This window comes from Xenopus laevis, chromosome 1S, assembly GCF_017654675.1.
Source record: "Xenopus laevis strain J_2021 chromosome 1S, Xenopus_laevis_v10.1, whole genome shotgun sequence".
In the NCBI taxonomy this organism is placed as follows: domain Eukaryota; kingdom Metazoa; phylum Chordata; class Amphibia; order Anura; family Pipidae; genus Xenopus; species Xenopus laevis.
Window position 1 is genome coordinate 189,987,849 of NC_054372.1, and position 144,179 is coordinate 190,132,027.

General features: G+C 40.3%; 3 protein-coding genes across 7 annotated transcripts; all 3 read left to right on the forward strand.

The window, feature by feature from the left end:
• Positions 1 to 20,866: 20,866 nt before the first annotated feature.
• Positions 20,867 to 77,229, forward strand: atp8b1.S (ATPase phospholipid transporting 8B1 S homeolog). Of its 2 annotated transcripts, none has more exons than XM_018244548.2 (28): positions 20,867 to 21,221; positions 37,668 to 37,843; positions 42,399 to 42,496; positions 43,472 to 43,585; positions 43,928 to 44,026; positions 44,286 to 44,347; positions 46,569 to 46,641; positions 48,262 to 48,332; positions 51,719 to 51,801; positions 54,195 to 54,353; positions 54,453 to 54,541; positions 55,424 to 55,620; positions 55,911 to 56,119; positions 57,174 to 57,214; positions 57,411 to 57,564; positions 57,646 to 57,834; positions 58,387 to 58,499; positions 60,597 to 60,761; positions 62,594 to 62,705; positions 64,203 to 64,278; positions 65,180 to 65,315; positions 67,211 to 67,499; positions 67,749 to 67,972; positions 68,245 to 68,328; positions 70,761 to 71,006; positions 72,429 to 72,567; positions 73,882 to 74,012; positions 76,015 to 77,229. In XM_018244548.2, the coding sequence occupies exons 2-28, from the start codon at positions 37,669 to 37,671 to the stop codon at positions 76,240 to 76,242; spliced, it is 3,756 nt and encodes a 1,251-aa protein (XP_018100037.1). In that variant the 5' UTR covers positions 20,867 to 21,221; position 37,668; the 3' UTR covers positions 76,243 to 77,229. The 2 variants fall into 2 exon arrangements, with proteins under 2 accessions (XP_018100037.1, XP_018100036.1); XM_018244547.2 differs by having other exon boundaries at positions 20,870 to 21,221; positions 57,408 to 57,564.
• Positions 77,230 to 79,161: 1,932 nt separating this feature from the next.
• nars1.S (asparaginyl-tRNA synthetase 1 S homeolog) lies at positions 79,162 to 107,902 on the forward strand. The gene is made up of 15 exons (XM_018244549.2): positions 79,162 to 79,316; positions 83,473 to 83,555; positions 84,231 to 84,296; positions 85,534 to 85,626; positions 86,655 to 86,744; positions 87,595 to 87,673; positions 90,582 to 90,652; positions 92,900 to 92,986; positions 93,607 to 93,828; positions 95,412 to 95,611; positions 96,692 to 96,827; positions 99,974 to 100,087; positions 100,394 to 100,525; positions 101,414 to 101,545; positions 106,268 to 107,902. The coding sequence occupies exons 1-15, from the start codon at positions 79,277 to 79,279 to the stop codon at positions 106,397 to 106,399; spliced, it is 1,677 nt and encodes a 558-aa protein (XP_018100038.1). The 5' UTR covers positions 79,162 to 79,276; the 3' UTR covers positions 106,400 to 107,902.
• Positions 107,903 to 116,659: 8,757 nt separating this feature from the next.
• fech.S (ferrochelatase S homeolog) lies at positions 116,660 to 136,097 on the forward strand. 4 transcript variants are annotated; one of them, XM_018244550.2, is made up of 11 exons: positions 116,661 to 116,857; positions 120,924 to 121,032; positions 123,216 to 123,335; positions 123,670 to 123,818; positions 125,006 to 125,140; positions 125,407 to 125,513; positions 127,322 to 127,420; positions 133,288 to 133,395; positions 133,896 to 134,060; positions 135,004 to 135,063; positions 135,485 to 136,097. In XM_018244550.2, the coding sequence occupies exons 1-11, from the start codon at positions 116,713 to 116,715 to the stop codon at positions 135,623 to 135,625; spliced, it is 1,338 nt and encodes a 445-aa protein (XP_018100039.1). In that variant the 5' UTR covers positions 116,661 to 116,712; the 3' UTR covers positions 135,626 to 136,097. The 4 variants fall into 4 exon arrangements, with proteins under 4 accessions (XP_041436539.1, XP_018100039.1, XP_041436540.1 ...); XM_018244552.2 differs by lacking the exon at positions 116,661 to 116,857 and adding an exon at positions 116,872 to 117,188; XM_041580605.1 differs by lacking the exon at positions 125,006 to 125,140 and having other exon boundaries at positions 116,660 to 116,857.
• The last annotated feature ends 8,082 nt before the right edge of the window (positions 136,098 to 144,179 follow it).

The following is a 144,179-nucleotide window of genomic DNA, read 5'->3' on the forward strand; positions in this document are numbered from 1 at the left end:
AATGCCCATGAAATTCTATCAAACGCTTTTTCTGCATCTGTCGTTAGTAAACATAATGGGATTAATAACACCAGCGTTACTACTTTTAACTTATGCTTTTACCTTTATTCAGCTATGCCGCTGGTGATTTCTACAATCAATTCCTGCAGATAAAATGAATAATAAAAATTTTTTTATATGTTGATAAGACTTATTATAGAAAAGGTTTTAAGCTCCAGAAGTCATTCATTGATTTTGGGACAAGTTTGCTAAGTCTTTTAATCCATTTTCCTTCTGCCTGTAACAATTTATTCTATGGATCTGCTTCTATGAGTGCTCTCCTCTAACTGTTCTGTATGTTCATCACTAGAGGGAGCTCTTAGACAAAACCCCGTTGTTCATCATAGCTTTAGCTAATATAAAATATAGGTCTTGCAAATATATTTCCTAAAAGCATTCTGGTTTCTAAGAACTGCTGATATATCACTTAAAGGTGTTGCAGGTTTGGGCTTTGTTGCACATGTTTCTCTGTATCCTCAATGGGAACTCCACCTAAAAAATGTTTTAATGTTTATGAAAGAAAATTACAATCTAAGCTGCGTGTCCCCAGTGCTCCCCATACAGAGGCTGGTTTGCGTGCCGCCCTAGGCCTGGGCACAAATCCGGACCTGTTTACATGATTTTCTAGCAGATTATGGAGATCCAAATTAGAGAAAGATCCGTTATCTGGAATACACTAGTTCTCAAGCATTCTGGATAAAAGGTCCCGTACATATTTGAGATGACACTCATACCTCCCAACTTTCCAGTTTTTAGAGGGACTAGGGTTGCCACCTTTTTTAAAAAAATTTACCGGCTGCTGGGGGATGGGAACACAAAGGGGTGGAGCATGACGTCAAAAGGGGCAGGCATGACATAAAAAAGGGCGGGGCCAGGCCACAGACACCACGGACGCTAGAAGAGGCAAAAGAAAAGGTAAGTTGCAGGGGATTGGGGGCAGGCCGAGGGCTCCTTTTAATCGTATTACAAATTTACCGGCAGCTACATTGCCGGTAAATTTGTAATACCGGCCCCGGCCTTGGCCATCTATTTCTTCCAGTCAGCCGCAAGGAAGCGCAGGTTGGGACACATCATGTTGCATTTCACCTGTGTTCGGTGCATACATGCGTCTGTGTGAGTACAGCCCCCTTTACAATAATTGACTGCGTCTACTCCTGCGCTCCCAATGCGGCTGAACGAAAGAAAGCACAACGCAGTGGAGCGCAGGTAAAACCGTGTGAGAGAGCCCTTAAGGTATGATGATCCAAATTACGGACAGATCCAGAAACCCCAGGTCCCGAGCATTCTGAAAAACAGGTAGCAAAACCATCTATTCTGAACTTATTGACACTTCTCAATCTTAAACCCAAATAAAACCTCATAGTGACAATAAAATATAACTAAAGTCAGCTTTCCAAACCTAGAAAACATGAAACCCAATCAACGCTTATTCTCATGATAACCAATAATCAATAAGGATTCTGATATAAAATGACAGTCATCGAAAGGCATTTAACGCAAAAAACTGCCAGAATCCAATCGATTGATGCTGTCGGGGAGGCCCATTTAACAACATTTCCATTTTAGTATTTCTTTAAGGGGGGAATGTAATTAAAAAGTGCAAATGTTATTTAATATGGAGAACAGGAGAATCATTTCCATCTTCAGAAACGGAGCACAACTGAGATATAAACTTTTTAATGAGCTATGGGGAGCGCGTTTAAAATTGCGATCATTTCTTCATCTTGCCGTCAGTCTTTTGAGACTATTTGAAGAATATTTCTAGAATCAAAGTTCAATGTTAATTGTTGATTGGTTGTTAGTAGAGATGCACCAAATCCAGGATTCGATTCAGTATTCGGACAGGATTCGGCCATTTTCAGCAGGATTCGGCTGAATCTTTGTGCCTGGCCGAACCCGAATCCTTAAAACCATGTGACTTTTGTCTAGGGATGCACCGAATCCAGGATTCGGTTCGGGATTCGGCCAGGATTCTACCTTTTTCAGCAGGATTCGGTCGAATTCTTCTGCCCAGCCGAACCGAATCCTAATTTGCATATGCGGGGAGGGGAATTGCGTGACTTTTTGTCAAAAAACAAGGAAGTAAACCTTTCCACCCCTAATTTGCATATGCAAATTAGGGTTCCGATTCGGTTCGGTATTCGCCGAATCTTTAGCAAAGGATTGGGGGGTTCGGCCGAATCCAAAATAGTGGATTCGGTGCATTCCTACTTTTGTCACAAAACACGGAAGTAAAAATTTTTAGCCACGCACTTCGGGCAGGGCTCTATTTTCCCCTCCCCTCCCTGATTTGCATATGCAAATTAGGGTTCCGATTCGGTTCGGTATTCAGCAAAATCTTTCATGAAGGATTCGGGGGTTCAGCCGAATCCAAAAAAGCGGATTCGCTGCATCCCTAGTTGTTAGTAAAAGAGCTGTGCTCATCTGTGCAAAGCCTAAAAAGAAACAGTATCAGATTGTCAAAGCCAAGTTTTTTCCAATGCATTTTAGTGTAGGAAATAACATCTGGTGCCATTAGCCTTGTGACTTTGGAAGTAATCAGTAACACGGGGTACTCACAGTTGATAAACAGACTAATGCTCTCCAATAGATCACATTGCAGACCTGGCTCATTTGGGTATTTTTACAAGCGCAGTGCTGGAGTATAATGAATCGCTGCCATTATGTTCCTGCTCTGTAAGTTAAATAATCAATGATCTCTGTAATCATTATCTTCCAGCCTTTGTTGTGGGGCAGGGGGTAACAGTGGAGATGTTTCAGAGGGTTCTGTGCCACTGACATATCCACTGTTAAAGGAGAACTAAACCCTAAACAGGAATATGGCTAAAAATGTCATATTTTATATAGTGAACTTATTGCACGAGGCTAAAGTTTCAGCTTGTGAATAGCAGCAATGATCCAGGACTTCAAACTTGTCACAGGGGGTCACCATCTTGGAAAGTGTCTGTGACACTCACACAGTGTCGGACTGGCCCGGCGGGACACCGGGAAAAAACCCGGTGGGCCCCGACCCTCGTGGGCCCCCGCCGGGCCAGGCCCCCTCCCCCGATGCTTGTTTTTTGAAAAAAAAAAAAAAGTATCTTCGTGGATGCGCAGTGTGCGCATGCGTGCAGGCGCAGCGCCGTGCGCGCACAGAGGGGGCCATCGTGTGCACACTGCAGTGTGCACACTGAAGGACGACGCATTGCAGCAGGGGGACGGGGGTCTGTAGGGGGGCCCTGGACTGGAGTCCCGGTGGGCCCCGGGCCCCCCAGTCCGACCCTGCACTCACATGCTCAGTGGGCTCTGATTGGCTGTTGAGAAGCTAAGCTTAGGGCTCGTCACTAATTATCCAGCAGAAAATGAGCTTCCCTGGCTGTAATATAAGCTGATGCTACAAGTTTGCTGATTATTAAATTCTGATGCTAATTGCACTGGTTTCTGTGCTGCCATGTAGTAATTATGTGTATTAATTACTAATCAGCCTTATATTGTGACATTTCTATTCTATGTGTACTGTATATTGTGAGTGGGTCCCTAAGCTCAGTAAGTGACAGCAGCACAGAGCATGTGCAGTGAATCAGCAGAAAAGAAGATGGGGAGCTACTGGGGCATCTTTGGAGACACAGATCTTTACTGCTAAAGGGCTGTGGTTGCCTTGGGCTGGTACAGAAGCACAAAACATAATGTACAACAATTGTAGCTACTTCTTAAGTTAAGCTTTAGTTCTCCTTTAATAGTCACCGTGTTTCTTGGGGAATTCTTGGGATCATTCAATGAGGTTAATGTGGTTTGGATGTAACGTGTAGAATACATGGAGGGTTCATTTACAATGCGCAAAATCTGGATGCAATTTAAAACTTTTTTTTTTACACGCAATGCAGCATTTTGACGATAACTATAGCATAAAGCATCTGCCACGCTTTGTGCACCGTAAAGGACACAAATTCGGCAGATCGCGTGCAAGTTGCAGGTTACTTCCATGAACAACATCAATACCATCAACGTCTGATTCACTTGGGGACAGTCACCTGCCACTAAAGACGCAATATTGAGCATTTATTTTAAGATGGGGTCAGTGACCCCCATTTGAAAGCTGGAAAGAGTCAGAAGAAGAAGGCATATAAAACAAACAGTTTTTTAAAAAAAAATTAAAAATGAAGGCCAATTGAAAAGTTGCTTAGAATTAGCCATTCTATAACATACGTAGGGGGTTATTTACTAAACTCCGAATGCAAAAATCACGAAAAATTTGTGATTTTTTTTAAATAAAATCTGACTTTTAAAAAATCACAAATTTTGCAGAATTTATTAAACCCAGAGGATGGAAAAGTCAGAAACTGAAAATCAGAACTGTTGAGGTTCCATATAAATCAATAGAAGAAGTTGCAATGATTTTTTGATGTGTGCTGGGTTTCAGGCAATACCCCAAAGTTTTCAGAGTTTTCAAGTGAAAATTACAAAAAAAAAAATCATGAAAATCGGATGAATAAGTCTGAAAAATTTGTGAAAATCTGATTTTTTTTCCCGCAAAGCCAATTTTCGGGAAAATATAATAATAAATAAGCGTAAAAAACCTGAGCGGATTTGAATGGGGTTTGTAGCAGAAAATTTTAAATTTTAAAAAGTTAAATTCGGACTTTGATAAATGACCCACCCCTTTAAAATCTGGTTTGAAAAGTCTATGTAGCTTCACCAAATTCAATATATTACCAGGGAACGGCGATCAGAGTTGTGTAACTAATTACCTGCGCTGATCAGAGTTGTGTAACTAATTACCTGCACTGTGAAACGAATACGGAGACCTGGGTTCCAGGAGTGATACAAGTAGCAGAGACAAGGAAACGTTGGTTATAGAATAGTCAAGTTATATAAATATCTCGGCTTTATTGCAGCAGAGTTATAAATGCTACAACAATTGCACAATATGGGCCGAAAGTAAAGTTCCCTGATTTGTCATCACTCCTGTTACTGACATCTTTGTATTTGTTGCAGGTAATTAGTAACACAACTCTGATCATCATTTCCTGATAATGTATTGAATTTAGTAAAGACTTTTCAAAACAGATTTTAAAGAGGTGATTCACCTTTAATTTAACTTTAAGTTTAATGTTATAAAATGGCTTAAAAGTCTAAGCAACTTCTTAATTGGCCTTCATTTTTTTATTTTTATAATTTTTGAATTATTTCTTCTTCTGACTGTTTACAGCTTTCAAATGGAGTCACTGACCCCCATCTATAAAAAAAAAAAAGCTCTTTAAGGCTACAAATGTATTGTTATTTCTACATTTTATGACTCATCTTTCTATCCACAGCCTCTGCTATTTATATCCCAGTATTCAAACCAGCGGTTGCTAGGTAATCTGGTGAAATTGCAAAATGAAGAGCTGCTGAATAAAAAACTAAATGATTTAAAAACCATAAATAATAAAAAATAAAAAAAACAATTGTCTCAGAATATCACTATCACTCTTTATTTACTAAACTGTGAATGCAAAAATCATGAAATATTTGTGATTTTTTTTTTTTTTAAATAAAATCTGACTTTTAAAAAATTACACATTTTTGGGAATTTATTAAACCCTGAGGATGGAAAAGTCTGAATCTGAAAATCCGGCATCTGTCGAGATTGCATAGAAGTCAATGGGAGAAGTCCCAATGATTTTTTGATGCACGCTGGGTTTTCGTGCAATACCCCGGAGTTTTTGGATGAAAATTTAAAAAAAAATCATGAAATTCGTGAAAATCGGATGATAAAATCCGAAAAAATTGTGAAAATCTCACCGCACATTTTCGGGAAAATGTAATAATAAATAAGCATAAAAAACCCGAGCAGATTTGATCGGAGTTTGTAGCAGAAAATATTGAGATAAAGTCGGACTTTGATAGATCACCCCCTAAAAGTTAAAGGTTAACAACCCCTTTAACCACATATATTCATATGTGTGTGTGTAACAGATTTTAAGAAACGTGGTGCTTATTAGAACTTAACAAAATATATGTTCCTAACCCTTGTAAGATGCTTAAGCTGGCCATACACGGGCCGATAAAAGATGCAGACAGACCGAGACGGCAGCATATCGGCCCTTACCTGGCGCCCTCCGATGGGCTTCCGATGTGAGACTTCTTCTATTGACTAATATGCAACCTCGACAGGTCTCAGATGCTGGATTTTCAGATTCCGACTTTTCCATCCTTGGGGTTTAATAAATTCTTTAAAATTTGTCTGATTTTATAAAAAAAATCTATGATTTCATGATTTTTGCATTCGAAGTTTAGTAAATAACCCCATAAATGTTGATACACCAAAAGATTCAGCAGCACACTGTTAATTGCAGATCAAGTGGAGTATTTCTTTAGCCCTCAACATAACAAGCAATGTTTCGCCCCCCCCCCACGGACACTTTTTTAAGCCTATAATAACACCATGTGACTAATACAGGTATGGGACCCATTATCCAGAAAGCTCCAAATTATGGAAAGGCCATCTCCCATAGACTCCATTACTGTATATCCAAATAATCTGAATTTTTCAAAATAATTTCCTTTTTCACTGTAATAATAAAACAGTAGCTTGGGTTTATTTAAAGTTTACATGATTTTCTAGTAGACTTAAAGGACCAGTAACATAAAAATTTTTTTTTAAAAAATCGTTTCATTTTAACGAAAAAAAAAACACCAAGACATTTTTAACTTTTAAATCGCAAAGCTTACTTACCGATTCTATGCATTCGCTCCTCTTTAGAAACGGCGTCAGGGCGACGATCCATCGTTGCGGTGCTCGATTTCTCCTCCCTGCCTTCTATAGGATACCCTAGCAACCATACACTGATTTGAATAAGAGACTTGAATAGGAATAGGAGAGGCTCTGAATAGAAAAATGATTAATAAAAATTAGGAATAACAATACATTAATAGCCTTACAGAGCATTTGCTGTTTAGAAGGGGTCAGCGACGCCCATTTGAAAGCTGCAAAGAGTCAGAAGAAAAAGGCAGATAATTTTTAAAAAAAAATAGATAATCAAAACCAATTGAAGAGTTGCTTAGAACTGGCCATTCTATAACATACTAAAAGTTACTTAAAAGGTGAACCACCCCTTTAAGATATGAAGATCCAAATTACAGAAAGATCCGTTATCTGGAAAACCCCAGGTCCTGAGCATTGTGGGTAACAGGTCCCATACCTGTATAAGATTTTAAAAGTGATGGGTGGGATAAAGAAGTCCCCCTCCCCAATTAGTGACATCACAGTATAACCTGCTCCAAGTCCATCAGTCAGTTCAATCCGAGGGAACCACTAATTCCAAGTGAACAAAACATGATTGAAATCCGATCATATCATAACAGTAATATATGTGCCATACCTGAGATGCTTCTCTTAGAGAAAACTTTTTAGCCTACAGCATCTCTTCCCGAGATTCACTTACGTATGCTTTAGTCTAAGATCAGCACTCAGGATATTTCATGGCCATTCTATTTGGCTTCCCCCATGTGGATCAGACCATATGGACATTTAAGTAGATAGGAGAAGGAAAGGCTGTGTTTACTTGGTGGTGCCAAAAGTTAGGCACCCCAAGTGATTGTATTTACTTTCCTATCAGCAGAAAACTGCACCGGCCCGGGGTTCTTCCAGCGAGCACCAGGGAGCGATCGGCTTCTGACTTCTTGCGGCTGTGCATGTCCAGAAGCGGGAAAAGCTGAACTTTAACTAAAAAGTCGTCTATTTCATTCTACTGCTCATGCGTCTGACGCGGGAAATTTGAAGAAAGAAAAAGCCGGAAGAGGATCACTCCCTGGTGCTCACTGGTATAACCCCGGGCTGGTGCAGTTTTCTGCTGATAGGAGCACCGGCCGAGGTGTCAGGTAAGTAGATACAATCACTTGGGGTGCCTAACTTTTGCCACCCCAAATAAATAGGCCTTTCCATCTCCTTTAATAACAGAGTTGCGTTGCATGCAGCGTAAGCAGGGGAATGTGCCATGTTTGGGGTTCTGCAGAAAAAGTTTGGTGTGTGTGGTTTTCCTTTGACTACCAATATCTGCTTTAACCAATCAATCTTTTACGTTTTTGCCCTTCTTATACGCCACATCATGGGTACCTATTGAAAAGCTGGTATGTTGGGTAAACATGTCTGAAGAAGGTGCCAATGTTTGTGGACAATATTGCCTATGTTCCTACTTGCTGTTGTGAACTTACACTGCAAGGTCATCACTAGTTTTTTTTATTGTTAGTGCCAGACAGTAATTGTTGATTTTTGGTGATGGAAAAGCCTCTATTGAGCATCTAAGAAAGAAATGACTGGCACACAAAGCATGTAATTGCAGGGGAAACCCTTGCCTTTTAAATAATGCAGAAGTGCACTTGTGTGCCAGTCATTTCTTAGTTGCTGTACTGGAGGTTGCCGAATCCTCTATTATTGGGCACCAGGCTGCAAAGCTTTGGGTGTGTTAAGGGTGTGCGATTGGCTACAAACGCCTCTAATGATTACATCATCAGGGTAACCCCTCTTTTTAAACTTTTCATCCGTTCCTTGTGAGGCAACTTCGGGCAACTTCGGAAAATGAAGCGCCGCGTGTGCATTGCCGCAGGCGATTTTCATTTTAGCCGGCGGAGGACAGGGGGAAGGCAGTTCGGGCAGATTGTCGCCCCGAAGAAGAGGCGATTTGTCGCTGGGGCGACTGATCTCCCTGAATCTGCTCATGTGGACTGACCCTTAAGCACAGAAACATAGAAAAACAAGACTAAATGAAAAGAAGCCGGGCCCAATCTGGGAGACCAAGAGAATACCAAAATATAATAAAAAACACGTAAGGAACAAGATTAGAAAAATGGAAAATAAAAGGTGCTGTCACAGGGGTCGTGTGACAGAAGTTGGGAATGATGGAAGTAAGTAGTAATTGGAGAATTTCCAAATTTCACCATGCAGAATTTTTTGGAGAAAATCCGATGATGAAAAATTTGCTGCAAAAAAACACCCATAAGAAAAAATGCCCGTTGACTTTAATGCATTTGGAGAAAAAAGTCACCATAAGAACAAATGCCCATTGACTAATGCATTTGGAGCAAGAAAAATTGTCGCATGGGAAAAACTACCATAGACTTCAATGCATTTTATGAAATTTCACCATTTCGCAAAGTTTTCCGCAATTTCGCAAATTTTTGGGTGAAGCAAAACAGGACAGATTCGCTCATCATTAATACCAAGGAGCAAATGAGAAAGAGCAGAACTTTAACACTGGTAGATACTCACTGTACTAACACTAATTCATTAGAACAGTGGAATTGCCAGGGAACTGCTTCCAAAACTCAGTGTGCCGCTCCCTTACTGGTCCCTGAATCAGGGAATACATGTTACTGCATGATATACTCTGCCTGGGACCATTATTGCTTCCAAATAAACACCTTCTGTATGAATGTGCCAAATACGATGGGACTGTTCCAACGCGTTTCACCCACTGCTGCAATTAAATGCTTTTTATAAGAGTTGTCAGGCCGGTTTGCTGCCTTGTGCAAAAAACAGCTAAAACTGCAATCAATTCATGGCAACACCCAAGCGCCTGAACTAAATCTCCCAGCAGCCTTTCTGTGGCTCAGCACCCTGTCATATTGGCAGGCTCAGTGGCTATTAAGAGCCTATTAAGCAGGTAGATCTCTGCTGGGCAACGAACAACCCTCCAATGATCTCTGAGAGCCACCTCAGCTTGTGTAACACAACTCAATGTTTACAGTGTTAGACAAACAGTAGGTTGGGATGGGCATTTCTCTCATTGTTGTGCTTGAATGGAAAGAACCTTTCAAGTAGGTAATCTGCCCACAAATCACATTAATGACTATCAAATGACAGATCTTTCCATGTTGCAACCCACACAACCTGCTTGTTCAGAACCAAAAAACAGAAACAGCATTTTATTTGCCTTTCTCTCTCAAGTTTGCACATTTGTCTACCCTGATACACAATCTACAGGATCAGGTACAGAGGGTGGTTGTTAATGGGACATTCTCTACTTGGAGTAAGGTTCTTAGTGGGGTCCCTCAGGCAGGGCCGCCATTAAAAATGACGGGGCCCCGTACAACAAAAATTTTGGGGCCCCTGGGCCCCGCCCACCCGGCCCTGCCCACCCCACATCCCGCCCGCTTCACACCACAGTTAAAGGAACAACACAGACATCAGTGCTAAAAACGGTAAGCACCCTCACACACAAGTTATAAAAAGCTATTGATGGTCAGGCCCCCCACACATTTGAGAGTGCATGCTTTTCTCTTATGCAGTATTAATTGGTAGGCGGGTTGTTTATTTGAAAAACCATATGCTTCCCCCTTTAAAGAGCCATGTTCAGCATCAATAGCAACATAACAAAAGTGGGTATATGGTATGTTTGGAGCAAAGCTATTTATCAAGTGATGTTTCTTCCTAATGCTTTAGCTGTTGCTCTCCAATTTTCACTGAGAAATTTCTTCTGAGACATATTAATTAGCCAATAAAGGTATCACCTTTATACCACTTTTGTTATTTTTTTTTATTTCAAAAGGGTTTCCCTATAACATTCCTGAGACACCCACCCAGCCAGTCCTGGATAAATGGCCTCCCTGATTCTGCTTCCCATCTGTGGCAATAAATTTTGCTTCTGGCTTTTCCCTGACCCCTCAATTAACCCTTTTCTATCTTTCTCAAAACAAAAACTGTGGTACCGTGTTAGCCATTAGCAAAAATAACAAATAAAAAAAAAAAAAATACAAAAAGTATTGTAGAAGTGATACCTATATTGGCTAACAATAAAAAAAATACATTACAAGCTTTCGGAGCACCATGGCCCCTTCATCAGGCAAAATACAAATAAAAGCTGGAAAGGCACAGCATTTGAAAGCTTGCAATGTATTTTTTTTATTGTTAGCCAATATAGGTATCACTTCAACACTACTTTTTGTATTTGTTTTTTTTATTTGCTATCTTTCTCACAAACTGTCGTTTCTTGCCTAGGCTTCCCCCAGGCACATTGTATTAATTGCCTTAATTGTATTAATTGTACATTAATATGTAATTGTAAAGTTTCTGACCCCACAGAGATTATGGCATCCCTGACAACCTGAAACTTTTTCATTTATGGAAAATTTTGGAATATTGCTGTGAGAAAATAAAAAAAATAGACCCTGAAAAAGGTATTAAAGGGTTGCTTTGTGTTCAGACTGTAAATTTCAATATATCCCATAATATAATTGCTGCACAACTGAGCATTAGATTTCATAAAAACTCACAGTACAAACACTGATACTGCCTTCCCCTACTGCCTCTGCTTTTGCTTCTTCTTTACTTGTCTTTCTAATCTGTAATCTTTGTTCTTCCCCCATATGTGTTTTCTGCAAGTTTTACACAGTTATTCCCTTTCTTTTCCTCTCCATTCAATTCTACTTTTTAAATCTCATTTTTAGCTCCAACTTTATTATTCATGTACCGTTTCTGGCATTGCAGTCTATCTATTCTGTCCTCACAATCCTCATTCTGCTGACCTCCTTCTCTTCCTGTGCTTCAGATGCACATCGCCTTTTCATGCTGCTGCCGCGACACAATGTTTGCCCTTTGACCCCTCCTTCCCGAAGTCATAACGAGGCTCAACTCCCCCTGCTAAATCAGCAGGGTCTAGAGCAGATAAGAAAACTTGCCGACTCTAATGTGCGTGTCTAGTTTGAGCCATGCAGTGAGTATCTGCCATTTTAACTTACTTCCAATTGAACTTATTCCAGTCTCATTCGCACTCGCACAACTCAAAACTGTATTGAGAGATGCGCGCAATGTAGATTGTGCGGCTCTCTGACAGCAGCAGGGGCCCACCAGAGATTGAGTACAGCTACCGGGCCCCCCACAAAACCCAAAGGCGCCGGGCCCGGGACAAGTGTCCCCCCAGTCCCCCCCTGATGGCGGCCCTGCCCTCAGGGCTCGGTATTGGGTCCACTTTTATTTAACTTGTTCATTAATGACTTAGGGGAGGGTGTTGTAAGTAATGTATCAGTGTTTGCAGATGACACAAAACTATCAGCCCAATTAATTCCATCCAGGATGTGGCACTTGCAACAGGATCTTGACAAACTGGCAATCTGGGCAGCTAAGTGGCAAATGAGATTCAATGTTAATAAATGTAAAGTCATGCACCTGGGATGTAACAATATCCACTTATACCCTTAATGGGACTGCACTAGGCAAATCCATTATGAAAAAGGACCTTGGAGTCCTTGTAGATGATAAACTTGTCTGTAGCAAGCAATGCCAGTCAGCAGCATCAAGGGCAAATAAGGTCTTGAGTTGTATTAAATGGGGCATAGAGTCACGGGAGGAGGGGGTCATTCTTCCACTGTATAGAGCACTGGTAAGGCCCCATCTAGAATATGCCGTACAGTTTTGGTCTCCATCACTCAAACAGGACATTATTGTATTAGAGAGGGTACAGAGAAGGGCAACTAAGCTGGTAAAGGGAAAATCTTAGCTATGAGGAAAGACTGGCCAAATTGGGGATGTTCACCAAGAGGCGCTTAAGGGATGATATGATAACTATGTATAAATATATAAGGGGATCATATAATAATCTCTCTAATGCTTTATTTACCAGTAGGTCTTTCCAGCTGACACAAGGTCACCCGTTCCGATTAGAAGAAAAGAGGTTCCAGCTAAATATTGGGAAGGGGTTTGTTACAGTGAGAGCTGTGAAGATGTGGAATTGTCTCCCTGAATCCAGGGCTGGTCCTATCAAATGTGGGGCCCAATTGGGACCATGTTGGCGGGGCCCCTAGACAAAGTGTTGCTGGCTACTGACACACCAAGTATTTAGGAAAATAAGGGCATACAGGCACAAAATAGAAAGGAAAGGGGCAGACAAGGTAACATAATAGGGGCACACAGGGTAAGAGAGAGAGGGAGGAAATAGGAGAGTGGACTGGGCCAATTAGTTTGGGGCTGGGCCGATTCAGCTTGGGAGCAGGCTTGGTTGGATTGGGGGCAGGCAGGGCCTATCAAGGTTGGAGGAAAGCTGGGCCTATGAGAGTTGGGGGCAGGCTAGACCTATGGATTTGGGGATGGGCTGGACTCTCAAAGTTGGGGGCAGGCCAGGCAGCATCATGTGCTGAGGGAAATATTATCTGTGCTGCCCTGTGGTGCGGGGCCCCCCAGAGGTGCGGGGCCCAATTGGGCCCAATTGGTCCAATTGGCCTAAGGCCGGCCCTGCCTGAATCAGTGGTACAGGCTGATACATTAGATAGGTATAAGAAGGGGTTGGATGGTGTTTAGCAAGTGAGGGAATACAGGGATATGGGAGATAACTCATAGTACAAGTTGATCCAGGGACTGGTCCCATTGCCATTTTTGAGTCAGGAAGGAATTTTGTCCCCTCTGAGGCAAATTGGAGAGGCTTCAGATGGTTTTTTTTGGCTTCCTCTGGATCAACTGGCAGTTAGGCAGGTTAAAAAAATAACTAAAAGGTTGAACTTGATGGATGTGTGTCTTTTTCTACCTTACTTACTATGTAACTATGTAACAATCCATGGACTTAGGCTATGGACACACAGGCTGTTGTCAGTGGCTTAATTCAGCCTCCTTTATTAGGCTGACATCAGTATGTGACCACACACAGGCTGATCAGGTTCAAATCAATGGAGCAGGGGCACTGAGCAGATCTACTTCTCTCAACTTGCAAAATTACTCAGGCTGACAACAGCCGCTGATCAGCCACAGAAAACAGTCTGTGTCCATAGCCTAAGGGCAGAGACACACGGGCAGATTCGGGGAGATTAGTCGCCCGGCGACAAATCTCCTCTTCTTTGGGGCAACTTGTCTCTCCGAACTGCCTTCCCCTGTCTTCCCGCCGGCTAGAATGAAAACCGCCAGCGGGATGGCAGCACTCGTTTTCCAAAGTTGCCTCACAAGGAAACTTTGTGACTTCGGAAAACAAAGCGCTCCGAGTGCCATCCCACCGGCAAATGCCGGCCCACAATGTTACTCGAACTCAAAATGATTGAAAACCTGTAATAAAACTCAAATAAAAGTACAGCAATAAAACTCTAACTGAAGGTGTTAGTGTCTTTTTAAGATTTGCATTTATCCATATACCTGTAGTTTCCCTCCTACTGTTTCTTAATATATTTACAGTGTGCCTTGAGGAATAAGACTGGCATCATGATGTGCCCCTTCCACAATGGAATTGCATGAGGATCATCTCACTCACTGGGACATGTGCTATTGGAATTTCTATCAGTTGTTTCCTGTCCTTCTACTAAATCATATTCCCAAATGGCACTCGCACACATACACTGTTACAAAGTGCAAAGACACAATTTGTTTATTGTACATTGCAAATGTCATGTGAGTGCAGTTCGGTTGTATGATTTGCAGGATTCAGTGCAGTAACCTGGGTGTATTCGCCCCCCCCCCAAAATAATCTACTGAGGGGGCCCAGGGTGAACTGTTCCTCCTCCCCCAAGGCCCCCTCCATTTTGTCATGATTTTTATGGTGTCGTTTTTTTATTTCTAAATGACACTGTTTACACTGCAAATAATTCTCTCTACAATATAAAATTCCATTCCTGAACCAGCAAGTGTATTTTTTAGTTGTAATATTGGTGTGTAGGTGCATCTCAGGTCATTTTGCCTGGTCATGTGCTTTCAGAAAGGGCCAACACTTTAGGATGGAACTGCTTTCTGGCAGGCTGTTGTTTCTCCCACTCAATGTAACTGAATGTGTCTCAGTGAGACATGGGTTTTTACTATTGAGTGTTGTTCTTAGATCTACCAGGCAGCTGTTATCTTGTGTTAGGGAGCTGCTATCTGGTTACCTTCCCATTGTTCTCCTGATGGGCTGCTGGTGGCAAAAGGGAGGGGGTGATATCATTCCAACCTGCAGTGCAGCAGTAAAGAGTGACTGAAGTTTATCAGAGCACAAGTCACATGACTGGGGCACCTGGGAAACTGACAATATGTCTAGCCCCATGCCAGATTTCAAAATTAAATATAAAAAAATCAGTTTTCTCTTTTGAAAAACAGATTTCAGTGCAGAAGTCTGCTGGAACAGCACTATTAACTGATGCATTTTGAAAAAAATATGTTTTCCCATGAAAGTATTCTTTTAAAGATATGAGAGGGGCTGGGGAGGGGGGACTACTACAATGCAGCCAACTCCATGGTCTGGGCAACCCTGTCACCCAGGCTTCTGGCAACCGCGGGGTCTTCTGTATAGGAGGTTATCCCAAAATAGAACCAAACAGAGCACCACATCTAGAAAAGCCTGAAGCCAGCATTGACTGTGCATAGGGTTGCCACCTTTTCTAGAAAAAAATACCAGCCTTCCTATATATTTATCTTTTTTCACTTTTAATAACATTGGGATCAACCATTATTTTTACCAACAGGCCGGTAAAACACCAGCCAGGTGGTAACCCTAACTGTGCATAAGGTTTTATGGGTTGTACAGAGGATTCCTGATCTTCTTCCCCACTAAAAAAACTAAAGCTCCAAAAGGATATAAATGTAAGCTCAAACACAAGGCTGATTAGTAATTAATTCACACACACAATTACATGGCAATTCATATATTGCAGTGTAAAATCAGTAATCGCCCCTGTAGCTTCAGCATCTATGACAAATGAACCTCGTTTTTTGCTCGATGGTTTCAAGTCAGTCCAAGGCTAAGCCGGCCGGGCACCGCATTTTCATGCACCCCCCTCCACCCCATGCATGCGCACGTGTGCAACTGTGATGATGAAGCACAGAACGGAGGAAGTAAAATGATAAGTGGGGGATCGGCAGGAAGAAGCAGCGCATGGTGCAGAACTGGGCCCACCATTTTTTTCCCAGTGTCCCACTGGCCCAGTCCGACCCTGGGGGCAGGCAACAGAAGTAAGGTAAGTGCCTCCCTCTTTTGAGTCCAAGGCATGTGGCTTTTCTGCCTATCCAGTAGTTCCGACCCTGTTTCCAGTGACCCTTAAGCTCAGCTTCTCAACAACCGACCTAGAGCACATCGAGCATGTGCAGTGTCACCGACACTCAAAAGATGCCTAACAGGATCCAGTGCTTTAAAGACCTGGATCATTACTGTTATGGGGCTGCTAAACCTCTGGGCTGGTACAATAAGTTCCATATATAAAATAGACTATTTTATATTCATTGTTAGGCTTTAGTCTTCTTTCCTGTATTTTCTGGGGTTTTTTCCACTTCCTTGAGAAGGTTCAGCACAAGAAACCACGTCACCAGTCAACTCAGCTAGAGTAGAGATAATCCCTATTTAATTACTTAATAACAACGTGTTTCCTTTGGTCTCCTTTTGGACTCATTAGCATCAGCTCGTTACTGCTTTATGAACAATTAGTCACACTCACACAGTTCCCAAAATATATTAAAGGCACCATCATCAAAATCTAAGGTCAGGTCTCTGTACTCCATTGTTAATGCTGAAAACTGTGGTAATTCCTGTAAATGGGCATAGTCTGCCATGATTTATATGTTTGGTTCCCTGCATGTAGCTACCCTGTGTTTATTAGGGGGTAAAACATACTTAGAGATTTAATGATAGGAACACATTTTGAGCACAGGACGCCTATAAAAAATATATAAAATGAAAAAACAGCAACAATGAAAAAAAACATGGAAAAAAATGGGGATGCACCGAATCCAGGATTTGGTTCAGGATTCGACCAGGATTCGGCCATTTTCAGCAGAATTCTTCTGCCGGCCGAACTGAATCCAAATCCTAATTTGCATATGCATGCGGGAAACCACATGACTTTTTGTCACAAAATAAGGAAGTAAAAACATTTTCCCCTTCCCACCCCTAATTTGCATATACAAATTAGGATTCGGTTCAGTATTCGGCCGTATCTTTCGTGAAGGATTCGGTGGGTTCGGCTGAATCCAAAATAGTGGATTCGGTGCATCCCTAGAAAAAAACAGATTTTCCCATTGGGAGTTTTAAAAAATTGCTTACAGAAATGTAATTTTAAGTCACACCTTATGTTTTACCCATTCTTTTGCTTTTTGACAGCAGATCGAGTCCTCGCCAAGGATATCTTTGATAAATGGGGCTCATTTACAATTGGGATTGTGCAGCTGATAATTATTCAGACAAACGAGCTGCTTCCAATTCTGTATCAGTAATTCTGTATCAGTAATTCTGTATCTGTAATTCTGTATCTGTAATTCTGTATCAGTAATTCTGTATCAGTAATTCTGTACCTGTAATTCTGTACCTGTAATTCTGTATCTGTAATTCTGTATCATTAATTCTGTATCTGTAATTATGTATCTGTAATTATGTATCTGTAATTCTGTATCTGTAATTCTGTATCTGTAATTCTGTATCATTAATTCTGTATCTGTAATTATGTATCAGTAATTCTGTATCAGTAATTCTGTATCTGTAATTCTGTATCTGTAATTCTGTATCAGTTATTCTGTATCTGTAATTCTGTATCTGTAATTCTGTATCAGTAATTCTGTATCAGTAATTCTGTATCTTCATCATCATCATCATCATCATCATTTATTTATATAGCGCTGTCAAGATACGCAGTGCTTTATGTATCTGTAATTCTGTATCAGTTATTCTGTATCTGTAATTCTGTATCTGTAATTCTGTATCTGTAATTCTGTATCGTTAATTCTGTATCTGTAATTATGTATCAGTAATTCTGTATCTGTAATTCTGTATCTGTAATTCTGTATCAGTTATTCTGTATCTGTAATTCTGTATCTGTAATTCTGTATCAGTTATTCTGTATCTGTAATTCTGTATCAGTTATTCTGTATCTGTAATTCTGTATCTGTAATTCTGTATCAGTAATTCTGTATCTGTAATTTTGTATCAGTAATTCTGTATCAGTAATTCTGTATCAGTAATTCTGTATCAGTAATTCTGTATCAGTAATTCTGTATCTGTAATTCTGTATCTGTAATTCTGTATCTGTAATTCTGTATCTGTAATTCTGTATCTGTAATTCTGTATCTGTAATTCTGTATCTGTAATTCTGTATCTGTAATTCTGTATCTGTACAGCAGATGAAAGCAAATAAGAGACTCCCAGTTGAGAAGGTGACGTGGGTTTCTCAGTTTGTTGCCCCAACCCAACTCCTGGGCTTTTATAGGGATCTTTCTTTAGCTCTACCTGGAGCCAAACCAGAGGGGAGTGTTCCACTGTTTATGGGCGCACCTTCAGGTTCTGCTTCTTTTTTAACCTGTTTTATGACACAAGAAAATCTTTGCCTAATTCCAGCAACAGACGTCTCCAAATGAGCTGGCCCGACCTTTCCCGAGAGACATTCATAGGATCATAATTAGTATAATAAGTATTCGCTCTGATTCACAACCTAATGTGAATTATAACACAGTAGAGGGGTTATGGGAGGTTGTCAGGAAAGCTGTGACCAAGTAGACTGAGACAATGGAGGGTAAATGCAAGGGGTGGTTCACCTTTAAGTTAATCTTTAGGGCAGGACTTCATGGACGATTTGGCCGCGATCATAGCTGATGCGACGCAACACGACTGTCGGATTCAGACGCAGCATGCAGCTGCGACGATGCGACACGATCTGCGAGACGATCTGCATCCGACATGAAGCCTGCGTTTTTGTACAGCGCATCGGATCGCGGCCGAATAGTCTGTGGAGTCCCGCCCTTAGTATGTTATAGAATGGCTAATTCTAAGCATCTTTTCAACTGGTCTTCAATATTTATATTTTATAGTTTTTGAATTTGCCCTTTTCTTCTGATTCTTTCCAGCTTTCAAATGGGGGACACTGACCCCATCTAAAAAACAAATACCCTGTGAGGCTACACATTTATTGTTATTTCTACATTTTATTCTTCATGTTTCTTTTCAGGCCTCTTCTATTCATATCAGGGGTGTAACTACAGAGGAAGCAGACCCTGCGGCTGCAGGGGGGCCCAAGAGGCATAGGGGGCCCCATAAGGCTCTAATTAATTAGGAATTTTAATAAATATTGTTAATACAGGGCAACCACTGGATATTTTGGGAGCCCTAAAATTATTTTGCTGTGGGGCCCAGTAACATCTAGTTACGCCACTGATTCATATTCAAGTCTCTTATTCAAATCAATGCATGGTTGCTAGGGGAATATGGACCCTAGCAACCAGATCGCTGAAATCACAAAGAGCCACTGAATGAAAAGCTAAATAACTCAGAAACCACAAATAGTAAAAAATGAAAAACAATTGCAAATCATGTCAGAATACCGCTCTCTGCATTATACTTGGCATGAACTCAAAGTTGAACAACCCCTTTAAACTGGAGTCTAAGGGGGACAGCTTTCATGTAATTATGAACTTTCTGGGTAACGAGTTTCTGGATAATGGGTCCCATACTTATATCTTTTTCATTGATATTTATTTTATTAATTTACAGTTATTTGGTTTATTTTATTTGTTATTCTGCAGTGTGCAACATCAGGACCCCAGGTCCTCCTCCCATAAATGCAGGTGTATTTACTATATGGGGCTCGCTGATGAGTCTGCCTAGCCTATATCTCGGTGAATATTTGACAGATATGGATCTTTCCAGGTTTAAAAATCCTATAGGAGTGAGGCATTGGTTAACTGATGTGGTGCTCATTACCATGGCCTGTGACTTACCGTTGTTGTGATCTAAGCAGCCTGATATCAAGGTTGGCATATGGGAGAACGACCTGCTTGTTTGGCGACCTCACAATACAACTTTCAGTGCATGGGCGGCTTTACCTGTGGACTCCCAGCTCCCCCTGCTCCAGCGCTTGATGCAAATAGGAGGGCGATCCATAAGAACTATGGTAATGGAAAACTTGTCTACAATAGGTCTATCTATAACATTCTATTTAAAGTGTAACTTCCCCTTTAAATACCTGCCTCCCTAACCCCCGGCTTACATGGCCTTCCCAGTGGCCAGCCTGGCAACTAGAGAGTAATAGCAGCTGTGGCTGGTGTGAACAGCCCCATAGGGAATAATGTAACCAAATGAAAGGGTCAATATACTCCTGTGTTCAACATGAGCAAAATTAATACGGTTTGTGCTTTAAATCTATTCTGCTTATTCTGTTCATGAAGCATTATTATAAAGTCCTACAGTTTTGTTTTTATCCTCTCTTTAATCAGGAGAGTTCTCCCTTCATCCAGCTGCCCTCTGTGTCCCAGGCTTACAGATAAGGAGGAATTTGTTCCATGGGGATTTAATGGGAAGGGTTAACAGACTACTCCCACATTTGCTTTGAAAAACCGGGTACACTGGAAGGGTAAGCAAAAAAGTCTCTGATTCACATAATTGCAGCTGAGCATACTAGCGGGAGTTGCCATGTTGCTCAACATCTTTCTTGACCACTAGGGGCGCTCTTTATAGTGAATGCTTCAGTAAATGAATAAAACAGTTGCAGCTGCCCCTAAGACTGGACTCTAAGTGATATCCAGGAAAATAATGTGTAAGGCCTTATTATAAAATCCATTTATAGTGAACACAGCCCAGTGGTGTGTATAAGCACAAATAAACAGAGGAGGAAGGTTTGAGCCCATAATTAGCCGCTCTCTTTTCCTACACTCTCTTTCATGGGGGATGGAATGACTATGCTAAATAAATAAAAGTTGAAATGTTGAACAGCAGGACAGTGATTGGGTCTGAGTCTGTACATGTGACCCATGCAACCAACCAGTTTCCCTTTTATTACCTTTCAGGCAGGTGAGATTTCCCATTTCATTTGTTTGCCTGTGGTTCCTATTTGTCTCTCTTGTTCTTTATTTGCCTGAGCAGTTGTGTAACCTGAGCAGGTTCCTATAGCAGAGACTGGAGGGAGGGCTGATTTGGTGATGGAGATGGGAGGGTCTTACAGGACCCCAGCACTTACCTGCAGGCCTTGCCCTTACCTGAGGTCACATGACCTCCTCCTAGGGCCTCCCTGACTCCAGCCAGTTCATGCCTCATTTCCTCTCAGGGCTCAGAAGGGAGAACACAGTGTGTTAATGTGTCTCAGCTCTGGGAGAACAACAGGCTGCCTGAAAAGTTGACAAACTTGTTTGTTAGGTGTGACACCCCGGCGAGGGAGGGAGTCATTGGTTTCATGGATTAGGTGTACAAAAACAGCTCTGCCATTGTCTCCTATGGAAGAGAATCAGGGGCTCCATTAACTGGGTCCCAGAAAAGAGGAAGGAAGAGGAGGTAATCGGGGAGCTACGACAGGCTCTTATCCCCTCTCAGGTAAGAAATGAGTCTGTTTGTCTGTACCTTTTCCCCCCAGTCTCAGAGCTGGAATGTTGGCAGTTCCCTATGGCTCAATGCTGCTCATACTACCTGCATTCCCAATGAGCCTTAGGATTTCTACCCCTATTCCTACCTCTACTCCGTGTCTACATCTACCCCTACCCCTAGTCCTACCCCTACACCATCCCTACATCTACTCCTACCTCTACCCCATCCTTACATCTTCCCCTATTCCTACATCTACCCCTATTCCTACATCTACCCCATATCTACCCCTATTCCCATCCCTACCTCTACCCCTATTCCTACCTCTACCCCTATTCCTACCTCTACCCCTATTCCTACCTCTACCCCTATTCCTACCTCTACCCCTATTCCTACCTCTACCCCTATTCCTACCTCTACCCCTATTCCTACCTCTACCCCTATTCCTACCTCTACCCCTATTCCTACCTCTACCCCTATTCCTACCTCTACCCCTATTCCTACCTCTACCCCTATTCCTACCTCTACCCCTATTCCTACCTCTACCCCTATTCCTACCTCTACCCCTATTCCTACCTCTACCCCTATTCCTACCTCTACCCCTATTCCTACCCCTACCCCTATTCCTACCTCTACCCCTATTCCTACCTCTACCTCTACCCCTATTCCTACCTCTACCTCTACCCCTACCCCTATTCCTACCTCTACCCCTACCCCTATTCCTACCTCTACCTCTACCCCTACCCCTATTCCTACCTCTACCTCTACCCCTACCCCTATTCCTACCTCTACCTCTACCCCTATTCCTACCTCTACCTCTACCTCTACCCCTATTCCTACCTCTACCTCTACCTCTACCCCTACCCCATGACTACATCTACCCTATCCCTACATTTACCCCACCTTAGTCCTACCCCTGCTCTTATCTTAACCCTCCCGTACATCTACTCAGATTCATAACCCTATCCCTACCATTATATATACCTCTATTCCTACTTGTATTACTACCCCTGCTTCTATCCCTAATTATACCCCTTCTCCTATCCACTATCCCTCACGCCTGCCTCTGTTGCCTGGATAAGCGGACCTGCTGTTTTTCTTGTCTTTTTTTCCATTGCCAAGTTGTGCTAACAAGTCACTTGAACTCTTTGTTACCCTGGTTTTAAAATCCACTGTACAGATGTACCTTTTTGTTATCTATTATATCTGTGCTTGTGCAGTGAGGGGTTATCAAATCCTGGTTATTAATGTGTTCTGGTGACAAGGGGTCAGCGGTTTATGGGAGTTATAGATGAACAAGTGAGGAATTCATTTGAAAGAAACCCAAGGTTTATGGTAAATTTTGGTTCAAACAAAACTTAAGTTTCGTGTCATTGACAAAATGCTCATTTTAGACACCTAAATATTGCCTTCAATCATTCACCCTCATTTGGATTAGTTTGCCTAAACTAGAATTGGGTTGCCACCTGGCCGGTATTTTACAAGCAATGGCCAGTAAAACTGATGGTTGATCCCAATGTTGTTAATAGGGAAAAAGGACAAACCTATAGGAAGGCCGGTATATTTTTCAGGAAAAGGTGGCAACCCTAGTTGAGAATATTTCATATACATCTCAGTGTCCAACCAGTAGCTCATCATGTGTTGTTTAACTGTAACTCTCATCTACCACCCCACAGTTTTTAGCTGTCAGATGGAACTATAAGTTGTGTAACCGCAACAATTATTAACGTATAACAGGTTTGGCAAAGCTGATATGAAGTCTTACTGGTGCCCTTTTGTAACGGGGGCAACTATCTCCTATGCTGTGCAACATACAACATACCACGACCTTTGGTGTGGGGGAAAGTCTCCAGTACATAAATGATGTAGGGAGTTGTAGTCAAACACGTTCTCTTTATTTGTCACTGCCTTCAACGTAACAGCAGCACATTCACAGGGCTCAATCTCCCGGCTTTACACATAGGCCTCTTCCTGTAACTGCACACTGCCAGGGGGACACACCAGCACCGGGCCAAGCCAACCAGGTACCCTAGGCGCCCCGGCCGGCCACCGCATCCCCCTCCCCCGATTGCACGCCTGCTCCTTTCAGCTGCAAAGTGTGCACATACACGTGCTTTAAAAAAGAGCAAACAGATTTTTTTATATTTCATTTTGAAATCTGACATGGGGCTAGACATATTGTCAACTTCCCAGCTGCCCCCAGTCATGTGACTTGTGCTCTGATAAACTTCAGTCACTCTTTACTGCTGTACTGCAAGTTGGAGTGATATCACCACCTCCCTTCCCGTCCCACCAGCCTAACAATGGTAAGGTAACCAGATAACCGCTCCCTAACACAAGATAACAGCTGCCTGGTAGACCTAAAAGAGAACTCAATAGTAAAATCCAGGTCCCACTGAGACACATTCAGTTACATTAAGTAGGAGAAACAACAGCCTGCCAGAAAGCAGTTCCATCCTAAAGTGTTGCCTCTTTCTGAAAGCACATGACCAGGCAAAATGACCTGAGATGCACCTACACACCAATACTAAAATACACTTGTTGAAAATTTACATGGTAGAGTGCATTATTTGCAGTATAAACAGTATAATTTAGAAACACCATGAAAATCATGAGAGAATCCCTTGAAGCTGGACCTACAGTAGGTTGTGTATAGTTTTACCATTGCTCAGACTGTACATTTAGTCAGTAGTCAGAACTGAAAGTGCGTATGTTGCCGTCTCTGCGTGTTCTTTTAAATAAATGTGAAAAATGTGTTGAATATTAATGGCCTAAACTGGTAGCATCTGAATAACTTTACATTCATCTTCTCCTATAACAATTGGGGGGGGGGGGTGTTAATGTATTTAACCTCTTATCTACTGGTGATCCGCTCAGCTCTATACAGGCCTGGGGTTGCTGGGAAGGATACACAGGCTTGAGCCCAGAGGGGCTGATATTTGGGAAGGGGTGAGGGCAGCAGACTGTTGTGCATAACTAATACACTCTTATCTGTACATTGGGAAGTGCTAAAATCTGTGTGGGCAGGAAGCTGAGGGCTGTGTTTATACTGATAACATGATAAAACAAGCCAAATCCTGCTGCTACTCATTTGTATAACATTTGCTGGTGTCACCTGTATATGTGTGTGTCACATTCTGCACTCGTTTCTGTACGTGGGAAAGCTGTTAAAGGAACAGTAACATTAAAACTCGCAATGATTCCTCTGTTGCTTAAACTCACTGTCCATAGGCACCAAGTGTGGCCGGCACCATGCCTTGCCATATGAAGTTTTTCTCCTATAGGGAACAACAGAACACAGAATTGTAGGATTTATAATGTTGGCACCCTGACAGTTTGTGCAGATTCTACAATAGTTGTATAAAACAAGAACATTATTTTTGGCATTTGCTTGGTGTAAAAGAAAAAAAAAAAATACAAGCTTTAAATAAATATTCTTGAATACGGACCCACAAGGTCCCAACTTAGTTGTTTGTAAAGGATTATTTCTGTGAGACATGGCTTTGATTTATGACTTATTTACTATACTATAACAGATCTTTATAAACACATCATGGATTTTGTGCTAAAATTTGCTCTATATTTGGGCATAATTATAGATAGAGATAGGGAGAGAGATAGGGAGAGAGATAGGGAGAGAGATAGGGAGAGAGATAGGGAGAGAGATAGGGAGAGAGATAGGGAGAGAGATAGGGAGAGAGATAGGGAGAGAGATAGGGAGAGAGATAGGGAGAGAGATAGGGAGAGAGATAGGGAGAGAGATAGGGAGAGAGATAGGGAGAGAGATAATGATAGAAATAGAGAGAGAGATAATGATAGAAATAGAGAGATAGATAGAGGGATGGATAGATATATAGATGTATATGTCTGATGTAGCAGCAGTGCCAGGCCCCCCTGTCCCAATAACAACGGGGTCTGCTTCACCCATAGTAATGCCACTGTGCCTGTGTGTATGCTTTAGGGCTTTTTCCGTTTTTTTGGTATTATTTGTCCTTTAATATTAGGTAATAGGAAGATGGAGAAATGTAAGCTTTCTTGGTGGATATAATTCACCATAACATGTGAAGCCAAATAATAAATGTAGCTGATGTAGTCGACTGGGACAGTAGAACCGGAAATGGCAGAACAATAACAGATAAAGGAGTGGCAAGGAATGTCTGATGGCTTTGCTGAGTCTCCCTTCTTTTCATGTGCAAATTGGCTCTTTTGTCACTGAATGGGCGGTGATGCTGCTCGCCCTTGTAAATTGCACTTCCTTGCAGATCAGCACAACTGGAATTTGCTATTTATTATAAAGATTCCATTCAGTACAGATATGCACCTGTTATCCAGAATGCCCGGGACCCAGGGGTTTTCAGATACAGTATATTTCTGTAATTTGGATCTTCATAAATCTAATAAAATATAATTTCTACCGTATATTAATCAACCCAATAGGCTGCTTTTGGATTAAGGATTAATTACGTAAAGGTGGCCATACACGGGCCGATAAAAGCTACCGACAGACCGAGTCGGCAGCTTATTGGCCCGTGTATGGGGCCCCCCGATGGGCTTCCATGATCAAGATCTGGCTGCAAGTCGGCCAGATCTCGATCGGATGGGACTAAAAATCCCGTCGGATCGCGGCCGCATCTGTTCGTTGATGCGGTCCCGCGATCTGACCGCCTGTTCCCGTTCGTTAGGATCAGCCCGATATTGCCCACCTCAAGGTAGGCAACATCGCCAAACGAGCGGATCTTTCTGTGTATGGCCACCTTAACCCTTTCGACACCCCTTTGTCAGTGTTACACTCCACATGTGCCGCTTACCTGATGGCATGGGACAAACCTGAGCCACTCGGCAGTGGTATTGGGAGAGACTGGGTACCTGGTACTTACTAGCGCAGTGCCTCTACCTAGTGCGATCCACGAATGCACCTACGGGTGGCCCCACTAGAAATAAAGTACGCTGTACACACTGTATTTGTTAAACTGAATAACTGTTTATCTAAATTTAAAGGGGACCTGTCATCCAGACATAAAATGCTGTTTAATAAAAGTCCTTTACAAATTTAACATGAAATCCAAATTCTATTTTTTATTAAAGCATTCATTGCTGTTCTAAACTCGTTTAAAAATATCACCTGTCAATCAACTATTGCCTGCCCCTCCTCTATGCTTTAGGCCGGACTGAATTCTTGAACCCTGAATCCTTTGTGAAAGATTCGGCCGAATACCGTACCGAATCCTAATTTGCATATGCAAATAAGGGATGGGAAGGGGAAAACATTTTTACTTTAGTTTTGTGACAAAAAGTCATGTGATTTCGCTCCCCACCACTAATTTGCATATGCAAATTAGGATTCAGAATTGGTTCAGCCGGTCAGAAGGTTTCGGCCGAATCCTGCTGAAAAAGGCCGAATCCTGGATTTGGTGAATCCCTGCTTTCCATTCAGTACTTACTAGATGTTACTGCTCTCCCCACATTCCCCCTCTCTCTTTACAATTTAATTGTGTAACCAGGGCATGGAGATGGAGATCAGGTCCCCCATTCTGATGCACAAACAAGATTTTGAGCTGATGCAAGGCTTGCCTTAATTACAAAATGGCTCCTGTCTCCTTGCTATAATTATGAATTCCCAGACCGAAGGAAACCAGAATCAATAGATTTATAAAGTCTAATTAAAGTTTATTTTGCTTGACTAACCTGATAAAATAGGATTTGAAATAATTTTTCCGAGTGACAGGTCCCCTTTAAATGGCCAACTAGTACATACATCACTCCTAACCGGTGGCAATAGGGCACCACTAACTAACTTGCTAGCGCAATCTGTCTACTCTACCTAACTAAAAAAGGGGCAAAGTATTTTAAGAACGCGCATGCGCGAAACTGCGCTAGAACGCGCATGCGTGAAACTGCGCTAGAACGCGCATGCGCGAAACTGCGCTAGAACGCGCATGCGCGAAACTGCGCTAGAACGCGCATGCGCGAAACTGCGCTAGAACGCGCATGCGCGAAACTGCGCTAGAACGCGCATGCGCAGAACTGCGCTAGAACGCGCATGCGCAGAACTGCATGCGCACATGCGCAGAAGCGCTATTACAAGAAATTATCCGTGGCAGTCGGCGAAAGACAGGACCGGACAATGGGGTAGGTGACAGAGCAGGTACGTGCCTGGCGCCCCCCCAGCTTTGCGCCCTAGGCACCTGCCTACTCTGCCTACCCCTAGTTCCGGCCCTGAGATGCTTTATAGAGTTTTCTTCAGGCAATTCCAGCACAGTCAGTCATACAGTGCGACTACCAGCCCCTTTGGATGCTCAGATAGGAATCTCCTGCTGGTTGTTCCTCCAGTCTGGATTCCTCTCACACTCTCTGTCTCTCTAGGCACAGTATGAGGCTTCCCTGTGCCAGCCTGATCCAGAATGCTGTTGGTGAAGTCTCTCAGCTCTAGGGTTGCCACCTTTCCATACGGCTGAGACTGGGCAGGGGGACGGGCCCTGACATCAATGAGTGGGGTCATGACATAGATGGGAGTGGTTGTGACATCATGGACAGGGCTATGACGCATCGATTGGCCGATCACTGTGACATAATTCCTTATGTGAATAAAATGAAGTCTATGGGAGATGGCATTTCCCATTATTTCAGAGCTTTCTGGATAACAGGTTTTTTTTTATGAGATCCTATACCTTTACTATAGATGATTCCACGGGTTATATATCTCTGCACAACAAAGTCGCTTTAGACCTCCGATTAGGGTTGCCACGTTTTCTAAAAAATGGTACCTGCCTAGGGTTGCCACCTGACCCGGACAGCCCGATATTTTGAGGGGCTGCCCGGGTCTATACTTCCTGCCCGGTTTTCCAAATAAGGAAAACCAGGCTGGATTCCCTTGATTGACATGGCGATCAGCTGATCGCCCCGTCATAGCCCCACTGACATCACGGGTCTGCCCACTGACGTCATAGTCCCGTCCACTGATGTCACGGGTCCGCCCACTGATGTCACAGACACGCCCACTGACGTCATGGACCCCCCCGCCTGGTCTCAGCCAGACATAAAGGTGGCAACCCTATACCGGCCGGTGGGGGGGGGGGAAGACGGGAACAAAAGGGGGCAGTCTGTGATGCAAAAGGGGGTGGATCCATGTGTTCTGATGCAAAAGGGGGCGGAGCAATGCGCGATGGCCAGAAGCATGGAAAAAAAGGTAAGTTATAAGCGTATTATTATTATTTTAAAGGGTATTACAAATTACCGGCAACTACATTGCCGGTAAATTTTGTAATACCGGCCCTGGCCTTGCACAAACATGAAAGAAAAAAAGAAAACAATGTGCCCGTGAAATTCTTTGCATAACAAGGCAATGGCTGGATACAACATGTACCTGCACGTTCACCATTGGAGGAGGAACATGTGCCGACATCACCAGAAGAGAGTCAATGGAAAGGCCATGCTTTATGTATATATTTAGGGGCAGTAGTAACAGATGATTCACATTCTTTAGTTCTAACATTCTTTACATTTTGTTTTTACAAATTTGGATACTTGGCAGAGTGTTCTTAGGATCCCCTTCTCATGCCCGTAGGAGTGTCTGTTCTGACTCCGGAGACAAAATGGGCTCCCCTCAATTCAAACAGGAATAAAGTGATACTGTCACAATCTAAATTGCCCAATCCTCTTTTTGATTGTTTTGCAGGGGAAATGTAGCCATCAATTTGTTTCCAATGCAAATAAATGTTTGCAAAGTGAAAAATCTTGCCTTTGCAAACACTTTTACATGACACATACCTTCCAACTGTCCCGTTTTTCGCGGGACAGTCTGACAGCTCAGCCAGCAGTCCCGGATCGTTATTGAAATGTCCCAAGTTTCTCTTTGATCTCCAGCACTGAACAGCCAGAAAAAGATACAAAGTTTATAAAACTTAATTGGCTTTTGGCAGAGAGCCCAGAACAGTGGCAGGTGCACATTTGTAACAATTTAAGATAAGCAGGTCTCTTGGGAAACTGAGACTTGCAACTTAAAGGGCAATTCACCTTCATTAGCAAAACTGTAATAACACACAATACCTGACCCTAAAACCTCCAGAAATGTGTTCAAACTCTCCATAACCTGCTAAATTTTGTAAAATGGACATGGTAATTAGGGGGTGTGGCCAGGAAATGGGCGTGGGCAGAAACATTTCTCCACACTCTGGGAGCTAAATCTTTTTGTCCCTCTTTCTGTTTCCAAAATGTTGTGAGGTATGGTAACAGTAGTATAGCGATTGCAAATCTTATAGTTTGAGAGTGCGCAGTGTATGTAATAAAACTTGTTAATGAAAACATTTACACTTGCTCCAACGGTTACGCCACCTTCAAGTGGGTGTTAAAGGTTTGCAATGTGCAATTAAGAGTGGTAATAAAAGCCTAATAAAGGATATTACATTGTGACATACACATTTTTATTTGCAAATGTGTTCTCTTTACAAAATGTATTACATTTTCCCTATCTATTTTATGTTGCACACACTGACTTTTGGGATAGCACAGTACTCGTTTTTTTTTCAAGACCTGCAGAAAGAATATGGTTGCTATGACTTGGCCTGTCCCATCCTATGAGCACTAGGTGATATGTAATTACTGGGTGCCGTGTATTACTATTACAAGCAAATGCAAACTGTCATGACACGCTGGAAAGCACTGCAAGTTTGTACCTCCAGCCTGTTGGATCTGTATAGGAAGAGCTAGAATTAACAATACAAAGTTGGGCATGATCCTGTAAGGTCCCCAACCTTTTTTTACCTGCGAGCCACATTCAAATGTAAAGAGAGTTGGGGAGCAACATAAGTATGCAAAATATCCCACGGGATGCCAAATCAGGATTCTGATTGGATATTTTGTAGGCCCTATGTGGACTGGCAGCCTAGAGGAGGCTCTGTTTGCCAGTACAGTTGGTTTTTATGCAGCCAAAACTTGCCTGGAAATTAAAAATAAGCACCTGCTTTAAGCTCCCCTGGGAGCAACATCCAAGGGGTTGGAGAGCAACATGTTGCTCACGAGCCACTGGTAGGGGATCACTGCTGTCAGGCCCAGATTTGTGGAAAGGCCACTAAGGCCCGGGCCTAGGGAGGCAGGATTTTAGGGGGCGGCATGCTGCCCAACCACACCCACATTGGTTCAGAAACCAATCCCCATTTCTTCACTCGATGATGAAAATTTGCACAAATAAAAGGGAGAGGACGGGGCGACGACTGTCAGCAGGCCTAGTGGTGCCTATTGTGTAAATCCGGCCTTGACTGGTGTAAGGTATAAAAGTGTTGTATCATTTAAATGGCTAGAATGGTGCTGATAACAAGACAGTGCCATTGAAAGCTATCAGTTGGGTGGGCCCCAGAGGGCCCCATACACAGGCAGATAAGCTGCTGACTTGATCTGAAGGAGTCACATTTTTAGTTCCAACAGCCCAGTCCGACCCTGAAACCAGTACAATGTCACCAGCAGGAAATTGTGTTTCCTAAAAGTGCCTCATCTCTTGTGATCCTTAGAGAAAAGTTAAAAAATATGTTTTACTGCCTGTGGGAAATTGGTTCCGGTGCTGCTGACAAAATGTTCAAAAAGAACTTCTAATACATTATGATCCATAGGAATTGTTGATTGTAAATCACTAGTGGGCAGATTTATCAAAGGTCGAATTTCGAATTGATGTGAATTTTTTTTTTTTACTCTAATAAATTCTAATGTCCTCACAACTCGAATAAGAGGTTAATTATGAAAAAACTAATATTCGATTGAATAGTCCCGACCCGAAAAATTCGAATTTGAATCGTATGAATAGAGTTTTCCTCCGAAAACAACCCTAAAATGTCAGGAAGGCAATTAACATATTCAAGTTCTGTTGTAACTTTACCAGCCTAAAGGTTCAAAGCCCTAAAAACCGTAATGATCCAGGCCTTTAAAGTTGTCCACAGCAGCTCCCCAGCTTGGATCTTGTTAGGCCATTTTGGTCAACGTCAGTCAGGGCCGGGCCAAGCTGACTGGGCGCCCTAGGCAACATGGCCGGCAACCTCGCCCCCTTGTGCACGCGCAAGTTCAGCCGCGTACCCTGTGGTTGAGGAGTGGGAATCGGCAGAGGGGAGGGCTGGAGTGGGAAGGGAAACGGTAGGACTAAATGGACTTTTTCGGCTCGATCCAACGCTCTGCGACATAACGCAGTGTGCAACGTCTGCAACCGACAATTGTGTAGCGTTGGATCAACGCTGCAACACCATCCAACAATGCATTCACTTACCTTATTTTGGTCACTTACCTGTTGCATGCGACTTGTACTCTACCCCTACAGTTACAGCCCTGGTGTCAGTGGCACTGCACATGCTCAGTGTGCTCTGGGCTGCTGTTGAGAAGCTGAGCTTAGGGGACCATCTGAATTCATTCTGGAGCAGAATGCACTGGTTTCTACCATGTCATGTAACAAAAGTCTAAACTGATTACTAAACGTGCATTCTGAATGTTAAATTGTATATTGTGAGTGGATCCCTAAGCTCAGTAAGTGACAGCAGCACAGAGCATGTGCAGTGAATCAGCAGAAAAGAAGATGGGGAGCTACTGGGGCATCTTTGGAGACACAGATCTTTACTGCTAAAGGGCTGTGGTTGCCTGTTAATTGTAAAAGTCCTTTTTCTGTCTGTATTTCCCATGACGTAACAGTTACTAAAACACGGCTAAAGAAATAAGTAGGTGTTGCACGTAGGTAGGAAATAGTGTGCTCTTGGCTTTTCATTTAATAGTTTCAGGTTCCACTACATTCCAAAAGCTCTGTCTGTTCCATGCACTTGTCATGTCCTGGGCTTAAACACATTCAACCTCAAGTGTAGGCAAATGTTATACATCTTGACAGGCCACAAAGGAGATTAATATGGACAAGGATGTCTATATTTCTGCCCAACACAACCATTTTCTTACGGTGGCTTAATTTCTGATCACTTGCTTCTGTCCAAAGATTCTCAGGGATTCTGTTAAATGCATGATACAGATATGGGATCAGTTATCCAGAAAGCTCTGAATTAGAGAGAGGCTGTCTTCCATAGGCTCCATTTTATCCAAATAATCCAAATTTTTAAAACTGATTTCCTTTTTCTCTGTAATAATAAAACAGTAACTTGTACTTGATCCCAACTAAGATATAATTAATCCTTAATGGAAACAAAACCAGCCTAATGGGTTTGTTTAATATTGACATGATTTTCTATTCGACTTATGGTATGAAGTTCCAAATTACAGGAAGATCTGTTATCCAGAAACCGCCAGGTCCCGAGCATTTTGGATAATCCGTTCTATAGCTGTGGTGTTTTCTATGACTCTATAGGGATGTAAAAGCTGAACAAAGATAAAACCAGGCAGAAAATATATTGATTCCTTCACACCCGTGGTCCCCTGCTTTACACTTTGGTGCAGGGAAAGTCTTGTGAGAATATGGATGGCAAGGAAATCATAAAATTGGATCTTTGACAAACATGCCCTTGAAACACCAATAGCCAAACTGATGCTTTCTCTAATTAGAAGTATCATGAGAAGACCTTCAGATGGTCAATAACAATCTTTTGGATCAGCTTGTTATTGCCACTAATGCAGGCCTTAAAGGGATTTATTTCTAAATTACACTGCAAATAATTCACTCTACAATATAAACTTTCATTCCTGAACCAGCAAGTGTATATTTTTTAGTTGTAATATTGTTGTGTAGGTGCATCTCAGGTCATTTTGCCTGGTCATGTGCTTTCAGAAAGAGCCAGCACTTTAGGATGGAACTGCTTTCTGGCAGGCTGTTGTTTCTCCTACTCAATGTAACTGAATGTGTCTCAGTGGGACCTGGATTTTACTATTGAGTGCTGTTCTTAGATCTACCAGGCAGCTGTTATCTTGTGTTAGGGAGCTGCTATCTGATTACTGTCCCATTGTTCTTTTGTTTGGCTGCTGGGGGGAAAGGGAGGGGGCGATATCACTCCAACTTGCAGTACTGCAATAAAGAGTGACTGAAGTTTATCAGAGCACAAGTCACATGACTGGGGGCAGCTGGGAAACTGACAATATGTCTAGCCCCATGTCAGATTTCAAAATTGAATATAAAAAAAATCTGTTTGCTCTTTTGAGAAATGGATTTCAGTGCAGAATTCTGCTGGAGCAGCACTATTAACTAGAGTTAGTTCAATGGAAACAACGTGGAAGCCAATCAGAAACACAGGGGATGGAATCCATCATTGAGAAAGCTAAAGAGTAGGAAGGGAACTGTATCTAAACATTGAGACCTAAGGGCCCCAGTAATCTGGCCTCTCGCCATAGATGTTGTGACACGTGGGAGGGGGGGATTGTTAAAGGTAAATAAAACTGGCGACATATAGGTGATTTTAAAGGCAGTAAGATAGGGGCTCTGCAAAAAAAAAAATGTGCTGGACTCCTGTGATCTCCTGGATGTGACTTCTTAAATATTCTAATAACCACTGCCTGTGAGTTGAGAATCGAGCGGTTGAACCACCTTTTAATACAAATAACATGTAGACCAGAGGGTTCTATTGCAATGTTTTTGTTGGAATTGTTTTTCTAGCACTCAGGCTCAACTGGCAGTTTGAATTTCATCATATACTATGAAGGGACCCCACCCTGTATTTCACATAATACCTTGGCAAAGTGTGTTGCTCTTATTCATAACCAAGAGATACTGAACCTGGGGAGACACCGCAAGACAAATCAGGTGGGAGGAGAGCACGTTGCTTAAAGGAGAAGGAAAGGTTAAAATTAAGTAAGCTTTATCAAAAAGGTCTATATAAATACACCAGTAAACCTCAAAGTAATGCTGCTCTGAGTCCTCTGTCAAAAGAAACACCACATTTCTTTCCTTCTATTGTGTACTCATGGGCTTCTGTATCAGACTTCCTGTTTTCAGCTTAAACCTCCAGGGCTAGGGCTTGAGCATGCTCAGTTTGCTCCTCTCCCCCTCGATCCCTGCTGTAATCTGAGCCCAGAGTGAGCAGGGAGAGACTCAGGCAGGAAGTGATGTCACAACAAGCTTATATGGCAGCGTCTATCCTAAACAAACAGAGAGAGTTTCTAGAGCTGTTTACTCAGGTATGGTAAAGCATTCTACAGAATAAATATAGTGTTATAGCTTGCACTATTGTGGCTAATCTATTGGCAATAAACTGCTTCGGTAGCTTTCCTTCTCCTTTAGGGCTAGTCCACACGGGGAGATAGCCACGCGTTTGCGGTCGCGGCGACAAAGCGCCGCGCCAGTCGCCGCGACCGGCGCAGGCGACAGTTTTGTATGGGCGCCTATGTAAAAACGCCTGTGCTAACCACACGAGGCGATGCGCTTTTCAACAGTCGCCTGAAAATGCCTTGCCAGGCTTTTTCAGGCGACTGTTGAAAAGCGCATCGCCTCGTGTGGTTAGCACAGGCGTTTTTACATAGGCGCCCATACAAAACTGTCGCCTGCGCCGGTCGCGGCGACTGGCGCGGCGCTTTGTCGCCGCGACCGCAAACGCGTGGCTATCTCCCCGTGTGGAATAGCCCTTAAGAACTGGATAATTGTTTTGTATAAGGAGATAGTGTCTCCTGTTATGGTTTTACATGGCATTTGTTACATGCACTCAATTCAGAATGCTCTGGACTCGTGGTTTAACAGATAACAGATCTTTCTGTAACTTAGATCTTCATACCTTAAGTCTACTAGAAAATCATGTAAACATTAAATAAACCCAATAGGCTGGTTTTGTCTCCAATAAGGATTAATTATATCTTAGTTTGGATCAAGTGCAAGCTACTGTTTTATTACAGAGAAAAAGGAAATCATTTTGGATTATTTGGATAAATGGAGTCTATGGGAGATGGGTTTTCCAATTTTGGAGCTTTCTGGGTAATGTATCCCATACCTGTCCTTGTCCTGTATATTGCCAATATTGCTCTTCTTGGGTGAACGCCAAAATCAGCCCATCTGTGAGCATCTTAAGTCTTTGCCCTTGCAGTTCATTCGGCACAAGATATACCGCTGTCTTTTGGCTTGCTTCTTACTTTGATAGCGTCTACAGTAAATTTGTTTTTCCATTAATTACAGATATTTTCAGGATTCGCATCTAAAGAGAAATAGACAGGAGTTCAGAAAGGCCTCAGTACAGCTGCCTAGAGTTTTTACTTAATCTGCTTAATTATTTACATAAGGCACTGGCCTTTTCATCATGTGAATAGCCTTCCCTACAATGACTCCAGTACATATGAGCAGCCATTGTTCCGGTTTCTTTTCTGTTTTCTCTAGTGGAAAGTTTGACATCTTGTTTTTTTTTAATTTTCTTTTGATTTATTTTTGTGTTCCAACTCTCGTTCTGTTTTACCTGGGGTGCCAAGTGAGGGCTGTGAGGCAGAAGTAGCTTTGAAGACTTTACATGGCTATGGCAGTGAATGTGCCAACGTAAGGGGCAATACTTGGAGGGGGTAATCCAAGTTTTGGGTGGAAAAGTGGTCCATAATGGTTGTCTGTATCTGTAATCTGTATTAAAAAGCTAATTTCCCTCTACAGAGTAACGACATAATTGTGTACAGGCAGTCCCCGGGTTACGTACAAGATAGGGTCTGTAGGTTTGTTCTTAAGTTGCATTTTTATGTAAGTTGAAACATATACATTTACTTATTAAATTAAGAAAGACATATGTTTGGCTTAAAGTATTTATTTTTACCTTTCTGTGCTCTGCAGTAGACAACACACACAGAGGGGATTGGGCAGGTGGTTTATTAAAGCTAAATGCTAATAAAGGCCAAGCAAACCACAGTAGGTTACTGTAATAGCCTCTTTATGCAAGTGTGAGTTGTATGTAAGTTGGGTGTATGTAACTCGAGGACTCCCTGTATTGTCCTTTATTAAAAGGGGTATACATACTCATTTGCAAACGTGTTACTCTTTATAAAGCAGTGTTGTGGCCCCATCTAGAATATGCGGTGTAGTTTTGATCTCTGGTGCATAAAAGGCAGGTTATTGAAATAGAGACAGCCCATAGAAGAGCAACTAAGGAGGTAAAGGGTATGGAACAGACCCGGACTGGCAATCTGTGGGTTCTGGCAAATGCCAGAGGGGCTGCTATAAGGTCCCATAGAAAGTCAGTATTTAGTGGGCTGGTGGGGGCTGTTTGGGCCTCTTTGTGGGCTGATTGGGCCTCTGTGTACCTGAAATGCCAGGGCCTATTTTAATTCTCAGTCAGGACCTGGTATGGAATGTCTCTATTATAAAGAAAGGTTGACCAAGTTTTTATTATTTTCAGGGGCGATCCGTGGGCTGCTGCTGCCTGAGGCAGTAACCCCGATGCCGCTAATGCTCCGCGGTTAAAAGCTTAGCGTCGGAGCGGGTCAAAAGGTGCGGCATCGGTAGTGTAATGATCGTGTACTGCGCTTTCTGCACTAGCAGAGCCAAATTTCCAGTTTAAAAACCGGAAATTCGGCTCTTAAGGTTACAGGAGGTGGCTTTTTGCCGCCCCTTGTAACTGGCCGTTCCCTGACGCCTGAGGCAAGGTGCTCATGGCAGGAACGGCCCTGATTGTTTTATTTTTACAGTAAGAGTAAAGTTGTGGGATTCTCTCCCTGATGCAGTTATACTGGCAGATACATTAGATACCCTCGAGAAAGAGCTGGATGCCTTTTAGCAAGTGCTGGGTTTCTTGAGTCTGCTGCCTGAAGCAACTACTGCTCTTTTTGCACCAAAAGATCCAAATTTCCACATTAATAAACAGAAATTGGCTCTTAAGGGTGGTGGCACACGATGCTACTCTGGGAGAATAGTCACCCAGCAATAAATTGCCTCTTCTTCGGGCGACTAATCTCCCCTTAATGCCTTCCCGCCAGTTAGAATGTAAATTGCCAGTGTGATGGCACTCTGACCGCTTCAGCTTTCCAAAGTTACCTGAAGTTTCCTCGTGAGGCAACTTCGGGCGACTTGGAAAACCAAGCGTTCTGAGTGCCATCCCGCTGGCGATTTGCATTCTAGCCGGTGGGAAGGCATTTAGGGGAGATTAGTCGCCCGAAGAAGAGGCGATTTGTCACTGGGCGACTAATCTCCCCAAGTAACAGCGTGTGCCACCACCCTTAAGTTACTAGAGGTAGCCCCTGATAACTGGGCCCTCACTGCCGCCTGATACAAGCTTTGCATCTTGTTTCATGGCCTGATCCAAAATGAGACCCCAAGGTTAGAAAAATTTAACAAACTGATGCAGGGACTTGTCCAATTGGTTTTTGGAATTGGGAGGAAGGAATCCCCCACCCCAGGCAAACTGAAGACCGTTTCAGATGATGTTTCCACATCATTAATTCGAATTTAGACAGGTTTCACTTGGACACATAGTTGAACTTTGTGGACATTTGTCTTCTACCATGATTATGTGTTGTGAATGCATATTCAATATTAAAAAAAAAACAGTAAGAAATGTCATCAATCATCTGAACACTAATTAGCGCCATTTCCCTTTACAGAATGGATACAGATTATGACTCGACCTACGAGGATGAATCCCATGTGCCAAATGATGATGTCGTTCCGTACAGCGATGATGAAACTGACGACGAACTGGACCATCCCCAGACTGAGGAGCCTGAGCAGAACCGGAGAAATGTAGAGACAGAGCAGAGCCAGGAACCTGTAATTAAAGGTAAAGGTGCAGGTGTTACCACTTTTATGGTCTAAACAAAAGTCTATAGAAGTTCTGTATATAGTTCACCTTTTAAGTAACTTTTAGTATGTTATAGAATGGCCAGTTCGTAGCAGCTTTTTAATTGGTAAAAACCACTGCCTTGTGGCTAGGGTGATTTTGGACCTGAGCAACAAGATATCTGTTGAACATAAAGAGAAATCATTAAAAAAAACACAAATAATAATAATTTTTTTAATTAATTGCAAATTGTCCCAGAAAATGACACTCATCATTATCTTGACCACTAGGGTTGCCACCTTTCAAATTTGGCGAAAACGGGTAAGAAGGGACCGGGCAGGTGTGGGGGGGCAGGCCAGTGATGTGGGAGGCAGGACCAATGACAGCGGGGGAGGAGCTGATGACATCGGTGGTGGAACTGATGACATGGAAATTAGCGATTGGCTGATCGCCATGTTATTAACTAGAATTTTATGTCTGGATTTCCTAATTTGGAAACAACGGGCTGTACCGGGGAAATCCAGACAGGTGGCACCCGCCCTATTGCCCACACTTTGCAAATACAGGTACGAGGAAAGGAGCAGTTCAGGGTGGTATGATGACTTAAGTTAAATATCCAGGGCTACAGGACCGATTGCATAAAGTGTAACCAACACAAATTAATATATTTGCTCCTCTAAAAACTTTTGCAATTTATTTTTCTAGTTTTCAAGATGCTCACAGTTTGTAAATTGCTAATACAATGAATTTTACTTCAGTTTAAAGGAACATTAACACCAAAAAAATGGTGTCTTAAAGTAATGAAAATATAATGTCCTGTAGCCTTGTACTGGTAAAAAAGCACATGATACACAGTAGATAACAGATAAGTACTACTATAGTTTATATAAACAAGCTGCTGTGTAGCCATGGGGCAGCCATTCAAGCACAGGATACACAGTAGATAACAGATAAGTACTACTATAGTTTATATAAACAAGCTGCTGTGTAGTCATGGGGGCAGCCATTCAAGCACAGGATACACAGTAGATAACAGATAAGTACTACTATAGTTTATATAAACAAGCTGCTGTGTAGCCATGGGGCAGCCATTCAAAGCTGAAAAAGAAAAAAGGCACAGGATACACAGCAGATAACAGAACTTATCTGCTATCTACTGTGTATCCTGTGCTTGAATGGCTGCCCCCATGGCTACACAGCAGCTTGTTTATATAAACTATAGTAGTACTTATCTGTTATCTACTGTGTATCCTGTGCTTGAATGGCTGTCCCCATGGCTACACAACAGCTTGTTTATATAAACTATAGTAGAGTATCTGAAGCAAACACACCAGATTTACCAGTGCAGGACAACCCAAACATTATTTTGTTATTCCTTTAAAATGTTTTAATTTTATGGTGTTACTTTCCACTTAACACTTTCCTCTGCAATCTGCGCTGGCTTCCAGTAAATGGCCGAGTAGAGTCTACTGCCTCAGGTTTATATCTTGTTCCTTTAAAGCAGGTGACATTAAACCCCTAATTAGTATTCAGGGCAGACACATTGTGCACAGCCGCGAAGGAACCAGTTCTGCCTGTAGCGTGCGTTTATGCTGATTACCATTAAGCCATGCAAGACGTCGATTTTAACTATTTTGCAAGTGCCAAACAATTGCTTCAGACCACTTTAAGCATATACGTAATATACAGTTGGCCAAAAAATTAATTTCATGAGAAAAGGAAAGTCATGTGAATGTTGTGAAGTGAAATCATCTGATGCAGTGGCACAACTATAGAGGAATCACACCCTGCAGTCCTAGGGCAGCCTGAGTGAAAGGGGGCTTATACCTGCAGGCACTTGACTCACAGACCGTGTTGGGGGCTGGTTCGACTTTTTTTTTTTTTCCAGGGAGGCCTGACTCCTCATCATTGCACACAGATGACTCTTCACTGCTTACTAACTTTATTTTTTAAGAAGAGTAACATCATAAGACTTTCCTTTGCTCACTAAATAAATTAATTTTCAGAAGAATGCTCTGAGCAATTTTGTGTTAATTTGTTCTGACTTTTTACATTACCTTTACATTACCCTTAACAGCGTTGCCTCTTTTTAAGAACAGTATGGATCGCTGAATAAGCCATAATTACATAAGGATTCCAGTTATAAACTAAAAGACTTCCTTTTCCAACTTTCTGAAACTGTCATTTTTAGCTAGTCTCTGGCTTCATCGAGGTCAGCAGAACATCAGGTTGGGGGTTGTAGTTGTCAGGGATGGGAATAACGGGGGGTCATGACCAGTTAAAAGGCTTATATTCCTGGTTTAATGAACTGAGCACCTAATTCAAATGATTTAATTACAGGTGATGTTCTTTCCCATTAGCAGAGTAAAATATTGATTGATTTAGTCATGTGATACACAGTCGTGCTTGTGCCAAACTTTACCTCTGAATGAAGCACTGACAGCGTTACATGGCTAACTGGCATTTAATGAATTATTCAGGCAAATACCCACTAGACTGGCAGGAGCAGGGGCGCCTTTATTGTGTTCAAACCATTCTCACTAGGTTACATCTACAACTTTGTATAACTCACAATTTCAATGTTTTTTCCTCTTAACCATTTATACCGTAAATATTTAAAAGGATATTGTTTTGAAAAGGGGATTGTTTTAAGAAGTTTTGAGATTTTTCTGTGCACATTTGCAGTTAAACTTTGAATACGCTCAAGTTAGGATAAAGAAAAGTCTATGTATAATAAAAGTGCATGTGAGATTCTGACTTGGTCCATTTAAAGAGCCAATATATTGTCAGCATTGCTTGTGAAATTGTGCTCATCACAAAGGAATAAGCGTGGAGAGTTTAAAGGGAGAACTAAAGTTTAACTAAAGAAGTAGCTACAAATGTTCTACATGATGTTTTGTGCTTCTGTACCAGCCCAAGGCAACCCCAGCCCTTTAGCAGTAAAGATCTGTGTCTCAAAGATGCCCCAGTAGCTCCCCATCTTCTTTTCTGCTGATTCACTGCACATGCTCTGTGCTGCTGTCACTTACTGAGCTTAGGGACCCACTCACAATATACAGTACACATAGAATAGAAATGTCACAATATAAGGCTGATTAGTAATTAATACAGATAATTACTACATAGCAGCACAGAAACCAGTGCAATTAGCATCAGAATTTAATAATCAGCCCTGTAGCATCAGCTTATATTACAGACCAACCTCATTTTCTGCTGGATAATTAGTGACGAGCCCTAAGCTTAGCTTTTCAACAGCTGCTCAGAGCCCACTGAGCATGTGAGTGTCACAGACACTTTCCAAGATGATTTTTTACTTATATATTTATTATAAAGACACAATAAACCATAATTGTCTAACCTCTGTGGGAGTTTGTGTGGAGGTCTAATGCTTCTTGAAAACCTTCTTATAGGTTTTCTTATAGTCACTTACTAGTCCCTATATAATTTTCAAGCAGTTGTCTCCTCCTGCTTTCTTGTGGTCTTGTATCTTCCCTTCCCTTCCTAAAATCTCTGTTCTTTCATATCTTATTTACTGATCTGTGCCCCCATCAAAGCCCCTTTTGGTCTGTGTTCCCACAGCTCCTCACCAGCCTGCATGCCTTTCTCACCAATCCCCCTTGTGTAACACAGTAACATAGTAAGTTAGGTTTAAAAAAGACACACGTCCATCAAGTTCAACCTTTTAACTTTTTTTTAACCTGCCTAACTGCCAGTTGATCCAGAGGAAGCCAAAAACCCCATCTGAAGCCTCTCCAATTTGCCTCAGAGGGGAAAAATTCCTTCCTGACTCCAAGATGCAATGGGACCAGTCCCTGGATCAACTTGTACTATGAGCTATCTCCCATATCCCTGTATTCCCTCACTTGCTAAACACCATCCAACCCCTTCTTATACCTATCTAATGTATCAGCCTGTACCACTGATTCAGGGAGACAATTCCACATCTTCACAGCTCTCACTGTAACAAACCCCTTCCCAATATTTAGGCGGAACCTCTTTTCTTCTAATCGGAATGGGTGACATTGTGTCAGCTGGAAAGACCTACTGGTAAATAAAGCATTAGAGAGATAATGTATTTCAATGCCCTTCCCTGTACCACCATTCCTTTCTCTTAATACAAATCCCAACCTTCATACCCACACAGCTTCTTCCCAATGTCCCCATCCTAACTATAGAGGTAGAGTGACCCCTCTTCCAATATTACTTCAGGTAAGGGGATCTCTTATCTGGAAATCCAATATCTAAAGAGCTCTGATTTATAATAAGACCATCGGTCAAAGTTCATTTAATTATATTACTACTTTTTCTCTGTAATAAAACTCTTGTACTTGGTTCTAACGGTAGCATAAACCATATTGGTGGCAAGACAATCCTGTTGGCCTTAATGGCTTTTGTAGGTGTAAAGTATTGTTATACAGACTGAGACAACTCCTTGTATCTGGAAAACCCCATGTCCCAAGCATTCTGGACCACAGCTCCCATACCTATAATCTTTTTTGCTTATATATTTTTCAAAACTGAACTTACGAAATTGTTCCTTTTCCTCATAATTCAGAATGTTCCTGGCAAGTAAAAGCAAACGATCGGAATTTCTATGACCAGCCACAATTCAAGAAGAAAGCATTCTTGTGTCTTAAGAAAAGCAAATATGCAGTATGTATATTTATTTCCCAATTGTGGCTGTTCATGTCCCTGTGTGGATGTATGTTTTGTGTGTATCAACATATTTATGTTTTGCGTGTATTAACATATTTATGTAAGAAAAAGATGATTCACATTAAGCAGGCAGTGCAAGGTTTGCTGTACAAGCAGAGATTTGCCTGATACTATCTAAATAAAGGTGTGTGAGGTTGCTTCTGTGCATGCATGTCGATTACCATTACCCAATTTCTAGCTGATCATGCTCATTAATGGATTTCAGACGTACTGAGAAAACACAGCAAAAGGAAATAATTTAAATGTATAAGTTAAGTGCTGCTCCAGCAGAATTCTGCACTGCTTTTTTTTTTTTTTAAATTTAATTTTGAAATCTGACATGGGACTAAACATATTGTCAGTTTCCCAGGTGCCCCCAGTCGTGTGACTTGTGCTCTGATAAACTTTAGTCACTCTTTACTGCTACACTGCAAGTAGGAGTGATATCACCTCCTCCCTTCTCCCCCCAGTAGCCCCTCAGCAGAATAATAGGAAGGTGACCAGATAACTACTCTGTGGTAAATATAAGAACAGCACTCAATAGTAAAAAAATCCATGTGACTCCTTCAGTTACATTGAGTTGGAGAAACAATAGCCTGTCAGTAAGCAGTTCCATAGTGCAGCACTTGCTCTTTCTGAAAGCACATGACCAGAAAAAATGAGATGGCGCTTACACCAATATTACAAACAAATATATACTTGTTAGGTTAAATTAAATTAAATTTTACACAGTAAAGTGAATTATTTGCAGTGTGAACAATATAATTTAGAAATAAAAATACACCTTAGAAATCATGACCGAATTCCTTTAATATTTCAGCCATATAAAAAACAGAAATCAAGGCCTATCTTAGACAGCAAATCCTGTTCTTATTTTTAAGATCTCTCCACAAATTCATTTACATGGTATTTCTTCCTTTTTCTTCCCAACAGGGAAATTCAATCAAGACGTACAAATACAACCCAATCACATTCCTGCCAATTAATTTATATGAACAATTCAAAAGAGCTGCCAATGCCTATTTCTTGGTGTTACTCATCCTTCAGGTAATACGATTATCAATTCTTAAGAAGTCTTCCGATTATACAGCTGTAATGATGAATATTCGTGGGTCAGTAATGTTGGTCCGTATCCTGAGAGTGGAGTTGTCTTTTCATTGTAGGAAGTATATTTATAGTTATTTTAGTAGCTAAGGCTGAAAAGAGACACATCTATAAAGTTTATTTTTCACTGCCGAGCCTAAAGTTAACAAAGGTTGTTCCTAATGTCCAAAAATACCAACCGTCATTGCTTTTCCGTATCTCATCTGTGTATATTATGTGTGTATATGTGTGGGTTATAGCATGATGTGCAAATCTTAATAAGGTTTTTTTAAATTATATTTTCAGGCTATTCCCCAAATATCCACCGTCTCATGGTCAACCACCTTGATTCCTCTGTTGCTGGTGCTGGGGATAACTGCCATCAAAGATCTTGCGGATGACATTGTAAGAATATATTTGCAGAGCATTTGTTTGAGTTCAAAGCACAAAATATGAGGTTCTGTTGTAGCAATAAGAAGCCCAGGATGGTGACAGTGTTGAAGGGCCTCGGGCAAAAATACAAGGCCTAAGTGCAATATCCATGTTGCGTTTTCTCTGCTAGCAACTTGTAACATAGACCTCTTCTTCTTTTTTCTATTTGCCAAAGTCTTATGTTATTATTTGTACTGAGACATTGAATTTTTGTCTCCATTTTCCATTAAAGGCCCGGCATAAAATGGACAATGAAATAAACAATCGCCCTTCTGAAGTAATTGTGGATGGAAGGTAACAAAAGGATTACTTTTTCTCAAATCTCTATCTCTATCTCTATCATCTCTATCATCTCTAATCTCTATCTCTATCATCTCTATCATCTCTATCTCTATCATCTCCATCTCTATCATCTCCATCTCTTATCATCTCTATCATCTCCATCTATCTCTATCTCTATCATCTCCATCTCTATCTCTATCTCTATCATCTCTATCTCTATCTCTATCTCTATCTCTATCATCTCTATCTCTATCATCTCTATCTCTATCATCCCTATCTCTATCTCTATCATCTCTCTCTATCTCTATCATCTCTATCTCTATCATCTCTCTCTATCTCTATCATCTCTATCATTATCATCTCTCTCTATCTCTATCATCTCTATCTCTATCATCTCTATCTCTATCATCGCTATCTCTATCATCGCTATCTCTATCATCGCTATCTCTATCATCGCTATCTCTATCATCGCTATCTCTATCATCGCTATCTCTATCATCGCTATCTCTATCATCGCTATCTCTATCATCGCTATCTCTATCATCGCTATCTCTATCATCGCTATCTCTATCATCTCCATCTCTATCTCTATCATCTCTCGCTTTGTTTGTATCGCTGTTGATCTCCTGGAACTGCCCCCGCCGGCTAGACTGTAAATCGCCGGCGGGATGACACGCGGAACGTTTTTTTTTTTCCAAGTTGTCAAAAGTTTCCTCGTAAGGCAACTTCAGAAAATGAAGCGCTCCCAAGTGCCATCCCGCCGTCGATTTACATTCTAGCCAGCGGGAGGCAGTTCGGGGAGATTAGTTGCCCTGAAGAAGAGGAGATTTGTCGCCGGGCGACTAATCTCCCCGAATCTGAGTGTGTGTCCTGACCCTTCCTCCAACAGTCTCTGAGCCTTCAGGGCAGATAACAGAAAGGTACAGACAAACACTGCAAATAACTTCTTTTATTAGGCAAAAAAAATATATATATTTATGGGTTGACATTCCCTTTAAAGTAAATTCCAGTGCAAAGAGGAAATAGAATATTAAGGTGGTATAGCATTGCCTCCCATATCTGGGTCCATTTGCATCCTTTTTCTGCAGTAAATTATCTCCCAATGATATATAGAAACAAGGCTACACAAAGGAACTTTTTGTGCAACTTCCCCTAAGACTTTGAGGGTCTTTATCAGTATTTTATTGAAATAAGTCGGACCAAACTAGAATCCACAATTTGACCTTTTTTATTATTTAAAAAGCACAATTTAATCTGATCAGGGAAAAACTTGATAAAATCAAGCAAAAATCCGAATCATATGATTTTTCCAATTTTTTTTCCTGAATTGCTTGATTTTTTTTTTTTTCGGGCTTTTGGATTTTTTTGGGATTTTTGACCGAAAAGCCAGAAATAGTTTTTTTTTTCCACTGAAAATTTGGATGTAATAGAAAAAAAAACTAACATTTTTTGCATTCAGACTTTACTAAATAATCCCCTAAATGTTTTGGGAAAATGTAATGTAAATTGTTCCTTTCAATGGGCTGTAATTTCTTTTTTAAGCAATTGTATGGCTTCTCATTTCACAAAATCTTTGGTACAGGATCCCTTATCCGGAAACCCCGATATCCAGAAAGCTCCGAATTACGGAATGGCTGTCTCCTATAGACTCCATTTTATCTAAATAATCCAATTTTTTTAAAATGATTTCCTTTTTCTCTGTAATAATAAAACAGTAGCTTGTACTTGATCCCAACTAAGATATAATTTATCCTTATTGGAAGCAAAACCAGCCTATTGGGTTTATTTAATGTTTAAATGAATCTCTAGTAGACTTAAGGCATGAAGACCCAAATTACGGAAAGATCCATTATCCAGAAAACCCCAGGTCCTGAGCATTCTGGATAACAGGTCCCATACCTGTATCGTGAAGAATCTTTTCATAGTTTTAACAGGAGTGATCTTATTGCTGGGAGATGCTTTGTTCAAATTTCATTACACACGAATAACTATTTTTATAGTTGCAGTACTTCTCACCCCACACTTCAGGGCAAAGAACTGTGCCAAACCTGAACCTTGCCTCTGATAACAAAAGTGTTCTTTCCAAGTAATAAACAAAGCATCTGCCAAATATTGGGGAACCATTGGGTGATATACAATAATATGTAAATATTCTGAGATATAATTATATTGTGTTTATAAATTCTACTATTGGATGCATTATGGTAAACAAATTCTTGTAATCCTCATGTAGGTTTAAGAAGACAAAGTGGAAAAATATCTGTGTTGGAGATATCATACGTATTAAAAAAAATGAATTTATTCCTGTAAGTATGACACACCAGTTTAGGACCAAATTGTACAGTAAAGTTGATGTTTTATACATTCCCTTTACTTAATTATACGTTCCCTGTATCTTAAAGCAGAAGGAAAGCTACTGAAGCAGTTTATTGCCAATAGATTAGCCACAATAGTGCAAGCTATAACACTATATTTATTCTGCAGAATGCTTTACCACACTTGCGTAAACAGCTCTTGAAGTGTTCTCTGTTTGTTTAGGATAGCCACTGCCATATTAGCTTGGTGTGACATCACTTCCTGTTTGAGTCTCTCCCTGCTCACTCATAGCTCTGGGCTCAGATTACAGCAGGGAGGGGAGGAGGGATGGGGAGAGGAGCAAACTGATCATGCTCAAGCCCTATCCCTGGAGCTAAAAACAGGAAGTCTTACTTTGAGGGTTTACTGGTTTATTTATATAGACCTTTCTGATCAAGCTTACTTAGTTTTAGCCTTTCCTTCTCCTTTAAGTTTTTCTATCTTGCTGTTCCTTTACCCTGGAACTCTATCCCTGAATTTGTCCGCAGGGAACACGCTCTCAGCCTCTTAACTCAGATCCTACCTGTTGGAGTGCTTAAACAATATCTGGTCCAGTCTTGGCGCTTAAAGGAACAGTAACGCCAAAAAATGAAAGTGTTTTAAAGTAATAAAAATATCATGTAGTGTTGCCCTGCACTGGTAAAACTGATGTTTCTTTAAAAACTCTACTATAGTTCATATAAACATGCTGCTGTGTAGCAATGGCGGTAATTGAAAAAAGTATATTTGGCACAGGTTAAATAGTGGATAACCGATAACACCATTATGTTCTACAGAGCTTATCTGCTGTGTAACCTGAGTCTTTTCTCTTTTGAATGGCTGCCCCCATTGCTACACAGCAGCTTATTTTGATAAACTATAGTAGTGTTTCTGAAGCAATTCAAAAATAATTCAGAATATTATCCCTTTACAGATAGGCATAATACAGTTATGGGATCTGTAATCCAGAATGCTCGGGACCTGGGTTTTTCTGGATAATGGATCTTTTCATAATTTGGATCTTCATAGCTTAAGTCTACTAGAAAATCATATAAACATTAAATAAACCCAATAGGCTGGTTTTGCTTCCAATAAGGATTAATTCAATTTTAGTTGGGATCAAGTACAAACTACTGTTTTATTAACGGATCCCATACCTGTACTATAAATGTCTTTTAGTTGAGTACGGCTATATCAGGAATTTCTTAATCTGGACATACAACAGTGCTAAATTCTCCATTAAAACAGAGGGTGCTGGGAATTATTGTTTCATTAACAGGACGAGTTCTCCACCTACAAATCTGAATATGAAAATGCAATTTTTAATAGTTTCAAGATGGCTTATTTGCACAAAGTATTCTCCTTAGGGAACTATTCAAAGGGAAGCTACAAGGGCTAGAGTATCTGATGCCAATTCAGTTCATAAATGAAGTGATAACCTTCGGTGCAGGATCTAAGCTCAGGCCCAGGTGAAATCAATGGTGTTTCTGTGCTCAGGCCCATGTCATTCTACCAGGCCTCTTGTTTAGGCTGGAATTCTGACCTCAGGAGCGTTCTTGGTAATGAACCTTTTATTGTATGTTCTCTTCCAGGCAGATGTATTGTTACTGTCAAGCTCGGATCCCAATAGCTTGTGCTATGTAGAGACTGCAGAGCTGGACGGGTACGTTTACTTTTCTTCCCATGGATAATTTGATTGACCGTTTCATTAAAATGATGTCCTCCACTGTCACTACTTTGGTAATCCTTGCCCCAACGCAAAATGGCTGTTTTGTTTCTCGCTTTTGGAGGGAAATATTGTAAAAGCAACAAAAGGTTTGTTGCTGCCCACCAACCCTCAGCAACCATGGCATAATTATTATTCACTGGCCTAGTGCTGTTGGAATACTGAAAGCAAGTATCTGGTTGCTATGGCTTGCTAGACATGGGCAAACTTAACCCTTTTCATTCCAGGTGATGTGGCATAGATTAAAGGGGAAAACGTAGTCTGCTGCCTGTTTATTCCTCTATAAATGACTGGTAGGGTGTATACTGTGTTTTTAAACACCAGTTGACAAGAATTGAATTGAAATGCCTTTATTTGGCAACCAGCACATTTGGAATGTTACAAATCTTAACAAATCTCCACACACATCAGTAAACATTGCCCTTTTACTCTGGCCAGCCATTTTGTGACGTGCTGTGTGTGTGTCTCTCACTGATCACCTGACAGGAAGAAGCTCTGTCCATTCATTGGCTGATGTAACCTAGTGTGTATGCATTTCCCTTGGTTTGAGTGAGAGTACAACTCCTTCTTTTAAGAACATGATCTTATTATTGTTGGAGGAAGAAATATATTTAGAACCCAGTAAAGCAAAGGAGACGGAGCTATACTTTATAAAAAGGCCGCTCCTGACACCTTGCCTCAGATGGCAGTGAGCAGCCAGTTACCAAAAGCCCCGGAAATCCAGCTCCACTCGTGCAGAGAGTACTATTGCTCTGATTATATTAGTGATGCAGGTCCCTTTGACCCTCCTTGACCCTGAGTGGGGGACGGCATTGGAGCTGGCGGCAGCCCCAGGATCATCCCTTTATATAAACCATACATGAAGCCTGTAGGCAAAGGATTCCCCTGTCCCCTCATAGTGTGTCCCTACTATACAGAATTAAAGACATACATGGTGGCTAAATCTGTGGAGGTCACGGCTTTATTTAAACATTTAGGCAAAAAGGACTAGGTACACCCTGACCCAAGCTGTGGCTCCTATTATCAAACGTAGGCTCACTGCCTGTACCATAAAAACAAGAGAGCAGGGATCATTTCGCCCTCAGTAACCAAATGTAGCCCATCCACCTGCTCCCAACATTGTGCGTAAATGGCACTAACCTGGCTAGAGTTGCCACCTTTTTGCCCGCTGCAGTCCGGGCAGGGCCGTGACGTGGCGGGACAGTGAAGTCAGGGGTGAGGCTATGACGTAGCAACAGGTCGATTGGCCTGTCGACATGTCAATTATCGGAAATCCTGCCCGGTTTTCCTAATTTGGAAAAGTTGGCAGGCAATTTTGACCCGGCAGCCCTTCATAAAACCAGGCTGTCCAGGTCAAAACCTGGCAGGTGGCAACCCTAAAGCCGGCCTCTTGCATAACTATGACAAGACCGTGCAGTCAAAGTCTGATCCACACCAGTGACGCGACAAAGTTTGGCCTGCACTGTATCTGTCTCTTTTTCTCATGTAGCCGCACTGAAGCCTGTTATCTCCATACTGTATTGTAACAACATACAGCAGAGTGTCCAGTCAGACCCGGACAAAGGCCCGGGGCCTAGGGCAGCAAGACTGCAGGTCGCCCAGCCATCTGCATGCGCATATACGCACCTGATGGGGGACAGGGGGTTGTGCGTGACGTTTGCGGGCGCTAGGACCCTGCAGAGCAGCCTCGGGGCGCCGAAGGCAGAAATCTGGCCCTGTGTCCAGTAATGCCTTATAGATGACAATATACAAATGTGAGTCAAGTGAGTAAGTGTTAAGTCTAGAAGTAAATAAGTAGATCACATTCCAGCTATACGTGCTGCCTCCACATCAGGTTATAGATAGTATACATAGAATGGCCAGTGTATCCACTTTCACTCTGCTTTTAAGGTGGCATACATGGCTTCGTTATCATAGGACAGATGTGTTTTCATATTTATGTGACTCTAAAAGTGGCACCCAGTAAATATTTAAGGCGAGGTGAATGAAAAGAGATACAATCTGCACAAAGAAATGAATACAGTACAAGCCTTCTTCCAGCAGAGCTATTCACACGCCTGCAATATATACACAGCGTTGCACAACAAACTCAGAAACGTGAGAATACACCTCCCTCTACCACTGAAAGCAGAGACATGCAAATCACTCCTTATGTTTCTCTTGGGCTCACTCTGCAACGAGAATTACTGGTTCACTAGCACAGATACAGCCAGGAGTTCAGTCTCATTCAGTACACCCACTGTTTCGGTCTTGTTAGATCTCATTGTTACACAAAAGGGGTAATTCGCTTTAAAGGGGTGGTTCACCTTTAAGGGCAGGCCCGGATTTGTGGCGAGGCCACATAGGCCCGGGCCTAGGGCGGCAAAAATGTAGGGGCGGCATGCCGCCCAGCCGCAACCCTGCCCCCACAGTGATCCCGTGATTTAAATTGCGATCGATGTTGCTTCACGCAGCCGGCGCTAGGACCATGTAGTGCCGGCAGGGGGGGGGGCGTGCGCAACAGAAGAAGTCGGCGCTTGGACAATGCGGCCTTGGGGCGGCGCAATTTGAAATCCGGCCCTGTTTAAGGGTAAGGGCACACCGGCAGATTCGGGGATATTAGTCACCCCGGCGACTAATCGCCTCTTTTTCGGGGAACCAATCTCCCGAGCTGCCTTCCCCCTACCTTCCCGCCATCTATAATGAAAAAACGCCAGTGGGATGGCACTCACGAGGAAACTTCGGGAGACTTTGAAAACGAATGGGCCGCAAGTGCCATCCCACTGGCGATTTTCATTATAGCCGGCAGGAAGGTAGGGGAGATTGTCGCCCCGAAGAAGAGGAGATTTATCACCGGGGCGACTAATCTCCCCGAATCTGACAGTGTGCCCTTACCCTAAATTAACTTTCAGTATGTATAACTGGATAATTTTTTTTATAGTTTTTGAATAGATTTACTTTCTTTTTCTGACTCTTCCCAGCTTTCAAATGGGGGTCACTGACCCTATCTGAAAAACAAATGCTCTGTAAGGCTACACATTATTGTTATTGTCACTTTTTCTTGCTTATCTTTATATTCATGTCTCTTCTTTTCATATTCCAGTCTCTTATTTAAATCAATGCATGGATGCCAGGGTCATTCCAAACAGGACAGGAAATATTAGATCAAAAAATCAAAACCACTTTTTAAACCACAACAACATGACATAAATGAGCAGCACCCAAGATCAATATTTCCAAAACCAGAACACACAAGGATAAATATTTACAGGGTGGTAACCTGGAAAAGTGATCTAAAATCAACAGTGCAGAACTAATCATTCCTCTTATGTTTGTTGTTTTAGGGAAACAAACTTGAAATTTAAAATGTCGCTGGAATCAACTGACAAATATCTCCAAGGCGAAGAAGATCTGGCCGGGTTTGATGGTAATGGTTCATTTAGTTGTACATTTTTATTGTAGTTTTTGTAGTTTTAATTTGTCAACTTGTGGTGATCTTTGTAGGTTTTACCAGAGAGGAGTATAGTTTGCACCAGGTCTAGTCCAATCATTGGAGGATGAAGTCTCCCCTTATCAGTGGTGTAACTAGATGTTACTGGGCCCCACATCATTGCTAAAGGTGGCCATAGACGCAAAGATCCGCTCGTTTGGCAACATCGCCAAACGAGCGGCTCTTTCCCCGATATGCCATTAACGAGCATGGCTATATCGGGGGTAATCTGATTGTTCGGCCGTATGGCTGAACGATACGATTACGATGCGCAATGGGCTCCGGTGGGATCGGTCAGGGCAAAATCAACCCTGACCGATCGGCCAAACGACCGATCTCCCCGGATGAAAGATATCGGCACACGCCACACACGATCCGAAAATCGTACGAATCCTCGATTCTGTGTGTCTATGGCCAGCTTAAGTTGACCAGTTCTAACCAGATATGTTGAAGTTGCCCATTTATTAAGGCCTTATTTGGTCCCCTTCACTCCTGCCCCCTCTTAACAGCAGGGTCTCCATTCTCTGTAGTTACGCCCCTGCCTCTTATACAGAACTAGACTCTTAGGGGCAGATTTACTAAAGGCCAAAGTGACTAACACTGGTCACAATTCTCCAACCTTACCACTTTCTGGCACTTCACCGATTTATGGGTGCAGGCATAACTTCGCTAGCGAAAGAGACATGCTAGCAGTCATTTGCACTCTAATGGACGTTACTCCGCAAATTTACTAAGATTCGGATTTTACTGAAAGTTACCACTTTCGCCAAACTTGCCTTCGCCAGCTCAGACCAGGCAAAGTGTACTGGAGTGCATAGATCTTCCTCAATCTTCTGTTACTTACATCATATTTTTTAGTGGAAAAAGTTTCTAGGTCCCAAAAAAACTCTGTTCCTTTTTTCTGAGTGATTAGCTGCAAAAGTCCTTAAAATATTTTTTGGGTAACCAGGTTCCCCCATACATTTTCTAACATATGGAACATAAATTATACAGTGGGCTCATGTGTAGGGCATTATAACAACTCTATTGTCTTTATTAAGGTTCCCTGGACTTGTGCTGCAACATATAGGTCCATTCAACTTTATAATTTCCCGCCGTATGCAAATTAGCCTGAGCGAAGACCTCTAACAAATTTGCGCTAGGCAGAATTGAACACTAGCGCATCTTCGCTTTGATTGCCGAAGTAACGTTAGCGAAAAATTCGCCAGCGTTCGTCGCCCTTTGCATTTTAGTAAATTATCTTTGCCTGATCTAATTTTCCCTGGTGAAGTGTTCCAATGGCTGCGAAGCCGTTGCAGGTGAATTTTCGCTGCTTAGTAAATTTACCCCTTAGGCTCCTCACACAAAACTAGGGGTCCAAATGAAGCAATAAATATAGCAACTTCCTACAGATGTAAGTACAATTTAGGTATAAGTAGTGATGTTTATGCAGTGAAATATATAGCGAACCTCCTACTATATTCTTTGTTTTTTTCTGGGAGCTGTAGTTCAGGAACATTCATAGGTAGTCAAATTCATGGCTTTCAATTCCTATCTTAGGAAAGCAAAGGGAAAAGTCTTCTAGTAAAGAAACTCAAACTAGATGTTAGATTTGCAGGTGAATTCAATACTGAATGTAAGAGTGAGCAACGTGATGCTGCTTTCATGGCTGCAATCTACATTCACTTTGGATCCAATCTCAGCTCAAAACCCTGAAGGGATGTTCCCTTGGAATAAAGGCAGATTGTTGGAAAGGCAGTCAGGCATGGCCAAGTAGTTCCTCAAATCACCTCAAATGCTTTCTAGCCAGTTCTTTAAAGAGACATTCTCAGAAAAAAAAAAAAGTTTGTATTTAAGTCTCTCTGTCAATAATTTATTATAGCCCTGTATAATTTTTTTTTTTTTTTTACCAAGCAGCAGATGACTACGATTCCAAAATGTACAGTGCTTTCATACCGACTTCTTTTTTGCACTAAATCTCTTGATTTTAGAGCTGAAAAAAACAGTGGTGTTAGTTAAGTGCTTCTAGTGTGCTCTAATGTGCTCTAATGTGCCATAGAATAAAATAACGCTGCACCGCTAAAAGCAGTTAAACGCTTTCTGTCAACTTAACACTGATCTGTGCAAAAACAAATGTAATATTTCTCTTGAGTTTTTTCTTTTTCTCAAGATTTTAATCTGATCATATGAGGAATTTGAGACAAATCACATTTGCTGTTGGTTTTGGCTGACTTGACATTTGTAGTGTTCCACTATAAGAAAGCGAAAAAAAATTTAAATATGAAACAATAACTATAAAAAAAACTGATTCTAGTGCAATACAAGAAATAACCATGTCTTTTCTGCAATAGGTTTGGTGGAATGTGAGGAACCAAATAACAGATTGGATAAGTTCATTGGTACCTTGTTCTGGAGAAACAGAAGTTATGGCCTTGATGCTGATAAAATTCTGCTTCGTGGTTGCACTGTCCGAAATACAGAATACTGTCACGGATTGGTCTTATTTGCAGGTAAGTTTAATATTTAATATTCTTTAGGGGGGTAACTTTAGAAATGGAATAACTTGTAAGGTATTAATTAAATAAACTGCGGATACGTTTCTCTTGTAGGTGCCGATACCAAGATTATGAGAAACAGTGGGAAAACCACATTAAAGAGAACAAAAATTGACTATCTAATGAATTACATGGTGTACACGGTAATTAATCATCTAATTATGCATTTTCATTTTCTACTACATGCCTAGATTTCAATTCCATGAAAACCAGTTACGGTGCCTTTATTTTTAAGTCTTCATATTGTTACTTTACTACGGAAACTAGATTTTGTCAAACTTCATATTTAACATCTTGTGAAAAACAGTGAACAGAAGTGTAAAAATAATGTCATAAATCCTACTGAGCTCTCCGTAAAGCTGGTGGGGTACCCATAAGACTGACTAATGGACCTCCAGTTGGAGAACCCCAATCAAGGACAATTCCTTCTAAATTCCATATCTCTAGAGATCTGTAGGACATTGCTACTTTAAAGTGGACTCGTCACCCAAACAAATTATTCATAATCCTATTTTATCACATTAGTCAAGCAAAATAAACTTTAATTACACTGTATAAATTATTTGAATCTTGTTTCCTTCTGTCTGGGAATTCATAATTATAACAAGCAGGCAGCAGCCATTTTGTGGACACTGTTATTAAGACAAGTCTTGTATCATCTCAGAATCTTGTTTGTGCACCAGAATGGGGGACCTGATGTCCATCCCCATGCCCTGGCTACACAATTATACAGTAAAGAGAACTGGGGGAATATGTGGAGAGCAGTGACATGTAGGAAGTGCTGAATGGAAAGTGAAAGTAATTGTCTGCCTAAGGCATAGAGGAGGGGCAGACAATATTTGATTGACAGTTGAGATTTTTAAATGAGCTTACAACAGCTATGAATGCTTCAATAAAAAATATAAATTGTATTTCATGTTTAATTTGAAAAAGACTTGTATTATATAGCTTTTTGTGTCTGGGTGACAGGTTCATTTTAAGCATTTCTTTCATATTTACATATTGATCTTTTTTTTCTCCAATAGATATTTGTACTTCTGATCTTGGCGGCTGCTGGACTTGCCATAGGACAAACATTTTGGGAAGCACAACTAGGTGCCGCTAATGTTTCCTGGTATCTTAATGATGGGAAAGACTATACTCCCTCATATCGAGGATTTCTTGCGTTTTGGGGTTACATCATTGTATTGAACACCATGGTACCTATTTCTCTTTATGTTAGGTAAGACTCAACCCTTTATCAGCCCTGACTAAGTAAAACTGGTTGGAACTCAACATAATGTAATGTGATGCAGGAAATCTGGGGTTCCCATGGGGAATCGTTGAATCAAGAAGATTCCTCCTGTAGCCCTTTCATACAGGTCCAAACCCTGCAGCACTCCCTTTAGCAGTAACAACTTGGTACCTTTCCTAAATCCTTTCCTAGATATAGACACATTACAGTTAAGCAAATGTATTTAATCATTTTGCCAGAAAGACCTAATTCTGTGATCATTCCTTCTAAATATCTAGCGTTGAAGTTATTCGTTTGGGTCAGAGTTACTTTATCAACTGGGACCTTCAGATGTACTACAGTGCGAAGGATACGCCAGCCAAAGCGAGGACTACTACTCTAAATGAACAGCTCGGTCAGATCAAATATATCTTCTCCGATAAGACTGGGACATTGACACAGAACATTATGACATTTAAAAAATGCACAATTAATGGGAACACTTATGGTAGGTTATTGTGTAGATGTGTTATCCTGTAACTGTCATAAAGGAAGAATGTTAAGTGACAAATACATATCAGGAGCGCTTTCATCTTTTACCCATGTACAGGGTGAAACCACAATTACTTTTACTTTAATTTCTGTAGTTCCTTGATGTCATTAAAACCTCCCTACATGCACCCAACCCCCTGTCTATAATTCTGTAACCTGGACATGGACATATGTATATTGTCCTCTTTTTGGCTTCATACACAAGATTTTGTGATGATACAAAGTTTGATAACAGTTTCCACAAAATGGTACCAGCCTGTAATTGTAGACTCCCAAAGAATAAAAAAAAAAACAAGATTTAAATAGTGTAAGTAAAGTTTATTTACATTTACATAAAGTTTATTGCTCAACTAACAGGATAAAATAGGATTTTGGATTATAATTTCAGGTGGCAGGTACAATTATAAATGAAAAATAATAAAGACTGTAATATGGGGTTTCCTGAAATTCATAATATAATACATGAGTAATTCTGCTGTATAACTCGGCATTCAGTCTTGTCCCTTTATATGGTCACAGAACACCTCAGTGACTTCTAATATCCTTATCATTTACAGTAGGGGGTACATTATCCCTTATAATAAATGAGTGATACTCAGAGTTCCCTGTATAGCTCAGTCTTCAGCCTTGTCTATATATTGTCACAGAACAACCCCTCAGTGACTTCTAATATCCTTATCATTTACAGTAGGGGGTACATTATCCCTTGTAATAAATGAGTGATACTCAGAGTTCCCTGTATAGCTCAGCCTTCAGCCTTGTGCCTTTATATGACTCCCCAGTGACTTCTAATATGCTTATCATTTATAGGAATGTGTATATAATCTCGTGAGTGGTACAAGCATCGTACCAAGTCAGTAATTTCAGAGCTCCTAATTGGGATTTGGCCTTGAACACCAACAACCCACTGCTTTGGAACCCCTGTTTTGGGCACAGAGCTCCTTGATGATGTGCAATAAATATACCTAAAAGCTGTACTTTAATTTACTGGCCCTTTATTTTTCTTGCAGGAGACAATACAGATGATGAAATAAAGTCAAGCCATAGCAAGGTAAGTTACCTGGGTATTACCGCTGTAGGGAAAAGTGATCTAGACTTTAATGAAGGGATTACCATTTAATCACCATAAAATTACAGGTGGCTTGAGAGAAGGATTTTAGTTTTGACCAGGGCTGGTTGAGCCAACAGAGCTTCCTGTCTCATGTAATCACATCTCTGTATTGCTCATGGTCTTATCTTTAAAGCAGGTGGACTTCAGTTGGAACCCATTGGCTGATCCCAGCTTTACATTTCATGACAACTATCTGATTGAGGAAATCCGGTCTGGAAAAGACAAAGACGTTTATCAGTTCTTCAAGTTACTCGCTCTGTGCCACACCGTGATGGCAGAGAAGACAGATGGTGAGTTGCATTTGACATATCCTCCATGACCAATGACTAGTCTGAATTGCAAGGTTAAATTCCTTTCTTTGCTCACAACAGGGGAACTAATCTACCAGGCCGCATCTCCAGATGAAGGCGCTTTGGTTACAGCAGCCAGGAACTTTGGTTTTGTATTCCTATCGAGAACCCAGAGTACAATCACCATAAGTGAACTGGGGCAAGAGAAGACTTATGAAGTTCTGGCCATCCTGGATTTTAATAGTGACCGAAAACGAATGTCTATAGTAGGTGAGTTGTAGGTGTGCATTATGTCTTAGGGCAACTGCAAGCTTTAGGCAAAGACAACCTGCAAACCTTCTAATAAATGGGTGTATGGGCACTCCAGCTGATCCAGCCAAGCTGTTTAAATGTGTTTTTATGAGAGCAATGGCATGTTTTGTCATGACCAAAGTTAAAATAGCCTCTGCCTACTTTGGGTTGTATTAAAAATTCAAAAAAAGCTGGAGGACCAAGAGCTAAATGTACCAAAAACACAGAAATTGACCAGCACTGGGGGAAATTGGCCCAATTGCAGTAGCCCATTGCAGCCACGGCACAATCAGCTTTGTCTATTGCTGGTGGAATAACAAAAATTAATTTCCGACTGATTAAGAGTTACTGCAATGGGGCATAAAATAAAAAAGTGTTCATAAATAAGCCCCAGTGTGACTCTTGTACATTTCTAAACATTTTCTGAAGAATGGGTCTCAGTGTTGCTTTTTGTCCTACATTAACCCAACCCAAGGCAGAGTTTTTATGTTTTTCTTAATAAAAAATATTTTTTGTTTCTTGTCGTTAAAGTGCGAGAGCCTGGTGGCAGAATCCGCCTTTACTGCAAAGGGGCAGATACGGTGATATATGAACGCCTACATCCAGATAATCCTGTCAAAGATCAGACACAGAAGGCACTTGATGTAAGTCTCTATTCTTCTAGTTGATACTGTATATTGTCTATGTATATTCTGCAGTAACGGCAACATTTGTAGTGGCTCAGTATGTAACCCTTACCTGACCTCCATGATATAGGCAACAATGGTCATATCTCATATGTTTTAAGTAACTTGGCCATAATAGCAAATAGGAATTACTCTGCCTATGGCATACCTTACTAAGGGTCAGGCCACACAAGCAGATTTGAGGAGATTAGTCGCCCCAGCGACAACTCTCCTCTTCTTTGGGGCAACAATCTCCCAGAAAAAAGGAATGAGCCGCGTGTGCATTGCCGCAGGCGATTTTCATTTTAGCTGGCGTAGGGCAGGGGGAAGGCAGTTCGGGGAGATTGTCGCCCCAAAAAAGAGGAGATTTGATGCTGTGGCGACTAATCTCCCTGAATCTGCTTGTGTGCTCGGACCCTAAACTTGTGAGGTGAGTGTTAATCAAATACTCATAGTCTTTGTAGTAGCCTTTATGCAAAACCACACTACAAAGAATATAAATTTAAGATTTAATCTGAAGTTTACCATACATTGTAATGGGTATGTTAAAAATGCACTGGTAAAAGTGGGGTGTTTGCTTCAGTAACTCTAATATAGTTTATATAAACAAGCTGCTGTTGTGTAGCCATGGGGGCAGCCATTCAAGCACAGGATACACAGTAGATAACAGATAAGTACTACTATAGTTTATATAAACAAGCTGCTGTGTAGCTATGGGGGCAGCCATTCAAGCACAGGATACACAGTAGATATTCCTTTAAAACACTTTCATTTTTAGATGTTACTGTTCCTTTAAAAACATATGAGCCTGTAAGGTGAAGCACACTACAAAGAATGAGTATTCTATTACTAATAATTGATCCATGTTCACTGTGGTATGCCATAGGCAGAGCACTTGCCATACAGTATAATGGGAAGTTACTTAAAACCACTTGATTAAGGGCTTTTAAAATAGTTTTTATGATTAAAATGGCTGGTGTGTATAGCCAACACATAGGGGTAAATCATGAAGGTGGCATTTGTCTGTACTTTTTCTTCTGGAAAATAGAAGTAAAAATCAATAGTAACAATACCAGGAAAGACTTTACCTTATATTAATTTAGGATAGAGGTGCTCATGTAACATGCACTTACCCATACTTCCCAACTGTCCCGTTTTGAGCGGGACAGTCCCGCTTTTGACAGCTCAACCTGCAGTTCCGCATTTGTACTGAAATGTCCCGACTTTCTCTGCACAGAACAGCCAGAAAAATATGCAACGTTTCTAATCTAATTGGCTATTGGCGGGAGAGCGCCCAGAACAGCCACCAGATGCACTAAGATACTTTTGTAACAATTTTGAGATAAGCAATCTTAAGAATTAAGATAAACAAGTCTCTTGGGAGAATTTAGACTCACAGCTTAAAGGGCAATTTACCTTCATTAGCAAAACTGTAATAACTTCAAACTTTAATAAACTGCCATATTTTGTAAAATGAACATGGTAATTGGGGGGTGTGGCCACAAAAATGGGTGTGGCCAAAAATGTCACCGCGCTACCGACGCCAACTCATTTTGTCACTCTTTTTATTTCCAAAATGTTGGCAGGCATGCTTACCAGCATTTGTTTAAACTTCAGCATGTGCATCAACAATGTAAATAATAAAGCTGATTGATGCTCCCATCCAGTGGTATAACTGGGTAGTGCATGTTGTGTACTACTGTGCCAGTAACATACATTTTTTTTTAAATTCGTTAGTATGCAACAACAAAAAACACAGACTAATAAAACTTTGGAATCGCTAAGTCTTTATTAAGAAATAACTTACCGAAACTCCGCTTGCACTCCTCTTCAGAAACGGCAACAGGGCGACTATCCATCGTGCAGCGCTTGATTTATCCTCCCCGGCTATCTCCTATAAGGAAGGCAGGGAGGAGAAATTGCGCCGCACGATGGATCGCCGGATTGCCTTTTCTGAAGAGGAGCTGTAACCGCAGGAATTCCTATTGATCTTCTGTCTTTGACATGTTTTCACTAGTAGGGGAAATGGTTTGGGTAATAGTGATCAGAGAACATTAAATTTAATCCCCAATACAGATTTTTGCTAATGCCAGCCTGAGGACCCTCTGCCTTTGCTACAAAGACATCAGCAAAGGGGACTTTGAGATCTGGAACAAGAAATTCAATCAAGCCAGTGTAGCTACAAGCAACCGTGATGAAGCGCTTGATAAAGTCTATGAATTGATTGAAACAGACCTAATGGTAAGGGACCAGCACCATTTCATCTATTGTTCATTTATCACAATTACACATTTCCACCACAGAAAAGTTTTGTGGTGTTCTTACCTAATATCTACGTTTCAATATACATTCATTTCACCTAAAGTTTTATGCAAATGTAATCAGGGGAGCTGCAACCCCCGAGTTACCATGGGTAGCAAAAAGCCCCTCCTAGTAACTTTAAAGCATAAGTAAACCTTTAAAATAAGTGAAATACAAAATTGATAAGGGGGGTATTCTAAGCACTTTTGCAATGTACATTAATTTATTTATTTTGTTTTTATTCCAAGATATTAAGGGATACATGTACGGGTTTACTGCGGGTCGACCTCGCAGTGCTCCTCGCGGGTGGCAGGCGGGTGCGTGTTGAGCTCTTCTCCTGCTCTCCCCGCCACCTTCAAATGCCGGCATCCGACTTCCGGGTTCCGGTTTTATAGTCTCGGCAGGGCGGCGCAGGTCTATAAAAGTACCCTTGGAAGCGGGCACGGGTTGGAGCAGGGCGGGTTAGGGTTGGGTGCGGGTCAGGGAAACCCTGACCCGCACATCACTAATGTACTGTTAATATGAATGAATTTAGTTCCAACAGCGCCATCTGCTGGTCAGTTTCCCACCAGTCTGACCACCAAGTAGTCAAGGAAGTTGTCATGAGAAAGAAAGAGGCTGCTCTGATGTTCTTCTGCTTAGGAAATATTTCAGAAAGGTTTCTAATTCTTTCCCTGAGCAGAAGAATGTCAGAGCAGCCTCTTTCTCTTTCCTAAAAAATTCCTTGACTACATTGTAGTCAGGAAACTGACGGGCAGATGGCGATGTTGTAACAAAATAAATTCATATTAACAGTACATGTATCCCTTAAGAAAATAATGAATGTGAATTACAAAAGTGTTTAAAATAGCACCCTCATCAATTTTACATTTACTTATTTTAAAGGTTTATTTATCCTTTAAAGGATAAGCGAACCATTAAAATAAGTGAGTGTAAAATTGATGAGGGGGCTATTCTACGCACTTTGGCAATGTACATTCATTATTTATTTTCTTTACATTCCAAGATATTAAATGATGCATGTACTGTTAATATAAATTAATTTAATTACAACAGCGCCATTTGCTGGTCAGTTTCCCACCAGTCCAGGAAGTTGTCAGGAGTTGTCAAGGAAGTTGTCAGGAGAAAGAAAGAGGCTGCTCTGATGTTCTTCTGCTTAGGAAAAAACATTAGAAATCTTTCTCAAATTGTCCCTAAGCAGAAGAACATCAGATCAGCCTCTTTCTTTCTCCTGACAACTTCCTTGACTACTTGGTGGTCAGACTGGTGGGAAACTGACCAGCAGGTGGTGCTGTTGTAACAAAATTTACTTATATTAACGGTATATGTATTACTTATAGTCTTGGAAAAAATTAAGAATGTAAATGACAAAAGTGCTTAGAATAGCCCCTCGTCAATTTTACATTCTCTTATTTTAAAGGTTTACTTATCCTTTATGCAAAAAAAAACCCAAAACAAAACCTTTTACAGAGGAAAATTTTATAGGTTTGTTAATTCTGTATATTTATATGTCCCCTAAAACCAGGGCATCTATTTCTCTGAGATTAGATCTTATTCTAGAGACTCCCTTTATCTTCTGATCCTCCAGCAAATTCAGTTTACCCAAGGAAGGCTTGTCTGAGGAAGAAAATATTACATAAATGTTCTTTCTCTTATGTAAACACAAGTCTTGCATTTATCTCAAGACTCCATTTCTTCTTTGCCTTGTGGGTTTTCTCAAGTGTGACTGTTGCAATTTTACCCTAATTACCGTCAATTTTCTTATGTAACAGCTATTGGGAGCTACAGCTATTGAAGACAAGTTGCAGGATGATGTGAGCAGCACAATATTCAACTTGGCCCGTGCTGATATAAAGATCTGGGTTCTTACTGGGGATAAAAAAGGTAGGAGTCTTCTCTATTCCCTATACTGTTATAGCAGACTACATTCCTCTCTACTCACAGTGACTCTACAGTTTTGTGCACTAGGATGGAATTACATACGGACCATACAAATTAGTGATGCACTGAATCCAGGATTCGTTTCAGGATTCTGCCTTTTTCAGCAGGATTCAGCCGAATCCTTCTGCCTGGCCGAACCAAATCCAAATTTGCATATGCAGATTAGGGGCGGGAGGGAAATTGCGTGACTTTTTGCCAGAAAACAAGGAAGTAGAGAATGTTTTCCCCTTCCAACCCCTAATTTGTATATTCAAATTAGGATTCGGTTCGGTATTCGGCAGGATCTTTTAAGAAGGATTCGTGGGTTCAGTTTAATCCAAAATAGTGGATAGTGGATTCAGTGCATCCCTAATACAAATACATTTGTAAAGATCCTTTAAAGGTGAAGGAAAGGCATTTTCTACTTGGGATTGCCAAAAGTTAGGCACCCCAAACGATGTATTTACTTACCCGACACCCTGGGCCAGTGCTCCTATCAGCAGAAAACTGCTTTATTCCAGCGAGCACCACGAAGCGATCTTCTTCTTTCTTCTCATGGCTGCACATGCGCAGTAGAGAGAAAAGCCAAACTTTAATGAACAAGCCGACTATTTCATTCTACTGCGCATGAGCGTGGTGCTCTCTGGTATAGCCCCGGTGCAGTTTTCTGCTGATAGGAGCACTGGCTCAGGGTGTCGGATAAATGGATAGAATCACTTGGGGGTGCCTAACTTTTGGCACCCCCCAAGTAAAAACACCTTTCCTTCTCCTTTAATTATTATACAATTCGTTTCTGATTATCCAATCATCAAAGCAGCCGCAGCACTTCGGAATTGTTGAATGTAGTTGGTGCAGGATGTCTGTGAATGTATAAGCCATCACTAGAAGGTTTAAAAGAAAAATACATTTGAAAAGAACTGTGAATTCGGAAAAGCAAAAAAATACATTTCATAAACAAAAATACTGGGTACAAATTAAAGGGATGGTTCCCCTTTAAGTTAACTTTTAGTATGTTATAGAGTGGCCAATTCTAAGCAACTTTTCAACTGGTCTTTATTAATATTTATTGTGAATTATTCTCTTCTGTAAGGCTACAAATGTATTGCTATTGCTACTTTTTATTACTCATCTTTATATTCAGGCCTTTCCTATTCATATTCCAGTCTCGTATTTAAATTAGTGCATGGTTGCTAGGGTAATTTGGACCCTAGCAACAAGATTGCTGAAATGGCAAACTGGAGAGCTGCTGAATAAAAAGCTAAATAACTCAAAAAACACATAATAAAAAATGAAAACCAATTACAAATTGTCTTAGAATATCACTCTGCATCATACTAACAGTTAATTTAAAGGTGAACAACCCCTTTAATTATATATGAGAGGTATATTAAAGTATTATATAATTGATGTACTAATAAACTGAAAATGATCTATAGTAACATAATCCCCTATTTCTTCTAGAAACTGCAGAAAACATTGGATATTCTTGCAAACTCTTAGATGATGATACTGAAATCCTCTATGGAGAAGATATTACGTAAGAAATGTCAAGTATTTTTTATTTTTTTTTAAAAAATGAAAATTGTGATTTTGCTCTACTTTGAAAATATTGAGGAGAGAAGAGTTATCTGATGCCTTTTCTCTCAAAATTAATTTTCAACTGACTATAGCCAGTTTGCTGAAATGACCAGCAGGTGTCGCTGTGGTTTAAATGCCTTATGTTAGCAGTTTTATATTGCTAGTACCTTGAAAACTAGAAAAAACAAATTAGAAGAACACTTGTTCTTTGATGTTTGTTTGATGGTTGTACTTGTATATTTGTGGGAATTTGTGTGTGTAATAGGGGAATCTTCAGTATTTTCAGGGCAAGAATAAAACACAACTTTTTGGTGTCTGTAATTAATTACAGGTATAGGATCGGTTATTTGGAAACCCGTTATCCAGAAAGCCCTGGATTATGGAAAGGCCACCTCCCAAAGACTCAATTTGAATCAAAGAATTCACATTTTTTTTAAAAAAAATTTCTGTTTAATAATAAAACTGTAGCTTGTACTTGATCCCAACTAGAAATAATTAATCCATATTGGAAGCAACACAATCCTATTGGGTTTACCGTTTATGTGATATTTTAGTTGATTTAAGGATTAAAATTACCCCTTATCCAGAAAATCCAAGGTCCTGAGCATTCTCGATAACAGGTTCCATTCCTGTATATAGTAGTCCTTTGAGGGGGGTCATTGTGGGATTCTGGGAGCTTTAGCCGCTGTAGATAATCGGCAATCTCAGCTGTTGCATTCCCAGGAAAATAAAGGGCCTACAGGGAGTAACTAACTACAATTTAAAAGCCTATAAAACAGAGGTTTGGGGAGGGGTGTATAATGGGCTCAGAAAGTTTTGATTTGTGTTAACAAAATAAATAAATTAATCTGTGTTTGCAGCGCTCACTTACAGACCCGAATGGAGAATCAGAGAAACCAAATGGCTGGGAATCAAGGAGCAACTCTAGGCAACCAAGTGGGACCCTATTTACCTTCTGATAAAAAACATGCACTAATCATAACCGGTTCCTGGCTGGTACGTACATTAGAAAAAATAAGAATAAGATGGTGGTTTTTAATAATGTAAGTGCTAAACTGCACCACTCCAGTCATTGATAAGCTGATGGTAAAGAAAAAGAGAACATTTCTTGATTAAAATATGATTTTAATTCATAATTTTTATGTTTACTCCCATTGAAAATGTTTTGTTGCGTTCTATGCATCCATCTGATTTATTCAATGCATCAAACCTACGTCAGAGACATAATGACAGGGCTTTCCATTCTATTTTCTTTCATAGACACTTGTGCTTGAGAGCAGCGTATGTTCTTAAGCGGCTGCATGATAGCCAATTCATTTTAGCTCTCATTAGGCCAATCCATAGGGAAATAGAAGAATTATTTAGAGTGACTCAGTGTAAGTTGGATCTGATGCAAAGTTGCATTGTATGATCTCTTTCTGAGACACCTGGTCAGCACAGCAGCACTGGTCACATGCAAATTTGAGTCATACCCATTCCCAATATTTCCAGCATCTCTTGACTAAATGTAGGAATGTTCTTAAAAATATAATTATTTTCTCCAAAAAGCATCGGTTAATAGAATTCTGCACTGAAATCTATTTTTTAAAAGAGCAAATAGATTATTTTACAATTAAATTTGATATTTAGCATGGGGCTACAGGTGATGTTTCCCAGGTGCCCCCATCCGTGTGACTTGTGCTCTTATAAACTTCAGTCACTCTTTACTGCTGCACTGCAAGTTGGATTGGTATCGCCCACTCCCTTCCTCCCCCCCCAGCAGCCTAACAACAGAACAATGTTAAGGTAACCAGATAGCAGCAGACACCTCTGCTGAAGGATTCATCTGACTGAACTGATAGTGCCTGCATGGGCTAATAGCACTGCTGCTACTGTCCTGAATTTTAGTGGGTGAACAGGTAAAACTGCCTATTCTGCCTGAAAAAAAGTTAGTGGCTTCAGGCACTTCTCTGCCAGCTAAACTACACAATACTTTGGTGAGGAGCACTCGCCAAACATAAACGCAGCATGCCTCGGTGCAGGTAAAATATGAATAAAATAACAAAAAAGTACCGCACTCAACAGGCTGTTACATGAACTGATTTTAATAAGCAAGCAAAAGAAATTTCAATGTTTTGATCACATCACTATATATATATATATATATATATATATATATATATATATATATATATATATATATATATATATATATATATATATATATATATATAAAAATATCCGTGAAAGGCAGTGGGAATTTTGGGCCCAAATACATTAAATATAATGAGAGGCAATGATTTCTAACACCCCAAGCCCCCTTACCCTACCACGAAACCGCTTTCCTGAAGGCTGGAGAAGATTTGAACATTGGCGATGTTACAGGCCCAAATGAATGCTACAAAATGTTACAGATCCAAATAAAGCCAGAAATCAATTGCATTGCTAAAAGTGCTCCCTAGTGGTAGAAATGAGCATAGCACCCAAGCAGGATTAAACCCCCTCTTTTGTTATTGCACGGCCTGGGTCGTATTCAAGTGCAATGAGAAGGGGAACAACAATAACTGCCTAAAGTAATTCTACTGTGCCAGCACTGGCTCCTTCTCAAAGCTCAGAATTAGGTACAACGTACTGAGATGGCTGCCTCCACACCAATATTACAGCTAAAAAAAATATATGTTGGTTCAAGAATGAAATATTAAATGGTAGAGTGCATTATTTGCAATGTAAAAAGTGTAATTTAAAAATAAAAAGTAAACCATAAAAATCATGACAAAATCCCTTTAGTCCACTCAGCAACTACTTTAGGTTCTGTTGCTCCCATTGTGACATCTCGACACCACTGCAACCTTTTATAAATATACTTGAAAAATAACAACTTAATCCTTTTGGTTTGGTCTTTGGTGTGACAGAATGAAATTCTTCTTGAGAAAAAGAAAAGGAAAAAGAAACGTCTGAAGCTAAAATTTCCCAGGACCAAAGAGGAGAAAGAGCAGCAGCTGGCGGACAAACTGAAAGCCTATGCAGTGAAAGAGAAGAGGCAGAGGAGCTTTGTTGATTTGGCCTGTGAGTGCAATGCCGTTATCTGCTGTAGAGTGACTCCCAAGCAAAAGGCCATGGTGGTTGATCTGGTGAAGAGATACAAAAAAGCTGTTACATTGGCTATTGGAGATGGTGCAAATGATGTTAACATGATTAAGAGTAAGTATGAAGCAATGTCACGCAAAAAAAAAGTATTTATATGACTGTCCCATGCTGTATTAGTAAAAGCTACACTTTAAAGTTTATCCCAAGGCGATTGCCCCGAGTGCAGCCCAAGGCCATTGCCCCGAGTGCAACCCAAGTTCATCACCTTATGACAAACATGTCCCTATTTGTAGACCTTTTTCTAAAAAGGCATGCATTTACTAACATACTAAGCAACTCCTTATGTGTCGTCGTATGTTACAGCTGCCCATATTGGTGTCGGTATAAGTGGACAGGAAGGAATGCAAGCTGTTATGTCCAGCGACTACTCCTTTGCCCAATTCAAATACCTTCAAAGACTTCTACTGGTTCATGGGCGCTGGTCGTATATACGCATGTGCAAATTCTTACGCTATTTCTTCTACAAGAATTTCTCGTTTACATTGGTTCACTTCTGGTACGCTTTCTTCAATGGATTTTCAGCCCAGGTAAGCAAGTGTTCATGGAGAGGGCAGTGAGGTTGTGGAACACCCTGCTGGATGTTATTGGGATTCTGTTTAAGAGTTGCATGAATGATTAATTAAGCATAATATCTACAGCTATAGTGATCTTAACATCTACAGTTTAGTATAGGAAAGTGAATAAACAATCTTATATTTGTGAGTGTATAGATAGGTGTGTATAGGTATGTGTGTAAATACATATATGTATATTTAACTGCCTGAATTAATTATTTAAAATGTTTTCTGCCTATCTCCAGACTGTTTATGAGGATTGGTTCATAACACTCTACAATGTTCTGTACACCAGTCTTCCTGTTCTCCTGGTTGGCTTGTTGGATCAGGTATAGTATCTAACTAGAACTTTATAATCATGGTGACCATGCACACCCCTTTGTATATTAGTGCTATTTAAATGAAGGTGTGTATGTGTGTGTATGTATGTATGTATGTATGTATGTGTGTATGTGTGTGTATGTATGTATATATATATATATATATTTGTACTTCAGTCTGGGGCGAGCATTCTATATCATCTGCGTGCAGTAAAAGCAGAGCAGACAGAGCAACAAAAGTTAATTTCTTTTTCATATTGTAGCTTATTTCAAAGAAATGTAAGGTATTTAAAAAGTATTTGTCTGACATTTAAGGGGTGATTTGCCTTTGAATTAAATTTTAGTATGTTATAGAATGGCCATTTCTAACAAACTTATCTAAATTGTCTTTTTTTAAATATTTTTTTTAATTATTTGCCAGTTTCTTAAAACTCTTTCCAGCATTCAAATGGAGGTCACTGACCCTATCTAAAAAAATGAATGCTCTGTAAGGCTACAAATTTACAGTTATTGCTACTTTTAGTTCTCATTTTTCTATTCAGGCCTCTCCTATTCATATTAACATTGTGTATGGTTGCTAGGGTAATTTGGTCCCTAGCAACCAGATTGCTGAAATTGCAAACAGGAGAGCTGCTGTATAAAAAGCTAAATAACTCAAAAACCATAAAAAATTAACACCAATTGCAAATTGTCTCAGAATATCCCTCTCTGCATACTTAATGTTAACCCAAAGGTCAACAACCCTTTAATTGCATGCAATCACCTTAAAAAGTATATATATGTACATATAGTATAGAATAACAGCAGTGTGCTTAAAAAAAGTGATTAAAGCTCAAAATCCTTATAATAGATTTTATTTCCATACATACAAATGCATTGGGAACACTGCACATTTAATTCCAAATTATGAAGAAAAAAGGATCACATTTGTGTTAGAAGAAAAGGAAATATTAGGCTGTTCCAAAAAATAGTTGCATGGAGTCCACCAACTTCCAACAACCTGTTACATTTCCACAATTCTTCTGCATTTCTTGCTTTTGCCTGAAAAACAGTATTTTTGATGTCACCCCACAGGTTTTCTATTGGATTAAGGCGCGAGTATTGGTTGAGGATTAGCTCAGTGAGTCAAAGGAAAGCAAAATCTTGAAACATTTTTTTAGTTTATACAGTGAATGTTTGAGTTTGCAAAGAAGAATGCAGACACTGCTATTTCTTGGAACAGCCTAATATTTCCTTTTCTTCACTTTCTGTAAAGGAATCGCACAAATTTGATCCATATTTCTTCGTTTTGATTTGTAATAAAATGTGCAGTGTTCCCAATGCATTTGTTTGTATGGAAATAAAAGCTTTTTTGAGTATTATTCACTGTTCACTGTTATTCTGAACACAACTGAATGTGTGTTTATATAAAAGCACTGAGACTCTTTATTAATTTGCACAGCAGTTTACTTAAAGGAGAAGGAAAGGTTAAAACTAAGTAAGCCTTATCAGAAAGGTCCATCTAAATATAACAGTAAACCCCCAAAGTAATGCTGCTCTGAGTCCCCTGTCAAAAGAAACACTGCATTTATTTCCTTCTATTGTGTAAACATGGGCTTCTGTATCAGACTTCCTGCCTTCATCTTAAACCTCATTGCCCTGGGCAAGAGCATGCTCAGTTTGCTTCTCTTCCCCTCCCCCTCCCTTCTCTACTGTAATCTGAGCAGGGAAAGACTCAGGCAGGAAGTGATGTCACACCATGTTAATACTGCAGCTCCTATCCTAAACAGACAGAGAGTTCCTAGAGCTTTTTACACAGGTATGGTAAAACATTCTACAGAATAAATATAGCATTCTAGCGTGCACTATTGTAGCTAATCTATTGGCAATAAAATGCCTCCGTAGCTTTCCTTCTCCTTTAATTAACATTTATTAAAAGTTGCAAAGTTTGCACAAGGGGAATAACCACAACCTTTAATCAGAAGGTAGGTGGTAGACGTCTCATCTACTGAACACGAGTATATTTAGTAATTTTTACAATGTTTGCACAAGTAAGACACAGCAACCAATTCAATGTTTGTAAATGCTACCTGCAAATTGATTGATATGGGTTAGTAGTAGAGATGCTGCCTCATCCCCATATGTATTCTACGCAGCCATGCAGCAAACCGTTGGTAGCCGAGGATGAGTAGAGTATAACAGTGCTTTACTAGCAGGTTCATGTAGCCATTACACTTCAACAGTAACTTCTACTCTAACAATATAAGCTGTATAGAAAGTATACACAGTATAACTTGTGTACAGTGACACCTACAGGCCATTTGTATAAACACCACACATTCAACTTGAGGTTGTTATTAAAGGAGGTGACAATCCTAGTTACTCATTCTGGTGAACATTTTGTGCCACTTATTACTGATCCAAAAACTGCAAAACTAAGCATCTTTTCTCTTCCTCTGCAGGATGTGAGTGACAAGCTGAGCCTTGCATTTCCTAATTTGTACATACCTGGACAGAAAGATTTGCTCTTCAACTACAAGAAATTCTTTTTGAGTCTGTTTCACGGCATTGTTACGTCGCTCATTATTTTCTTCATTCCATACGGAGCTTTCCTGTTAACCATGGGGCAAGATGGAGAAGCACCTTCGGATTACCAGTCGTTTGCGGTCACAACTGCCACGGCGCTCGTCATAACGGTCAATTTCCAGGCAAGTTGATAGTTGTTCATCTACCAGTTATTGTGCAGGCTGCACAGTGGGTTTGTTTAACACAGAACAGTAACAGCTTCAGAAAACAGTTATGTTTTGCTCCCCAAAACCATGAAAATTGCAGTGTTTTTCGTTGCTACAGAGAGCATGATGGATGGAAATGTTTTTACAGTGAGAAGCTTATGTAAAAAAAACCTGTAGTTTTAAATAAACTCAACAGACATAGCCTGAGGATTCTAATTCAAAAACATTATTATTATTATTTATTTACACAGCCCCCAACAATGACCATATCTACATCACATGCATGCATATGACAAGTGAGCTGGGGTACTTGTGCATATATCCTGAGGGGGGCAGAACACTTAATAGGGGGTTGTTTTATTAGAAAAATACTATTGTTTCAATTTTCAACTGTCATTGCCAGTGCCAATCTCCGTCCTTCACAAAATCTAGAGAGAGCACAAGAGTGTTATGACAACACTTAAAGGGCATGTAAAGGAAAGAAAAGAAAAACCCATTTTTACTTTCTTTAATGAAAAAGAAACCTATCTCCAATATACTTTAATTAAAAAATGTGTACCATTTTTATAAGAAACCTGACTGTATGCAGTTTCCCCCTTCATTTACTGCTGTGGATAGGAATTGTCAGACTGTTCCTAACTGCTGGGCAGGGAAACAATCATACTTATGAACAGCAGGGGGAGCCCCCGCCTTACTTCACAGCCATGCAGAACTAAAGCAGCTTTGTTTGTTTCCCTGTAAAGTAGTCGGTGAGATTTTTATTGGATTTTATTTTGCCTTTACATCCCCTTTACTGTTTCCAACTCCAGCTGTAGGGACAAATATCAAGGAGCCAGATTCAAACAGATAAACTGAGATTCTATTTGGAGGATTTCTTTGCTGCAGCCACTGGTTCTGCAGAGTTGGAGAAAGTTTGTATTAAACAATACAAAAACTATAAAATCCACATTAAACTACACAGGACCCAGTGCAGTCTGTATATTCTGATTATTAATCAGTCTTGCTGTATCGACTTCTGGCAGATATTATTTGACTTGTGCTGTTTTGATAATTTATTACGATCCCTAAGCAGCCCAGACCACACTGAGCATGTGCACAGTCTTGGTCTTGCAAAGATGTTTAACAAAGTTACAAGATGGTGACCCCCTGTGGCCAACTTTGAAAGCATAAATCATTTGTTTGATTAGGCTTGTGGTGCAGTAAGTTTATGTTTATGTTTAGTATACAAAATATAGCATTTCTAGCCTTATTCTATTATAGACTTACCCTTTAAAATATGGCCAACTATAAAGACTACATTAAGATCCATGATAGCATTACCATAAGCAACATTCTACTTCCAGATCTTAAGCCTAATGTACATATTTTTGTAATGAAATTTTTTTTTGTGATAAACAGATTGGGTTGGACACGTCATACTGGACTTTTGTCAACGCGTTCTCAATCTTTGGAAGTATAGCAATATACTTTGGAATAATGTTCGATCTCCACAGTGCTGGAATCCATGTTCTCTTACCATCCATGTTCATCTTTACAGGTATAAGATAGAGGAGCGCCTCCATCGTTATTTGTACCTTCTACTCTGTTGTTTATTGTATGCAATTGGGGAAGTCTGTCATCTACAAGTTTGGCAATTGAGGAATAGGGACATTATTTGCCCTAGCTATATTAACATGGAAGTAGTCTTGTTGACTACTTGGACGTCCTTCGATAAAAAATGTCAATGTTGACATTGCCTATTTGTAAAGCTAAAGGTTTCCATTAAAGTGAAATGCTTGTCCTTTCAGTCAAAGAGATTGTTTTTGAAATAGTAAAATCCCATTAATTTGTAGCATTTGAACAACTCATTATTATTGTTGAGCATTAAAATGTCCTAGATTTTTTTTTAATTTTTTTACCATTTTTGTCCAAAACAAGTTCTTCATATTGGAAATAATGGGAGTTTGCCAGCTCTGAACAATTCATGAATTTATACAATGTTTTCCTCAAAGACAACATCAGCATTCTTTAAAATTTCATTAGAAGTTACATGAAAATCAGTAATATTTTCAATCTGCTGTGATTTTTAAGTAAATTTAACACCTTCTAGAAGTTGGTTAGTGGGGGAAATAATCAGTAATAAGTGGGCAAATTTGCACCTGGGCAGTACTAGTATGGGACCTGTTATCCAGAATACGCAGGTCCTGGGGTTTTCTGGATAAGGCATCTTTCCGTAATTTGGATCTTCATACCTTGAGTCTACTAGAAAATCATTTAAACATTAAATAAACCCGATAGGTTTTGCTTCCAAAAAGGATTAATTATATCTTGGTTGGGATCAAGTACAAGCTACTGTTTTATTATTACAGAGAAAAAGGAAATCATTATTTTTAATAATTTGGAGTATTTTGATAAAATGGAATCTATGGGACTTTCTGTAATTTGGAATTTTCTGGATAACGGATCCCATACATGCAGTGTCGGACTGGGACACCAGGGGCCCACCCAAAAACTTTAGACCAGGGGCCCACTCTCAGTACTATTTTCTTCCTCTCCTCGCTCAACCTCTATTCTCCTAGTCTCTTTTCTTTTTCTTTCCTTTTGTTAAGGAAATAATGAATGGCCATGAAATAGGCCAAATGTTTAGATGCAGAAGGGCCCACCGGGAGTTTTCCTGGTATCCCAGTGGGCCAGTCCGACACTGCATACATGTACTGGTGAATATGCTCCTCAAAAAACATAAATGTGTTGCCTTCAGCAACACTCATTTCTTTATATTGGATGCATCATGCAGTAATATAATCCAGTGGTTGGCCACGGATCACTCTTGGTTTAAAGGTTTGATATAAACTGGACACTGGTATCATTGCAGGTGCTGCTCCAAATGCTTTAAGGCAACCGTATCTCTGGCTCACTATAATCCTTACAGTCGGTGTCTGCCTTCTGCCAATCGTGGCTTTAAGGTTCTTGGTAAAGACAATTTGGCCCTCAGAAAGTGATAAGGTAAGTACAGTGGAAGGAGCTTCCAAGCAATCCTGTTTTGCATTATACTGTTTTAGTTAATCAGATTTTGTTGTCGTTATCTGTTGTGTGAATGAAGCACTTTTACATTAGCTAGTCTCTCTGAGACTTTCTCTCAGTAATCCGCAGTTATAGGATCTATTATACGGAATGCTTTGGACCTGGGTTTTTCCAGATTCAGTAAAATATTATTCTGTAATTTGAATCTTTATAGCATGAGTTTGCTAAAAATGATTTACACATTAAATAAACCCAATAGGATTGGGCTGCCAGCAATTTGGATTTGTGCGGCTTAGTTAGGTTGATTACAAGTATGGGTAGGACTAGGACTAGGGGTAGGGGTAGGACTAGAACTTGTGGTAGGACTAAGGGTAGGACACGACTAGGACTATGGGTAGGACACAACTAGGGGTAGGACTAGGGATAGGACTATGGGCAGGCCTAAGACTATGGGTAGGACTAGGCTATGGTAGGGGTAGGACTAGGACTATGGTAGGGGTAGGACTAGGGGTAGGACTAGGGGTAGGAGTAGGACTTGGGGTAGGACTAGGACTTGGGGTAGGACTAGGGGTAGGACTAGGACTATGATAGGGGTAGGACTAGGACTTGGGGTAGGACTAGGGGTAGAAGGCAGAGAAGGTACTTGCCTGGTGTCCCCGCCCCCAGCTTTGCGCCCTAGGCCCGTGTCTACTCTACCAACCCTTAGTTCTGGCCCTGAATGAAAATATTCTGTATATATGGAACCTACGGATGCATGGAACCAAAGTGATTCCATTTTGCTAGTGAATCAGACAAAATTAATAAATCATCACAGAGGCTCTACTTCGATGACTGGACCAAATAAACAGACCTGGCCCCATTAGGCAGTAAAATAAATAGCTTCTGCCCTGCTAAATCTTTGTAACATCTTTTCAAGTAAAGTGCCATTTTTAACAGACTCTCAGTCAAAAAGGAAAAAATCTTAATGATTAAGATTGTGTAAAGAAATAAAAAGGGACAAAGGCTGCATTTATGGAGGCTGTGGTCACAACCAGGCTACACATCTGCCATATTCTGACTAGGGAAGGAATTGTGCATATTTTATATATACCCAAGACAGACAATGGATCCGTTCTGACTATTAATGGATCATAAATAAACGCTATGGCAGAAGCATCATTGTACAAAAGAAGGCAATAGCTTTATCAATGCACTATGATATCTGATGACTTTTTTTTCCTAAATCCAAGCAATGGACCTAGTGGTCATGAAGTCACACTTATAATAGATTGATCAATTATGATTTAAAGGAACAGTTCAGTGTAAAAATAAAAACTGGGTAAATAGATTGTGCAAAATAAAAATAATTTATAATATAGTCAGCCAAAAATGTAATGTATAAAGACTGGAGTGACTGGATGTGTAACATAATAGCCAGAACACTACTTCCTGCTTTTCAGCTCTCTAACTCTGAGTTAGTCAGTGACTATTAGGGGGCCACATGGGACATAACTGTTCAGTGAGTTTGCAATTGATCCTCAGCATTCAGCTCAGATTCAAAAGCAACAGTTATGACCCATGTGGCCCCCCTCAAGTCACTGCCTGGTAACCAATCAGTGGAAACCAAGAGAGCTGAAAAGCAGGAAGTAGTGTTCTGGCTATTATGTTACACATCCAGTCACTCCAGCCTTTATACATTAGATTTTTGGCTAACTATATTAGAAATGTAATTTGCACAGCCTATCTATTTACCCAGTTTTTATTTTTACACTGAATAATTCCTTTAAGCTGGTCATACTCAATAGATTTCTTTGGTTCATGCACTCGGGCAGGATGATCCCAGCCAATATGTACATAACAAAAAATTGTAAAAACTCAAAAGTTATAAAAAAACATTGATATCTGCTGCTTTGTTACTATATACAAGATTGTTACTATATACAAGATTGGTTACAGAGTATTATATTTCCTCTATTACAAGATTTCTTTTCTTTCTTTCCACAAGATTCAAAAGAAAGGCAAAAAATTCAAAGCGGAAGTTGAGCAGAGGGCGAAACCCAAACCTTTTACACGTGGTGTGTCTACTCGCCGCTCGGCTTACGCCTTCTCCCACCAGCGCGGATACGCCGACCTCATTTCCTCAGGGCGCAGCATCCGGAAAAAGCGAGCATCTCTGGACGCTGTATTCGACAACTATCCTGCCCAAATGACTCAGTACACGCCACATACTTGATTATACTTTTACCAAAACTGGGGTGTTCTTTTTTTTGGTTTTTTTTTTTTAATACCCAAATAATTGCACATGTGAAATGGTATGTTGTAATTTTTTATGGAAAAGACCTTTTCCCTCAGGATTTTTTTAAGCAAAGTTACATTTAATAGAATGATATTTTTCTATATCTGCAAACAAATCTTCATTCTTCTTAAGGGCTTGATGGGACAACAAAGTTGAAGTGCACATGGAAGAAAATATAGCACTAATATAAGGATCTCATGGGCATGAGAAGATACTGGTGTCTGTTTTTTTTTTTTACTGTTGAACCACTAAAGTGAGTCCAGAAACCACTCGGAACAGGGTTTATACTAAACGTGGCCTTGCCATGGACGCTTTATGTGGACTGTGAAATTTTTGTTTACTCTTCAGCCGTTGCCTATTTAATGTTGCTAATAAATTGTAGTTAAGGTATGTTTTCTTTTTCTACTGTAGAAATGGTTCTTTCGTGCCAGAAAAAAAATGTTATCTGGATTCTCAATGGTCTGAAAAGCCTTTTTAAAAAAATTTTTTTTTTTTTATCTCTGTTGGAAATTCTCCCTTGTTTTTAGAACCCTATTACAGGAGGACACAAGGCATATTTATTTCTATTGATTAAACAATGGAAAACTTTCACTGAACTGTGAGAAACTGGTTAAAATTGTGGTAAAATAAAACTTGCTGGGACCTTGTTAGTTCTGCATGAAAAGTGTTCTCCCTTCACTTCTAATCGAATGAAATGATTGTGGCATTACAAGTGGCTTTCTGATCAGGCTCGAGCCAACAGTAAGCGGCATTAGCTCCAGAGAGTAACGTCGCTAAACCTACAACACTGCCATTCCGATCTCAAGATTTACGGGATGTCTTCGTTATTTTTAAAGCTTTGTCTTATTGTATAAAATACATTTTATTTAAAAATAAAAGTTAAATAGACGCATCAAGGCTGTGCTTTGGAGGCCACAGACCACACTCTCTCTCAGTTTGTGGTTCATTCTCTCTGACTTTTTAAAGGTGACCTTTGAAAATTGTTCGGTATCAACTGTTTAGGAGGGATATTGTATTGATTAGCAGTTCTACATTTAAACTAACATTGAAAATGTATTTATTTTGTAATAGTATAAATGATATATATTTTTTTTTTTATCTGGTGGGTAAGAGAATTGAATCTTATCCAAAGGAAAGAAGAAAAGATCTCTAGGGAGGTGGCTACCTGTGTGAATTATCTTTTAAAGGAGATCTAAAGCTTAACTTTAAAAAGGACAAGGAAAATTAAACTAAAGAAGTAGCTAGAAATGTTGTACATTATGTTTTGTTCTTCTGTACCAGCCCAAGGCAACCACAGCCCTTTAGCAGTAAAGAACTGTGTCTCCAAAGATGCCCCAGTAGCTCCCCATCTTCTTTTCTGCTGATTCACTGCACATGCTCTGTGCTGCTGTCACTTACTGAGCTTAGGGACCCACTCACAATATACTGAATACACACACACACACACTCAATCAATATAAGGGGGTTATTAACTAAAATCCGAATTTATATATTTATCTCATAATTTAAATTAAAAAAGCTCAACCAAACTCCCATCCCCAATTTTATCTTATTTATTAATGAAGTAAAAAAAAGACCCAATAAAATCATGAGAAAACCCAAACTTTATCCCCGAATCAGTTTTTTTTTTTTGCCCAAAATATCGGATTAATATTGGATTTATATAGGATTATTGGGCTAAACCCAGCACAAAACACGATAATTTCCAATCGGGATAGGGGCATCTCCCATTTGGACAGGTCTGAGATGGTGGATTTTTGGATTCTGGCTTTTTGCAGCATTGGGTTATAATAAATCTTGAAAATTTTGAGTTTTTTTTCCAAGAGAAATTTGAGTTTTTGCCCCAAAAAGCCCGACCAGATAAATTCATGGTTTAGTAAAGGAGAACCAAAGCATAACTAAAGAAGTAGGTAGAAATGTTGTACGTTATGTTTTGTGCTTCTGTACCAGCCCAAGGCAACCCCAGCCCTTTAGCAGTAAAGATCTGTGTCTGCAAAGATGCCCCAGTAGCTCCCCATCTTTTCTGCTGATTCACTGCACATGCTCTGTGCTGCTGTCACTTACTGAGCTTAGGGAGCCACTCACAATATACAGTACACATAGAATAGAAATGTCACAATATAAGGCTGATTAGTAATTAATACAGATAATTACTACACGGCAGCACAGAAACCAGTGCAATTAGCATCAGAATTTAATAATCAGCAAACCTGTAGCATCATCTTATATTACAGCCAGGGAAGGTCATTTTCTGCTGGATAATTAGTGACGAGCCCTAAGCTTAGCTTCTCAACAGCCAATCAGAGCCCACTGAGCATGTGAGTGTCACAGACACTTTCCAAGATGGTGACCCCCTGTGACAAGTTTGAAGTCCTGGATCATTGCTGCTATTGAGAAGCAACGTTTCAAATGGTCTTCATTTTTTCCCCTTTTTATAGTTTTTTTAATTACTTCTGAATCTTTTCAGCTTTCAAATGGCCGTCACTGACCCCCCATCTAAAAACAAATATTGTGAGGCTACAAATGTATTACTACTTTTTATTACTCCTCTTTCTATTCAGGCCTCTCCTATTTATATTCCAGACTCTTATTCGAATCAGTGCATGGTTGCTAGGGGAATTTGGACCCTAGCAACCAGATGGCTGAAATAGTAAACTGGAGAGCTGCTGAATAAGAAGCTAAATAAAGATAAAAGTGTTTGCACTGCTGTCCAGTTACAAACCTGTGCTAGTTCTCCAAGCATCTTATTAATAATAAAACTTAGCATACTTTTTTTTGTCCCACCAATAAAATGGCAGCGCAACAACCAGGCGTAAGAAGAGAGCGCCTCCCTTTAGCGCATTTCTTTGAGGCGGAAATGGTGACGAAATGGGCGTGGCGCTGTTGCGCATGCGTACTAGGCTAGAGGAAGCAGGCATCTGATGCAAGCAGCAGTCAGTGTGTGAAAGCCACTAGTCGGAGAGAGAAGGACATGGAAGAGATCAATGATAACACTGCCGGGCTCAAGCTGGGTAAGGACTTAACCATTATGCTCATACACGGAGGGGACATACGGGAAGTGAACCTTATTCTCCTGGCAAGGCAGCCGCTGCTGTGTGACTGGCCATCTGCAAGGGGTGTGGATTCCTGAAGTGTATCGTGTGTGTGTGTCAGCACCATGTGCACTGAGCTCTACATCGGGGTTACTGTGTGACAGCTGTGCTCTGCCTCCCTCCTTATGGCAATGAAATATTCCTTCTCTTTCCTTAGCGCCTATCTATGGCCTTCTCCAGCGGTTTCCATGGGAATGGGCAGATTGTACCAGAAATAAAATGATTAAATTCCCAATACGGTTATTAAACCAATGGGACTTCACCATATCTCTTCAGGGATTTTGATTAATTTGCCTTCTTCTTCTGACCCTTTCCAGCTTTCAAATGGGGGTCACTGACCCCATCTTAAAAACAAATGCTCTGTGAGGCTACAAATGTATTGTTATTGCTACTTTTTATTCCTCATGTTTCTAGTCAGGCCTCTCCTATTCATATTCCAGTCTCTTATTAAAATCAGTGCATGGTTGCTAGGGGAATTGGGACCCTAGCAACCAGATGGCTGAAATTGCAAACTGGAGAGCTGCTGAATAAAAACCTAAATAACTCAAAAACCACAAATAAATGAAAGGCATTTGCAAATTGTCTCAGAATATGACTCTCTACGTTATACTAAAAATTCATGTAAAGATGAACAACCTCTTTAAGAGTTGTAGCATTGGAATGCGGATGGCTATTAAAGGGCATGTAAAGGCAAAAAAATAAAATCCCATGTTTACTTTCTTTAATGAAAAGGAAACCTATCTCCAATATACTTTAATTAAAAAATGTGTACCGTTTTTATAAGAAACCTGACAGTATGCAGTGAAATTCTCCCTTCATTTATTGCTGTGGATAGGAATTGTCAGACAGTCCCTAACTGCTGAGCAGGGAAACAATCATACTTATGAACAGCAGGGGGAGCCCTCGCCTTACTTCCCAGCCATGCAGAACTCAAGCAGCTTTGTTTATGACGATCCCTAAGCAGCCCAGACCACACTGAGCATGTGCACAGTCTTAGTCTTGCAAAGATGTTTAACAAAGTTACAAGATGGTGACCCCCTGTGACCAACTTTGAAAGCATATGTAGGGCCCTATAGGGATACAGGCCCTATAGAGTTAATCTTTTCACCATTTCCTTGGGTTATTGGGTAGAATCCCTGTTACAGAATAACCTTTACAGTGATAGGCTGAGAGATTTGATGACACTCACTCCTATATAGTGTGTGCAGGGAGTGGCCTCTTCCTCTTTTGCTTCTGGTTTCCTCAAGCTCCTGCGTGACTACTGAAACCTGTGGTCATTTGCCCTTTTTGGCATAATAAACCGTTCCTGATTGTTAAGAACCTCCTGGCGCCCAAGTTGTTTTTGTGTGCACAGTAGCCTGGGGGGGGGATGTAGTTGCACTACACCATAGAGGGAACACTTCCACTTAGCGAAGGCCCTGCCCTGGGTGTAAGTCACGTGTAACCCATGCTCTAGTGTTCTAGCTGGTGAATTAACCCCGAGTGGCCCAAATAGGTGTTACACATAAATCATTTGTTTGATTAGGCTTGTGGTGCAGTAAGTTCATGTTTATATTTAGTATACAAAATACAGCATTTCTAGCCTTATTCTATTTTACACTTTACATGCCATTAAAAGTCAGGTTAGCCAGTTTGGGTTGCACTTCCATCATTGAGTCAGAAGTAGGCTGCCATTGGGTTGGAAATGTCAGAGGGAACCTGGCCCATTAAAAATCTACATTCCGGGGTGCAATGCCTCAATGATATAGTGTCCTCAGGATACCTGAAGCAGTTTGCCCAACTGAAACAAGAGTCTGGGTTACAGATCCACGTTGTTTAGATTTTTTCAGATCAGGCATGCTTTCATAGCCCAATTCTCAACGGGATCCTTGAGTGTAATAGAATCTACGTCATCCTCCTACAAGGAGCCTTTGCCCCAATAAAGTATATGTGTGGTAAGTGGGCCCAGGACATACCTGCGTTAGAAGAGGGCTCTTGGAAAGAAATACTCGAACAAGCACCTGACATAAACACTTCAATAAAAGACAGATACATTCACACACAATCTTTCAATAGGGTTGAACTCCACACAGGCCGACACGGATATATCAAGGGTATCCAGATGTATGTGTAAAGTGTAATATAGAACAAGGCAATTATCTACATTATCAAAAAGACAACGCTTCTGGAATTCAATACTTACCTTTATAGACTCTTCCTTGGACCTGCCCAACATATGGACCCCGGAATTTTGTTTGCTGGAACACGTTGGAGACTCAAGTCTCCCCTCCAGCGAGAGACTATGCCTCCTTCAGCTACTCCATTATGCCAAAAAGGCAATACTCCTGACAAGGAAAGCAACAGAAACCACCAACTCTGGGCTACTAGAAAAAACTAGTAGATGACATCCTTCCAAGACAGAAATTAACATATCTGGCCCGGGGTTGTCCAGCAAAGTTTGAAAAAGTTTGGGACCTTTGGTTGGCTGATACAGAAACAGACTCTGCAAATCAAGGAAACAGACTCTTGGTTAATGAGAAAATATACAGGGAACACCCATTGCTCTTCTTCTCTTGTCTATATCTCTTCTTTCTTTATCTTTCACTCTAAAAAAGAAATCATTGTACAGAGACTGATCAGACTGCAATGCCATGGGGCTACAGGTGAGTATAAATAAGCTGCATGCAGCCCCTGTCTGTCTCTTGGGAGCATCATTCTGAATAGAAAGATCAGTAATAAAAAGTAGCAATAACAATACATTTGTAGCCTTGCAGAGCATTTTTTAGATGGGGTCACTGACCCCAATTTGGACGCTGGAAAGAGTCAGAGGAAAAAGCAAATAATTAAAAAGTATAAGATATAAATACTGAAGACCAACTGAAAAGTTGCTTAAAATTGGCCATTCTATAATATACTAAAAATTAACTTGAAGGTGAATCACCCCTTAAATATGGTTTGATTACGGTTTTAATACTAGGTTTGTTTTTTTTAATAGGAAAATGTAATTGTACACTTTGGGACAATAATAATAGCAAGCCACGGACTGCTCCCATGGCTACACAGCAGCTTGTTTATATAAACTATAGTAGTACTTATCTGTTATTTACTGTCTATCCATGGCTACACAGCAGCTTGTTTATATAAATTATAGTAGTACTTATCTGTTATCTACTGTGTATCCTGTACTTGAATGGCTGCCCCCATGGCTACACAGCAGCTTGTTTATATAAACTATAGTAGTACTTATCTGTTATCTACTGTGTATCCTGTGCTTGAATGGCTGCCCCCATGGCTACACAGCAGCTTGTTTATATAAACTATAGTAGTACTTATCTGTTATCTACTGTGTATCCTGTGCTTGAATGACTGCCCCCATGGCTACACAGCAGGTTTTTTATATAAACTATAGTAGTACTTATCTGTTATCTACTGTGTATCCTGTGCTTGAATGACTGCCCCCATGGCTACACAGCAGGTTTTTTATATAAACTATAGTAGTACTTATCTGTTATCTACTGTGTATCCTGTGCTTGAATGGCTACCCCCATGGCTACACAGCAGCTTGTTTATATAAACTATAGTAGTACTTATCTGTTAGCTACTGTGTATCCTGTGCTTGAATGGCTGCCCCCATGGCTACACAGCAGTTTGTTTATATAAACTATAGTAGTACTTATCTGTTATCTACTGTGTATCCATGGCTACACAGCAGCTTGTTTATATAAACTCTAGTAGAGTTTCTAAAGCAAACACAACAGATTTACTAGTGGTGAACAGAACATTATATTGCTATTCCTTTAAACCATTTTTATTTTTTGGTGTTACTGTTCCTTTAACTTTAGGAATAAGACTTTTTTTTCCTCAAGTATGTATTGAAACTGCTTATCAGTCCAATCTGGGACCCCTATATCTCCCATGCCTCCTCTATAGCTACACCCCTGCAGGGAACTTTTGTATATTTACTTGCATGACAGTATCTGAAGCTTTTTTGGAAATCTGTGAAGCTGCTGTGACAACTCTCTGACTTTAAGTACAATTGTCTAACACTGTATCACAAGTATCATTTACACCTGTGCTGTCGGTGTTCCCGTTGCAGAGGAAATGTACATTTCTGAGCGCGAGGGAGATGATTCCACTGGCGATGGAACCAAAGAAAAACCATTTAAGACCATTCTAAAGGTATCTGCTGGGCGCTGCCAATGTCTTTGTGTTATTGAGCATAAAGTGCAGGGAAGAAACTCACCATCTTCTTTCCTAGTGGTTTATACCTTGTGTCAGTCAATTCACCACATATTGGCGTATATAGAGTTGCTCCGACTGGTGACTCAGTTGTTCAGTCCCAGCACATTGCAACCTATACAGCATTCTCTCTTTCTAGCAATAGAACAGGCATGATTATTGAACCACCATTTTGTGTTGGTCTGTGTGCTGCCTCAGAGATCACCTGACCAGAAATACTGCAGCTCTAACTGTAACAGGAAGAGATCACCTGACCAGAAATACTGCAGCTCTAACTGTAACAGGAAGAAGTGGGGAAGCAAAAGACACAACTCTGTCTGTTAATTGGCTCATGTGACCTAACATGTATAGTTTGTTTGATTTGTTTGTGTGCACCGTGAAATCCCAGGGGGCAGCCCTTTTTTATTTTTTTAAAAAAATGGAAATTTTCTATTTATGAGTACCCAATGGCACATGCTGCTAGAAAAGCATATTATTATGAAAATGGTTTATTTACATGAAGCAGGGTTTTACATATGAGCTGTTTTATTCAGTATCTTTTTATAGAGACCTACATTGTTTTGGGGTATAGTTTTCCTTTAACCTCATCTTTGCTTTTTTTTTATCTTCTTTAAGGCCATGTTAGCAGCCAGGAAAGAACCATTCCCCACTTTCTATGTGGATTCTCAGAAAGAGAATGAGGTTGGTAGAACTAGATTTGGTATGTTTATGCTCGACTGTTCCTTGACCTGTCCTGTTTTTAGCATTTCCTAGTCATTGTTGACACCTTATGAGCTTGAATTTCAAAAATTGTTTATAGAAGAACTAACACCCCTCCCCCCACCAGAAACCCCTCTAAGCTTCCAGGCATTGTCCCCATCTCCCTTCCCGCGATGTGCTTTAGTTTTAAAAAAAAAAAAAAAAAAAAAAAACCCTTTAAAAAAAATCCTCACCCTTAAAGGACCAGTAACATCAAATTTTTTCTTTTAAAAATTTTTAGTATACATCGAAAAAAAACCACCAAGACAAATTAAACTTTAAAATCGCAAAGTCTTTATGAAAAAATAACTTACCGAAACTCTGCTTGCGCTCCTCTTCAAAAAGGCCGAATCTGAACTGAATCCTGGATTCGGTGCATCCCTATTTTATTTTTATTTTTTTAAGGGTTTTTTTCTCCTTTAAGGGTGAGAATTGTTTTAAAGGGTTTTTTTTACACTAGGGTGGTGGCAGACGTGGCTACTGGGGGAGATTAGTCGCCCAGCGACAAATTGCATCTTCTTTGGGTGCCTAGTCTCCCCTAAATGCCTTCCCGCCGGCTAGAATGTAAATCACTGGCTTGATGGCACTCAGATTGCTTCGGCTTTCCGAAGTCGCCCGATGTTTCCTCGTGAAGTAACTTCTGGTGACTTCGGAAAACGAAGCGTTCCGAGTGCCATCCTTCCGACGATATCCATTAATTTCCATATTAGGTTTTTAGGTCACTACAAACTATAACTTTTTTGATCTTTCTTTATACAAAAACAAATTTTAAATATATCGTCCGTTACCTAAATAGTGATTTAAAGGGGTTCTGTCCAGTTGTCAGGGTCAAAATGGGCTGGGATTTGATAAAGTGCAGTACCATTACATATAATGAATGTGCAGGACCCCACATTGTTCCTGGATTGGATGGGATAATGGAAATGACTGGCTGCCTGTCTGCAATGAATTTCTATTGGAAAGTTGATTGGAACAACAATTTAATTTCCTTATGTGTAGGTGTCCTCTTGGTTGTCCTGTTTTACGTTGTCTATACACCAGTCCTTTCTGGGGTCCTAAAAATCATACAGAGATTACCATATCATATTCTTCTTTGGGGCCCCATATCTTTCCTGCTCATTGCTCTTCTTTATAAATACAAAAAGTCTCAGGCTTAAATCCTATCCATTTTCATTCGTAGAGATGGGACGTTATTTCCAAGTCTCAGACGAAGAACAACCGCAAGCTCTGGGTGCGCGAGCAAATGAAAAACGAGGCCAAAGAAAAGAAGGAGGTTTGTTGTTCTCTTTGCATGTGTCTGGAAATCAGTAAAGGGCTTATTTATCAAAATCCGACTTTTTTTCTGATTTTTTAAGTAAAAAAATCTAGAAATCCAAACAAAAATCCACAATTTGATCTAATTTATCATTGAAAAACTTGATAAATGTGGATTTTTGCGGAAAGAACCCCAGAATTTTTCAGGTTTTATGCCCGAAACGCCCTGATTTTTTCCGGATTTTTATCCGAAACTCCGCGCAGTCCATGATATCTTCAAATTTGAAATGGGACCTTTGCCATTGACTTCCACAGGACCCCAACACCGGGAAGATGGAGTATTTTTGGATTCTGACTTTTAGCAGCCTCGGGGTATAATAAATCACCAAAAATTTGAGTTTCTTTTTTTTACTAAAAATCCGGATTTTATAGTTTAAAAAAAACTAAAATTTTTAGAGTTTTGGGCATTCAGACTAAGAACAACCGCAAGCTCTGGGTGCGTGAGCAAATGAAAGATGAGGCCAAAGAAAAGAAGGATGTTTGTTTTCTCTTTGCATGTTTTTGGAAATCAGTAAAGGGCTTATTTATCAAAATCCGATTTTTTTTTCAGGTTTTTTTTTCTTTCTGATTTTTTAAGTAAAAAAATTCCGATTAAACTAAAATCCACAATTTGACCTTATTTATCATTGAAAAAACCTGAATCTATTTTTTTTTCTTCTAATATTTAGTTAAATTGCTTGAAACCCACAATTTTTTTCCGATTTTTGTCCAAAACGCAGCACATATCTTCAAATTTGAAATGGGACCTTTACCATTGACTTCTACAGGACCCCGACAGCTGGAAGATGGAGTATTTTTAGATTCTGACTTTTAGCAGCCTCGGGGTATAAAAAAAATCACAAAAAAAATTTAGATTTTTTTTCTACTAAAAATATTTATTTTATAGTTAAAAAACTAAAAATTTTTGAGTTTTGGGCATTTGGACTTTAATAAATAACCCCCTAGTGTGTGTGGTCCATGCTGAACGTCCTTACCTTGCTCAAACAGGCAGAAGATAACCTGAGGCGAGAAAAGAACTTGGAGGAAGCAAAGAAAATTGTTATCACCAACGACCCGGGTCTTCCTGAGCCAGTGACAGTAAGTTATTTTCTACGATTACGTGAACTACTGGATTAAAGAAAAATTTGCCATAATAAAGATTATAGGGATCATTTACAGATATGTGGGGTGCAAGAGCAATCACCTTCAAGGGGAGCAGGCCAAACCTGTTCTTACAGTCTACCATAGGACCCCATTGCAGCCTGCATCCTTTTCCACTCCTATATTTGGGGGGTTGGGAGAGGAGGAATACATGCTTCCCTCAGTTTGCCCCCTCACTGATGCCGCCATGCTGTTATTTTTAGGGATGCACCGAATCCATATTTTGGATACAGCCGAACCCCCGACTCCTTCTCTGCCGAATACCCGAACTGAATCCTTATTTGAATATGCAAATTAGGGGTGGGAAGGGGAAAATATTTTCTACTTCCTTGTTTTCTGGCAAAAAGTCACGCAATTTGCAAATTTGGATTCGGTTTGGCCGGGCAGAAGGATTTGGTTGAATCCGGGTCCTGCTGAAAAAGGCCGAATCCTGGATTCGGTGCATTCCTAGTTATTTTAATATTCTGTTACCTGCAATGTTCAAATACCCTGGTTTCTAAGCAGCCATGGTGCTAATAGGTTGGTATTGGGTGTAGACATCACAGGAATGAACAGGAATGAATCCAGTTGTGTGCTGTATATAGAAATCTTATTGCCAGTTACAGTTACATTGATATTGAATAATAAAAACAAATCCGTTTTAGCTACTTGCTTAGGGTGAGAGTGCTTATAGTATCTGCATTTCAGTTGTGTGATGTAACTGAGGAGAAATGAAAGGTAATATGACATCTTGACATTGATATACACAGAGACATATTGAATCTTTCATCATTTTCTCTGCCTGCAGCTCAAGATTCGAGAATTGGAGGCTCACCGGGGGCAGCGAGTGAAGGTGTTTGGCTGGGTTCATAGGTTGCGTAGACAAGGTAAGTGGCCATACGTTAATGAGTTGATCTACGCACATTTAAAGACACTTACACATACAGCTATACATTCAGGCTTCAGTCGAGTCACTCACATACAGTACACAAAGGAACAGTATTATTTACATATACAGTACAGTCTTACCCTATACAAGGCTAACCCCTTGCATCATCCAACTGACCTAACATACACTTGTAGTGTACCCCACATTTATGTTTTCCCAGGGACCTCAGAAAATCAATATGGAACGTAAATGCAGGAAAGAATGAGTGTGACTTGTGTGTGCCGGGAAAATGTGCCATTTTTTTTATTAAAGGGGTGGTTCACCTTCAAACAACTAGTTGGTTTCAGATAGATCAACAGAAATAAAAACTTTTTCCAATTACTTTCTATTTTCTATGTGTCACCGTTTTTCTAATATTGAAGTGTAAAGTGTCCTTTTTCACCTTCTAAAGCATCTCTGGGGGGAGGTGTCGCCGACCCTGTAACTGTAATAAATTGATACATTTAGTTGATACATTTCTTATGTTTGTCCCTGCTGAGCAGAATCTCTGGGTTTCATTACAGGCAGCTGTTAGACTTGATACAATAGTTGCTAATACTCCAGAGATGCTGCTGAGAAATGGATCAACTAAATGTATCAACTAATTGTATCCACTATCAAGGGTCAAATATCGAGGGTTAATTAACCCTCAAATTCGACCATCGAAGTTAAATTATTCGAATTCGAAGGATTTAGTGCAAATACTTTGATCGATCGTAATGGTCGAAGTACCCAAAAAAATACTTCGAAATGCAAAGTTTTTTATATTCGAATCCTTCACTCGAGCTTAGTAAATGTGCCCCTGAATTTAGCAAAATTGTAACAGTTTCGAATCTGCACCTGAATTAGCGAGCTGCCAGACACAAACACCAGAGACAGGGAAATTTAAGTTTAAACTTAGATTTTGGGAAAAAAACAGTAAAAAATAAGTAATGTAAAGTAATTGCAAAAAGTCTTTATTTCTGGGGAACAATCTGAAAACAACTGAACTTAAAAAGTGTTTGGAAGGTGAACAACCCCTTTAATGCTCCTTTATATCAGGACACCACACATTAATAATAAGTCTGTTGTCAAGTTTATTTAAATATTCAGATGTTATTTTCAGGGTGAGCAGTTAGCAGTACTAAGCAGACATTACAGGTACGGGATCCATAAACCGGAAACCTGTTGTACAGAAAACTCTGAATTACGGAAAGGCTGTCTCCCATAGTCTCCATTTTATCCATTATACATTTAAAATAATTTCCTTTTTTCCGTGTAATAATAAAACAGTAGGTTGTACTTGATCCCAACTAAGATATAACTAATCCTTATTGGAGTAAAACCAGCCTATTGGGTTTATTTAATGTTTATATGATTTTCTGGTAGACTTAAATTATGGAAAGATATGTTGTCCAGAAAGCCCCAGGTCCAAACATTCTGGATAACAGGTCCCATACCTGTACTATGAAATCCACTATACAAACAGATTATGTAACGACATTTCTCTTCAAATTATCAGGAATAAAAACAGTTGCACAATCACAGCTTTTACAATGTGGATTTCCTGCACATAGAACTTAGCGGCATAAAACACTTCTTATATCTATATAGGGGTATTTACTCAGAGTTCACCTTCTAATCCTGTACTTTGCAGTTTAAAATAGCATTAAGAAACCCTCCTGTACGCCAAACTTTACGTAATCTTCCAGCGGGACTCGGGCAGAGCAAACTTCTATGTGTTTCGCTCTTTGCTTGTTCTTGATAAAATCCACATTGTAAAAGCTGTGATTGTACAACTGTTCTTTCCTGATAATTTGAAGAGCAATGCTATTACTTAATTGTTATGTGTGGTGTTCTGATCTAAAGGAGCGCTAACCTGGTAAATCTTCATACCATATGTCTGCTAGAAAATCATGTAAACATTAAGGGGCCGATTTCACTAAGGGTCGAATATCGAGGGTTAATTAACCCTCGATATTCGACTAGGAACTAAAATCCTTCGACTTTGAATATCGAAGTCGAAGGATTTAGCGCAGATAGGTAGATCGAAGGATAATTCCTTTGATCGACTGATAAAATCCTTTGAATCGAACGATTCGAAGGATTTTAATCCATCGATCGAAGAAATATCCTTCGATCAAAAAAAGTTAGCCAAGCCTATGGGGACCTTCCCCATAGGCTAACATTGACTTCGGTAGCTTTTAGATGGCGAACTAGGGGGTCGAAGTTTTTTTTAAAGAGGCAGTACTTCGACTATCGAATGGTCGAATAGTCGAACGATTTTTACTACGAATCCTTCGATTCGAAGTCAAAGGTCGAAGTAGCCCATTCGATGGTCGAAGTAGCCCAAAAAAAACTTCGAAATTCGAAGTTTTTTACCTTCGAATCCTTCACTCGAAGTTAGTGAATCGGCCCCTAAATAAACCCAATAGGCTGGTCCTGCCTTCAATAAGGATTAGTTATATCTTAGTTTGAATCAAGTACAAGTTACTGTTTTATTATAACAGAGAAAAAGGAAATCATTTTTAAAAATTTGGATTATTTGATTAAAATGGAGTCCATGGTAGATGGCGTTTCCGTAATTCTGAGCTTTTTGGATAATGCGTTTCCGGATAACGGATCCCATACCTGTAGCATATGTTCTATCAAACTCGTTAGTATCACTGGGCAGAGTCACACTGTATTTTGAACTACGATTAATTGTACAAATAAGTTTAGCGAGGATTGGGTAAAACTTGATATTCAGGAAAATGTACAACGCAGGTACGTTAAAAACGAGCACAAAGTCACCCTCCTTTAAATAGCCGTACCGATAAAGCCCCACATTTACACTAACATCAGATGTGTTATGCTTGTATTTCTGATTCATTTTTACTCTGTTTCAGGAAAAAACCTAATGTTCATTGTACTAAGAGATGGCACTGGGTATCTTCAGTGTGTCCTGAGCGACCAATTGGTAATTGAAATGAAGTGTTCATTGAACTACCATTGTTGTATTGTGTGTTCATAATGTAGCATTGTTTTAAGTAAAGATTCCCTTTATTATATGAGGAATATCGAGGTTGCATTTGATGAATTGGCAGTTGCAGGCAAGGTGCCATTAATGGGCATGTAAAGGCAAAAAAAATAAAATCCCATTTTTACTTTCTTTAATGAAAAAGAAACCTATCTCCAATATAATTGAATTAAAAAATGTATACAGTTTGTATAAGAAACCTGACTGTATGCAGTGAAAGTCATCCTTTATTTACTGCTGTGGATAGGAATTGTCAGGCGGTCCCTAACTGCTGAGCAGGGAAACAATCATACTTATGAACAGCAGAGGGAGCCCCCACCTTACTTCCCAGCCATGCAGAACTCAAGCAGTTTGTTTCCCTGTAGAGCAGTTGGCGACTGTGTAGAGATTTGTATTGGATTTTATTTTTGCCTTTAAATCCCCTTTACTGTTTCCAGCTGCAGGGACAAAGATCATGGAGCCAGATTTAAACAGATAAACTGGGTTTTCTTTGGAGGATTATTTTGCTGCAGCCACTGGTTGGAGAAACTTTGTATTAAACAATACAAAAACGATAAAATCCACATTAGATTACATGACAACACAGGACCCAGTGCAGTCTGTATATTCTGATTATTAATCAGTCTTGCTGTATCGGCTTCTGGCAGATATTATTTGGCTTGTGCTGTTTTGATAATTTATGACAATCCCTAAGCAGCCCAGACACACTGAGCATGTGCACAGTCTTAGTCTTGCAAAGATGTATAACAAAGTTACAAGATGGTGACCCCCTGTGGCCAACTTTGAAAGCATAAATCATTTGTTTGATTAGGCTTGTGGTGCAGTAAGTTCATGTTTATGTTTAGTATACAAAATACAGCATTTCTAGCCTTATTCTATTTTACACTTTACTTCCCCTTTAAAGCCCACCACAACATTACATGGCAAAGTGATTGGAATCTAAACATGTCAAAGGAAACCAAACTAGTCGTTTCAAAAATATGTAATCCTACACAAACTGGATATCTAAACCACTGTGTATCTTGACAGCACTATATAAATAAATGATGATGCTGATGATATCTGATGCTACAGATAAGCATGCCAATTAACTGGGATGTTTTTTAGTGGGCAGATAATAACAATACAGCAGGGAAAATAAGTATTGAACTCGTCAACATTTTCCTCAGTAAATATATTTCTAATGGGGCTATTGACACGAAACTGACACCAGAAATTGGTAACAACCCGAGTTATCCACACATCCATTAATTAAGTTATGTGTAGTAAAGTGAAATGACACAGGGAATACGTATTGAACAAATGAAGAAAAGGAGGTGCAAAAAGGAAACCTGCTGAAATCTGTCAGTATTTAGGGTAGAACTTGATGATGCGGCTCAAGCTGCCACGTCACCATGCGATGAAACGCATGCGACGTGTCGGATGTCCTAAAGGTACAGGAAGCGAAGGAGAAATCGCAGGTAAGAAATACATTTATCCGATTGTCAGATGAAAACGCTGCACGCTGTGTCTTCATCCGACAGTCGGATAAATGTAGTTCTTTCCTGCGATTTCTCCTTCACTTCCTGTATCTTCAGGAAACCCGACACGTCGCATGCGTTTCATCGCATGGCAACGTGTTGGCTCGAGCCACTCTGTCGAGTTCTACCCTTAGAAAGCAATCCTGCCCCCTATCAGTGCAAATTAATAACAGCTGGTTTTGTTTTAATTGATGGTTTCTCATTACCAAGCTCTCAGACAAGAAGCATCTAATTATGGGAAAAGCAAAGAGCTTTCTCAAGACCTCTTCAACCTTATTGTTGCAAAACATGATTCTATTAGGGATCTTACACATGGGCGGTTTTACCTGCCCTCCCCTGTGTTGCACTTTCTTCTGTTCAGCCGCAGGGAAGCGCATGAGTGAACGCACTCAATTATTTTCAAGGGGGCTGTACTCACACTGACGCATGTATGCGCCAAACGCAGGTGGGACGCAGCATGTTGCATTTCACCTGCGTTCGGTGCATAAATGCGTCTGTGTGAGTACAGCCCCCTTCAAAATAATTGAGTGCGTTCACTCCTGCGATCCCCTGTGGCTCAACAGAAGAAAGCAGAGGTGTGCAGGTAAAACTGCCCGTGTGTATGAGCCCTAAATCTGTGGTGATAACACATTGCATCCTTATGTTGGTCTTTTTTTTTTTTTAACAGTGCCAGTGTTACAACGGACTGGTCCTATCCACAGAGAGCACTGTAGCTGTGTATGGCACGTTGAACTTGGTACCAGATGGAAAACAGGTGCGCGTTCGCTGTTCTCCGATTTGCCCAACAGACCACTGTCTTGGTACTTGTAGTAACAATGACTAGTAATAACTGACTAGTGGTTATTCTTGATATGAATGGGGCAGTTTTGCGCAGTGGTACTAGTAGTACAGCTATGGGCCCTTTTATCCAGAATGCTCGGGGCCTGGATAATAGATTTTTCTATAATTTGGATCTTCATCCATTAAATCTACTAGAAAATCATGTAAACATTAAATAAACCCAATAGGTGGGTTTTGCTTCCAATAAGGATTAATTATATCTCAGTTGGGATCAAGTACAAGCTACTGTTTTATTATTACTGAGAAAAAATAAATCATTTTTAAAGATTTGGACTATTTTCATTAAAATGGAGTCTATGGGAGATGGGCTTTCTGGATTAAGGGGTTTCCGGATTATGGATCCCATACATGTACCTCAAACTGCCTTTTTATTTCTTCATCTTCTGTCTTTACTTGGCCCTCCCTGTGCTTGTTTCAACCCATCTCATGTGTGCTGTCTCTCCTTCGCTCCCTTTCTCATTTGGCTTCTGTCCTCCCTTCACCTTTTTGATTTTGTGTTAAACTTGCCTGTTTTTGCCACCTTTCTGGCAAAAGGCCCCGGGAGGTCATGAATTGGCTTGTGATTACTGGGAACTCGTTGGCTTGGCTCCTGCTGGTGGTGCTGATAACCTTCTCAATGAAGAGTCCGATGTGGACGTCCAACTGAACAATCGCCACATGATGATCAGAGGAGAAAACATGTCCAAGATCTTCAAGGTTCGCTCCACAGTTATCCATTGCTTCAGGAGCCATTTCTTTGACCGTGGCTATTATGAGGTTAGTTAACCTTTCACCCTATATTTCATAACAACATTGCTGTACAATAACAGAACTTAAAGGGCATCTATCGTATAAAAATTGCAGGTGGGGGAGTTTGGGGTGGTATTGACAAATACTGGTGTTTCCCCTATTCTGGCTTGTGGGATCTAGTAACCAGCAACTCTGTTGGGAATCCATTTTTTTTGTATTATAGGTGCCATTTAATACGATTATTCACCCTAAAATTAAATGTTCATATGATGTAGACAACAGTATTCTAAGACAATTGGCAGTTAGTCTTCCTTTTGTTGTTTGAAAATGCTGTCCAGATAGCAGGGCTTAATTACTCCAGTAGCCAGGCAGAAGTTTGGGAATAGGATTATAAAATGAATAGAAAAAGTCCAGAAAAGAAAGGCAGTTAAAGTAACCATAACACCAACAAATGAAAGTGTATTACATTAATTAAAATATAATGCACTGTTGGCCTCAACTGGTAAAACGATTTTGTTTGCTTCAGCAACTCTATTCTAGTATTTATAAACAAGCTGCTGGGTAGCTGTGGGGCAGCCATTCAAGCACAGGATACACAGTAGATAACAGATAAGTACTACTATAGTTTTATAAACAGGCTGCTGTGTAGCCATGGGGGCAGCCATTCAAGCACAGGATACACAGTAGATAACAGATAAGTACTACTATAGTTTATATAAACAAGCTGCTGTGTAGCCATGGGGGCAGCCATTCAAGCACAGGATACACAGTAGATAACAGATAAGTACTACTATAGTTTTATAAACAGGCTGCTGTGTAGCCATGGGGGCAGCCATTCAAGCAGAGGATACACAGTAGATAACAGATAAGTACTACTATAGTTTATATAAACAAGCTGCTGTGTAGCCATGGGGGCAGCCATTCAAGCACAGGATACACAGTAGATAACAGATAAGTACTACTATAGTTTATATAAACAGGCTGCTGTGTAGCCATGGGGGCAGCCATTCAAGCACAGGATACACAGTAGATAACAGATAAGTACTACTATAGTTTATATAAACAAGCTGCTGTGTAGCCATGGGGGCAGCCATTCAAGCACAGGATACACAGTAGATAACAGATAAGTACTACTATAGTTTATATAAACAAGCTGCTGTGTAGCCATGGGGGCAGCCATTCAAGCACAGGATACACAGTAGATAACAGATAAGTACTACTATAGTTTATATAAACAAGCTGCTGTGTAGCCATGGGGACAGCCATTCAAAGCTGAGAAAGGAGAAAAGGCACAGGTTACACAACTGTAGTATACAATGTGATTCTGCATAGCTTAACTATTTGTCTTGTGCTTGAATGGCTGCCCCCATGGCTACACAGCAGCTTGTTTATATAAATTATAGTAGTCTTTTAGAAGCAAACATTACCAGTGCAAGGCAACACTACATTATTTATTCATTACTTAAAAACATTTTCATTTTTTGATGTTACTGTTCCTTTAAAAAAAATCCTATGTGGTCAATTGAGCCGTATAATGTTGACCGTAGGTATTGCACATAGAACTGGTTATTCCTCTCTCTAACAGAATACTGTTTACTCTTCTTTTTTAGGTTACGCCACCAACTTTGGTCCAGACTCAGGTGGAGGGGGGTTCCACTCTGTTTAAACTGGATTACTTTGGAGAGGAGGCCTATTTAACACAGTCCTCTCAACTATACCTAGAAACATGTATCCCAGCACTGGGGGATAGCTTTAGCATTGCGCAGTCCTATCGAGCGGAACAATCCAGGACGCGGCGTCATCTGGCAGAGTAAGAAGAGATGCGCTTACACTCCCCCTTTATAAACTGAATAAAGATAATGAATAATAAATGCATTGGCAAACTGGACAATTAGATTTCTGTAATGTATCTAAACTGTGTTTTTGTACCATTTAAGTCTGCCTTATCAATATCATTGATTGACACTCAACAATGCTTGGATTGTACCACTGCATGGCACCTGGGTCTCTAAAGGTATAGCCCACATTGGTCCAGAACTTACGTTCCAGCTTCTTTGTAGACTGTTCTCATGTTCAACTGCCCCATAATACAAATGATTATTATTACATTGCAAAAAGTTTTCGTTCTTGTAGGCTGGCTGCTGTGTGCCATTTAATTAAAGATTGTTTGTGGCTGTAGTTACCTTTTGAATAATTGTAGAATTATTGGAAGAAAACACATTATAGATACACATCTAACAACACATTTTACTGACATGTTTAAATAACATGTTTTTTTCAAAACACATCAGTTAATAGTGCTGCTCCAGCAGAATTCTGCACTGAAATCTCAAAAGAGCAAACAGATTTTTTTATATTTAATTTTGAAATCTGACATGGGGCTAGACATATTGTCAGTTTCCCAGCTGCCCCCAGTCATGTGACTTGTGCTTCTTTAACTTCAGTCACCCTTTACTGCTGTACTGCAAGTTGTAGTGATATCACCCTGCCTTTTCTCCCCAATGGGAAGGTAACCAGATAGCAACTCCCTAACACAAGATAACAGCTGCCTGGTAGATCTAAGAACAACACTCAATAGTAAAATCCAGGTCCCACTGAGACACATCCAGTTACATTGAGTAGGAGAAACAACAGCCTGTCAGAAAGCAGTTCCATCCTAAAGTGCTGGCTCTTTCTGAAAGCAAATGACCAGGCAAAATGACCTGCGATGCACCTACACACCAATATTATAATTAAAAAAATACACTTGCTGGTTCAGGAATGAAATTTGATATGGTAAAGTGAACTATTTGCAGTGTAAACAGTGTAATTTAGAAATAAAAACTTCCCCAAAAAAATCATGACAAAATCATTTTAAATGTTTTTGCTTTACCATCTCCCTGTGTTCCAGGTACACCCACATAGAAGCAGAGTGCCCCTTCATGACATTTGAAGACTTGCTTAACCGGCTGGAGGATTTGGTGTGTGATGTTGTAGACAGAGTGTTAAAGTCCCCTGTGGCCAGCTTGTTGTATGACCTGCATCCGGTATGTGCCCTTGCCTGTCTTGGAGTGTTATAGGATGTGATTTATGGAAATAGACTTTATATGGGGGTTTTGGACACTGCCATTACTTTTTTATTTTAACTGAGCATTGTAGGGTGTCTGGAACTTCGAATTAGGGGGTCACTGGATCCAGGATTCAGTTGAAGCTTCAGTCAAATTCCTTTTGCTGGATTCAGATTTGAACAAAACTAAGTGTCAGGAATTAAAACATGACTTCAAAATTATGGACTGATTTCAACAATGTTTTTTTGGATGTGATCAATTTAAATATGTAAATTAGAGTTTGCATTCGGTTTTAGACTAACATTTTTGCGGGTCTTGAGGATTTGGTCCAGTTATAAAAAAAAAAAATTAAATTATGGATTCTGTTCATCCTTAGATAAAATGCTGGATATCTAGCCATACTGTAGGTTATAATGCTTTTAGCCACCTCAGATTTGTGCAACAAAAAGGAGCAAAGAGAAATTTGAAAAATGCTTTTATAAGTAGTGGGAAAATCTGTATTAAAAAAAATAATTTAATCCACACTTGACTGTTCAGATATTAGGGATGCACGCCAGGATTTGGCCTTTTTCAGCAGGATTCGGCCGAATCCTTCTACCCAGCAGAACCGAATCCAAATCCTAATTGGCATATGCAAGTTAGGGGCTGAATCTTTTGCGAAGGATTCGGGGGTTCGGCCGAATCCAAAATAGTGGATTCGGTGCATCTCTATCGGATAAGTAGGAAACTTCATTTGCACATAATGAAAGGTGATTTTTCTCAGATTTAAACAGAAAATAAAAAACCCTTCACCTTCAAAAAAAGGGCCACTAAACAGGGCTACTTTTCTGCTGTACAAAAAGTGTTAATCCATTGACTGGAAATAAGTGAATTAAAATATCGTATCATACATATAGAAAATGTGGCTTTATCTAGAATACAATATAAATACATTTTCTACACTAAAGATACATTTCCTGGTGTGAGGCATACGTTTCTAACCGCTCTGTAAATTAGTTTGCATTATTAATTGAGTCAAGTCAAGTAGAAGTTTATTGCCATTTGTACTAAAGGTAGGGCAGTAGGACACACTTGGATATTTACAGTATGATACAGAATTAGAGTGTACAATGATCAAGTGCAGTAGGTGTAATGTTAAGCAGAAATATGGAGTATAATAATAAAGTGCACTAAGTACAGATATTTAATAGAGTAATAGGTAGTTCAGTGAGACCATGAGGTTAAGGCTAGTGACACACGCTAACAGGGCCGGACTGGGAGTAAAAAGCAGCCCTGGCAAAAAATCTAAGCAGCCCACATATAAATGTGCAACTTTTGTGGCCAGTCGCCCCCCCCATCAAGTTAAAAAATAAAAATTGATGGTCGGCCCCCAATAAAACAAAAAAAAAATATGGTGGTCAGGGGAAAAAAAAGAACATTGGTGACAGCAGCTTCTTCTTCGGCTCCCATACGGCTCCTATTTGGTGGCAATTGCTGTGCAGTGGCAGATTATCATCTGTCTTGAGTCGTGTTTGGGGACCAAATTTCCTAGGGGGCCTTGTTCCAATGGCAATTTTTCATTCTGGCCAAGGCACCGCAGCTTCAAAGTAGAGATGAGGTTGGGCAACGGGCCAATCAGGAGAGCTTTTTGTCCAAGGTTGTGCTATCATCATTGGATGATAGCATAACCTAGGGCACATGCACTCCTGGTACTGTATCTGGCGCTGTGGCATACAATAGTGTAGAAGAGGCAACCACGGTGTCTGTTCTAAGGCCTACTACTAGTCCCCAAATTAAGGGGCTCACTGCAAATGACCAATGTGTGCTTCCCTAAAATTAACCCTTATAGAGACAACAATAAATATATGCGCAGTTATTAAAAGTGCCATTCAGGGCTGTAGCACTCAGAACTGAGGTTGAACAGACACATTTCTATAAAGCTGGGACTTATTTAAAAACTCCGTGCCCCAGTGTAGTAATAAGTAATCCACAGAAACGAGAGATTTTGAAACATCCATTTCCAACCTATTCACATTTATATGGGATTATTATACGTATATGAGATTATATGGGATAGTGCAGAGGTGCAGATTTGTCTTTGCAAGTAAAAAAAAATAAAGCACGGATGGTTAATGTAAGAAAGGGTTAATGACATGTTTGTGAGAGAAAGGAAGGGCCATAGATGAGCCAAAAGGGTGCTATATATTAGGGGAGTGTTTGGGGTAGGCAAACATAAAAAAAGAACAAGGAATAGCTGCATTTAAATTAAAGCCTGTACTCACGCTAAACTGACAGCATCGGGGAGGGGATGAGTGACTGTAGGAATGTGTCGGTAGTAAAATAAACTTGGTTATTTACAACTTGCCGTCTACAAATTTGAGATATGGGTCCCTCCACCATCCAGCCTGACAGTGGACTGCCCCTCCGAGTTTATCCGATCCCCAAGCGACTGGAGATGCACCGACTTCAGCCCCACCCGGCTCTGCTTGTGAGCTGACTGACGGCCTCAGCTGAGTTTCCCCTCTCACTGCTTGCAATTCGGCTCCACCCCACACTGGCCTCTTTCTTACTGGTAACATGATCGCTTTCTGCTTCGAGTCTGTATCATTGCGTGTCCGGCTTCAGGTTTGACTCCCATTCGGTGGCTCTCAGCTTCTATTTGCAGGCTCCCCGGCCCACTTTACTCAAACTGGAGCGGCCCATCGGGCAAATACCCGATCGGACAGATTATCAGTCCGGGCCTGCACGCTAAGATTCGGGGAGATTTAGTCGCCCAGCAACAAATTGTCTCTTCTTCAGGTGATTAATCTCCTCAAAAAGCCTTCCCGCCAGCTAGAATCTAAATTGCCAGCGGGATGGCACTCGCAGCACGTCGTTTTCCGTAGTTGCCTCACGAGGAAACTTCGGGCGACTCTGGAAAACGAAGCGCTCTAAATGCCATCCCGCCCTCGATTAAGATTCTAGCTGACGGGAAGACATTTAGGGGAGATTAGTGGCCTGAAGAAGAGACGATTTGTCGCTGTGTGACTAAATCTCTCTAAATCTTAGCGTGTGTCACTAGTCTTTATAGCTCCTATTGGTTGTTGCTTTTTCCATCATCTACATTCATCTTATCTGGACTAATTAAACAGTTTGTTTAATTTCAGGAATTTAAGCCTCCCAAGCGGCCTTTTAGAAGAATGAACTACTCTGAGGCCATCACTTGGCTCAAAGACCACGATGTTAAGAAGGATGATGGCACTTACTATGAGTTTGGGGAGGTGAGTCCTGATTGCCTGCATTCTCATTGTTCATAATATTCAGGCAAAAATCATTTTCTCCACCTGTATATTAGCCAGTAAAGCAATGCCTGATTCTCCCCCATGCCTCCTGTCATTCATATAATTGGATAATGTCTGTCACCAAAAAACTACCATTTATATGTCATTCTGCAATTTCCAGTATTTGCATATGGATGGGGGCAAAATGAAGACATGATGTTCATTATATTGTCACTGAGCAGATTTTCTTTCGTCTGTCACACATCGCAATCTTTCCATGCTAACCATCATCTTCCCTCTCTCCAGGATATTCCAGAGGCCCCGGAGAGACTGATGACAGACGCCATCAATGAGCCAATCTTGTTGTGCCGCTTCCCTGCAGAGATAAAGTCCTTTTACATGCAGCGCTGTGCAGAGGATAGGCGTCTGACTGAATCTGTGAGTGAACCACTTTACATATAAATCATATCTCTTATGTCCTAGTATATTATAGATATAGTGAATAAAGTACCCCCTCTTGTAAAATATAAGGATATTACAAGTCACCAAGGAGTTTCATGACCATATAAAAGTACGAAGCCAAGGCCGAGTGTTTTTATACAGGTCATGGAACTTTAAGGTAACTCATACTCATACTTTGCAACTGGGGGTACTTTATTTATTATAATACACAAATTTCAGTGCGTCTTGTGACAGAAATGACATCAGTACTCACCGTTTATAACTGATGACATCAGTACTCATCGTTTATAAGAATATAATTTACAAGATATTCATGGCTTTTGTGTATTATATAGTGAATAAAGTACCCCCTCTTGTAAAATATAAGGATATTATAAGTTACCGAGGAGTTTCATGACCATATAAAAACACGAGTCCGAATGCCGAGTGTTTTTATACAGGTCATGGAACTCCGAGGTAACTTATAATATCCTCATATTTTACAACTGGGGGTACTTTATTAATTATAATACACAAATTTTAGTGAGTCATGTGACAGAAATTACATCACTACTCACCGTTTATAACTGATGACATCACTACTCACCGTTTATAAGGATATAATTTACAAGATATTCATGGCTTTTGTGTATTATATGGGCATCTGCACTCAATGATTGTTATAATATACATTAGTTTGAACACATTGGAAAAAAAAGTTGCTGCAAGGGCAGCTTAATACAGAAACACAAGTTGATCCAAAGCCTTGGCCAATTGCATTTTTCTTAAGAAAAATACTGTTTGCATTGGAAGTCTTGAATCCCCACACTGCAGTATTAATCCCTGTGTAATTAAATAAACAACGTCTCAACATTGCACTGACAGGTGGACGTGCTGATGCCCAATGTGGGCGAGATTGTCGGCGGCTCCATGCGTATCTGGGATAGCGAGGAGCTGTTGGAGGGCTACAAGAGAGAAGGAATTGACTCAACGCCATATTACTGGTACACTGACCAGGTATGAAAATTAATTTCATGGTCTGGTGGTATAATGTCAAGTGGTTCTAAAGCTTCTCTTTTTTTGGTAATGTTAATGTGCCAGACATGCAACCGTTATTTATTTGTAAGGCTTTTGTTATAATTTCTATACAACATTTCTATTGTGGATGAGCATACATGGCAAAATTGTAATAATGTATCAAAGACTGGACCCGGGGGGGGGGGGGGGCTGGTTGTGTCCGTGACAGATTAAAAATATAAGCACATGAGTAAAACAGCTCAGATAGAAAACTGCCGCTCCAGTGAAAACAACAAGCATATTCCTTATAAACAGAAGATATATAGCGGAATGTAATAAAAGTCGGTAGTGGGATAAAATATTCGCAATGCGGAAAGTTATGCCTCTTTGCGAACAAATTTGCCTTTGTGCGAATTTAATATAGCTTTTGCGAACCCGGAAATTGTTTAGCGACCACTTCCGACAGTGAAAGAAGTTTTGCGAGTTTTATAGTTGGCGCCAGTGCGCAGTAAATGTAATAAAACTTCTTACTGAAAAAGTTATGCTCCAAAAGATTACGACATCTTCAAGCACTTCTTAAAAGTGGGCAATGCGCAATTAAAATTCGCAATGTAACAGTTTAAAGGGATACTGTCATGGGAAAAAAAAAATTTTTCAAAATGAATCCATTTCTCAAAAGAGCAAACAGATTTTTTTTATATTCAGTTTTGAAATCTGACATGGGGCTATACATTTTGTCAATTTCCCAGCTGCCCCAGGTCATGTGACTTGTGCCTGCACTTTAGGAGAGAAATGCTTTCTGGCAGGTTGTTGTTTCTCCTACTCAATGTAACTGAATGTGTCTCAGTGGGACCTGGGATTTTACTATTGAGTGTTGTTCTTAGATCTACCAGGCAGCTGTTATCTTGTGTTAGGGAGCTGCTATCTGGTTACCTTCCCATTGTTCTTTTGTTTGGCTGCTGGGGGGGAAAAGGGAGGGGGCGATATCACTCCAACTTGCAGAACAGCAGTAAAGAGTGATTAAAGTTTATCAGAGCACAAGTCACATGACTTGGGGCAGCTCGGAAATTGACAAAATGTCTAGCCCCATGTCAGATTTCAAAATTGAATATAACAAAATCTGTTTGCTCTTTTGAGAAATGGATTTCAGTGCAGAATTCTGCTGGAGCAGCACTATTAACGGATTCATTTTGAAAAAAAATTTTTTTCCCATGACAGTATCCCTTTAAGGAAGAGTTTTACATTGCAAAATTAGACTTTTTATTTTAATTGTTTTGCTCCTTGCGACTTTTATTACATTCCCCCAATAGTGTTTATGCATAGCCTGTGTGTTCTCTTCATTAGCTACTGAGGCTGCTGCCATAAATACTTTTACACAATTAAGGACTGGAGCGCTCTAACTACTCGCCGTATCATTAAGATTATGTATTGGGACGTTCTTCTACTTCGCGGTCTGCTAAAACATTTAATCCAAGTTTGCTCACCGCTGTTTGAAATTGGCTCGGGTGCATAAGCCCCAAGCCCTCCGCTTTAAATATCCCAATGAAATAAATTTGTGGGTCACTCACCGCTCCTGATCGGTGGTCCGGGTGCTGCGCCCCGAACCCTCAGCATAGGGGAGACATCAAGGTACGAAATCAACACTTTGGCACGCACTCCACAGGACTCCAGGTAACGGTAAAAAGGATTTTACTTTATTACACAAACAAATATCCACCTAACGCGTTTCGTATGTTACCACACGTAATCATAGGCATTAATGACAATTACAATCACATGGTTTAAAAAGCATTGGAAGCTTGCGTCACTCGGGACGTACTTCCTCCTTAAAAACTTTTTTAACTCTTTCAAAGCTATTGGTTGTGTTCTAAAGTTTTAATTTTCATTTATAATTTATAATTTATAATTTATAGAAAAGATTCTTACAAGTTATTTCCTATTCAGTCTATAATCATTTATGTTTTTCTCAACTTCACCAACATTATGTCAAATCATTTGATGTGTCTTTTTTGCAAATTTTCTCTTTAAAAATAAGTTTGTTTCGATAAATTCATTAACTTTGTTTCAATTGCTAATCTTTCATTTTGCTATCTTATGAAGCTTTAAAGTTTTAAATTCCAGACCTGTTGGGTGATTTCGAAACTTTTATTAGGGCGTAGGGTTATTAATTTCGCTTTCTTTTATGTCTTTTTTTATTTTTTTAAATTGTATATATTTACGTATGGCAGCTTACATCCCATCTTACGTTTAACCCCTTGGGTTCTCGTGTATCTAATAAAAAAATCCATTTCACTTCTAATTCAAGAAGTTTTTTCTGTCTATTTCCCCCTCTACTTCGATTTCTTACTCTGTCTATTCCCTGAATCCGTAAGTAGGCAACATTTCCTTGATTGCATTGGGAAAAATGTCTAGATACTGTGGTGGCACTGCTTTCTGCCCCTATCTGACTTATATGTTCTCGCATTCTGTTTTTTAGAGGGCGAGTGGTGCATCCTACATACTGAATGCCGCAATGTGTACAGGTTAACAAATACACCACATAACTTGTATTACAGTTAATAAAACAATTGATGTTATATTCTTTTTGCGATATTGTGCTTACATATATTTTCGATTTATACATTTGTACACATGTAATGCACCTTGATGCTCCGCAGCAGTACGTACCCTTTGCTTCTAGCCAATTCCTACTATTTTCTTTTCTTTTAAATTCACTTGGGGATAGCATTTGTCCCAATGTTGGTGCTTTTCTACTTACAAACTTGTACCCTTGTATTAGTACCTCTCTCAATTTGCTATCATTATAAAGCATTGGTATGTGTTTATTGATAATCTGTTTTATTTGGGTAAATTGCCTACTATATGAGGTGATAAATAGTGGTTTTTCCATTTTATGATGTTTATTAAAATTTCTCGTTTTTAGCAGGTCCTCTCTGGTTTTTGAGATAGCTGTTTTAAATGCTTTTTCCAGTTCTTGCATTTGATAGCCCCTTTGTAGGAATTGATCTCTTAAGTTACAGGCTTTTCTTAAAAATTCTGCTTCTGTACTACAGTTTCTCTTGAGCCTACAAAATTGTCCTATTGGTACCCCTCGAAATACATGTCTAGGGTGACATGAGTCTGCATGCAATAACGAATTTCCTGCACATTTTTTACGATATACTGTGGTTTGTATCTCACAATTATCATGGGACAATTCTAAGTCCAAAAACTGTATATTTGTGCTATTAAATGTGCCTGTTAATTTTAAATTTAAATCATTATCGTTTAGTGTTTCCAAATATTTTAAGTATGTTTGCCCATCCCCTTTCCATACAAAAATCAAATCATCTATATAGCGTTTATAGATAATAATTGCACCCGTGTCCTTCATGTTACCTTCATATATGTGTTGTTCTTCCCAATTCGCGCCCACATACGCCAACCTCTATATGGGTTTATCAGATTATCAATAAACACATACCAATGCTTTATAATGATAGCAAATTGAGAGAGGTACTAATACAAGGGTACAAGTTTGTAAGTAGAAAAGCACCAACATTGGGACAAATGCTATCCCCAAGTGAATTTAAAAGAAAAGAAAATAGTAGGAATTGGCTAGAAGCAAAGGGTACGTACTGCTGCGGAGCATCAAGGTGCATTACATGTGTACAAATGTATAAATCGAAAATATATGTAAGCACAATATCGCAAAAAGAATATAACATCAATTGTTTTATTAACTGTAATACAAGTTATGTGGTGTATTTGTTAACCTGTACACATTGCGGCATTCAGTATGTAGGATGCACCACTCGCCCTCTAAAAAACAGAATGCGAGAACATATAAGTCAGATAGGGGCAGAAAGCAGTGCCACCACAGTATCTAGACATTTTTCCCAATGCAATCAAGGAAATGTTGCCTACTTACGGATTCAGGGAATAGACAGAGTAAGAAATCGAAGTAGAGGGGGAAATAGACAGAAAAAACTTCTTGAATTAGAAGTGAAATGGATTTTTTTATTAGATACACGAGAACCCAAGGGGTTAAACGTAAGATGGGATGTAAGCTGCCATACGTAAATATATACAATTTAAAAAAATAAAAAAAGACATAAAAGAAAGCGAAATTAATAACCCTACGCCCTAATAAAAGTTTCGAAATCACCCAACAGGTCTGGAATTTAAAACTTTAAAGCTTCATAAGATAGCAAAATGAAAGATTAGCAATTGAAACAAAGTTAATGAATTTATCGAAACAAACTTATTTTTAAAGAGAAAATTTGCAAAAAAGACACATCAAATGATTTGACATAATGTTGGTGAAGTTGAGAAAAACATAAATGATTATAGACTGAATAGGAAATAACTTGTAAGAATCTTTTCTATAAATTATAAATTATAAATTATAAATGAAAATTAAAACTTTAGAACACAACCAATAGCTTTGAAAGAGTTAAAAAAGTTTTTAAGGAGGAAGTACGTCCCGAGTGACGCAAGCTTCCAATGCTTTTTAAACCATGTGATTGTAATTGTCATTAATGCCTATGATTACGTGTGGTAACATACGAAACGCGTTAGGTGGATATTTGTTTGTGTAATAAAGTAAAATCCTTTTTACCGTTACCTGGAGTCCTGTGGAGTGCGTGCCAAAGTGTTGATTTCGTACCTTGCTGCCATAAATAACCATATTGCAAATACCTGACTTACTGTATGTTAAGTTACCCTCTTCTTGTTCCACAGCGCAAATATGGCACATGTCCGCACGGAGGCTATGGCCTGGGCTTGGAGAGATTCCTTACCTGGATTTTAAACAGACATCATATCAGAGACGTGTGCTTGTACCCGCGATTCGTCCAGCGCTGCAAACCATAACCACTAGAACTAAACTCCTCCATCACATTCTGGCTGCACACGTCCAATGGAGGCCAATGTTGTCTTCTTATAAAGTAACGATTACATTGTGGAACATAACCTATCTATTTAGGAACAACGGCTGCTCTTATCTCACCATCTGTAATTTCACTGTGAATTCCTTGAATTTAATTCAATCTGTCCCGAGCTGGTAGTCTAGGAGCTTCCAAAGCAATTCTGTAAGGCCTGCTGCCTGCAATACCTGCTTTTCTTGAGCCTTGTACACATCCGTAGAGTCCTGTAGCGGGTCTGGATACCTGTGGGTTACCCGCAAAAAACTAGGTAACCTGCGGGTAGAAGTTTTGAGTGTGGGTATAGACGCGGGTCGGGCTGCGGGTCTTCTCAATATCGAGTTTTACTCCTTTTTTCTGTTCATGCCGATGATGTCACTTCCAGTTTAACAATGACAGCACTTCCTGATTCTTGATGGTCAGGGGGTCGTGGATGGGTTGCGGATAAGGTACTTGCGGGATTGGTCGGGTAGTGGGTCCAAGCGGGTAAGAATGCAGGTCCGGTTACGGTTTGCTGGTCCTTGGTCGGGTTCGGGTTTAACAAATTGGTTCCGCGCAGGACTCTACACATCCGTGCACACAAGTGCAAATAGGATCCAAGTCAGTCTGACTAGTCTGGTCCCACTTCTACCCATAATCTCCTATGAAAATCACTTAGACCCCTACACTCTTGTTATCCAGTCTGGATTAGGTGCTGAGACTCATTTGAGAATAGGATTTATGGTTCAAGTAAGATCCAACAAGTGAAGTAAAGTCACTAAATTAAAATAAAATAGTGCACAAGGCCTTAATCACATTCAGACTATAACCGTTTCTTGTTCCCTGAATAATGCAACATTACGTTGGTCTCTCTGTGCCGATATGTTCAGATCCACACATGCTCTATGTCCATTGTTTGGCTTCTCGGTAAAGAGATTTCGGTTCATGAGCTTGTTTGTGACCAGATGGAGAATTAAATGTTCAGTATCAAACCAAGTGCAGCTGTCAAGCTTACCTTCCCGTTACCTTTTAGTATGTTGAAAAAGGTTCTGTTTCAGTTATTTATTTTTGTATGATTATTGAATTATTAGCCACCTATCCTGGTTCTTTCAAGTCTGCAGCTGAAAAGTATTGTCCGTAACCAAACCGCAGTCTGACTGTCACTTTCCAGGATCTCTATTACTCTAAGCCTAAGAGATAACAAATAGTACAAAGATAGATCATTTGCATGATTGTGCTGTTTACATCCTACTAAAGTTAATTCTCTATCAGTGATACACACATCTTGGTGCCACCCTGCCTGTCTTGCCCTTTTTGGGGAGGGGTTAGTAGACCATATGAATACTTGGTTCTTATAGCCCTTTGTATATAAAAGCAGAATAGGCTTATGTAAGTAAATTAACTCCTATTTAATATTTTTAAAGGCAAATAAACAAGTTCAAAGCACTATGGGTGACTTGGGACCCTTAAAAGCATCCGTAGTGTGTCCATGTCCCTCTCTCTGTATTAAATTACATTGTGTCACACACTTAGGGGCACATTTACAAAGCTCGAGTGAAGGATTCGAATAAAAAAAACTTCGAATTTCGAAGTGTTTTTTTGGCTACTTCGACCATCGAATGGGCTAGTTCGACCTTCGACTACGACTTCGACTACGAATCGAAGGATTCGAACTAAAAATCGTTCGACTATTCGATCGTTCGATAATCGAAGTACTGTCTCTTTAAGAAAAACTTCGACCCCCTAGTTCGGCAGCTAAAAGCTACCGAAGTCAATGTTAGCCTATGGGGAAGGTCCCCATAGGCTTGCCTATGTTTTTTTGATCGAAGGATATTCGTTCGATCGTTGTATTAAAATCCTTCGAATCGTTCGATTCGAAGGATTTAATCGTTCGATCGAACGAATAATCCTTCGATTGTTCGATCGAAGTATTAGCGCTAAATCGTTCGACTTCGATATTCGAAGTCGAACGATTTTAGTTCCTAGTCGAATATCGAGGGTTAATTAACCCTCGATATTCGACCCTTAGTAAATCTGCCCCTTATTGTGGTGCCAACACACCCAAGACCGTGGATTATATGCCAGATCCAACAACATTTCTTGGCAACTCTTGTCATTCCCTTCCATATAGCCATGGGTTAATGTATGCTGGTGGTAGTTGCAGTTCACTAACAAGGTTAAAGGGGTTGTTTACCTTTAAATCAAATTTTAGTATGAATGTGCAGTTTGCAATTGGCCTTTTTTTTTCTTTTTTTTTTTTTTAATTTGTGTTTTTTTTTTAATCATTTCACAATTTGTTTTGGAATTTTAAGAGCTGCTAGGGTCCAAATGACCTTAGCAACCAGGTGTAGGTTTGAATGAGAGACTGATATATGAATAGGAGAGACCTACAAAGGATAAAAATCCAATAACAATAAAACTGTAGCCTTACAGAGCAGTAGTTTTGTTGTTTTTTTTGCTGCTGGGGACAGTGACCTTCATTCGGAAGCTAATTTAAAAACTTATAAAAAAAAAATGACCAATTGAAATTTTTTTAAATAGAATTGGCCATTCTATAAAATACTATGGGTTTTTTTTTTTCAAAATCCAAAAATATCTCATTATTTTCTGAAAGCTACTCGGACCAAATTTCCTGTGTAGGGGCAAAAAATTCGAATGTTTCGGATTTTTGCCCGAAAACTTCTTAGGATTATTGCACGAAATTTTAGGATTATTGCACGAAACCCAGCGCAGATCAGGTCTGAGGTGGAGTAATTTTTTATTTGGTCTTTTAACATCCTGGGGGTTTAATAAATTCAGAAAAATTCAAGGTTTTTTTGCCCACGAAAAATTCGGATTTTATAGTGAAAAAGACTCAAATTTTTCTAGTTTTCGGCATTCAGACTTTAATAAATAACCCCCTTAAAGTTATCATAAAGTGGAACCACCCCATTAACGTTGAAAAAGTGAACTACCCCTTTAAAAGACCAGTAACAAAGAAAAAAATGTAAAAAAATGTGTTATTACTTAACGAAAAAAACCCACAGTTTTAACCTTAAATTCGTCAGGAGAAAGAAAGAGGCTGCTCTGATGTTCTTTTGCTTAGGAAAAAAAAATTGGAAACCTTTCTCAAATTATTCCTAAGCAGAAGAACATCAGAGCAGCCTCTTTCTTTCTCCTGACAACTTCCTTGACTACTTGGTGGTCAGACTGGTGGGAAATGACCAGCAGGTGGCGCTGTTGTAACAAAATTCATTTATATTAACAGTACATGTATCCCATAATATCTTGGAATTAAAAAAAAAATTAATATAAATTACATCAATTTTGCATTCACTTATTTTAAAGGTTTACTTATGACTGGAAAGTGCATGCAAGCTTCAGTTTAGTGTTAGTCCTGAATATCATACACGTGTCAAGTCTCTGATAATCCTAGACTGCCATAGGGTAGTGCTTGGTAGAACCATAACGGCCCAATTCCATATGTTTTCTTATACCCTGTGCAGAGAGGCTTCTTCAATCTCCAGCTTGGGCATACCGCCGCAGATACTGCAATTCTGCTGGAAAAATTAATCAGGAGCTAGTTACCCTTTTGAGATGTTGCTGATGGAGAAAAAAAGTCCTCTCCAATTAGAGCGACTCAGAATGATAAAAAGGTTAAAGGGAAATTATAACTCATTAATTAGTACAGTATTATAAGAAATTAACATTCCTTCTCTACAGCTTCGCAGATTAACATGTTGCCATACTGCTTGTCTTTAGGAACGCGTTTGCCTAGAGACTAGAGTCCTGGGTCGACTACCCACGGAATACCCACAAAGACGTCGGGTTTTGGTCAGAAAATCCTGATTCCGTGAGCCTGCAGGTAACCCGCATGTGTAACGTGGCTAAGGTGCGGGACTTGAAACTCCCACCCTCCCTAGTGTTGAAGGGAAATTTTTATTCCCTTTCCGGCCGAATAGGTGTCGGAGTGACATCACGTCGGTTTTTGTGGTCCCGGGTCATAAGGTCATTTTAACTTGGAGGGTCGGGTAGCGTCTCTGGTAGGGGGATGTGGTGGGTGCGGGTTAGGGGTCAGCAAGTTGGGTATTAATCCTTCTGATTGGACTCAACCAGAGACCTTTATTTTAGAGTGCCATGGGCAACCTGCACTTTCCCCATAATGAGCTGTGCTTAAAAGGTACTTGCCTTAAAGGAGAACTAAACCCCCCGTTAATCAAAAATCCCCATCCCCCTTCTGTCCATTGTCCCCACTCACTGCTTTCTCCCTCCTTAGTAACTCAGTGTCCCTGTGAAGTACCTTGGCATATTGATGCAGAGTTCCCCATCGGTTCTCTCTGGCGCCATCTTCTGTATCTTCTGGTTCCTCACAGAAGTGAGCTCCAGCACGGAGCTTTATCGTGCATGCACAGTTGGGACCAATCTGGTATTTGTGCCTACTGTGCATGCAAAGCTCTGAAGATTGCAGATGGAAAAGAAGTGTATCCGAAGATACAGAAGATGGCGCCGAAGAGCTCTGTTGCGCTACTCTGCATCAATATGCCAAGGTACTTGACAGGGACACTGAGTTACTAAGGAGGGAGAAAGCAGTGAGGGGGCCAATAGACGGAAGGGGATGGGGATTTTTGATTAACGGGGGTTTAGTTCTCCTTTAAAGCAGACATAAAATTATAAGTAATATATGGTGTTGCTTTTACATGGTGCTAAAAATTACTATCTTTAAAAATATCCCATTTATTGGAGCTCCCTATAGATGTTCTCTGGTCCCTGTCTGGGTTTCAAATGAGGGTGGGCGTGTCCTAACGGTCCCTGCCAGAAGCACAGTAGGACGGGGACAGCCAATCACAGCCCTGCAGTAACACAAGCACAGACAGGCTTCAGTTCCCTATCAGGTCCTGGTAGCTGCTGATTGGTTCCTGTCCTACAGTGCAGTGAGCTGAGTGCACAGCCTGGGAATTCAGGGAGCAGGAAGTGGAGGAGAAGGGAGGGATTATTAGGGTTTTTGCAGAAATATTCAATAAATCAGCCTGAAACACTACTTTTTTAAGCAAAATTCTTCTATATCTAAATGAGTATAACGCACTGGTGCATTCTTATTTTTTACACAAAATGTCTCCTTTAAACACATTTCCTTATTGCATGACTGCAGGTCTCACGATTCAGTATCTGCACCTTGCAATTTTTCTGCATTTAGGAAAAGGCTGACAAATATTGAAAATGTTCCCAGATTTTACAGCGTTGGGTCCCAGGTAAATCATTTCTGTTATAGGACAGGGGCGTACAGTACAGTGCACAGCCTGGGAATTCAGGGAGCAGGAAGTGGAAGAGAAGGGAGGGATTATTAGGGTTTTTTCAGAAATATTCAATAAATCAGCCTGAAACACTACTTTTTAAGCACAATTCTTCTATATCTAAATGAGTATAATGCACTGGTACATTCTTATTTTTTACTCCTTTAAAATTCACACCCGGTGAACCCCCGCCAACCCAGATCTGCTCCCACCCTGGGAACTCTGGGCACCAGTACATTACACACACCCCTGGGATCCCATCTGCAAGAAGGAAGGAAGGTAAGTGCTACGCCATGTACATAGGGGGGATGTGACATTCAGAGGAGCTGAAGCTCATGACTGGGGCCCCTGAGGCTGCAATCTCGATGGATCCAGGCTCCCAGTCTGACACTGGCTGCCTCCACCTTATAACCAGCCAGTAGCTTCCTTTAGCTTTCCCTTTGCTCCCTGCATCAATAGCTGCAGCCCTCTTCACTTGCACCTAAAGAATTGGGGGCAGACGTCACTTGCACGACAAACACCATAAAGTGCACTCACAGGTCAGTCCATTTTTGGAAAATCGAGTGAAATAACGGTAAATGCGGCACAATTGTGGCACAAGAATCCGCAGCCGCAGTGTCACCAGAAATTCCATCAGCTTTCACTTTGAACAGAAAACTTTCCCATGTCCTATATAATAATAATAATACGATATGGGCATGATCTATGGATATTGACAGCAAAAATATTCCACATAGTTTACATACATACATACGTCTTCAAGGCTGCACTACAGTAAAAACTCAGCATGCCCCCCCCGCGCCAGCCGTAGTAGTATCTGCCAGTTGCTTTGAGGTTGGTGCAACCCAAAAATGGAAGAGACCAAGATAAGGCTGTGGGGAACAAGATGTAGTAAGAGATTAGTGCTATTGGGCTAGCACTCTCCCAGTGCGGAGTCTCTCAGTCTGCTGGCTGCAAGGGGAGATAAAGATTTCTGCTAAAGTATTTCTGACTGACAGTTGTTAGTGTCATTTCCACTAACTACAGGAGGGAGTTGTATGGCAGTTGGCTGCAGCACAGGCACAGCCTTAGTGTAAGTTTCCCAGTTGACTTTGCTCAAGATCACATGGAGAGTTACAGCAGAGAGTCTGGGAATTGAACCAAGGCCCACTTCTTCCCCCCTTAAAAATGCAATACTATAGCTTGTTAAAGGGGTACTTCACTTTTAAATTAACTTTTCCTATGATGCAGACAGTTATAATTTGCGACATGTTGCAACTTACTTTCATCATTATGAAGTTTTGAATGATTTAGGTTCAGCTCCCCAGTTTGGCATATTAGCAGCTGTCTGGTTGCTAGGGTCCAAGTTCCCTAAGCAACCAGGCAGTGGTAAGAATTAGAGACTGGAAGATAAACAGGGGAGGAAAAGAATAGAAAGATAATAGTAACAATAACACTGCACTCACAGACCAATATTTTTTTGGTTGCTGGGGTCAGTGACCCTTTTTCTACAGCAGTGAATGTATTAAAGGGGATCATGGAGGCTCTGCTTAAACAACATAGGTCACATACATAGTGATGAGATAATTTATTCACCAGCCATGGATTCGTGGCAAAATTCCGTACTTCTTCACCTGCAAATTTTTTCGCAAAATTTCGCCGCAGAAAATTGTCACCGAAACAAAAAAGTCGCCATAAGTATAACACCCGTTGACCTTAATATATTTGAAGTGAGAGTAAATTGTCGCGCGCATAAAAACTGTTGCATGTAAAAAAAAATTGCCCATTGACTTTAATGCATTTGGACAAAACAGTCGCAGAGACAAAAATGGCGCCATAAGAAAAAAAACGCCCACTGAGTTTACTGCATTTGGAGTGAGAAAAAATGATAGTGTAAATGTACGCAGATTCGCTCTTCACTATCCATTCATTATTAAAAGGGAGGTTCACCTTCATGTTAACTTTTAGTATGTTATAGAATGGCTAATTCTAAGCAACTTTTCAATTGGTCTTCATTATTTTTTTACAGTTTTTTAATGATTTGCCATTTTCTTCTGACTTTTTCCAGCTTCCAAATGGGGGTCACTGACCCCTGCTAAAAATAAAATGCTTGGTAAAGCTGCACATTTGTTGTTATTAGTACTTTTTATTACTCATCTTTCTATTCAGGCCACTCCTATTCATATTCCAGTCTGTCATTCACAGGGCCATCAGGGGGGGGACAGGGCCCGGGCCTGAAGGGGGCCCAGCAGTGCTGAACTTTTTGAAAGAGCCGGGCCCCCTTGACTGCGCCGAAGCCGTGCCGTCTACTTCCGAAGTCCCGACAGCCAAAACGTGGAACTGCCGAAAGCTCCGAAGTCCCAAAGCGGCGAAAAGACCTGAAGTCACAAAAACAGCCGAAGTCAAAGTCCTGAAGCAACGAAAAAAACCAAAGTCACAAAAGGAGGCGAAGTTGAAGTCCTGAAGCCACGAGTTCAATTCTACTGAACACCCCTGGCCACCAATTTATTATTTTAATACTCTATAGGCCCCTGCCACCAAGGTTTTTTTTAAAAAATATTCTTTGGGGCTCCAATTTTATTTTTACTTTTAAGGGGGGCCCTGGCACCAATGCTTTTTTTTAAAAAAAACTTTTATGGGGGGCCCTGACGCCAATGTTTTTTTTTAACTTATAGGAGGGCTCTGGTTCCCAATAGCTTTTTATAACTTGTGTGTATGGGAGGGGGGTTACCTTTTTTAACGCTCATGTCTGTGTGGTCTTTTAACTGTGATGTGGACTGCGCCCGGGGAAGTCTTGCGCTCTGTCCTGGCAGCACTATTACAGCTACTAGCACGAACGAGTGCGTCGGGAGACTCTAGTGGAAGGCATGAGCGAGGACCTGTTGCTGTTAGTTGATCGCGCCAGCACAGGAACAAACTTGACACTGCTGTCACACCAGGAGTCGGGAAATTACAGGAGAGGCCGTGAAACCTCTGATGCTGGACACCAGGAGGAGGATGAAGGCGATGCCTTTTCAGTGAATAGCCAGGGATGAGAAATCGATCACTGCAGGATGGATGGTCGCCTTTTCGCCGTTTCTGAAGAGGACAGGAAGTGGACTTTCTCTACGTTATTTCTTAATAAAGGCTTTGCTATCTAAAAGTTAGGGATGTTGCGAACGGCGGAAAAAATGTTCGCGAACATATTCGCAAACTTGCGTCAAAAATGCGAACGGTTTGCGAACGTCGCGAACCCCATAGACTTCAACGGGAAGGCGAATTTTAAAAGCTAGAAAAGACATTTCTGGCCAGAAAAATTATTTTAAAGTTGTTTAAAGGGTGCAACGACCTGGACAGTGGCATGCCAGAGGGGGATCAAGGGCAAAAATGTATCTGAAAAATACATTGTTGACACAGCGCTGCGTTTTGTGCTGTAAAGGGCAGAAATCACACTACGTCACTCAGGTGATGTTTCTGGACACGGAATGTGAAAAAGCTCACACAGCTAGGTGGCACTTGGTTAAAGACTGGGCAAACAATGCCTGCAAGGGCAACGTATACAGTAGTGGGTACGGAATATATTATTGCTGCTGTAAAAACATCACTCAGGTGATGTTTACGGACACGGAATTATTATTGTTATTTAGACAGAATGTGAAAAAGCTCACACAGCTAGGTGGCACTTGCATACCTCCCAACTGTCCCTCTTTTGACCACTCAACCCCCTGTCCCTCTTTTCTCTGCACTGAACAGCCAGAAAAAAAACAGTTTCTAACTTAATTAGCTTTTGGCAGAGAGCTCAGAACAGCTAACAGGTGCAAATAAGATACTTTGTAACAATTTTGACTCTGGTTGGTGCTGGTAGTGGTGAACTACTAGGAGGAGCAGCACACCAGTCCCGCTCCCCAACACAGCTAGACTAATAGCACTGGGCTCTTACAGTAGCAAAGTAAAAAAAACAAAAAAGAAAATAAAAGCAGTCCTTACAAGGACTATTGGGTTATTACAGCAGTCAGCAGATGAGATCAGAAGCAGTGCCCACAGCAGCTACATACAGAGCACTGCAGTAGAAGGTAGATTACTAGTCAGCAAAGCTAACTAACCTAAAATGTCCCTCAAATCCCTGCAGAGTTCTGTCCCTACAATACAGAGTAGTATCAAGTAGATTACTAGCCAGCAAACTTACTATCAACTGTCCCTCAAATCACTAACAGCTCTCTCCCTACACTAGCTCTTCCAAGCACACACAGGCAGAATGAAAAAACGCTGCAGGGCTTCAGTTTATATATGGAAGGGGAGTGGTCCAGGGGGTGTGGGGGTGGTCCAGGAGGGAGAGCTTCCTGATTGGCTGCCATGTATCTGCTGCTCTGGGGTGAGAGGGCAAAAATAAGCGCCAGCTAAGGCGAACCCAAATTGGCGAACGTCGCGCGACGTTCGCGAACATTCGGCGGACGCGAACGGTCGATGTTCGCGCGAATTAGTTCGCGGGCGAACAGTCCGCGACATCCCTACTAAAAGTTTAATTTGTCTTGGTGTTTATTTTTCGTTGTGCACCAACGAATTTTTAAACATTTTTTTTTATGTTACTGGTCCTTTAATTGTACTTGTCAGGCAGAAACTCAGGCAGTTACAGTTGCCTCTTTCTGTACAGTTAGGGGCCTATTCATTATGCGAGGTACAGCGTTACCAGTGTAGCACAACAGTACATTATATTTTAATTACTTCAAAACATCAATCATTTTTTTGTGTTACTGTTCCTTTAAAGAGTGCCCCGCCCTGCCCTGGTGAAGGAGGAAGTCCAGACGCACGCTAACCTGCAGCTGCTCTGTCGGTAGGCGGAGCTACTGTCAGTAAAGGCTCCATCCCCAGGAACTATATCAGCCTATGGAGAACAGAATGTGTCCCAGGAGGCGGAGCGCGTTTGCACAAGATCCCGCCCCTCTTTCACATTGTTGCCTTGCGCTGGAGGAAATTTGAAAGGCGGAACCATCGCGCACGCTTCAGGAGTGAGCTAAAGGGGGCGGAGCATAGCTCAGTTCCCTCCCCGTATTATCACATGGGGGCGGTGCTTGACTTTATCTTGTGTAAGCGGCGCTGCAGGAAGGGGAGTCAGTCAGTGAGACTGGAGGAGACCGAGGGAATGTTCAGATCTCACACAAACATGGCTGCCTTTAGAGCTGCACACCGGCTGCTGGCTCATAGTAAGTGCCACTGTGTGTGCTGAGACCGACTCACTCCCTAACCTGCACACAATGAATGGCTCTGCCGCCTCTCTAACTGCTGCTATTGGACTACAATTCCCAGCATGCCGTGCTGCGGATATTTTGTAGGGAATCGTGCAAGTGTCTCAGATCACTGCTTGCCTTTAGACTCTAAGTTGCAACATAGTGGCACCCCAGTTGAGATGTGCTTTACAATGGCGATAGTGCATGCTGGGAGTTGTAGTTCATTGCTTGGGGATGTGCAGCAGTAGAGAGGCCGGAGCTACAGCTGTGGATACAGGGAGTCAGACTGGATGCTGGGGGATTGCAGGTTTGTTACCTCTCAACTGATTAGTCTCAAGAGCTAGCACTCCATCCCCCAGCTCCAACCTCACTCTTTCAACCATGATTTACATTTTGCTCTGTTGAGACCCTTTTTTCGCATTGCAAACAGCAGAACCAAATGGTTTATGGTTAGAGTGCAAGCTCTTGGGTATCAGTTTGTACATGACTCTCTGGTGATCGCTTCCCTGCTGGGTCTGCTCCCCTGCTCTTTTTACCCACAATGCAACAGATTATCATCGGCCCCCAAAGACTAGATCAGATTTGTAGCCCACTTAAAATGAGGCATTTACTTAAAAAACAGTAATGCTTTAAAGGGGTTGTGCACCTTTAAATTAACTGTTAGTATGATGTAGAGAGGGATATTCTGAGACAATTTGCAATTGGTTTTAATTGTTTATTATTTGTGGTTTTTGAGTTATTTAGCTTTTTATTCAGAAGCTCTCCAGTTTGTAATTTCAGTAATCTGGTTGCTAAGGTCCGGATTCCCCTAGCAACCATGCATTGATTCGAATAAGAGACTGGAATATGACTAGGAGAGGCCTGAATAGAAAGATGAGTAATAAAAAGTAGCAATAACAATACATTCAAGCCTTACTGAGCATTTGTTTTTAGATGGGGTCAGTGACCCCCATTTGAAAGCTGGGAAGTCAGAAGAAGAAGGTAAATTATCCAAAAACTATTAAAAAAAAAAAGAATAAATGAAGACCAAAACTTAGAAGTTAGAATTGGCCATTCTATAACGTAATAAAAGTTACCTTAAAGGTGAACCACCCCTTTTCATTTGCAGCTCTCCAGCTTGGAATTTCTGGGTGAAACTTGGTTGCCGGGGTTACACCTTCCTTAGCAACCAGGCCAGATAACCAGGTAACCATTCCAGATCTGGCCTAGTGGAGAATACTTTTTGTTTGGTTGCTGGGGGGTCAGTGACAACAACAACCAGAGGGGATATAAAATCTGTTCCAAAAAAAGCAGAATAGGGAGTCACATTTTTCAAGATCCATAAAAGATTAAAATCACTTGGAAAGTTGTTAAAATAGGCCAATCCACAAAATAAAAAATAAAACTTAAAGGGTAACTAACCCAAAATATTGCTCTAAGCTGGTGGTGAATATATATTAGTTAAACAAGTTCAGAGCTTTTACAGTTATTTGTACATGTAATTGCTATTGAAAGCAGGGTGTCTGTGTCCCTTTCTGTTCTCTGCATTGCTGGTTCTGACATTGAAACAATGTAGCACAAGCCATTAAAGGGGTGGTTCCACTTAAAGTTAACTTTTAGTATGTTATACAATTCCAAGCATCTTTTCTATTGGTCTTCATTGATTTTTTTTTTTATAGTTTTTGAGCTATTTGCCTTCTTCTAACTCTTTCCAGCTTTGAATGGGAATCACTGACCCCATCCAAAAAACAAAGGCTCTGTACTTTTTACTCATCTTTCTACTCAGGCCTCTCCTATTACATAGTTAGTTAGTTAGTTAGTTAGTTAAATTGGGTTGAAAAAAGACAAAGTCCATCAAGTCCAACCCCTCCAAATGAAAACCCAGCATCCATACACACACCCCTCCCTACTTTTAATTAAATTCTATATACCCATACCTATACTTACTATAGAGTTTAGTATCACAATAGCCTTTGATATTATGTCTGTCCAAAAAATCATCCAAGTCCCTCTTATAGTCATTAACTGAATCAGCATCACAACATCACCCGGCAGTGCATTCCACAACCTCACTGTCCTGACTGTGAAGAACCCCCTACGTTGCTTCAAATGAAAGTTCTTTTCTTCTAGTCTAAAGGGGAGGCCTCTGGTACGGTGATCCACTTTATGGGTAAAAAGGTCCCCTGCTATTTGTCTATAATGTCCTCTAATGTACTTGTAAAGTGTAATCATGTCCCCTCACAAGCGCCTTTTTTCCAGAGAAAACCCCAACCTTGACAGTCTCCCCTCATAATTTAAGTCTTCCCTCCCTCTAACCAGTTTAGTTGCACTTAGTCTCTGCACTCTCTCCAGCTCATTTATATCCCTCTTAAGGACTGGAGTCCAAAACTGCCCCCATACTCCAGATGAGGCCTCACCAGGGACCTATAAAGAGGCAGAATTATGTTTTCATCCCTTGAGTTAATGCCCTTTTTTATGCAAGACAGAACTTTATTTGCTTTAGTAGCGACAGAATGACACTGCCCAGAATTAGACAACGTGTTATCTACAAAGACCCCTAGATCCTTCTCATTTAAGGAAACTCCCAACACACTGCCATTTAGTGTATAACTTGCATTTATATTATTTTTGCCAAAGTGCATAACCTGCATTTATCAACATTGAACCTCATTTTCCAGTTTGCTGCCCAGTTTTCCAACTTAGACAAATCACTGTGCAAAGTGGCAGCATCCTGCATGGAACCTATAGTTCTGCACAATTTAGTATCATCTGCAGAAATAGAAACAGTACTTTCAATGGCCACCTCCAGGTCATTAATAAACAAGTTGAAAAGCAAGGGACCTAGTACAGAGCCCTGCGGTACTCCACTAACAACACTGGTCCAATTAGAAAATGTTCCATTTACCACCACTCTTTGTGGTTCCAGTCTCTTATTCAAATCAATGCATGGTTGCTAGGGTAATTTGGACCCTAATTACCAGACGGCTGAAATTACATTTTATATACCAGACGGCTGAAATTACATATTAAAGAGCTCAAAAACCACAAATAATAAAAAATGAAAACCAATTGCAAATTGTCTCAGAATATCCCTCTCTACATCATACCAATAGTCAATTCAACAGTGAACAACCCCTTTAAGAGGCAGATTGTAAGCTTCTGGGCTCTGCACCTGCCATATGTATCTGTCACTTTCATCTGGGTATTCACCCTTTTGCATTGTTACAGTTTTTCTTTCTCCTTCCGTGGTACTGAAATGGTTAACATACAGATAGTAAGCTCCTAGGGGCACTCGCAGGATCCTTTTACACTGTATTAGGGGGGATGCTGCTTGCAATTGATGAGTAAGCACCAATAGAGGATCCCCGTTGGGCACTAGTTAGGAACCAGCAGTGTAAGGGTTAAAGAGCTGGCCCTGCTTTGCTTTCCCTGTGGATGTTGGAGAGGTCCCACAGCTCCCCCTGCCTTCTCTAATGTTCACCGCTTCCCTGTGTGATGGACCAAGTGCAGGCAACAGGAGGGGTCAGCCATCTGGCTGCAGAGCTAGCACTCTATTCCCTTAAGGATATAATACACAAAAGCCATGAATATCTTTTAAATTATATCCTTATAGATGGTGACTAGTGATGTCATCAGTTATAAACGGAGTAGTGATGTCATTTTTATCACATGACTCACTGAAACTTGTGTATTATAAATAAAGTTACCTCTGAGTACCATGACTTGTATAAAAACACCTGGCCTTCGGCCTCGTATTTTTATATGGTCATGAAACTCCTCGGTGACTTATAATATCCTTATATTTTTCAATAAGGGTACTTTATTCACTATATTATAAGTTACCGAGGAGTTCCAATAGCTTTCAATAGCAAGTGATTTTACAAATAACTTTAAAAACACTGAACATTTTTAATAAATGTATATTGGAACGTTTCTTAGAATTATGTTTTCTTTTTTTAGGCACGTTTTTTTGGGGTTGACTTACTCTTTAACGCTTACAGAGAGGGGGTTGAGGAAGGGTTAATATTAACCAAATATTGACCAAAGTTTTCTTTCTGTACAGTTCTGAGGAATGAGAATTCAGCCGGTTTGGTAAAACATCGGTGGAGCTCGAGTGCTGCCTCCGTCGCCAATAACAGGGACCCAAAACCTCATGCTCAGCCAGATAAGAGGTAATTATCTGCCCCAGGCTGATCTCTGCAGAGGGGCGAGGAAAGAAGTGGCTCGCCAGCCTAATCCCAGATACAGAACATGGGCTGAACTTTATTATTATATCTTGTCCCTTGTCACCTCCTTCACCGAGTCATGTTACTTGTAACAGTCCAAACCTCCAATAATTTGACGTTCATATTAGTGTATATATATGTACATACAGGGTGGCTTTTTTGGGTTGGGTCCAAGAACCAAATGACCTTATTGTTACATCACTCTCCTTATTGTTACATCACTTTTAGAGAATGTTTCTTTTAGAAACTCAGCTCTTCTTTCAGGAGTTGTTCACCTTTGGGTTAACTTTTAGTATGATGTAGAGAGTGATATTCTGAGACAATTAGCAATTGGTTTTAATTTTTTATTATTTGAAGTTTTGGAGTTATTTAGCTTTTTATTCAGCAGCTCTTCAATTTGCTCTGGTTGCTAGGGTCCAAATTACCCTAGCAACCATGCACTGAATTGAATAAGAGACTGGAATAGGAGAGGACCGTACTAGAAAGATGAGCAAATTAAAATTAGCTATAACTATATATTTGTAGCCTAAAAACAAACACAAATCACCCCACTATCCCTTGGTTTTTATCCTTCTAATTCCGGTGGAGGTCTGACTGCAGTCAGTATTCAAAAATTTCACAATATCCAAGGAATAGAAAAGAACCCCCACTAGAACAATCTAAACTAAGGCAGTCACAAAGTATTATTGACACACTTATTGATAGTTGGTTAAATAGTAAGCACTTGAATAAACACCACTAATCAGTGCATGAGGTTGAATATACCACTTATTGAATTTTTATAAAGTGCTGTGCAATAAGTTATAAAGTGCGGTGCAAAAAATTAATAGTGAGGAGCTTAAAAAAGCCAAATTTCTTCTTTACCACAGTAATATCAGGCAATTAATAATGTGATACCTGAATTGATCACTAATTTCTAAATTAATTGTAATGCTAAGAAAAATTAAATTGATTCATATAATTAATTTACTAAGATGAAAATTGTTTAACCCCAAGTTTTGTAAATAGTTTTAAAAGATAACCAAGATCAGGCGTTTCATTTCCTGATCTTGGTAATCTTTTAAAACTATTTACAAAACTTGGGGTTAAACAATTTTCGTGGAGGGTGGTGGAAAGAATCTTTGCTCGGTTCAACTCCTTCTCCTTCTCTGCAATACTAAACTCCCAGGAGACCGTGGAATTGTGGTTTTACAGGATATTTTAGCCTCTCAAATCAGCTTAGGGCTTAGTTAATTACGAGACCACAGTCCCGGTTACTCTGCCTTCTCCACCTTTGTGGTGTCCCAGGGATAGAACAAACTAGGTAGTAGTTTTGGGACAACTCCACCTCCTCTTTTTTCATTTTCCTCCTTTCCTCATGAATTTGAGCATTGATTTTAGTTTTTATCCTATTTAATGGCAGCCTAGTTAATTTATCGAATTGAACCTTATTAATTAGGAAGGATTACTAATTCAATCAGCACTGTAGCACTTTATAATTTAATGTATTCAATACTCTCATCTTAGTAAATTAATTATATGAATCAATTTAATTTTTCTTAGCATTACAATTAATTTAGAAATTAGTGATCAATTCAGGTATCACATTATTAATTGCCTGATATTACTGTGGTAAAGAAGAAATTTGGCTTTTTTAAGCTCCTCACTATTTATTTTTTGCACCGCACTTTATAACTTATTGCACAGCACTTTATAAAAATTCAATAAGTGGTATATTCAACCTCATGCACTGATTAGTGGTGTTTATTCAAGTGCTTACTATTTAACCGACTATCAATAAGTGTGTCAATAATACTTTGTGACTGCCTTAGTTTAGATTGTTCTAGTGGGGGTTCTTTTCTATTCCTTGGATATTGTATATATTTGTAGCCTTACAGAGTATTTGCTTTTTAGATGGGGTCAGCGACGCCCATTTGTAAGTTGGAAAGAGCAGAAAAGGGCAAATTATTATAAAACTATAACAAATAAATAATGAAAACCAATGGGAAAGTTGCTTAGAATTCGCCGTTGTATTACATACTAACAGTTTACTTAAAGGTGAACCACCCCTCTAAGAACTATACAGTATTAGAGAGTGGGGTATTGGGAGGCTTGTGAGATTAATATGAGGACATTTTTATGTCCCAAAGGAAACCCAAAACGGGGATCCTCATGCTGAACATGGGAGGCCCAGAGACCTTAGATGACGTCCATGACTTTCTTCTCAGACTATTTCTGGACAAAGACCTCATGACTCTTCCAGCACAAAGGTATGTTCCCTTGCTGCCCGAGCCTCAAAGCCTATGGGGACCATCACAATCTGAGGGTGAATATTTACATTCTGCTTTCTCTGCACCCTGGGCTCATTTAGTTCTGGCTGGCTTCAGCTCTACTCCTAATCACAGTGCCCCCTACAGTATATTGTGCTCACAGCAGTGAAGGTACTAAGCTGTGCCCTATCAGGTCCCTTGCCTGCAACGCCAAAATGGAGTGCAGCTGAGCAGAAACTTGCCCCACTGTGGACACATTAGTCGCTGAGAGGGGCTCCATGTGCGGATATTATTGTGAAACCTTAATCCATTCAATTCATCTTTTTCCCTCCAGCAAACTTGCACCTTTTATTGCCAAACGCCGCAAACCAAAAATTCAGGAACAGTACAGTAAAATTGGCGGAGGATCTCCGATAAAAAAATGGACAGATCAGCAAGGAGAAGGCATGGTGAAGCTGCTAGACAAGCTCTCTCCAGCGACAGGTAATTTGATGTATATGCCCACCTATAACAATAACTGCGTGCCCCGAATCCAGGATTTGATTCCAATTCACAGTAAGGGGAGGGATGTAGAAGTAAGGGGAGGGACGTATAAGTAAGGGGAGGGACGGAGCAGTAAGGGGAGGGACGAGGAAGAAGCAGTAAGGGGAAGGACGAAGCAGTAAGGGGAGGGACGAAGCAGTAAGGGGAGGGATGTATCAGTAAGGGGAGGGACGTATCAGTAAGGGGAGGGACATATCAGTAAGGGGAGGGACGTATCAGTAAGGGGAGGGACGTAGCAGTAAGGGGAGGGACGTAGCAGTAAGGGAGGGACGTAGCAGTAAGGGGAGGGACGGAGCAGTAAGGGCAGGGACGCCGCACTAAGGGCAGGGACGCCACACTAAGGGCAGGGATGCCACACTAAGGGGAGGGGCAAAGCAGTAAGGGGAGGGACGTAATAATAAGAAGAGTGATGTAACAATAAGGTAGTTTGACTCCAAATTACCCCCTCAAACACACTAAAACCTAGGAGAGCCACTTCAGCTGGCAATATATCACCCCAGAATTGGCATGTCTTGTGCATAAATTCCATTTCATTGCACATTGATGACTGTTCTGTGTACTCTAACCCATACCGGATAACGCATCTTTCTGTAATTTGGATCTTCATACTTTAAGTCTTCTAGAAAATTATATAACCATTAAATAAACCCAATAGGCTGGTTTTGCTTCCAATAAGGATTAATTATATCTTAGTTTGGATCAAGTATAAGCTACTGTTTTATTATTACACAGAAAAAGGAAATCCTTTATAAAAATTTGGATTAAATGGAGTCTATGGGAGACGGCCTTTCAGTAATTTGGAGCTTTCTGGGTAATGGGTTTCCAGATAACAGATCTGTACAATGAATGCCCTTTAATCTGCAGGCAGTGTGTGTGTTATGTGTGTGGATTTCTAGGATCATTTGCTGAGCAAAACAATGTGTTGGGAATGCCAAGTAAACATTCTAGCATTTCTTTCTGGCCACCAGAGTGCGCTGTTCCATTACAGCAACTGTATTGAGTTGCAATACAACTTCCCAACATCTGTGGCTCTATCCAGGGTTTCTACAGTGCAGGCAAAAATGTCATTTTTATTGTGCACAGCCTGTAGGGATTTTTTGATTGTTTTTTTTTTTCCCCCTTACCAGCACCCCATAAATGTTACATTGGTTTCCGCTATGTGCGTCCGCTTACTGAGGCTGCTATTGAAGAGATGGAGAGGGATGGGGTGGAGAGAGCGATCGCCTTTACTCAGTACCCACAGTTCAGCTGTTCTACTACAGGTCCGTAATGCTCATAGGAAATCAGATAAACGCTGTAGCCTGCCCACACAGGCCTTGCTATATTATACTGTATATTATACTGTTATTATACTGTACCCCTCCCTACTGACTTATTATGCAGGTTATTTATTCCAGTATATTTGTTAGCTATGGGCACCTTGTTCAGTCCTATGGCACATGCACGGGCAATAGACTGGGGCAACTGGGTGGACATCAGACTGCATGTGATTGCATCTGTGCCATAATGCCTGTGCTGTTTTTCCTAGGAAGCAGTCTGAATGCAATTTATCGCTATTATAATGCAAAAGGGGTGCAGCCGAAGATGAAGTGGAGCGTCATAGACCGATGGCCGACCCATCCTTTGCTTATCCAGGTGAGAGATTGGGGTCCTGATGCCGATGTATTTCCATTGTGTGTTGTTCCCTACACTTACACTGCCTGTGACTCATTGCTGATCTTGCTTCTAGTTACTTTGAGCTGGTTCTAGTTACTTTGAGCTGGTTCTGGTTACTTTGAGCTGGTTCTAGTTACTTTGGGCTTGTTCTAGTTACTTTGAGCTTGTTCTAGTTACTTTGAGTTGGTTCTAGTTACTTTGAGCTGGTTCTAGTTACTTTGGGATGGTTCTAGTTATTTAGAGCTTGTTCTAGTTATTTTGAGCTGGTTCTAGTTACTTTGGGCTGTTCTAGTTACTTTGGGCTGGTTCTAGTTACTTTGAGCTGGTTCTAGTTACTTTGAGCTGGTTCTAGTTACTTTGAGCTGGTTCTAGTTACTTTGAGCTGGTTCTAGTTACTTTGGGATGGTTCTAGTTATTTAGAGCTTGTTTAAGTTATTTTGAGCTGGTTCTAGTTACTTTGAGCTGGTTCTAGTTACTTTGAGCTGGTTCTAGTTACTTTGAGCTTGTTCTAGTTACTTTGAGTTGGTTCTAGTTACTTTGAGCTGGTTCTAGTTACTTTGGGATGGTTCTAGTTATTTAGAGCTTGTTCTAGTTATTTTGAGCTGGTTCTAGTTACTTTGGGCTGTTCTAGTTACTTTGGGCTGGTTCTAGTTACTTTGAGCTGGTTCTAGTTACTTTGAGCTGGTTCTAGTTACTTTGGGATGGTTCTAGTTATTTAGAGCTTGTTTAAGTTATTTTGAGCTGGTTCTAGTTACTTTGAGCTGGTTCTAGTTACTTTGAGCTGGTTCTATTTACTTTGAGCTTGTTCTAGTTACTTTGAGTTGGTTCTAGTTACTTTGAGCTGGTTCTAGTTACTTTGGGATGGTTCTAGTTATTTAGAGCTTGTTCTAGTTATTTTGAGCTGGTTCTAGTTAGTTTGGGCTGTTCTAGTTACTTTGGGCTGGTTCTAGTTACTTTGAGCTGGTTCTAGTTACTTTGAGCTGGTTCTAGTTACTTTGAGCTGGTTCTAGTTACTTTGGGATGGTTCTAGTTATTTAGAGCTTGTTCAAGTTATTTTGAGCTGGTTCTAGTTACTTTGAGCTGGTTCTAGTTACCTTGGGCTGGTTCTAGTTACTTTGAGCTGGTTCTAGTTACTTTGGGCTGGTTCTAGTTACTTAGAGCAGGTTCTAGTTACTTTGAGCTGGTTCTAGTTACTTTGAGCTGGTTCTAGTTACTTTGAACTGGTTCTAGTTACCCTGAGCTGGTTCTAATTACTTAGGGCTGGTTCTACTTACTTTGAGCTGGTTCTAGTTACATTGAGCTGGTTCTAGTTACTTTGAGCTGGTTCTAGTTACTTTGAGCTGGTTCTAGTTACTTTGAGCTGGTTCTAGTTACTTTGAGCTGGTTCTACTTACATTGAGCTGGTTCTCGTTACTTTGAGCTGGTTCTAGTTACTTCTCCTTTTAGTAAATAAGCGTAGTGGTAGCAAATCTGCGCCTGTCGAAGTGGCGTGAAGTGTGGCGGATCATTCGTCCCTTAGTGAATTTGCTCCATACAGTAATGAGATTAAAGAAAGGCCAAGGCATTTCAAGTACACAGATGCCCAAAGAGGCCCAATAAATATTGGCTTTTCTAGTATTTGATCAGTTAAAAAATAGTGCTATTTACGCAGTACCGGTTGCCCAGGGTTACCCCAAAGACATGTGCCTTATCAGCCTATTGCAGAACAATAAAAGCTAATTGCTATTACTAATACAATTATATGAATTGGAAGCAATTGCTTATTATATTGTGTTTGTTATTCGCAGTGTTTTGCTGATCACATCCAGAAGGAACTGAACATGTTTCCCGCAGACAAGAGAGGAGATGTCGTTATTCTGTTCTCTGCCCACTCATTGCCCATGTCTGTAAGTGACTCTCTTTCTTTAACTCCTATTTATTTCTGTTGGGGGGGGGATAGGTGTACAATAGTGTACAAATTAATTCTTGTTTATTTTATTTTGTTTATCATTGGCTGAGCTTTCAAAGTAGCAACTTGATTGTAATATATAACATGCCTTATGGAAACAGTAGTATTTCAGCAGTGACAAATTTTATTGGATTAACAGAAAATAAGCAATTTGCATCATAACAAAATTAGACAGGTGCATAAATTTGGACACCCCAACAGAGATATTACATCAATACTTAGTTGAGCTCCTTTTGCAAATGTAACAGCCTGTAGACGCCTCCTATAGCCTTTGATGAGTGTCTGGATTCTGGATGTGGCTATTTTTGACCATTCGTCCATATAAAATCTCTCCAGTTCAGTTAAATTTGATGGCTGCCGAGCATGGACAGTCTGCTTCAAATCATCCCATAGATTTTCCATGATATTCAAGTCGGGGGACTGTGACGGCCATTCCAGAATATTGTACTTCTCCCTCTGCATAAATGTCTTTGTAGATTTCCAAGTGTGTTTAGGGTCATTGTCGTGTTGGAATATCCAACCCCTGCGGAACTTCAACTTTGTGACTGATGCTTGAACATTATCCTGAAGAATTTGTTGATATTGGGTTGAATTTATCCGACCCTCGACTTTAACAAGGGCCCCAGTAGTCCCTGAACTAGCCCCACAGCCCCACAGCATGATGGAACCTCCACCAAATGTGACAGTTGGTAGCAGGAGTTTTTCTTGGAGTGCGGTGTTCTTCTTCCGCCATGCAGAGTGCTTTTTGTTATGACCAAATAACTCAATTTTTGTCTCATTAGTCCAAAGCACTTTGTTCCAAAATGACTGTGACTTGTCTAAATGAGCTTTTGCATAAAACAAGCGACTCTGTTTGTGTGAGTGCAGAAAGGGCTTCTTTCTCATCCCCCTGCCATACAGATGTTCTTTGTACAAATTGTGCTGAATTGTAGAACGATGTACAGATACACCATCTGCAGTTATTTGGAGGTGATCTTTGGGTTGTCTGTAACCATTCTCACAATCCTCCTCATATGCTGCTCCTGTATTTTTCTTGGCCTGCCAGACCTGGGTTTTACAGCAACTGTGCCTGTGGCCTTCCATTTCCTGATTCCATTCCTTACAGTTGAAACTGTGAGATTTTTTATGTAGCCTTTCCCTAAACAATGATACTGAACAATGATACAGAAGCACCACTTGCAATTGGTCATCTTAAATACCTTTTCTCATGTTTGGACACACCTGCCTATGAAGTTAAAGGCTTAATGAGCTAATCCAACCAATTTGGTGTTGCCAGTAATCAGTATTGAGCAGTTACATGCATTCAAATTAGAAAAATTAGAAGGGTTCCCACATTTTTGCACAGCCTGTTTTTCACATTTGATTTAATTTCATACAACTGAATACTGCTTCATTAAAAATCTTTGTTCAGAAAACACCCCAGTACTCGGATGTTCCTGGGAAATGAAAGACATACCACTCTTATGATCTTTTTTTGTTGAAAGTGGAGTAAATTATTATGCAGGCTGAGAGGGGTTCCCAAACTTTTTCATATGACTGTATGTATGTGCCTTGAATTAAAGGAATAAAATGACAGTACGATTTCAGGGGTTTATGTCACAGCATAATATACTTTATATTGGGTAAATGCTGCCACCTTGTGGAAGAGTCATATAAGTGAATTGCTTTTTGTGTTTCGGCAGTTGCTCCACACTACCCTACCCTGGAGACTGATTGCACTGTTTTCATGTAGAATACTCGGATTTCCATAGGTCATTTACAGCCATTGACGTACAAAGGTTAAAGTTAAAGGCTAAGTAGTGGCAGATATATTATAGGATTGAAAAAGAAAATAAATATCATTGGGAATCAAACTGCTGGAGCGATGCTGATGCACTTGTGAAGCTACGACTTGCACACAAAAAGTTAGTGTCATGAATGGGAATAGGATACAGTACAATAGAATCTGGGCAACTGCTGCTTACAATGGGGATCAGATAGGATCTGTGCAGCCACTGGGACAGAATGGTCTGTTATACAGATAGCTAGAATCTCAGCTGCCATAAAGCAGGACAGGACTGCTGCTTACAATGGGGATCAGATAGGATCTGTGCAGCCACTCTGGGACAGAATGATCTGTTATACAGATAGCTAGAATCTCAGCTGCCATAAAGCTGGGCAGGACTGCTGCTTACAATGAGATCTGTGACTGCTCTGTTTTAATGCACTGCCAATTGCATTAGCAATTCCTAGTGTGTAGGCACAGGTGCAACCATTCAAGGATAATTGGGCATGTGTCAACAAAGCATATAATAGATAAACTTGCTACAATACAATGTCACAATACAATAGTTATCTGTGATGGAAGTTAAAGGGCATGTAAAGGCATAAAAATAAAATCCCATTTTTACTTTAATGAAAAAGAAACCTATCTCCAATATACTTTAATTAAAAAATGTGTACAGTTTTTATAAGAAACCTGAGTGTATGCAGTGAAATTCTCCCTTCATTTACTGCTGTGGATAGGAATTGTCAGACAGTCCCTAACTGCTCTGCAGGGAAACAATTAAACTTATGAACAGCAGGGGGAGCCCCCGCCTTACTTCCCAGCCATGCAGAACTCAAGCAGCTTTGTTTGTTTCCCTGTAAAGAAGTCGGCAACTGTGTAGAGATTTGTATTGGATTTTATTTTTGCCTTTACATCCCCTTTACTGTTTCCAACTCCAGCTGCAGGGACAAAGATCATGGAGCCAGATTTAAACAGATAAACTGGGATACTATTTGGAGGATTTATTTTGCTGCAGCCACTGGTTCTGCAGAGTTGGAGAAAGTTTGTATTAAACAATACAAAAACTATAAAATCCACATTAGATTACATGACAACACAGGACCCAGTGCAGTCTGTATATTCTGATTATTAATCAGTCTTGTTGTATCAGCTTCTGGCAGATATTATTTGATTTGTGCTGTTTTGATAATTTATTAACACCCCTAAGCAGCCCAGACCACACTGAGCATGTGCACAGTCTTAGTCTTGCAAAGATGTTTAACAACATTACAAGATGGTGACCCCTTGTGGCCAACTTTGAAAGCATAAATTATTTGTTTGATTAGGCTTGTGGTGCAGTAAGTTCATGTGTATGTTTAGTATACAAAATACAGCATTTCTAGCCTTATTCTATTTTAGACTTTACTTCCCCTTTAAATAGGAATGAATTGCATTAGGCTTCATGGCAGAGCCAATGTTTTTCTATTTGCTTAATGCAGTTTGCCCCGCCGCTGAATATATTGGCTCTTCATAAACAAATTAGTGAATCCTATACCATTGGACGGAGCTTGGAGACTCGCATACATCTAATTACACCGATGCGTCTGTCTATAAAAATCGATATCCATAGCATGTAAAATAATTATGTAAAATCTATGGGAGCAAAATCATTGGCAACTGCCGTTTTAAAAAGTGAATTACGGGAGATGAGGAAACCCATTAAATCAGAATTCTAAATCTCTAATCAAGGCAGAGTACTTATATATATGGGAGATTAGGTGGAATCTATTCACAAACCAACTTTACAGGGTATTTATTGCATTCCAATGCAGGGCTCTCTTTAGTAGTGGGGGGCTCAGAGCAAAACAGCGCCCCCTTTGGTCGGTCCGCATTGCTTCAGCTGATTTAAAAACAACGAGTCTGACATTTGTAGAACAAGTTATTGCAATGATAGTTGTGTCTGTTCCATTCACTTTGTGTTGCTGCAGGATAAGTTAGTTCCAAATGGCGACACTGCTGGTTATGACTGATAAGCGATACTTATTGGACAGAACTAGTTGTCAATATAGCAGGAACTTTTATAAATGGGTGTCCCTCTCTCTGTACCTGCATCAGCTCAGATCTTCCTTATGAATTGATCTCAATACAGAGAAATCCCTGGGCATAGTCTTTTGGTTTCTCTCTGTACAGGTTATAATTAAACCTAAGGGCTGTTCCTGCAGAAATGTGCACAGTACGGGGGAATACACAAGTGTCCCTTGATGGCTTCTTTATAATGGCTAGCTGAGAATGGCAGTTTAGACAAGACAAAATGGTGCCTTACAATGACCCCAGATGCAAGTGCTAAAGCAATAAGGGGTGCAAAATGTCACCAATCAGAGCTCGTTCAGAAAGCCCTTGTGCCCAGGTTGTTGCAAGGCAGCCATATCTTACTGCTTGGCATAGGGCATGTTGTAAATACAGGGCTCCTTCTTGAAGTGTACTCCTTAACCAGGGTAGGACTGGGGTGTGCAAGACCCACTGAGGCTGCTACTCCAAGGACCCCCCACAACTACTCTAGGGCCATGTCGTCTTCACCCACCACCAGTATGCACCATCCTTATACTTACTTTTGCTTTTGGGGGACAGAGGGCAGTGGGGGAGCGATGTGGGAATAGGATACGCTACACAGCAGCTTGTTTATATAAACTATAGTAGTACTTATCTGTTATCTACTGTGTATCCTTTGCTTGAATGGCTGCCCCCATGGCTACATAGCAGCTTGTTTATATAAACTATAGTAGTACTTATCTGTTATCTACTGTGTATCCTGTGCTTGAATGGCTGCCCCCATGGCTACATAGCAGCTTGTTTATATAAACTATAGTAGTACTTATCTGTTATCTACTGTGTATCCTGTGCTTGAATGGCTGCCCCCATGGCTACATAGCAGCTTGTTTATATAAACTATAGTAGTACTTATCTGTTATCTACTGTGTATCCTGTGCTTGAATGGCTGCCCCCATGGCTACACAGCAGCTTGTTTATATAAACTATAGTAGTTTATATACTGTGTATCCTTTGCTTGAATGTCTGCCCCCATGGCTACATAGCAGCTTGTTTATATAAACTATAGTAGTACTTATCTGTTATCTACTGTGTATCCTTTGCTTGAATGGCTGCCCCCATGGCTACACAGCAGCTTGTTTATATAAACTATAGTAGTACTTATCTGTTATCTACTGTGTATCCTTTGCTTGAATGGCTGCCCCCATGGCTACATAGCAGCTTGTTTATATAAACTATAGTAGTACTTATCTGTTATCTACTGTGTATCCTGTGCTTGAATGGCTGCCCCCATGGCTACATAGCAGCTTGTTTATATAAACTATAGTAGTACTTATCTGTTATCTACTGTGTATCCTTTGCTTGAATGGCTGCCCCCATGGCTACATAGCAGCTTGTTTATATAAACTATAGTAGTACTTATCTGTTATCTACTGTGTATCCTGTGCTTGAATGGCTGCCCCCATGGCTACACAGCAGCTTGTTTATATAAACTATAGTAGTACTTATCTGTTATCTACTGTGTATCCTGTGCTTGAATGGCTGCCCCCATGGCTACACAGCAGCTTGTTTATATAAATTATAGTAGAGTTTTTAAAACTGGTTTCACCAGTGTAGGGCGACAATACATTACAGGAGTGGGGATGTCTGTGGCCTCCCTTCATGAATAGAGCACTGCCAAACACAGGCAGCATTGTATTCATTGGTTGGACAGAGGTTCTTGTGCTTCATGAACCTGCAACTAGAGACAGTGATGGTGGGTGCCAAATACAAAAAAATAAGGTGGTTTGCAAGTTCTTTGCCCCCTGCCCACACTGCTTGTAGAAGAACTAAAAACTATCAGCCGAGTCACTACACAAAGCAATAGTACATTTTACACTCATCTCTCAATACAAAGGTAAAAACAATAATGAAGTTATGGTCACCCTTCAATATTCCCAGAAGCCTTTGTGATGTAGTTACTGGGAGAAGTCCCATACTGACTCTCTTTATCATTCCTGTTCTCTCTGCAGGTTGTGAATCGGGGAGATCCATATCCACAGGAAGTCGGGGCGACGGTACAGAAAGTTATGGACAGACTTGGTTATTCCAACCCCTACCGGCTGGTCTGGCAATCCAAGGTACTGAGCCTGGGGCCATAGACACGTATTCTGGTTATTGCAAGTTCAGGAATGTTACATGAGGCATAAGATAGGGAACATCTGCTTCTCCTCATTAGCACAAGGGTTCCCAGTCCATGGGGCTGCCCCCAGGGGTAAGGCTTGCAGCATATTTACCATGGCTTAACTGGAGACCAATCAAGGTGAGAATTGGGGAGAATGTCTATTTGCTTCCTTAGATACCCCTGAAATGAGGTTTGAAAACTTAAAAGGAACAAGTGAACAGGTGGGTGGTAAAGTTTAAAGTGCCAGCTTGGGGGGGAACTACCTAATCCTACGATATGTGCCTCCTTGTACCCCCACCCCTCTGTGATTGATTGCTCTAATGTCTGTTAATTAAGTCATCCCATGGTAAATCCCAGGGTCTTGCCATTAGTCACTCCCAACAGATCATAAAAAAACCTTGTCCTGACTCTATAGTCCGATATGATGCTTTGTCATTTTCTTTCCCTACATTGCAGGTTGGCCCTATGGCCTGGTTGGGGCCCCAGACAGATGAATCCATTAAAGGTCTTTGTCAGAGAGGAAAGAAAAACATCCTGTTGGTGCCCATCGCCTTCACAAGTGACCACATCGAAACCTTATATGAGCTGGATATCGAATATGCTCAGGTTTTGGCCAATGAGGTAATTATGTCCATAAGGGGCCCATCAAGAGCATTATAAGGGCTTAAAGGAGAACTAAACCCTAAAAATGAATATGGCTAAAAATTAAATATTTTATATGATGACCTTATTGCACGAGGCTAAAGTTTCAGCTTGTCAATAGCAGCAATGATCCAGGACTTCAAACTTGTCACAGGGGGTCACCATCTTGGAAAGTGTCTGACACTCACATGCTCAGTGGGCTCTGATTGGCTGTTGAGAAGCTAAGCTTAGGGCTCGTCACTAATTATCCAGCAGAAAATGAGCTTCCCTGTAGCTGATGCTAAGTTTGCTGATTATTAAATTCTGATGCTAATTGCACTGGTTTCTGTGCTGCCATGTAGTAATTATCTGTATTAATTACTAATCAGCCTTATATTGTGACATTTCTATTCTATGTGTACTGTATATTGTGAGTGGGTCCCTAAGCTCAGTAAGTGACAGCAGCACAGAGCATGTGCAGTGAATCAGCAGAAAAGAAGATGGGGAGCTACTGGGGCATCTTTGGAGACACAGATCTTTACTGCTAAAGGGCTGTGGTTGCCTTGGGCTGGTACAGGAGCACAAAACATCATGTACAACAATTCTAGCTACTTCTTTAGTAAAGCTTTAGTTCTCCTTTAAGGCGTATGTAGTGATTTTCAACAAAAAATGGCTCCCTATTTATATCCATGAGGATCACGTACAATTGTTCATGTTATCCTTATCATATAGCACCAACATATGCCATTGCTCTGTACAGAGATTATACATCATTCCTGTCAGTCCCTGCCCCAGTGGAGCTTACTATCTACGGTCCTTTAACATTCACTTATAAATATATGTTAATAATAATAAATATAATAATAATAATAATAAATCCATGTTTTTGGCTCACTTGTTTCATTTTCCCATTTGTCTTTCTTTCCCTCATTTGTTTTCTCAGTGCGGAGTTGAAAACATCAGAAGATCTGAATCCCTTAATGGAAATCCATTGTTCTCCAAGGTATGCGTATTGTTAAACTTGCTTTAATGCTATTGACCACGTCCCGGTGATTATCGGTTCTTACCTTCTAAGCACTGCAACGATGTGGAAATCTATTTCTGCACTAAGTGAGGGAAAGTCTAGCTAAGGGGAAACGGAGCCTCGCGGCTTAGGGGAGAATTTTGGAAATTCAGGCAGATGTTTTAAAGTCACACGGTTCCCATTGTATACACACATATGTATATCTAACTATACATGAAGCTTTATTCATAGGCCAGAGGCAACTCAGGGATTTCGATTGGGGCAGTAAAGTTCCCTGATTCACATTTGCGGGCCCCACGTTTCATCTCAACCGGTTTCTCTTCGATTGGAGCCGCATTTAAGCATATTGGTTTTCTTGTGGCTGCTTTATCTTATTTTATTCCCCCCTCCTTTTAATTAGGCTCTGGCGGATTTAGTCCTTTCCCATGTGAAGTCCAATGAAATCTGCTCCAAACAGTTAACCCTGCGATGCCCGATGTGTGTGAACCCCGTGTGCGGAGAAGCCAGGTCTTTCTTCACGAAGCAGCAGCATCAGAATTGAGCGAAACGCGTGGGGGACATTACTTCCATACGGCGCCCCTATGCTGTGTATTTTCACTTGACATGGTACTTTTTATCTGAAATATATGCCTTTTTTTATTTGTAACTTTTGTTTTCTCGCATTGGATGTAGGAGACAAAAATGTGCTGCTATAAGAGAACTTATTTTGCTTCCCCTTTATTCTTGTGCTGTTTAGAATTTAACAAACATGTCGTAGCATTTATTTCAATGGAAAAAGTAATAATTTCTTTGTAAAGGAGAGCTAAATCCTAACAATGAATATTGCTAGAAATGCTGTATTTTATATACTGAACTTACTGTTACCAGCCCAGAGTCCCAGCAGTCCTAGAAACAGTAATGATCCAGACCTTCACATTTACCCCCAGCAGATCCCCATCTTGGATCTTGTTAGGCCATCTTGTGTGTGTCAGTGGCACTGCACATGCTCAGTGAGCTCTGGGCTTCTGTTAAAGGAGAAGGAAAGGCTAAAATTAAGTAAGCTTTATCAGAAAGGTCTATATAAATACACCAGTAAACCCTCAAAGTAATGCTGCTCTGAGTCCTCTGTCAAAAGAAACACCACATTTCTTTCCTTCTATTGTGTACTCATGGGCTTCTGTATCAGACTTCCTGTTTTCAGCTTAAACCTCCAGGGTTTAGGCTTGAGCATGCTCAGTTTGCTCCTCTCCCCCTCCTCCCCTCCCTGCTGTAATCTGAGCCCAGAGCTATGAGTGAGAGACTCAGGCAGTGAAGTGATGTCACACCAAGCTTATATGGCCGCTTCTATCCTAAACAAACAGACACAGTATCGAGAGTGGTTTACTCAGGTATGGTAAAGCATTTTGCAGAATAAATATAGCGTTCTAGCTTGCACTATTGTGGCTATCTGTTGGCAATAAACCGTCTTGGAGCTTTCCTTCTCCTTTAAGAATATAAAGTTAGGGGTCATTTGAAATTTTCTTGCAGAAAATAATGACGTTTGTCTTTCATAGAGGCTGATGCTACAGGGCTGTTTATTAAATTATATTGTACAGTAGAATGCACTGGTTTCTGAACTGCCATATAATGTGAAATCTGCATGAACTGTTCATTACAGTTGTATAGAAAGTTTCTATTATATATATATATATATATATATATATATATATATATATATATGTAAAGCACTGCGTATCTTGACAGCGCTATATAAATAAATGATGATGATAAATGATGCTGAGATATATATATATATATATATATATATATATATATATATATATATATATATATATATATATATATATATATATATATATAGACAGTATATTGTGAGTGGGTCCCTAAGCTCAGTAAGTGACAGCAGCACAGAGCATGTGCAGTGAATCAGCAGAAAAGAAGATGGGGAGACACTGGGGCATCTTTGGAGACACAGATCTATATCTGTATATATCATAAATATGCAACCAAATGCAGTTCTCCCTATGAAACGTTTGGGGATAATGGGTGCTTTAGTTGGGTCAAGCCAAGCAGCTTCCATGTAAATAAAATAACCGAACGATGAAAATCGTAAATTCTTGGTATATTTAGCCTAGAGATGTGTCCAGTTTTAGCATTAATGTTCTTTTTAATCATTGGAACATTTTATACGATGGTCTATTTTAGTGATGTTTATATGCCTCTTTCTTTAGACTGCACCGTTTTATTATTAACTGTTACAGACTCCCTGGCCCCTTCTCTCTGAGCAGCACTTGGGGTTCCAGCCCAGCCCACCTAATGCCATTAAAGCCCAGTATAGAGCTCTTTGTATTTGTAGTAAAGCACAGGTCTCCGTCCATGGACTGCAGTGCTTTGTGGCATATCTAGTATAGGTAAATCTTTGTGGCATACACTAGGTCCTCCTTATTGCTTTATCTGCCCCCATTATAGCCCTTGCACATAACATCAGGGCTTGCACTTTCCCTTTACTTGGTGGGCCGGACTTCAACACCATCATGGCAGCTCCCAGGGTACGACAAAGAGACGGTAATTGTTAATAAGTAAAAATGGCTGCTGTTCAAAAGAAAAGGACAGAAAGATTTGCAAATCAATCATTTCAGGTGAGATTATATTGTTTTTGTTATTTGTTATATTGCCAATTTCCTCCTTTTTATTGGTCAGAAGACGTCTTCCATTCTTGTCTATGGACAAACTCAAAATAGTGACCGACATTTGATTGCAAACAACTTGAAACAGCGGAAATACATATAAAAATAAACATATTAAATTGAAGGGTTGCTATACATTCATTATTTTCCTTGCTTTATATTTCCAGTTGCTTTGTTTTCTCTCGCTTTCAAAAGCTGCTACAGCTGCCATGTGTTCTTCATTAAACTGGTGTTGTCACATAGCTCTCTCTCTCTCCCATTGCTCTCCTTTTATGTTATTCCCTTTACAAGATGCCAGTAGGAGGTATGGCCTATTGGACAGCAGTCCTGCATAGTCCGAAAAAGCAGAAGATGGAACTCTCTAGGTTAGCTGATACAAACTAGCGATGCACTGAATCCACTATTTTGGATTTGGGTGAACCCCTGAATCCTTTGCGAAAGATTCGAATCGTAAAGAAACTGAACCGAATCGTAATTTGCATATGCAAATTAGGGGTGAAAAGGGGGAAACATTTTTTGCTTCCTTGTTTTGTGACAAAAAGTCGCGCGATTGCCCTCCCCATCCCTAATTTGTATATGCAAATTGGGATTCGGTTCGGCCGAGCAGAAGTATTCGTCCGAATCCTGCTGAAAAAGCCCGAATCCCGAACTGAATCATGGATTCGGTGCATCCCGTATACAAACCAAAAGGTTTTCTGCATTTTGGCAAAGGCACCCAGGGTCGGACTGGGCTCTTGGGACACCGGGAAAAAACCCACTCCCTGCATGAAGCTGCTAACATAGCATCCGACCTCTCTCCCTGACCCTCCTCACTCCTGCAAGAAGGAGAAATAAGGTGCGGGTGTTGCAGCTTGGGCAGGGGGCTGGAGGAACAGCAGGAGATATGGAAGAAAGGGTCTCCTATACTTTCTCATTTGCTCATGTTCCATGAACTGACCAACGTGGTACAGGTGAAATTGTTAGACCTTCTGAATTTCCAACATGACTTCCATCCATAGTCCATAGATACTTGTTGGGATCTGCAGCCCCCATACAAGTAGCAATAACCATACAAGGCTTTGTATCTTCCAATATCGGTAGCATATGTACGACCAGCTTTGGAACATGTATGGCCAGATCTAAGTTGACTGTACAAGGCATGGCCTCCTTTCTATCATTCCATTGCCATGATGGTAACAGCAAGAAGTTGAGGCCACTGGCAGATATGGTGAATGGACAGATGAGGGTTTCCAGCAAGTCCCGTCCATAAAGTCAAATGTAGCTGAATTGGAGTCTTTGCTGGAAACGAGCTGGTTTTGAGAAGGAGAACCTTCAGTACTGAAAGCAACTAACAAACACTGCCTTCAATTTCAATTGCATTTGCAAAAACATTGCATGTTTTATATAAAGCTTTCTTAAAATGATGTTTTCACTTTACAAAATAAAATGTTACCATGAAGTTTCCATTTAAGTATAATACTGCTATAGAAATGTAACCTCGCTGCCATACACCAAGAGAGCGTGAAATGCTGGGCTGCTGTGAGCTACTGGTCTCCAGCTTGACATCTATTGGTTCATCACAATGTAGGGAACCCTTGGCCAAGAATTAGACTGATATGACATCTCCTTGGAGATATTGGGCCATAGCAGCTGGATTTTGTTCTACCAGTAGGCCTTGAACAGAACTAGCAAGTAGAAGACATATTTATTGAGGAACGTAGGGTGGTCTTTATCTATACTTCGTATCAGTTTAATGCAAGGTGGTCTTTATATCTACGTATTTAATGGAATCCAGTTTCATGGCTTTGTGAAATGGTAGATCTTGATGGGATGGCTTTTCCACTCAAAAATTACATGCACCCCTGCTGACACTTAGGGGGTTATTTATTAAAGTCCAAATGCCTAAATATAAAATCCGGATTTTTCGTGGGAAAAAATCCTCAATTCTTTTGTGATTTATTATACCCCGAGGCTGCTAAAAGTCAGAATCTAAATACTCCATCTCCAAGCTGTCGGGGTCCTGTAGAAGTCAATGGCAAAGGTCCCATTTCAAATGAAGAAGATATCATGGTCTGCGCTGAGTTTCGGCCAAAAATCTGAAAAAAAAATAGGGAGTTTCTTGCGATTTCACGAAAAATGTGAGTGTTTCGGCATAAAACCGGAAAAATTCTTGGTTTATTTTGCAAAAAACAAAATTTGTGAGTTGTTTTTTTTCAAACCGATTTTTTCGAGTTTTTTCAGTGATAATTCTAGTTTGGTCGGACCTTTTTAAGTAAAAAATCCACAAAGGATTAAAAACGGGCCATCTGGACCAGGACGTAACTAATTGCTGACTTGTATACTTATCTTACATTACAATGTACATGAATACATAGAACTAGAAGAAGGCAACACATTTACCCATATTTTATTTACTGGTATCATATACAGGTATGGGACCTGTTATCCAGAATGCTTAGGACCTGGAGATTTCCGGATAGGTGGTCTTTCTGTTATTTGGATCTCCATACTTTAAGTAGAATTGATAAAAATAATTTAAACATTACCTAAGCTCAATAAGATTGTTATGACTCCAATGAGCATTATTTATATCTCAGTTGGGATCAAGAACAAGGTACTGTTTTATTAATACAGAGAAAAAGGAAATCATTTTTAAAAATTTTAATTGATTGATTAGAATGGAGTCTATTCGAGACGGCCTTCCCGTAATTTGGAGCTTTCTAGATAATGGGTTTCCGGATAACAGATCCCATACCTGTAACATACACAATAGTTTGTTATAACAGAATGAAATATACCTGCATAAGCTTAACGGTAAAATGATGTCGACAATTGTTCTAAAAACGCCCTTTAATACAATAATTGTAATTCTGACTGTGATGGTTTCCCATTATGGTTTTTCTATGCCAACGTTTGGATCAGGAAGCATTTGACCCCCTGGTTTATTGTGTATTTTGTGTTTCTAAATCCGGGGCCATGATGAAAAGGATTTGCACTTGAATGAAAAATTGGCTATAGGATACAGTCCAGAGAACTGTGATTAATGGGACCTTTTTTGTTGGACGGAGATTTTAATTGGAGCACGTCAGGGTTCTGTCCTTGGGCCACTTTAAAATGTATTCATTAGCGACCTTCAAGTTGGCAGTGAATGTACAGTAGTGTCCCGGCACTTGCTCATTACACAAGAATATACAATGAAACTGCCATTGCACAGAAGGTTTTTGCTCTGCACAATGAGCCAGATAAACTGACACTAGAAACCAAAGAAGCCGTGTTGACCCAAACCAAGGAATGTATTTGTTGAAGAAAATATCCATGAAAGAGACACTAAGGGGCAGATTTACGAAGGTTCGATTGGTAAATTCCAATGTTCACATTTTTTTTTGATGAAAACTCACAATTTAGAATTTAAAACCACCAATTCGAATTTGAGATTCATCACAACTCAACCTTGCAAACAGTTCTAATTCGGATATTCGCCACCTAAAAGCTGCCGTCCCTTGAACTATTTGAAGATGTTCGTAGTAGTGATGAGCCAAGTTTTTGCCAAGTTTCGCTGTGAAAATGACGCCCCATAGACTCGAATGGGAGAAAAAAATTGTCATGCGTCAAAAACAACTTTACTCTCAAAATCCAAGGTTTTTTTTTTTAAGGAAATCTCGATTCGAATTCAATCACAGTTTTTCGTGTGAGGACTATTCAATCAAATTTTAGATCTTCGCATTTTTTCAGAAATAACATAACATTCGAATTGTAAATAAAATCAAATTTATTACAGTTTAAAAAAATTCACACTACACCAATTTTTTGCCTTAATTCCTTTGTTGAACCCCCAAGAAATTGCTACTTTCCAGAAATCCACTAGAAGGCAAAGCAATTTTATGAAAACGGCAAAACCCTCGCAATGCCTTCTTCTTTAGTAACCCATGAAATATACCATTACTAGTGATGGGCGAATTTGTCCTGTTTTTGGAGAAATGGAATCTGGCGTCAAAGTTGAAGTCAATGGACGTCGGTTAATCATCGCCGGCGTTGATTCCGTCGCTGGTGTCAAAAAAACTTTTTCTCTGCAAATTCGCAAATTTATTTGCCGGTGGCGAAACACGGAAATTATGCGAGAATTCACGCCTGCCGAATACATTCGCCAATCACTAACCATTACCTGCTGGAAAATTACATTAGTACTGATATCCGTAACAATGTATTTTGTTCTCATCGCTAAAGGCATTCCACCTCTTTCTTGAAACAATTTTATCCGTTGGAACAACCTGTTCTTGGAGAGACTTCCAAATCTTCTGCTCCAAAGACGTGGATCTCCTTTTGGTTTTAAAGCACATGTTTTGCTGGCTTGAAGGTGGTAGTGATCATTTGTGCGTCTTTTCCAGCCACAGAACATAAGTACCATAGAATGTCTTTGTACACAACAGATTATTTGAGATGTTCCACTAGTGAAGTAGACCATGTCGACCACTAGAGTATGGTCGACATTGGGTGAAGTAGAAGGGCAATGTTTCCTAAACCCGCCCAGCAACTCTACAACAGAGTGACTGAAATGAAAAGGTCAAGGTTTTGGAAGTTCAAGTCAAAGTTCAAACTTCTACAACCATGAAATGTGATGCGGTGTGTCTTGCATTAACAGATACCCTCAGAAATCCGTCAACAATGAAGTCATACAGAAAGCAGTTAGTTGAGGTTGTTCTTCAAGGCACGCTGTGGGTTCACGGGGTTTTAATTTTTCACATCTATTGGCTTTTTGTTGAATGAATGTTGACAAAATAAAGATTCTACCTGATTAGTGGCAGACAAAAGGGGGCTTCAAATTAAACAAGTTGTTATATTTTAAAGGTCAATACATGTAGTTGTAGTTTGCAATAGTCTCACAGCATGACCATTTGGGGAGTTCATAAATAATGGGAGCATATAATATTGTACAATTCTTGTTAGTATCTAAAAATAGCTGGAGGGCTGCCGTTTGGACACCCACGATCTGTGTAATTTATCCCCCTCAGTTGGTGGCCCCAGTCCCTAAATGTTGCCGGGGGCCTGATCTATATATGATATGTACCTCGTCATAGTCAAAACCATTGTGCAACAAATCGATGTGCAACCAAAAAAACCTACAAGAATTTTTGCTTTCATACAATGCTGAGCATTTTATTTTTAATACTGTGTTCGAAATTTGTATTTAGCCTTCCCCTGTAAATCAATTTAATGATTTAGTCCAGGACTGTCACAAGGAAGCCAACCTGAAGAAAATTGTTGTGCCTTTTAGGGTTTTCTAACAATAGTAATAATAGTCTGCCTTACAGAGAGCCTGGTAATGGCATTCCAGCTGGGCTGAGACAATGCTGCTACTTCATGGCAGCAGAACTGTCTTCTAAAAACTATTAGGCAAGAACACAGGCACCCAGCTTGATTTTATATAGTGCTACTAATAATACATAGTGCTGCACACACAATTGCTCAGGAACAGTAAGTCCCTACAAATCAGTTCAAACTGAGATGCTCAATTGCAAGCCTGGCAAAGCTCCTTTATTTAACGTGCTCCCCTAAATAAAGCAGAAATAGGATTAAGTTATATGATTATCTTACAATGCACATGTTAAATTATGATTAGACCATTCCTTTTCTCCCTGTGGCTGTGTCATGTAATTCGGCCCCAGATATGAAGGACATGTTTTTGCAAACTGGCCTGGAGGTGAAGCTCCATCCCATTGCTAATACGATGTTCAAGAAAGAAACATAAATAAAGTAAAGAGAAGTGAGAAAGCAAGAGAACAAGATACAAGGGGAGCAAAGAACAGAATTTTGGTGTAAAAGGGGCAGAAGCGGAAAGGACAAGAGAAAAACAGAATAAGAGAAGAACTGAGGACAGAAGCGAGGAAGCCATGATAAGGGAAACAAGAAAAAGGGGTTGTGTCTATAGTAAAAAGGCAAATATTTTACTGGAATTCCTGGATGGAAGGAAAGCTTTAGTTCCATAAAAAACTTGTGCACTGCATATCAGAACCTCCTGTAGACTGCCAGCCCATATATATGTGATAACTATGTATAAATATATAAGGGGATCATATAATAATCTCTCTAATGCTTTATTTACCAGTAGGTCTTTCCAGCTGACACAAGGTCACCCATTCCGATTAGAAGAAAACAGGTTCCAGCTAAATATTGGGAAGGGGTTTGTTACAGTGAGAGCTGTGAAGATGTGGAATTGTCTCCCTGAATCAGTGGTACAGGCTGATACATTAGATAGGTATAAGAAGGGGTTGGATGGTGTTTAGCAAGTGAGGGAATACAGGGTTATGGTAGATAGCTAATAGTACAAGTTGCCATCTTCAGGAAGGAATTTTTTCCCCCTCTGAGGCAAATTGGAGAGGTTTCAAACAAGGTTTTTTGCCTTCCTCTGGATTAACTGGCAGTTAGGCAGGTTTTATATGAACATAAAAGGTT

Excerpts from the sequence above, each read along its gene's own strand:
- atp8b1.S (XM_018244547.2), top strand. The coding sequence starts at position 37,669 with ATGGATACAGATTATGACTCGACCTACGAGGATGAATCCCATGTGCCA. Across the intron at positions 44,348-46,568 it reads GAAGTAATTGTGGATGGAAG|GTTTAAGAAGACAAAGTGGA; the intron begins GTAACAAAAGGA and ends ATCCTCATGTAG. Across the intron at positions 51,802-54,194 it reads AGATCTGGCCGGGTTTGATG|GTTTGGTGGAATGTGAGGAA; the intron begins GTAATGGTTCAT and ends TTTCTGCAATAG.
- nars1.S (XM_018244549.2), top strand. The coding sequence starts at position 79,277 with ATGGAAGAGATCAATGATAACACTGCCGGGCTCAAGCTGG. Across the intron at positions 86,745-87,594 it reads GTCTTCCTGAGCCAGTGACA|CTCAAGATTCGAGAATTGGA; the intron begins GTAAGTTATTTT and ends CTCTGCCTGCAG. Across the intron at positions 92,987-93,606 it reads TGGTACCAGATGGAAAACAG|GCCCCGGGAGGTCATGAATT; the intron begins GTGCGCGTTCGC and ends TTCTGGCAAAAG.
- fech.S (XM_018244550.2), top strand. The coding sequence starts at position 116,713 with ATGGGGGCGGTGCTTGACTTTATCTTGTGTAAGCGGCGCTGCAGGAAG. Across the intron at positions 116,858-120,923 it reads ACACCGGCTGCTGGCTCATA|TTCTGAGGAATGAGAATTCA; the intron begins GTAAGTGCCACT and ends CTTTCTGTACAG. Across the intron at positions 133,396-133,895 it reads GGCTGGTCTGGCAATCCAAG|GTTGGCCCTATGGCCTGGTT; the intron begins GTACTGAGCCTG and ends CCTACATTGCAG.